The 144,179-nt window shown below is 28.3% G+C and overlaps 1 protein-coding gene across 15 annotated transcripts; it reads left to right on the top strand.

The window, feature by feature from the left end:
- Positions 1-24,958: 24,958 nt before the first annotated feature.
- Positions 24,959-140,101, top strand: LOC107453494 (uncharacterized). Of its 15 annotated transcripts, none has more exons than XM_043047107.3 (19): positions 24,959-25,325; positions 71,970-72,044; positions 75,740-76,751; positions 83,094-83,348; positions 85,492-85,560; positions 86,745-86,828; positions 88,448-88,537; positions 90,212-90,295; positions 90,947-91,051; positions 91,832-91,962; positions 92,533-92,636; positions 97,338-97,358; positions 100,276-100,347; positions 118,074-118,230; positions 121,253-121,370; positions 125,682-126,030; positions 127,755-128,539; positions 133,210-133,346; positions 136,303-140,101. In XM_043047107.3, the coding sequence occupies exons 3-19, from the start codon at positions 75,747-75,749 to the stop codon at positions 136,523-136,525; spliced, it is 3,789 nt and encodes a 1,262-aa protein (XP_042903041.1). In that variant the 5' UTR covers positions 24,959-25,325; positions 71,970-72,044; positions 75,740-75,746; the 3' UTR covers positions 136,526-140,101. The 15 variants fall into 15 exon arrangements, with proteins under 15 accessions (XP_042903041.1, XP_071044540.1, XP_042903043.1 ...); XM_071188437.2 differs by lacking the exon at positions 24,959-25,325 and adding an exon at positions 29,927-29,970; XM_071188436.2 differs by lacking the exon at positions 24,959-25,325 and adding an exon at positions 44,152-44,367.
- The last annotated feature ends 4,078 nt before the right edge of the window (positions 140,102-144,179 follow it).

Here is a 144,179-nt window from a genome sequence, read left to right as displayed (position 1 = left end):
ACTGCATATTTATTCAACGAAATAATGAAATCAAACATTGTTTTGGGGATTAACTGAGCGATAATTAAAAGCCAAGTATAGATAATCAAACTATTTAGCAGAAAGTTTGAAATGTTGAGTTTTGTGAAATAATGACTTCGCTTTCGAGACAACTAGTATCTCCTGATTTGAAACTAATTATGTATTAGGCTGTTTAACACATCTATAGATTAATGCGACGTGGAAACAAATAATTTTTAATTTTTATTCCTATTATTTGATTGTTTAGTTAGACGTGAGTTTCTGTTGAAATGTTTCGTGAGTAGAAATGCAGATGTTTTTGACAGGATTAGATTTGAAATTTTGAAAAATGGTTTTCGTTAAAATAACAGATATTCTAATAACGTAGCTTAAGAATAATAATTATCGAAAATAGACTCGTGTTTATAAATTGTCTTTTTTTTTTAAACAAGTTTATGGAAACTGAAATAAAATCCTTTTGAAAATTAAAGGGAAAAAATGCTTCAATATAAAAGAAATCAACTAAAATAAGACAGAACTTTGTTTGCAGTAAATGTTTAACATAGTAATTTTCCTTAAAAAAAAGATTTTAATTTAAAACAAGTAATAAATTACTTTACGACTGTATAAACCTATCACAGTTTCTTTATTTTAAGAAATTTAATTCTTAAATTTTTTTATTTAAAAACAAATAAATATTGTCTTTTGTGTGAAATGCTATTTATTTTGATAGCTTGATTTGATGTTATTCTCCCATATCCTTAGAAGAGGGAACACAATTTTTTTAGGGGAGGTTGTTGTTGTAGTTGCAGTTCATTTACGTCGCACTAGAGCTGCACAATGGGCTATTGGTGACGGTCTGAGAAACATCCCTGAGGATGATCCGAGGACATGCCATCACAATTTTGATCCTCTGCAGAGAAGATGGCACCCCCGCTTCGGTAGCCCGACGACCTGCACTCGAAGTCGAGCACTTTACCGTAGAACAATTTGACGAGAACCAATACCGCACACCATCGTCCCTACGCAAGTGGTCACCCACCGGCACACTGACGACAGCCAGTGATGCTTTTGTGACTATGTATTATTTTGTTATTATGTATTCTGAGACTATGTATTATTTTGATATCGTACAGTTAAAAAAAACAAAAGTATGACCTCATTGCAGGTTTGTTTTATAAAATTGTTTTATAAATATGTTTTATATCATTGTTTTATAAAAAATTTAAACTAGAAAAATAAATTAATAAAAACGAAAGATAAGAAGAAGAAAAGAAAAGAGCAAATATGTCTTTTATTATTATTACTGTCATTTAACGCTTCCTTCAAATTTTTAAGTGATGTTTTGTTCCCTGTCTATCAGCAAAACCAAACAAAGATAAAAAATGGTGGAAATGTTTGCAAATATGTCTTCAAAGTAAACATGTCATTTCAGTCTAAGATAAAGTGATAACTCATTCCAATTATGGCAGAAAAAAATTCGATGTAGTGTGCATAAAAAACTATTACTGTTGTTCTTTAAGAAATAAAAAAAACATATGCTAATTTTATTGCTTCAGCAGTATTATCAGTTATTTATCTGTCCCATACCTAATACTACCTGATATCTCAGAATAGTTTCATTCAATTGCGTGATTGCAGCAATCTATAAATGGGAGATTTTTACCATCTCATGAAAAGATCTGTAGACACAGTCCATCGCTTACAACGCGTGTTAGTTCTTAAGTAATGAAAAATGTGTTTTTTTAATAGCCAATGCCATAAATGGGATGTACAATTATAGATTCGAATTGAGATGCTGGTTTGGGAGGGAATAATTACTTGTTAAGATTTTACCCTGGGCGAAATTGATATCTTATTTCACCGGAAGTGCTCTGCGGGGTACTGTGTCATCTAATTATCGGATAAGTTCAAAGTTCGATTTAAAATTATTTTACTTTACTTGTATTAGTAAAAGCGATTTGCAATTCGAAAAGAACATTTTTCTTCTGTTTTATTTCCTTTTTCCTTTTCTGAATTCTGAAAATAACTACTCTGAAATAAACTGCAGTCAAACCCGGTTATAGCGAACTCCCGGATATAGCGAACGAAATGTTCGTTCCCGTGCCCTGCTATACACATATAATATTATTTTTCGTGGATATAGTGAGGTCCTTGAAGGTTCACTATAGCGGGGTTTGACTGTATTATGTAATCCAAATAATAATCGATGCTATTTTGAGGTCATTTTACAATTCCTTTGCAATTGAACAATGTTTTCTATTATTCATCCTCAACTAGTTCATTTTTTATTAATTTTCTACAGCGTGTAAACAGTTTTTTCTGAATTTGTAAAGCGCTTAGCGACACTGAAAAAAGCCTCGATCTTATTGAAGTATCGATACTTCCTTTTGATATTATAGATCAGGGGTTTCCAACTGGCGGCCCGGGGTCCGCATCCGGCCCGCGAATTAAAATATATTTGTCATTTTTTTGCGGACTATTTTCGTAAAAAATCTATATGGATTTGAAATACTTTTTTCGTTAATAAAAACCTAATTTCTTCGTTTCTGTGAAATTTAACACACCAACGATGCAAAGAAATTTATTTCTCAGGTTTTGCATCCAAGAAAATATTTATTCAAATACAAAAATAATCGTGTATGTTGCTCTTTTTTATTTCATTTTTTTGTATTTTGGGAATATAATTCAACATGTGCGTATTAGAAATTTTCTCGAAGAAATTTTCCGATTTTACTTTTTGAAACCACTTATTTTGGACGAAAATATTTACACACACACATTTGTAAATTTTAAATTTAAAATGTAAATATCTATTCTCTGGTGGTTGCAGCAGACAAACCTGAATTTTCTCATTGAATATTTTGTGTGCTAAAAGGTAAGTTTTAATGCCAACTTTTTTAAAGTTTTATATCATAACAATTAGATATCTATCGCACATTAATTGTTTAATACATAGGTGCATATTAAAGTTATTGTAGCCCGAATTTTTATTATTTACTTAATATTTTTAAAAATATTATTAATATTCAACTAAATATTTTTAAAAATCTACTTCGTATTTTAATTTTTAATTCAGTACTTTTGTTTTGTACAACTTGGTAAAAATCTGACAGTAATATTTAATGTTCCTTCAAACATAAAAGAGTCCTACATAAAATTATGATAAAGTTACGGCTCGCCATTTGATTTGTGCTTTTAATTGTGGCCTCCGGCCTCATGTAAGTTGGAAACCCCTGTTATAGATACTTCTTTTCAGTAGTATCAGCTTTATCAGCAGTATCATCGAAGCTTTAATAGGATGATAATTACTTGTGTTGATATATTCTTTTAGAACTAGCGAAAATTATACAGTCGGACTTCTATTTAAATTAAAATTCCATTTTGCGAATTTCTCTATTTTGCGATTTTTTTTTCGAGAAACTGAGAACATTTTTGAAATTTCTTCGTAAAATAACTTCCTAATAGTGAAGTGAATTTTCTATTTAACGAACTTTTTCTTGAGATCCACTTTCCCTAATTCCCAAAATATTTCAGAACATTTCCAACTTGTTAACTCATTTTATGGGAGAAATGACCTTGAATTCGAAGCCACTTAACTTTTAGAGAAAGCAGTAAAATACCTTTCCCTTTTAGTTTTGCATTTCTAAGAAAAACTCAAACCAAATTAAGTGATTTTATCAGTAGCAATTAAACTTAAGAACACGTGTGGTAATGTATGCTTAAAATTACTTTTATAATAAATTACTTTTATAATACTTTTATAATAAATTTAGCTTTTTTTTAAGTTGAAAATGTATGTAGCCTGTTAGTGTAACACTGGATAATATTTTGCTCTATTCTTGCGTTCCATGAAGATTTCTTTTATGGTTAAGATTTATAAAATAAATAGTAGATACCAGTTTAAAAGATAAATGTGTATTAATTGCTATTTTAATTATGTCTAGTATTTATGAATTTAAAACCTGTTTTGTGTTGTTTAAGTATTTCGAAAGGTGATTTTATATTTAACGAATTTTCCATCTAACGAACTTATTATCGGGATTTAGCTACTTCGTTAAATAGAGGTCCGACTGTATTATAATTACTATTAGAATAATACCGTACTGGCATAAATACATTTCAGCAAACTATGCTACATTAACATTTATTAATTCTAAAGAAATTCCAATTTATTACGTCCCGCAGTGGACTGATCGTTAAGATACGGTTCCCAACAGATCACCGAAGTCAAGCATCACTGGCTGCTGTCAGTGGGAGGGTGGGTGACCACTTTATTTTTAAGCTAATTTATTTTTACTTTATTTTTTAGTTAAAATAAAAAATATAGAAAAAATTATGTTTTCGGCGTAACAATTTTGTGAAGCAGTATTCTAACGAATGAAATTCTGTTTTCCAAAATAGTTTACATTTGCGAAAATTTGTTTACTGTGATACAAGTGCAGTTGAAAAATTAAAATCCTTTAATAAGAGTTCAACTGTTCAGAATTTAAAGTTTCCTTTCAACAGTTTATGGAATATATTAAAAATGATTACTTACTATCACAAGCGAAAAATACACAACATACGAGTCATTGACGTCGTACTGAAACAATTTTGATGACATTTTAAAAATTGTTTAATGATGTAAATATTTATTTATAAATGATTAAATATTTACATGTAGCTTTTTATAATAAATGAACTCTTCAATTTATTTTATGAAATGAAAACGGAAGTAAAAATATGGTATCACGTTGATGTAACAGCAAAGAACTGTCTAACTCTACACAGGATATTATATTTTACTCGCACAACGCACATTTATTAGATTATGTATTCATTAAGAAAATAAAAGACTTTTTTGAATATTTAAAAATCGTTTTCTATGCTTTTAAAAAAATCGTTTTCTATGTTATTAACGAAAGATCGTTCAGCACTTAGTACAAAATAAGTCTATCAAAATTTATTTCGTAAAATCGTCTGTTTCTCGTATTTTTACTGTCAATACATAGTTTAATCATTTTGAACTTAAGAAACAACAAGTTGAAGTTTTTTTCGGAACTTTAGTCTGATGTATTTTATTCTAATTTGTCATTACGCTGAAGAAATTCTGAAATTTTCTGCTAAGTCTATTTTGACTTGGTCATTTGAATTGCATTATGGAATGCTTCAAATAATACTTTAAGAATTGACTATAAATTTACATTTCTGAAATATTTAATTGCAATTTATGGAAACGTAAGATTGGAAGAGAGTAATTAAAAGATTCTATTTAATGTTGGAAAAAAGAAATGAAAAAAATAGTCTTGTTTTGTTGTGTATTTAAAACACCAATTGCATCAATTTTTATTTAATGCTACGAAATTAATTACGTTAATTTGAATTAATTGCATTACAACGTCCTTAATTACATTATTACGAAATAATTATATTACAGCGACCTTAATTACATTTATTTATTAACTTGCTTGGGAAGAAATTGAAGCAATATTAATTAATATTTTACATTTAATAATTACAATATTAATAAGTTAAAGTTTTTTATTTTTTTTTATTAAGCTAATTTTATTTTATAACTGATTTTTCTTTCAAACATCAGAAGTTATTCTTATCGAGTAAAAAAAATCATCGAATGTGCTATTTTTGAACATATCATTTCATAATGATGCAAAAAAAAAAAAAAAAATAAGTATTATTATTGCGGAAAGTATTTCAAAATCTATAGCTCTTGGCTAGAAAAAGGTGGCAAGACAGCTAAAATTGACGTAAGGCCCTTATCAAAATAAATAGATTCACAAGTTATGTACTTCTACAAGTTATTTATTTATTTATTTTATTAATTTATTTATTTTTGACCGGAGCAGTAGCACAAACTTAATCATAGCACAGTTAATTATTTATCTCACTTAGAAAATTGTGTAATAGTTTCAGTAGTTTCACAACAACTTACTAAACAATTAAAGAGGAAATACATAATACAACTTTTAATTATATGCAATAAAAAATGCCCCTTAATGTTATAATTCAATATTACAAAGGCGTGGTGGCTCAGGGGATAGAGCTTTCGCCTTACAATGAAGTGACCCAGATTCGAATCCCACTGATGGCTGGTCGATATGAATTCTGCTCAAGGCACGCACCGACCACAGTGCCGATGGAAAAAGATTAAAAGAGTAGACGGACTATGGGTTATAATCCCCTGGATCCATCCTAACCGTGAGAGTTTTTCGTGATTTTCATCCTTTTATAACAGAAATTCAGGTTAGTACCGTCAAAAAGTCCTCCACAAAGGCTAGTTTGGCGCAATGCTTGATCCAAGAATTCCCTTGTCTTCCGGGGTAAGTTGAACAATGATAATCGTAGACCCAAAAAACGGGTTATAAAGTAAAATAAAATTCAATATTTAAAGTACAAATTCGAACAAATGGTATATAAATTATTTTTAATGCAGGCAATAGTGTCAAAGTCAAGGTCAATACTGAAGCCTTTTTTGTATTTTACTGGTACAATGCGTAGTACACCTTTTACGTTACCAAAGAAGGGAAAATTTCACCTCATTTAAATTTAATACTTTGGCGGTGTGAAGCGTGAATATTTTTCAAAAATATATTTTGACATGACTTTTGTACGAAAAAGAACTAAAATAATTAAGAACTAAAATATGTAACTAAATTTAAAAATATTCACTTTACCATACATTGACCTAATAGACTTTTTTAATAAGAAACATTAGTATTCTAAAAGGCAGCCAAGCAGTTATTGAATGAACATTAATTTGTAGTGTGAATCGAGTCGAAGGTGATGATTTATTTTAAATTATCCCTTAAAACAGGATTTCCTTCTGTCCATAATTCCAGCTAACTTCTACCACTAGAGCTGAAAGTATTTTGTCTGACTTCGACACCTATGAATTTATCTTCCATGAAAAATAAAACTATTCTAGTGGTTCCAACATTTGAACTGGTTTCATAATATATACTTAAAGAGCGGTACATTTTTGAGCGAAAAAAGGATTTAATTTGCACGAAACTTGAACCCAGAGTAAGGCGAGAAAAAGAGTTCGGTAAAATATGATGAAATTAACAACTTTTCTAGCTCTATATGACTACCAAAAAGATAGGTACTTTTTTTTCCATGCCCTTTGGTAATGATTTTTGTAAAATATGGTTTTATAATATGATATAAAATTTTGTAATTTTATTATGATAACTTAAAGCATGGCATGAGAACCCTTTACTCGGTTAAATTTATTTTTCAGCTTTGCATTTTTTTTTACTAAATGTTTAGTAATAGGAACTATAATTTTGAAAACCAGATTTTTCGACAAACTGTTACCATATGAATAGAAAACTTACCAATTGAATAGTTTAAATACCATATATTTTGCTTTTATTAACTAGAATTATGTTTTTTTTAACCAGAAATGTCACTACCATACAGTATGGCAAATTTTATAGAATTTTCCTCGTAAAAACTAGCAATTTCATTGCTTGTAAAAAGTAAAAAAAAAAAGCATTTTTCACAAAAGAAATATATAAGAACTAAGTTTGTATTCAAACTACAATTATTTAAGTTATTAAGTTATTTAAGTAATTAAAAAAATAATTGCTTTAAAAATAGGATTTTAAGATTCAGTAGTAGGAGCTAAATATAATGATTTTAGGCTAAGATATGCAATTAAAAAAAATATTTTACATTTATTTAAAGTTGTGTAATAAACTTAAAATGTTTAAAAGCTGATGACATTACAATCATCTTTTAAAAGGGAATAAATAAACAAACAAAAAAATGAAACTTCCGGAAAATAATTAAAATATGGCCTTTATTTAGAAAAATTGCAGTTTGTTCTTACTCTGATTAATATACAATTTTTTTAATAAACTAAAATACAAAAATTCGTTATCAATTATAAAAATAGACAATTTTCCAAGTTAAAATACACGTTAATAGATAGGTTTTGTTATTGCATACTGTATATATATTTTTTATATTTCCGATTCGCTTGTTTGCTTACAATACAGTATGAAATTATCAATTTATTCAGACTAAATAATTCGATTACAAATTCTTTTAGTTTAATTAAACAGCGAGGCTTTTCATTTTAAAAAAAAGGAATAGAAACTCTAAAACAAAGAAAACCTGGTGTGTGCTTTATAAGATTATAATCTTTAAAAACGATTTTATTCCTTTCATTTAACAAAATGATTACTTTAATTCGATAACAAAACTTCTAAAAAGGAAAAAAAAACTAAAAGTTCATTTTAATAAGTAGTGTTTATACTGTTAACAACGGGCGAAGGCTGTATTGAAATGAATTTAATGAATAAGAGTTAATTGAAATATTTTCAAAGCACTTAAAAATATATCCTTCTATTGTTATTCAAATTTCATTCTGTCTATTTCAATTACATTTCATACTTATTACTAAACCACAGACGCATCGAATTGAATCGGGAAGTGAGACGAAGTTTTGATGATTTTGTTCAGACAAATTAAATTTTCCCGAGTAAATGAAACAAAATCTTTGTTGTTTGAATAATTTGTTGATTCAGAAGTAATTGAAACAGATGTGCTCTTTAGAAAAGCTTCTCTTTGCTTAAACAATAACCGATGCATATTTACGAGAAACAAATTAAACTTTCTGGAAATTTAACAGAAAAGTTAACAGAAAGTTGTCAGAAAAGTTGTTTTCATAAAAAAGGTATTTTCTATAGAAATTTGATACAATTACCGTTTTGTATGATAATGACATTTCTGGTTTAAAAAAACTCATAATTCTGGTTATAAAATCAAAATAGACGGTATTTATACCATTCCCTTTGCTATTTTTTTCCGTTCATATAATAACGGTTTACCGGAAATTCTGGTTTCAAAAGTTTAGTTATAATTACCGCACATTTTGTAAAAAAAGCAAAACTAATGAAATTTAACCGAATAAACGTTTTTTTAGCCATTCTCTAAGGTATCATGATAAAATTACCAATTTTTGTGACATTTACCAAATTTTATCTTAAATTATAACAAGATATTTTATTGTCAATTTTATCAAAATTATTATCAAAGCTCTTCAGTAAAAATTACCGAGTTTTTCTTTTTTTTTGGTATCACACAGAACCACAGTGCCAGAAACACAGTGAAGTTTATCATATTCTGGTAGCTTTGACCATACTTTTTTCCTTATGATCACTGAGTTTTCAATATTTGATAAGTAATTTGAACTCAGCACTGTTTCGGCTCATGAAAATATACAAAAATTGAGAATTATTCATTGATTTTCAAGATTTTGAACTAGGTGGGAAAATGTCGCCAAATTGGTGATTTTTTTTAAAAACAAATTTGTATTTATTTTATATATTTTTAATACTTAAACTATTTACCCGTTTTAAACACCATAAAATTATTTTTGCCACGATAGTATGTATAGTTTAAAATTATAGCTTCTCATAGAGTTTAAAGGCATTATATCATTATTTAATATGGATGAAAGAGCTTGTGTTTCGTGAAAATGAATTCAGAAAATAGGCTCATTATTGCATCAAATCTATCTCCATCAAATCATTTAAGTGTTCAAACTTTGCATATAACACATTATCTCTGTTATGTCAAATGGCATGATTTAGATGGCAAATAATTTTGTTTAGTTTAATTAATTTAATTGATAAAACACAATCAATGCGCTTCTCTAAGCATTAATCCATTGTGATACTCGTTATGCCTTCATTAATTTTAAGTTTTCTTAGAGCCATTACTTATCTTGTGTTTTCCAAGTCAATTATGATGATCTGCGTGAGTCGTTAATTGAATCTCCGTTGCCTCCCTATTCGTAAGCAAAGCACCCTTTTGAGTAAATCAATTAATTCCATTATTTGAATATGGTTTAGAGAGCTTAAGAAACTAGGCTGAATGGTCTACTTCCTTGGCGAAAAAAAGTTACGAAAATCTATGTGAAATGATGCATTGTCGATTTACTCTAGTATTCAAAATTTAACGCTGTGAAGTGCCTTACACTTAAGCAATGCGATGTTTTTAAAGTATATATAATAATCTTGCCCTGTTGAATTATCTCGGCTTTAGAACAGACAAATAATTTATATATTTTAAAAGTTATTAAACTTCTTTAAGAATCGCCAATTTGGCGACATTTTTCCACCTAGATGAAAATGATCAAAATCCCTGCCTTATTTTCAATTTTTGCAAATTTTTATGAGCCCAAATAATGCAGCATTGGAGTAAGTTTTTGAATATTGAAAAATTGAACTGCAAATGCTTTTCATTTTCAAAAAACTTTGACGTTTAGCGCTATTATCAAAATAAGCGAAGACATAACTGTCTTTAGTTATGAGTAACACTTGTAAACGCATAGCAGTTATAAAAATAGCATATTATTTGCAGAAAAACATCATTTCATATTACGAGGGAGCCTTATGGAGTTTTCATATTTCGAGGATTATCACCAGAACTACTTACAAGATTTTAATAAAATTTGGTATGTGCATTGGTTGATATAATACAAATAAAATAAACATTCTTTACGTACTGGTTCTTAGTTACAACATATGCGCATTCATCAAAAATAAACGTAAACCAGTGATCACAATATCGAAAAAAAATGCTTTAATAAATATTAAAACATTTCAGAACATATAAACATATCAAAACGTCACCGAGAGGTGGAAATAAGCAGGTTTCAGGCACCAGGCTAAACGCAAATATTATTTATTGAGATATATTGCTCTAATACTATTACAGAAATATAGACTTGCAAGTGATTTCATATTGGTAAAAAAAGCAGCATGGAAGCTTCGATGTCAATTTATTCCATCAGTTCAGCGACGCCGTTTTTTGGATGGTTTTAAATGGGGATTAGCGAATTTCAGTTACCTTCCCCAGAGTGTTTCAGACATATTTCATAAAGTTAAAGTCTGGAGAGTGGCCGGCCAATTAATCCGATGAATAATTATACTTTTAAGAAAATCATCGACGATATGAACTCTATGTGTTGTCCATTAAAGTGAAATCAGGCTCGACTGAAACTTTTAGGACCACACATAGGGCAGCACACTCAAGAGTTTATCCAGACCATTAAAGGCCGGGATACCCTAGTCTGTAGAGAGCTGGACCCATGTCCAAGAGTTCGTGGGTTTGAAGCCCGCCGGCCGAAGACTCCCCGTGTCGTAAATGGTGGCTGATGCACGTTAAATCACTCGACTCGCGAAGTCCTCCATGTACCCATAACAAATCAATACCTCTGTGAGTACTGGATTGGAGATTGATCGCTCTCTGATTCAAGTCAAAATTGCGATCTGTGAATGAATGAATGAATGTATGAATGGGTTCGCCTTATACACGGGTGTGACGTATGGGTGCGGCAGAAGTCGAATTCTTTGCCATAGATGGTGCCACTGGAAAATAAGAAAAATCACAACCCTCTGCCTTAACAAGCATACGTCAACAACAGACCATCAAATCTTCGCTGTCATTAGGGTCGATTTCTCAGATCATGAAGAACAGTGAATGAATTCCTGGTCCTCTCTATATGAAGGTATGAGCCACTTGAACCACCCGCTATCTGCCATAAAATGTCTAAGAATAGATTGATGCAGAGGTGGAATTTATTAAGTTGGCATCTCATCAACTGATTTCTAGCTGCGAGAGTTTTGATAATGCCGTTGTATTACAGTTCAGTTGAACTCAGATATCAGATGCCGTTGTACTCAGTCTGCAGTTCAGGCGATCATCTCATGTGCCTGTTGAATCGCAAAGAACTGAAGATTGCATGTTGTTGACGAATGCCATTTCGGCAGAGGGAGTGCGATTGCTCTTATTTTCCAATGGCGCCATCTATGGCCAAGAATTCGACTTCTGCCACACCTGTTTATAGAGCTGACCCATTCATACATCCCTCCATTCATCCACAGATCGTAATTTTGACCTGAATCAGAGAACGATCATTCTCCAATTCAGTACCTCCAGAGGTATTAATTTGTTATGGAAACATGGAGGACTTTCAGACTCGACAGAGTAACGTGCATCAGTCCCTATTTACTACACGGGGAATCTTTGCCCGGCAGGTATCGAACCCACGACCTCTTGGACATGGGTCCAGTGCCATACCGACCAGGCTTTCCCGGTCTACCAGGATCTTTTAAACTACCTTATATTCAGCATCATGTTGTAAGACCTGTGTATCTTACGAGGAGATCCAATTATATGTTCAGATCTGCGAAGACTGTTTCATATCTTCTGACTCTGATGAGTGTTACGATTAATCTTGTCTATGTATAATAATTTTACGAATGATTATTTTTTTTATCAATCTATTTTCAAGCTAAATATTATTAAAATCTGCCTAATAGTTCTGATGATAGTAGGCAAAATGCCAAAATTTTAACTTTGAGTGTACAAAAACACATTGAATTGAGGCAAACTCTGCAAGGTAATGCTTATTAGCCATTCTGAAGTAGAAACCTTAAAAAACGGGTCTATAACATCTACCACCTATCCCAGAACACTTTTTTATAATAGGCTATTTCATTGTGACTATTGACTTTAGTTTTGCTTTTTTTGGACAATATTAAATTAATTAAAAAATGCACTATACATTTTTCTTTACTATAAGGGTATTTTCGAAAAATATGAGACACATTCTTTCATATACAACCAGTTTGTTTTACTTAGCAAAAAAATAGAAAAAATTCATAAAGTTCCTTTATATAAACAAACACTATTAAAAAATAAATTTTGCACTTTTTAAATTTTTTTTTGTTCCTTCTGACCTGGCAGGACTAGTTCAGTGGTAGAATAAATCATTGGCGGTGTTGGCCTGAATCTTAATTCAGTTACAATACTTTTTAATTTTAAAGTACGGAGAGAAAAAAAAACATTTATGTTCTCCTACCCATGAGACACTTAATATACAAGTAGTATATTAAGTATATATGCTTAGCATACAAGTATACTATTATAAAGTAAAAAAACTATACTTCAAATTCTATATACCTTGAATTCTGTTTCTTCAACTAAAAATGATTCAAAATTTAATATGAATAAAAAACCGGAAATTTAACGTATGTCAGGAAAAAGAATGATGATGTATTTGAATTTATAAGCAAATATTTCTGAAAGAAAAAGTTTTTAATGGTTTAAAAGAAAAAGTTTTTAAAGGTTTTAATATGTTTTTTTTTATAATAATTTCACAGAAATTGCTCTCTCCAAGTTTTGTAATTTAAGAGGTTTAAATAACGTTCAAATTTCGCAGCATTCCTCAGCAATTGTTTTAAAAATAACGATAGGAATATATTTTTGAAAAGCGTCTTTTTGATTTAAAACGGACGTACTTCGTTATTTACACCAACAAATAACCTTTTATATAAGTTTATTAGAGGAAGTAACGTTCACCTATTAAACATTGTAATCGTGAATCCATCCCAAAAGACAAGGGAACTCCTAACCCTCGTGAAAGACTTTTCCATGTACATGAACAACTTTTAGGTTAGATGGAAAAAGAAACCACGAAAATTTTCTACTGTTACACCAATGGCAATTACATTGTAACTCAAGCAGACCGTGCATGACTTGTTCTGAGGTACAGAAAAGAGTGCTAATTCTAGTTTTAAAGCTTAGAAACATATTCTTAAGGGTTATTTTTTCAGAGCATATAGTGCAGTTTCTTAGAAATCGAGTTTTAAAAATACTACTTTCTTAAATTTCGATTTCTCAGGAACTATTTGACCGATTTCGCTCAAACTTTGTATTTCGCCGTGTAATATTGGATTCTTTAAAATTATTCAAAACATTTCTGCTATCATTAAATAAAATAATAAAAAATAATAAATATTTACTAAATGTTATTTTTTGCATAGTATTATCTTTCTAAAAACGAGTTTTATAATTGGAGGTAAAAAATTTTCAATTCGCTTAAAAAGTTCTCGAGATATGGTCAAATACGTAAAAAATAAAATTAACATTAAAGGATTCTTACTTGACCTCTCTCCTAATCAAACTGTTCGAATTATGTTTACCAGATTGCGGCTACCTCCTATGTTTTAGGGTTCAGAAATCTGAAAAAAAGTACGTTTATTCAGATAAAGTATGTTTTTGATTCTAATTACGTAACTTAAAATATCGTCCGAACTAATTTATTAGCATATTTAAAATGACCCCCAGGAACCATTAAGATTCATTCCGAGAGCTCGATGATAAGATCATTTTATAACCGTCTTTGAACATTCGACCCAATTTTGAATTTACGACTACTAACGTTCAACTCCGTATTTCTGTAACTTTGAACCCAATCCGGAAGACGAGGGAACTCCTGAATCAAGTATAGGGAGAAACCAAGTACATTAAACATTTAATATTTTATTTTATAACCGTCGGTGAACAGCTCACCTAATTTTTGGGTTTACGACTAATAACGTTCAACTCCGTTACCTTGCAATTTTGAACCCAATCCAGAAGACAAGGGAACTTCTGGATTAAGTATTGGGAGAAATTTGCCTTTGTGGAGGACTTTTTGATGGAACTCAGCCGCATTTGCGTTACATGGAGAGGAAAAGTACAAAAACCTCCCATGGTTAGCTTGAGTGTAAGGGGACTCTATCCCATGATCCGTTTACCACTGCAAATATTTTACCTCCGCACAGCGGTTGGTGCGAACCGGGTGCGGAATTGGTATCGACCAGTCATCGCTGCTATTAGAACCCGGTTCATTTCATTGGAAAGCGATTGCTCTATCCCCTGAACTACCATGGCTGTACATTGAACATTTAATCATCATTTGAAATACACTGGTTGGCACGTTGAACATTTTTAAACTCGTGATCTAGGATCTAGATTGAACCCAATCCAAAAGACGAGGGACCTCTTGGATAAAGTATTGGGAGAAATTTGCCGTCATGGAATACGTTTTGAAGGAACTAACCCGAATTTGCGTTACACGGAGAAGAAAACCGCGAAAACCTCCCACGGTTATCCTGACGACAAGTGGATTCTAATCCATGGTTCTCCTACCACTGAAGACATTTTACGTCAGCACTGTGGTTGGTGCGAGCCGGGTGAGAAATTCGTATCTACCTGCCATCGCTGCGATTCCAACCCGTTCACCTCATTTTGAGGCGAGTACTCTATCCCCTGAGCCACTACCAGCTCAGCATCCGATCATTAGATCATACGTTATTCAGGGTGGTCCGTTTTTTTCCGTACTGCACAGTTAGAAAAAAAAAAAAAAGAAAAAAGCTTTATTTTTTCCATTTATCTTTTATTGTTTCAAAGGAAGTTACCCACCAATGCTATCCTTAAAAATATTATAAATTGCTATCTTAAAGAATCTAAAACTACTTTTAAGATGCAACGATACTTTTAAGATTTTGTTTCTTTTCCTAATTCGCTAAGACATAAATTAATTCTACAATTTATCAAATCTGAATTTTTTTAAAAAATGCAGAGATTTATGGAGCGAAATTCATGCGTTATCACGTATGCCATAATACTATTTGACAAGGCAATTCTTTGTCAAATAAACGCGAATGATAAAGCGATAAGTTTGTGATAGATTTTTATTAGAAAATTCCAGCTTGGATTGGAATGCACTTGTATGGGTTTATCAAGTAGAGCCGTGAGTGATTTTTTTTTAAACTGTCTCTGGATGTTATCTAGAACGCAGTAAAGCATCTGGTAACTTTTAAAGGTTTCTGACATTGATAAAAGTAACAAATTCCGGTATTAAATTTCAACCTCTATAGCAATAGTCTACCGACATTAATACGACGAAATAAACTTCATTTAAATTCATTCTGGTATATTCTTTGCTACTTCTAAATCCATGATGTTTTAAGAAGAAAAAAAATTCATTGTCCAAAGTATTGTTATCCAAATATTAAAGGAAAATATATGTATTGATTTTTACTTTATTGTGTACACTTTTAAATGACAGAATTGTTGATGAAGAAAATTGAATTGCTTGCTAAGATGAAGAAAAACATTTAAAATTATTAAGACAGTTCCGTTGCTTGTACGAGGAGCTAAAAATAAGTTATCAACTTGAATAACGAATTACTTTGATCTAATGGTTGAATTTTTAGGTATGAATATGAAATCAGAAATGTTTAAATAGTAGACTTTAAATGTGCTAATTAGTTAATGTTTTATGCGAAATAAGTTTCAAAATCAAACGCAAAAATGTAATTTCCTTAAAAAAACTCACCTTTTTTTCCCCTTGATGGATTCATGTTTTTTTTTTAATTAAAAGTTTTAATTAATTTGTTAAAAGTTTGCTGGCAAGGAGGGGGGGGGTCTGAAATTATCATAAAACATGATTACGTGATATTCGAGCAACAATTTTTTGGAAAATATGTCAAAGTAAAAGTTTAAAGCTAAGAAAAAGTGCACAATCTTTGTCGCAAACGGTTTTATAAATAAAAAATAGCAAAATCTTTTGAACGAACAATTTAAATAATAAATAAAAAATTAATAATATCTTTCGAGCGTACAAATTAATAACAAAGAAAGAACACGTTCTTATAAGAGAACGATTGCATAAATAATTATTCATGTAAATTGTTTTCGAATCCTTAGAGTTTTTATTTTTAAATAAAATATTATTAACCAATTTCAATTTTTGGTTAATATGAGCTGTTGAAAGCTCATATTAACATATATCACTCAAATATTTCAATTCCAATTTTTTTTCCCTGTAGAAAATGTGAAGATTTAGTTCGCTTGAACTTGAAGAAAAAGTTAAATGCCTTATTTAATTAATGCCTAAAGTGAGACGGAAAAGAAAAGAAAAAAAGTAAGTTAGGATTTACAATTGTTAGGAAAAGCCAAATGAAATTAAAGAGGCAATAATAGATTTGTCCTCCTAACTCTTAATCACACTAGAGAGGACTGGTTTTAAATTTGGGCCCGGTTTTTGCACTAATTAAACCAACTATATTGTCCTCAGTTAAAAGTGTATTAAAAAAAATTGAACAGAACTGGTTTCTGCATCCAATTGTTCAAGAAACGGCGGGTTTGTGGAAACATTTTCTTATTTTCTGTTTTGTTGTTAAGCATTTGTTGTTATGTTGTTAAGTAGAAAAAAAAATACATACATATATATATATATATATACACTGGTTATCATAAATTAAGGAAAATTCACAAAAATCGCGATAACTCAAGAAATTACACATGGAATTTTATGAAACTTACCCACAATATACAACACATAGTAAGGTATTAAACAACATAAAAAGAAATTATCAGACATTAATAGTAGTATAGAAATTAGCACATGTATAAAATAAACAAATTGGAAGTATCGGTTTGCAATAGAAAAAGTACCTTTAATATGGAATATGATTGCCTCTAGAAGCAATACAGCACAAACAGCGATGTGTGATGCTTTCAATTATGCGGTCTATCAGTTCAATAGGAAGTGAGAGCCATTGCTCTTGTAAAGCAGTTGCAAGCGTGGCAAGGGTCTGAGGGGGCGGATTGATGGCAGATACACGCCTCCCTAGAGCATCCCAAACGTGCTCGATAGGATTCAAGTCCGGGGATCGAGCTGGCCACTCCATGCGAGTAATTGTTTCCTGTTGAAGATAATCATCAACAATGCGAGCTCTGTGTGGTCTTGCATTATCGTCCTGTAACAGGAAGCAATCACCAATTGCCCCGGCATATGGGCGCACATAAGCATCAAGGATGTTGTCTCGATAAACCTGAGCATTCACGGTTCCCCTTGGAAAGACATGGAGGTATGTGCGCCCTCCTAAGGATATGCCTCCCCAAACACAGACACTGCCTCTTCCGTATGCATCTCTTTCACGGATGTTTGATGGATGATAACGGGTCCCAGGTTCTCTCCATATCAAATAACGTCTACTGTCACTTTCTAGACTAAACCTGGACTCATCCGTAAAGAGAACAGGCCTCCATTGATCTGACGTCCAGTGGACATGTTGTCGGGCCCACTGCAAACGGTCTCTCCTATGGCGTGATGTGAGCGGCACGCAAATGGCTGGTCGTCTCGCATACAGACCACCTTCGTGGAGCCTTCTGCGCACAGTTGACGTTGACACCAACCTTCCGGTGGCTGCAGCAAGAGAGGATCTAAGATGTGTCGGAGTAGCGGTTCTATTCCTGCGTGCACTTAATGTCAAATATCGGTCATCGGCACTGGTCGTAACAGTTGGCCGTCCTTGACTGAACCTCCTAGATGCCGAATCTGTGGTTTGAAATTGCCTCCAAAGTCTATGAACCACAGATGGACTCACATTTAGCCATCTGGCCACTTCTGATTGACTCTGCCCTGCCTCTAGTCTCCCGATGGCTCTCCATCGTAGTTCTTCAGGCAAATGATGCCTAGAGGTCATTATTACGAATTGGCTATCTCAGATTTTCAATGTCGCAATCACAGTAAAATTTGTGTGCTTTCTCTCAAACTTGGACTTTTATGCTCCAGGCAGATGACGTAAGCCGAGTGCAGCGCCACTAATTTGCATATTGCAATTTTACTCAGCTACTCTTAGTGGACAACATATGCAAATTTTGCACGGTTTGGCTTACTTTTGAAAGAGTTATCGCTATTTTTGTGATTTTTCCTTAATTTATGATAACCAGTGTATATATATCTACAGAGAGAGAAAGAGAGAGGGAGAGAGGTAGTGCAGTTTGAATTAGTGAAAAAATTGTATGGAAGTTAGAAGAAACAAATTTCCGCAGAATTAGATTTTTTGAGTGATTAGAAATTTTTATCACTCTTTGTCCATCAATAAATTCGACCATGATGAAATATCTTCTAACATCGTTTTCAGAGAAATTACAGTGTAATCTGGTCTATACATAAAGCATGAAGATATAGGCTGCGGGCATAAGCATTTAAATTTTTCAATAAGTCGTAATTTGTTTAAAAAACGTTTTAAAAAAACCTTCATAGATAGTAACTGTCTCATATGCTTTTTTTAAGATTATTTGCTGTGAACTTCAAAGTGAAGTGCAAAATAGCATTTGAACAATTTAAAAAATCTAAAATTATTGTGACATTATCATAAACAAAGGAAGAACGAAAAAATATCAAAAAAATTTACTTTAAATTTTGAAAAGTTAAATCGTCGAAAAATCATCGAGTGCCAAAATTTTCTGTGTAGAACAGCAATAAAGCGTTGTCTTCACTATAATTGGTTAGTAATATTTTTGTTTCAATAAATTGTTTATAACATTCAAGGTATGGAGAGTTAAAGTATGTATTGGTTTTTCAACACGAAAGATACGAAATAATTAATTTTTATTTGCACTCCATTTTTAAAATAATTAACAAATTTTACAGAAAGTCTTAATGCCCCCTGGGAGTCTTCAACGCCCCCTTGAGAACCTAGGTCCAAGATCTTAGTATCACTTATTCCATAAAAATTAATTTCAGAAAGTTTCTTATACAAAAGATAATAGCGTCGTTGGCAAAACTGTGGCAAGAAAAATACAAAGCCAATATTTTGAATGCTTTATATTTCGTGAGACAATTTTGTGACCAAGTTTGTGATATGAAATTAAAATTTGCTTTCAAAAAACCATACTTTTCAGTGTGCAGACACAAAGTGCAATTAGTGCAGACACACAAGTGCAATTAGTGCTTTTAAAAATCGCTGTATTTTGGTAAGTGTCGAAATTTTTTATTTTTTAATATGGATTCGAATATTATGAATAACCCCTATTTAACGAATAAAATATTTGCTTCCGATGAGTTTATAAAATCGGGATTCGTCTGTATATAGCATTGATATAAGCAAATTTCTATTGCACTGGCGGTAAAAAATACTTTTAGAGTTGCAGTTTTTTTTCCTCCGGCCACGTATATTTAAAAAATGCAGCCTATAGCATTCTTTCTCAATCGTAAATGTAATCAAAATTTTAAATTATTTAAAAAGAATGTAGTGTAAGATGATTAAGTGTAACTGAAAATGTGTTATAATTAATATTTCTATAAATTTTGAGCATTTTTTTTCAACTTGGTACATATAAATGTCTCCTATAAATGTTTAGCTAGCACATAAAAAAAAAAAAAAATCTAGTTTCTAGTTTCAAAATAAAATCTATATGCAGGATGTTCCTAAAAGACCTTAATATGTATTTTTTAAATCCTTATCAAAAATTAAAACAAAAAAGTGTTCCCAATACTTTTCTGAGGAAAGAAAAACAAAAATGCTAAGGAAATCTGATATAAAAATCATAGTGCAGAAAAACGAGAGATTTATATGGGGATCCAGAATTGAATATGTTTATAATAATCGTCTTTAACTTCTGTCTCTTTCCATAATCAAACCTGTTTTGTTGTTTACTACACGCGCCTTTCTGCACCGTGATTTGTTAGATTTTGATAACACTTCGGATGGCAGCCTGGTTAGCAGGTCACTGTACTCACGACAGTGAGGACGGGAGTTCGAATCCAACCGGCTGAAGACTCCCCGTGTAGTAAATGGTGAGGTGCATGTTAAATATGTCGGGTCACAAAGTCCTCCAAGTTCCCCTAACAGGTCAATACCTCTGAGGGTACTGAGTTTTAGATTGATCTTTCTCCGGTTTAGGTCAAAATTACGATCTGTGGATGAATGAATGGATGTATTAACGGGTCCGCCCTATAAACGGATGCAACGTATGAGTGTGAGTGTGGCAGAAGTCGAATTCTTGGCAGTAGATGGCTCCACTGGAAAATAAAAACAATCGCACCAAATTGCCTTAACGGCCTATGACCAGCAACAACACTTCTGATTTTTTCTCTGGCTTAAATGTTAATTTGTAGCCTCGAATGGGCATACTTTTTTGCTTTCATATTTGATAAGGATTCTAAAAATGCTTATTAACAGTGACCTTTACAGAACACCTTGGGTAAATATTTCCTTAAATTAATTTTTAACGAATTAATATTTTTCACTATGATATAAGAAAACTTTTATTATGTTATTATGATGCGAAAAAAAAACTTTAAATCGGTGCTAAATCGTGCTATATTTCATGTATGCTACAATGACGATGGAAAAAAACCTTACCAGTACTGTGCATTTGATATTTTTATCAAATCACATTTTGTAGGCGATAGACGCATTGCTCTATTTGCAACTACAGTGAATATATTAGTAACAAGAGAGCTACAGTGTAACGTGAACATCGATTTATATAATTGTCTCATATACATTCTATTATGCTAAATAACGGTTGATTAAAACTGACAGTTAATTATGGTTGAATTTAACTAACTGTCAAGTAAAACTACTTGAAAAGGTTGGTCTAGCTGTAGCCTGAAGCTATTAGTAGTTGTTGTTATTAACTTAATTTCATTGGTTATTTGTTTGTTCTTGGTTATTTGTTTTTAAAACAGCGAAATTTTACACAGAAAAAGGCTGAAATTTCAGAAGTTTGCGTAAGATCTAAAAAATAAACATATAAATAAATAAATAAATAAAGTATTAAGCATGAAGAAACTGTGATCAGCAAATAATTGTAAAGGAACCCTCTGAGCAACTAATCAAACTTAACGTTAAAATTCAATTCAAGCAAAATGCTATCATTTCAATGCAAAATAATTTTTTTACCACAAGTCGCTCAACAGGCACTACCGATTAGTGAGAAAAAAATTCTCGGAATTCACCTGATCATGTTAATTTAATACCCTCTTTTCTCATTCATTATTTTACGATGAAATTTTTAAACTATTTATCATCAAATGTCGAACTTCTATTTAACGAACTTTCATTTGAGAATATCTCTATTTTGCGATTTTTTTTTCGAGAAACCAAGAACATTTTGGAAATTCCAAATAACGAAGCGAATTTTCTATTTAACGTATTAATATTTTTACAATATTTTTTTTGAATTATTAAACAATGAGAAAATACATGTTTTAAATTCTGAATAAGAAATTAATACCGTTCTACGTTGAAATCATAAAGTGAGTATTAGAATATTTTTTTGTCATTGTTAAAAAGTATTTTATTTTTTCCGTTTAAGAACAAAGAATATCAATGGCGTAGTTTCTTTAATATTAAATATTATATGGTGATTTAAAAATGATATTAATGATTATATGGTGACTTAAAAATGATAGTTTTTCGAGACCAAACAGAACAATTTAGAAATGTTAATAGGTACTCAATATTAATTCATTTTATATTTCGTAAATATCTTTTTCAGTATCCCGCAACCACTCAAATACCCACAACAGTAGACCCCTCAAATACCCATAATATTGCTAGTACCCCCATAAGAATCTTCAACTCCCTATGGGCTAACTTTGGGAAGCTATGATCTAAGATACTAGATCACGAGTTTAAAAGTGCTCAACGTGCCAAACAGTGTACGTGCCAAGCATTGAGCATATGTTTAAATGCTCAACGTAGAGCCATGGTGGCTCAAGGAATAGAGCATTCGCCTTCCAATGAAGTAAACCGGGTTCGAACAGCAGCGATAACTGGTCGATACCGATTCCGCACCATGTCCGCACCGACCACAGTGCTGGCATAAAATATCCTCAGTGGTAAACGGATCATGGGTTAAAGTCCCCTTGCCGTCAAGCAAACCGTAGGAGGTCTCTGTGGTTTTCCTCTCCATCTGAAGCAAATGCGATTTAGTTACATCAAAAAGTCCTCCATGAAGGCAAATTTCTCCCAACACTTAATCCAGGAGTTCCCTTGTCTTCTGGATGGAATTCAAAATTACAAGGTAACGGAGTTGAACGTTAGTAGTCGTAAACGCAAAAAATAAGTGGGTTCAACAACGGTTATAAAATAAAATATAAAGTGCTTAATGCATTTGATTTGTCCCTATACTTGATTCAGGAGTTCCCTTGTCTTCTGGATTGGGTTCAGAATTACAAAACTATGGAATTGAACATTAATAGTCGTAAACTTAAAAATTGGGTCGGCTGTTAACTGACGGTTATAATATTATAAACTGTTGAATGTAGGTCAAATGTTTTCGTATGTTGACTTCATATAATTCAAATAAAACCTATGCAAATACACACACACAAAAAGAGATAAAAAGAAAAAGAAAAGAAAGAAAATCAAACATTTAAAGTATATTTCCTTTTTTCAATCTGAATACACTCGGATTCTCTAATTACTGAATTCCGCGATTTAAGAAGATTAAAGATTTTAAGATTTTAAGCGATTTAAGCGAGATTTTAAGCGATTTAAAAAGAAGGCTAATACCCCTATTTAATGAAGAATCAAACCCAAATCAGCGAATTATTTATGGAGCAAAAAAACATTTTTTTTACTATTTTTGAAAAAATTTTACTTTTGTTTGGACAATTTTTTTTCCAGAGATTTAAATCATTATGTAAAATAAATCATTGTAAAAATACATAAGAGAAGCATTGTTTCGCGTAATTATCAATGTCCTACTTATCTTTCGGTTTTCAGTTTAAAAAATTTCTTAGTATCTATATCTCTTCCTGCAAATTACTGCAGTCACTAGATTTTGGTATTATTCATTCTGTAAAAATTCATAACTGAAAATCATTTATGAGAAAAATTATAGCATTGTTGGACAAATAAGCAGAAAAATTATACAGAGGTAAATTTTGAATATTCTATACTTTGTGAAATAATCTTGAAATTTAGTTTCAAAAAAATAAATAAATAACAGTAAATAAATAAAAAAATAAAAGCAATTGAAAAATGCTTTCAAAAAGTGAGGTTTCTTGGCACACTAGTGCAATGAACAAATTCGCCAATGAAAATAAAAAGTGTACAGTTTTTATTTATGGATATTTTTGTGTACTTGCATATTAGGGCAGAAATGTTTTATTTTGACTCTGAAGCTACGAATGACCCTGATTTAACGAATAAAATTGACGATCTTGAAGATTTCGTTAGATGCGGTTTTTATTTCAATTGAAAGTTTGGCTGCAACAGGGAGCAATGAGATTGGGAGTTTTATTTTGATGAGCCTTGTACTCACTAAAGTTGGAAATTTATTTAAGAAAAATTGCAGTTACGTATTTCTCTAAAAAAATAAAAGTGGAGGGGGGGATGTAAGGCGGATTTTTCAAGATAAGATACGATAGACTTAGATTTGACAGAAGTAAGATTGAAAAATTGTAAGCAAAAATAAGAGAAATGCGTTTTTCTTTTTCGTACAAGCTAAACTAGAACAAAAAGAAAGTTAAGTTTTTAAAATAAATAAATAAGTAAAGTAAATAAATGAAGTAAATAAATAAATAAAATGATAAAATAAATAAATAAAATAAATAAAAGAAATAAATAAATAAAAGAAATAAATGAAATAAATAAATAAATAAATAAAATAAATAAATAAAATAAATAAATAAATAAATAAATAAATAAATAAATAAAATAAATAAATAAATAAATAAATAAATAAAATAAATAAATAAAAATGAATAAAAAGCAAATTAACGATAAAAAATAAGACAATGAATTAAGAAAAATTAAATAGTAAATGGAATAACTCTTGTATTGTCCTTGTTTTTGTCCATAAGATAAGCAATTACGTAAAAAAAAAGATAAAAATTGCAATAGAAACATTATTTTATCATAGTTATTTATCTTTTTGTTCTAGTTCTTTGAATAAAAAGAGGAAGCCTTTGCAAAAAAAGTTTAGACTGTCAGTGCTGTTTGCTTTTGTAATTCTCATAAAAAATAAGTATGTATATATATATATATATATGATTGGCAATGTTGTTTACTTTTGTAATTATCATTTAAGCTTATTAGTTGATAGAAAGTGTTTTTTTGTTGTTGTTTTTTCTTGATTTAAATTCGCAGAGTAAAAAAAAACAAAAAAAAAACTGTAAATAAATAAAGTTGTACAGAAAAAAGTTCAAAATTGTCATTCATTAACTATAAAAAAAGAGAAGTACTATATTACAAATGGACTTTCGCGTGCTCAACTCAAGGTTAATACCGAAACATAATGAATGAAATACGATTACACTTTATCCCTCATTTTATTATTATTTATTTTTTGTTCAACTGATTTCGGCATTCCACAATCGCATGCAACCCACTCTGTTCCCTCGTTCACACTTCCGATGGGGCAAATCATTTCCTGCAATGTTTTGGCAAGCGGGCGGGCGAGTAAAAATCGGGGCAAAGCTTCGGATTTCTTCTGTTGGCGTCCGTGACGTAATACACTCGGCGAATACCTATCGTCTGCCCTTATATGGTGGGCGAGCGTAGGATGCGCGCGCATCGCTGCGTCAAATGCTCTGACACACACCGACTTGATCGTCTGCTGCTCGTGGCTTTGCCAACAGAACCTCACGCTTTGGTCTTTTTTCTCACTGTTTGTGTGCAATAAGGACTAAAATTTGGGATTTCGTACGCCACCGCCAATTATCGGTAAGTTACATTCACTTTTCATTGATTTTAATATCATTTCATGTTTCCTAACTTGTAATCAATTGTTACAAGGGGTTATATATTGGTGATCTTTCGGCCGATCGAAGCCGATGCCTTTTGCCCTTAATCTATACCGCATCTTTGTCTGAACTTCGTGGGCGATGCCTCATCATCTATTTCATCCTCATCTCATCTGGGATGAGGAGGATTAGTGACAGCTCTTAAAACTTTAACTTTAATCTTCGATTTTAATTCCGAATTTTTTTCGAAAGCGCTGAATTAAATATTAATCGATACATCAGTGATTTGATATTCATCGACCGGTCAAAGTTTTGTCCGTTTTTTTTTTCTTTCCTTTAAAAATTTTTTTTTACTAACTTGTTGACAGTAGTGTTTTCGAAATCAAAACATTGCTGTCAGTTTTAATGGACATTAATTTTAATAATAGCATACAAGTATATAATTTGCTTTGTTGTATTTGTTTAGTGACATTTCATTGAATAATTTATTTATGACTGACATTTTATAAACATATTCGCTGTCATTAACAGCGTAAGCAGATTAATACTAAAACTTAAAATCGTTGTTTATAATGAACTTTGACATTTATCTTATGTTTTCCTTTTTATTGTTTTTATTTAAAATCGTTATTGCATGGATATATCTCGATTTATTAGTTTAGAGTTAGTCAGTCGCTTTATTTATTTATTCTCTCTTTTTTTTTTTTTTTTTTTTTTTTTTTAACGTTTTGTGATCAAAATAAAAAAATTAAAAAAAAATTTTTTTGTTTTGTTTTTGCATTTTAAGTATTATTAACTTTAGACACTTTCACAAGATATGCAAATTTATTAGTAATCGATTTAGTCGATTTTGCTTCCCCTCTTTTTAATAAATTAGTAGATTTAGTATCACTTATCAAAATATTTTCAACTTTTCTAAGTCCGTTTTTTCGAGATTTAATAATTTATTGGAGGTAGTTTTTTGTTTATTTTTTAGTAAATTCGTAAAAATTTACTTGTTATTATTTTTTATTTATCTTAAAATGATTTTATTTAAGTTGATATTAGGAACAGTGGCGTTTCTTTAATTGGATTTTTGGAATGGCCAAACTGATCTGTGTGTCTTACTTGAATAATTATTCATATTTATGAATTGTGGTTTTCTAAATGATTTTAGTTCAATTATTAAGATTAGTCACATTTTTACTAAATGTTCCGCTGATATTATGCTTACATTTTATTGGCAGAACATCCCATAATGCAATGTTTTTAATTTCCAAATATTATTTCTATTTACTCTTAACCATGTTTAATATAAATATAAGCAATTATTATTAACTATTTATTTTCTATTATTTATATTATTAAAATTGTAATTTATAACAGTTTCTTAACAAATAGCAAAAACTTTGAATAAATATTTCAATAAAAGACCTAGTTCTGTTAATCACATTAATAATTATTTAGTTATAGTTTCCATGAATTGAGATATTTTTATTGATTTTGTATTCTAATGTTTTTTATATACTCAAAAATATTATAAATTGTGTGAACATGACATATTTTTAGAAAATGTTTAACTCAGGTGTATGTTTTATCTGTTTGGTATAATCAAAGCCTCAATGGAAAAATAAAATTTCATCGAATATAGTTTTAGAGAGAATATAGTAATAGAGAACATCTCTCTATTTTTTATTAATTTTATAAATCGTTTTTGCATTACTCTATGAAATTTGAATTAGTTTTAATCTTAAAGAATATGACACAAGATTTATATTTTACTTACTTCAAAAAAGACTTCGTATTTCATGATTATTTATCCTGATTCTGTTACAACCTAATCTTAAAATACAGGCAACATTTCCTACAAAGGAAAATTTAGATTCGAAATCTTTTAGTCAAAATGAACTTGTTGATCACGTTTTATTCAAAAATAGAATAAAAATTAATAATTTGAAAACGATTCTATTAAATAGTTATTTTTGAAATCGTTCTCTTAAAAGATCGTTTGCTTCTTTTCTTTTTATTTGTTAAACCGTTCGTTCAAAATAAGTGTTCTTATTTTTTTATATATGAAATCGTTTGCTAAAAAGATTGAGTTATTTTTCTTAGTTTTACGATATTATTCTAAAATAAAATAAATCACTTTTTGAGTAACAATTATTTGACAGCAATATATCAAATGTTGAGCATAATTTGACATATTTTCCAATAAAAGCATAATTGCAGGCGCAGTTATTTGAATAAAAATAAACTGCAATTTACTGATTTTTAGATAAATCACGCGTGAGAATTTAGTTCGACTAAGGAAGAATTCTCCAAGGAACAATTTCATTGCTCAGCCTCGTCAGATTTCTCTTATATCAATAAATATCATTCCCGCAGTTTTGTTTACTTTTCGATTAAGTACTTAGATGAAAAGAATAGAGAAAAAAATCTTCATCGTTTTCGACGCCTTATTTCCTTTCAATTAATTTGCTCGCCACGTTCTACAACTTCCCTTTGATAATTCATTCTGCGTTGATCCAGGAATTTCGATAATATTTTTCTTGATTGCTGAACTATCTTCACTTGTTGAAGTAGAGGAATTCACAGAAGGAAAGGATAAGTTATCTAATTGAAAGAATCGAAACAAAGGTTGACCGGAAACCGGATGAATGTCAACTGCAGAACTAGATGATGGCAGGCGTAATTACTTTCTCTTTCAAGTGCAGCCAGGAAATACGTTGATTTTCCTTTCTAAAAAAATAAAGGAAAAAAAATGAAAGGAAAATCCGGTGTTTATTAGTAAACACGCATTTAATTTGTATGATTTCAGTTTTTGAGGTTTTGTTTCATAGAATGGTAAATATTTGCAAGCACTAATTCATTTGAAATTTCTTTTCTTGATAATGTGGTATCTTGTCATGCTCTATTCTTTCTTCACGATCTACATTTAAACATAATGACTCGGCGAAATGAAATGGCTAATTCAATTAATGAAATTATTCCTGTCATTTCAATTAAAGAAATAAATTAAATATAAATCTTCCCTGTAATAAACACGCATTTAATTATATGACTAGTTTGATGTGGCATTTGAATTATAGATTACATTAAGAGTTAAATTAATTACATTAAGAGTACTCTAATTTTATTTCTGCATTTACGGTTTTCATTTTTAATAAATAAATCCTGTAATTTTAAACGACATTAATCTGTATGTTAAAGCTATATTTTTTCATTTATTTTGTTTATAGAAAAGGAGAAAATCGCTGGAAGAATGTTGTAACATTAAAGAGTTTTTTTATAATTAATTTTAATGTTAAACTTTTTTTTTCTGTACGCAAAAAAAAAAAAAAACTACGTTCTGTGCACAGAATATACAGAAGATCATAAACTGATTATAAAATTTTTTTAATTCTTTTTTATAATTAAATGCATTCAACATAGTTGTTTTAAAAATAAGTCCTCAACTGAACTTTTTACCTTATTTTGTTTATTTTTTTGAAAACAAAAATACAGAATTTTGATATTTGTAATTAAGTTACTATATCTTTCCCGTGAATTACTTAAAAGAAAATCTACAATATTATAACAGTTTAGCATTAATTTTTTGCTTTTATAAGCATTCTATCTAGAAAACTGTCAAACCAACAAAATTATAGTTTATGAAGACCGTTAAGAAAAAAAGAAAGAAAAATCGAGTAAACTAATTGAGAATTTGGAAGCTAATAATCAATTTATGTTAGAAAAATGGAAAGTCGATTGCTTATATTATTTCATAAATTTAATTTATAAGTTATGGATCCAATCTATCTCTCAGGAACAAAATTATTAAATACGATCTTTCTTCCTACTTGTATTTTTTATGACGAGCAGAATCTTTTAAAAATGAGGGATTTTGCGTTTAAATGATCATCTGAAAATGTTTAAATAAATCTTTTTATAATTTTGATTTTTACGAAAAAAAGTTTTTTTTAAGCAGGGTACCTAGAAATGTAGTACTACCTTCTTTTCTATTTCTTCTTTATGATGAAATAGAAAATAAGGTTTGCAGGTTTCCATATTAAAAATAAATTATTTTCAAATTAAGTTTTTATAATTTTTAAAATAAAATTTTTCGAATATCACCAGCTCTGGGGAGCTGAGTAAATGCTTAATATGTCCCACCGATGATTTAAGTTATTAGATGATTTTTCTTTTATTTGAATTGCGTTTGCATCATGATTTTTCAAACTGGACTATGATCTATCTGTACAACCGAAGTATAAATTCATAATTTTATTTGAAATATAAATTCATCATTTTACTTCTAAGAGAGATCTTAACATCTTAAATCTAAACTAATCTAAAGATTAGTTTAGATTTAAGATGTCAGTCTTTTCAGATGGTAGTACACATGTTCCTTTGTAAAGTCATGTGACTGATACACTCTTTTTTTATATTTATGAATAACTACAGGTAATTTATGAAGTACTTGAATGACTTTTCATTTGACTAGATATTTTATTTGTATTAATTTTATTTTTTATTTGTATAATTTGTATTATTTATTTGTACAATTACTTTTTCTTCTACCATTACTCTAAAAGCTAAATGTAAGTACTTTTTACAGAGTATTTAAATGACTTTCCATTCATCTGAATATTTTATTGGTACTATAAGTATGTACTCTTTCTTCTACAAGTACATTTATTGCAAATTATAAATACTTTATATAAAGTAATAAAATGACTTTCCATTCATCTGGATATTTTTATTTATACTCAAAGTATTCTTTCTCCCTTTCTATTTTTATGAATACCTGCATATAATTATTTATAAAGTATTTGAATGACTTTTCATTTGCTTCGGTATTTTATTTGTACGATAAGTAAGTACTCTTCTACTAGTACATTGAAAGCAAATTGCAAGTACTTTTCATGAAGTCATTAAATGACTTTCCATGGTGGATATTACATCAGTACTATAAGTACTGTTTCTCCTACCTCCTACAAGTACATTTATAATAAATTATGAATAGCCTTTTATAAAGTAATTAAATTAATTTCCATTAATCTGGATATTTTATTCGAACGCGGTTTGCCTTAAGATTTTTTTTAAACTGAACTTCTTGTAATCTTTACAACTATACATATTCATTACATTAGCTGAATTAATTTAGTTTTGATTTAAAATTGCTATGTTTTCAGATGTGGAACTTATGTACCTTTGTTTACTAAAATCACGTGATTAAAATAGTTGAAAACAATTTCTACGTGTAACCAGAAGCTTATTGTGAAGTCTACACGTCCTGTGAGATGCATTTATAATTAATAACTCTGGAAAACAGCCATATTGCGAAATTTATTTTAACGTCTGACCTTAATTAGTTTTCCGTCGGAAAATCCTTTAAAGAGAAAAGAATCTTTGTTAAATCTATTGACTTTATGTCTGCACGACTTCATTTCGTCCTTAACGGGTCGTGACTGCATTTTTCGTTAAATCTCTCATCCTAGCAAATTGGGGTATTATGACTTAGTTCAACATTTTAGAATTTTTGAAACTAATCCATTTGGCATATATTTTGCACATTTAGTGTTGCAATTATTAGACAGAGACGATTTTGCTGTAAGGTAAGGTAGCATTTTCTAAGAACCAATAATCAGTAAACTTTCGGCTTATGGCATGTTTTTTATTTTCTCTTTCTTTCTTTTTTTTTAACTTCAGTTTTTTGCTAGTCCGGCATCGTGTCTGACTCATTTAAAGTACAAGTTGTTGTCGAGTAAGTTAAAATAAATAACTAAATATTAAAAATAAAATAAATTTTATCCTCCAATTTTTCCTATTTATAGAGTATATATATTTCTATTATAATAGTAAAATGATTTACCGTTTTTTCAATGAATTTCGGATGAATAGATAATAGTAAATATTCAGTTCGTTTTAAATTTATTCTTGATCTTCTATTATTAAGAGCGTATCAGTAAGAGTGCGTATTTATTACATTTTTCGTTCTTTAAACAATATTTGGCAAATCTTTTATAAAAAAAATATGATTCAGCTTATCTAAGAAGTCTATTTTTTTTAAATTAATTTATTTAACAAAAGAAGTAAAATTCTTAGAAAAATGGATAAAAAGTGGATTTGCAATAGTTAATATACAGTTAGTTTAAATATTACTCATAACCTTCTTTTAGTAGTTAAATAGTGTATCATTATTAGTGCATATTTATTAAATTTTTTTAAATCTTTAATATATCTTTTACAGAAAATCTGATTTAATTTATGTAAAAGTCATATTTTTTATTAATTTATCTAATAAAGTCTTATTTTTATTTTAATCTTGTCAACTCTATTCAATTGATTTAATAGCGTAATTTAATAAAAAGAATCTAATTACTAAATTATAAAAAGGTTAAATAAAGATAATAAATTTTGTTTCTCAATTCGAGAAATATATTTATTCTTTTTTAAGTAACGTGTAAGGTTATTGTGCTTTCACAAATATTACTCTTTTCGTGTATGCTGCTGCTTTTTAAAAGATTTTTTTAAAAATAAAAGAAAGACTAGTATTGAATCTGTTTTATAAGCACGCAAAGTGTTTTTGGATTTAGTTATCTTCTAATTGAGACGAAATCCTAATTTTTTTTTCCGCCTGACTGAACGTCTTTTCATGTGGGTTTTTATGTTATTAGTTCCAACTGATCTAATTTAAATAAACTCTGACGTCAAATTTTGCATTTTAGAAAATAGCAACAGAAATGAAATTCTGGCATTCTAAAAAATTACCTTATAACTAACTCTCATATGTACTTAACAATTTATTTATTTGTAGTAATTTCGAAGCTTGAAGTTTTTAATTACACATGGAAAATAAGCTTTCTTAGTAATCGGTATTAGAACGATTTATATTACGATTCAGAAATAATCGATTTACATGAGTATGCTGATTTAGAAGAAACAAAAATCGTTTTAAAAAGTTACGAACACGGCTTCTAATGAATAAATCAATTCTCAAATGGAAATAAATTCATAGAAATCGTTTTCTTTCTTGACCCCGAATAAAAAATTGTCGTTGAACAAATCAGGTAAGTTTTTTGAAGAGTAATGCTTAGAAGTTTTACTTTTGCATTATTTTCCGATCACTGTAAAAAAAATCTCATTAATGTGCGATGTGATGATATTTTTTCCACTCTTTGATATCAAAATAATTGAGGCCTTTGCTATCTTCTATTTTTATTTGAATCAAATTAGTTTTAGAAGGTATTGTAGTTTGAAGGAACATTACAATAAACAGTTAAAATTGCATTTTATATTATGCACCCAGGTAACGTAGCATTAGAATAATTCTATGTTTCATAGACAAAAGAAGTAAATTGGGATAGTTAAATTTGGGGAAATAAAAAGAAAGTTTTGACCTTGTTTGAGTATTTCGTGTGTAAATATAGCTAGAAACGATAATGAAGAATTAACACGCAAAACCCACTACTAGTATTTGATTTTTGCTCTTGGAAAGCTCCTGTAAATGTTTTTGTGAGTAATACAATGGCATTGACCGACTTTAGTAGAGCGGTTGTTTTTTAATAGTTGTAACTGTCCTCTGTCTGCGATAAATTGTGACCAATAAAACGTCAACGAAAGGAAGTATATAAAGTACTTTTAGTTGCACGATATATACGTTTTTTTGTTGTTGTTGTTATTTGAAATTGGAATTTGTTTATTCAAGATGTATTTTGTTTGCTACAAGAATTGCTATAAACAAGTGATGGGGAAAAACGCCATTATATATATTTTTTCTTGTTCCTGCAGTCCTTGGCCAAATTATTAGTCGCACTATAAGATTCTATGTAAAATCTTAGACAAGACATTGTAATTCAATGCTTTAAAAATAACTACAAATAAAAAGAATATGGAAAATTTTCTGAATAAAAACCCATTACATGTATGTTTAAATATAAAAGTATTGGATATAAACTCGTGCAAAACATGCAGTTATTAAAACACTACAGTGAATCTAATAATTTGGTCCATTTATTATAATATGCTAATATAATACCTGCTATAATAAATGTCATATATTCATGTAATATATCGCCTAATTTAGCCAATTAATACACGAACGTAAACAAGTTCAAACCAGTATCAGTCGCGAAAAAACAATAAAGCTGTATAGTATCACCTGATAGTTAAGATTTTACATAGAATCTTATAATGCGTCTAATAATTTGGCCAGGGACTGTAAATTACTATTATGCTCGCTAGTGGTTTATTATTATTGCTAAAAATTTTTAGTATTATTTCTTTAATTACTGTACTTTCTTTAAATCGCGGCCATTAAAATATCTTTGAATCGGAGTTGTGTTTAGAAATCTGATTTATAAATATAAAATTTCTATTATAACTGTTATCGTAATTTGCTTTTCCTAGATATATTTTGTCCTACCTGGCAGTAAACATGATTTTAATAACAAGATTTTCTTAATTTTCAAACCATTAATTATATTAAAGTTTTATAAAAAGTATTTTTGTTTAACCTTTTGACGCAGATGGTACACTGGTATCCCTTTTATATATTTTCTTTCTAATTACAAGCAAAAATATATTTTGGTATTTTATAATTGTAAAAACCTGTCTAATAGTTGCTAACCAAATCTGTTAGATTATCGGAATTATATTTGAAATAAAATATTATATTTGTAGAAAGTTGTATGGATTTTTTTCTCATTCATAATTAAAGCTTGTTTAATAATTTATTTTGTAAATTAAAGAAATTTCAGTGATGTATAACTATTTCTTTAGATAATAATAAGTGCAAATTTGAAAAACCAGTGCTTGGAAGTGAGCCATGTTTGGAAGATTTTACCTTTAGCGCAGAAATAGACACCGGTGATTTCATAACTATAAATTATTAAAATAATAAATATAATATTTTTCACTTATTTTGACCTAAATTAATACAAACTAATGAAAAAAGCATGAAAAATATGTTTTTTATAAAAATTCGGCATCAAAGGGCTGAAAAATGAAAATCGTAAAATAATAAAGATTGAAAATGACTCACATATATTTAGGTTTAAAGTTATCAAATGATATTGTAATGTATATTTCGTTCTTTATGTATGCAGCAAATGCAAGTGTTCTGCAACATTCTATTATTTTTTTAATATTTGGTAAAGTAAAATTAATTGTTCAAAAAGAATTAAGAATGTCATTCTACTTGAAACTAGAATGTATTGCGTTTTAAAGGAATTCCTTTAATTTCTCAACTGTATCCGGAATTTGTATAAAAATAACTGGAGGATATTTGTATAATTCTTGAAATCAGGATGTTCCGGGTTGACAGTTCCGGCCGGGGTTCTTGCTGAATATTATCTGGATACGGATTAAAATCTTGCCTTTTAAACACGGGAAGGACTGAACTTTTTCCTTCCTAGAACAATGAACAAAAATTCTTTTTATCGGTAAACATTTTTTTTAAAAATAAAGTAACATTAATGCATTTTTTTAAAATACATAATACTTTTTTACAAACTTACTAAATTAGACAAATAAAACTCTCATGAAAAAAAAATGCAAATTCGCTGCATGTAGAATCAGAATAGTTCGAGAATTTCTGACTTTTTTTTTTTAATAAAAAATATAAAATATTGTTGAATATGCAAGTTAAAGCAATACTTTAGTTGTACAAATTAATTAGTAAAATAACATACATCTGATAGACACCGATGGAGAAAAAAAGATCTTGGGAACGCGAACGTCTCTGGACTATTCTGGGCTGTAGTGCTATGAAGAAGAATAGTCATCATAGGTGATTTCAGCAATGAAATCGCATTGCATAAAAATGTACTTAACTCTTGTTTTCGGCGGAAAAAATTCTTTAGTCTTTGAAACTTAAAATTCTTTGTATTAATCTTAAAATTATAGAAATAAAAACTGCATAGTGGGCTATTGGCGACAGTCTGGGAAATATCCCTGAGGTTTAAAAATTTATTGAAAAATAATTTGTAATAAAATATTTCTTGGAATTCAAGAGCAAGAAAATATGTAATAAAAATAACTATTTAAATATTTTCAATTTATGTAAATAATGATTATAGTGGTTTTTATTTGTTGAAAGATTTAATAGAAAACTGCTATTTCTATCTAATCAGAAGACTTGAGTTTTGTTAGTTTAAAAATCTCCTTTTAATTTATTCGCCATTAACCACCAAATTTATGTTAACAGCAATCAATTCACTTTATTTATTGTAATTGATGTTACTTTTAACTTTTTGCAATTTCTATTCCACGCTTGCAAATAAATATTTATGGGAACTTCTCCTTTTAAAAAAAAATTGAGAGAAGCAAATTTGCCATTTAGAAAAGCAACTAGATTAAATAGCGAAAATTTTCCGGTCAAACAAATATGATGGCATTTTATTCTCAAATTTGCACTTTTTACTACTTGCATTTTTTATAATTTGTATATTATAAATCTGCAAATACACATGGAGATTAATCCTCTATCCGTCATTTCTCCTTCGAATAAACTAGAAGAGAAAAAGATTAAATTGCGAAAAAATTAGGTCAAACGCCTGAATAGTTTTTTATTCTCAGAATAGCACTCTTAGTTATCTTTATTATTTGAAATTAACACAAACATTTATTTAAATAATCTGTTAGATTATCGGAATTATATTTGTACTAAAATATAAATTGAAAAATAAGTAGCATAAAAAAATAATTATTTTTTCATTTATGTTCAAAAATGTATCTATAACTGATTTTGCAAATTAAAGAGACTTCAATGATGTATAACTATTTCGCTTAGATCTAAATAACTGCAAATAAGTGCAAATGTGAAAAATTATTGCTTGTTTGAGCCATGTTTAGAAAATTGAGTCATGTTTAGAAAATTTTACCTTTAAGACACTGGTGTCTTTTTGGAAGAAGATTTTACCCTTGACATAGAAAAATACATGTTTCGTGCTGTATCTTATATCCATAAAATACTGAAGAGCCAAAAAAAAAACTGGTATACCTGCCTAATCTCTTCAGTGTATTTTCCACATATTTCGACATGAATTATTACAAAATAATGAAAGAAGTTTAAAAAATTTTTTTCATAAAAATTCTGCGTCAAATGATTAGTTATAAAAAACAGCTAATAGTTACTAAAAAAATATGTTAGATGATCGGAATTTTATTTGTACTAAAATATAAAAGCTAGAAAAAAAAGTAATTTGAAAAGAAAATTTTTTTTCATTCATTATCTAAACTATCAATTATTGATGTTGTAAATTAAAGAAATTTCAATGATTAATAACTGCAAATAGGTAAAAAAGTTTTTTTTGGAAGATTTTACTTTTAACGCAGAAAAAGACACCGGTGTTTCACGCTGTATTTCATAACCATAAATTATTATAGTGCTATAGATAATATTTTGCATTTATTTTTTATCTAAATTAATACAAAATGAGGAAAAAAAGCGTGCGTCTAAGTGTTAAATGAAGAGATAAAAGCTTAGAAAACTTGATTACATATTGTTTGACTATGAAGTTTTTCTACCAATCTTTTTCTACTCTAAATCAATCTAATGTTTCTTTTAGCAAATTTAAACAATGAGGATGACTTAATTAATCCATTTTGGTTAAAGGGGTGTGGTGCTGTATAGAAAATAACTGACGAGTGAAGTATATCAGGTATCTAATGAGTGTATGGTGCATTATCACTGATTCTAGACACGCGTCTGTAAATTGTTAAATTCTTCACGCCAAAGGAACTCGCCAATTTTTTCTCGGATTAAGCATAACTGAACAATAGTAGCTGTGTACGTTCTGTGAAGGATTCATCAGTTTCTGACAATACAAGAAGATGATTTTACTGTCTGGGGTGGACTGTCCTCTGTCCATGTTACCTGCTGATCACTCATGCATGCAGCATTTTGATCTTGTCTCTGAAGAGTCCAAACTTAAACAGGTGTTTGGAAGATTTTTTTTCTTTCTTCTTTTGCTTTGAAATGGAACAAACTTCTTTTTTTTCTTCTTTGGAAAGAGAATAAATTATTCGTTTCATGTGAATATACTACTTAAAAAAGTGGTTTTACATTCATGTTTTTTTCGAGTAATAATTTTTTTTCTCCCTTTAAAATTGAATGAAAGTTTTTAAAATCTTCAAGGTTATGTTAGTGGCTTTGAATCTACGCTCATTTTCTTGGAAAAAGGAATCTGGTGTCTCTGTCTGGGAATTATTGTTGAGATAATAAATCTATGATTTTAAAATCTTCCTTTTTAATTTATTTTTGAAGTAATTATTAATAATTTAAGTAAGAGATGTGCTTTAATCAGGGATTGCAAGTTTCTTCCACATTGGAAAGAAAAAAAAAACATGGTAAAACCGCTCCGGAAGATAATGATTTCTTCCAAAGTGAAGAAAATGGAAGAAACTGTTTTTCAAAAAAATTTATCTAACATTAACAGTTTTTTTAAGCAATTTATAATTGCAATCTCGTTTAAATAGTAGTATCAATCTTCAAGTTATTTAATATATCGTTTTTAAATAATGCGAAAAATACAAAGAAAAAAATTGGAAAAAAATGTTAAGAACATCCTAAAATAATAACTAACTTTAGTTTTTTTTAGTAATCTTATAATTACATAAAGAACTGCTAAAGTGACAAAATCGCATATTAGTAACACTACTAAATTAACAATCCACACATTAAACATATACGCTTCTTTAAAAAAAAAATAATAATAAAATAAAAACATCAAATTTACCATTACAAATAGCACGCTAATTCTTATAATCGAAAACTGTTAACCCTTTGACTCAGAATTTTTATTAAACTTATTTTTCCCACTTTTTTCAATATTTTGTATTTATTTAGCTAAAAATACATGAAAACTTATATATTTAGCATTTTAATAATTTATAGTTTTGAAATACTGCATGAAACACCGGTGTCAGGTGTCTTTTTCTGCGTTAAGGGTAAATTCTTTCCAACTCTGTTCACTTCCAAGCAAAATTTTTTTTTCAAATTTGCGCTTATCATTTGCAGTTATTGTTCTCTAAGAGCAACAGTTATTCATCATGGAATTTCGATTTGCAAAATTAATTCATGATAAATTTTAGAAGATAACAAAAAATTTAAACTACTTTTTAAGATTTTAGATTTTAGTACAAATACAATTGCGACAATCAAACAGAATTTTTTTTGTAACTATTCGACTGCTGTTTTATAATTAAAAAATACCAATATATATTTTTACTTGAATCGTATCAGAAAAATAATTATGAAAGGGACACCGGTGTCTCATCTGCGTCAAAACTTAAGTATGAATACTTGAATTGATTCCTCTTCAATAATATGGTATATAATTTTTTAAAATTTTGTATGAAACTGTAATAATATGAAGATCTTTTTTTTCTTCAAAAAAGTAAATGTGAAAAAAAAAATTCTACATCAATATTAGAGCAGCATTGTTGTTTGTTGATTTTTTGTTTCCTTTAAAAATTGATCTTATTTAATGCGTTTATTCTTTTTTTTTTTTTTTTTTGCATAGTTTTAAAATATTTTGTATTATTTTTATAATACTATTAATAGCACAGTTTTCTTTTAAAACTTCAGTAGAGCCCTCTTAAAAAATTGTTTTTCTTTCCTTTAAAAACTTCTCTTATTTCATGTCTATACTTTCTTTGCCTAGCCTCGAAATCTATCACGAACCCACTATGCTCCCAGAATGTTAATGCTAATATTAAATGAAATAGTGATGACTCCACCAAACATCTGCTTTTAATTCAAATTCACCTTGAATTTTTAAAGTTCCTCTTCTTGTTTATGTATTATAATTACCTTGATTCCTATTCGCATCGTTTAATGAAAGTTCATTTTTATGAAACAGCTTTTATGATTTACTATGTCTTCAATCAAATTAGTAGTCCTTTCTTTGAAATTAAATCTTTTGCTATAGGTGAATAGATATTTTTAAATCAAACTCATATCTTTTTATTTTATTTTTGATAACTAGAAATTCTTGTCTGATTCTATATTAAACCACGCTAACTGCGTTCGCTCTTCCAAGGAGTACAAATGAGTTAGCGCTTCCAAGTGTTGAGTACAAATGGGTTTGCACTTCCAAGTGTTGAGTACAAATGGGTTAGCGCTTCCAAGTGTTGAGTACAAATGGGTTAGCACTTCCAAGTGTTGAGTACAAATGGGTTAGCTCTTCCAAGTGTTGAGTACAAATGGGTTAGCGCTTCCAAGTGTTGAGTTATGATGCCGTAGAGAAACAAGTATTGCTTTAATTAAAACTAGACACTTTTCATTTGTCTATACATGAGTAGGCAATTTTAGTATTTCTAAGTTGAATTGAAATATTTCTGGCGTGGTATTGTCTAAATTTAAATTATAACCTAGGATTAAATCAATGCTGTTCCTTCTGTGTTCGTGTTCCTCTCCCAAGTTGAACTTTAGCCGCCATCTTGAATTTACTAAAAGAGAGAGGGACGTCAAAATAGAGAAAACTTAAAGCCCTTTGACTCAAATATGGTAATGTTGTTCCTTTTGCGCGTTATTTTTTTTTTTTTTTTGGTGCATAATTATTAAATATATATATTTTGTTATTTTTAAATTATAAAAAACAGCATAATAGTTACTAAAAATCTGTTTGATTATCGGAATTATATTTGTACTAAAATATGAAATATAAAAGAAGTAGTTTTAAAAATTTTCTTTTTCATTCATATTAAAAAAATTATGAATCTAGTCATTCCAATTTCTTACGATAGAAAAAACAGCCAGACAAAATAATTGAACCACATTCCACGGTTCATTTGATAAAATACATCTAAGCCGTAACCTGACTCCAATGCCCATTACCTAACGAAAAGCCTAGCTCTAATATCCAGTTAAATTTCTTTTTTACGGTTTTGAAACTATGCTTGTTGTAAATGGTTAAAAAACCGTATAATTTAGTATCCATTATTTTTTTAACCGTACTAAGTTGTACACGGTTTCAAAACCGTAAAAGTTAAAATAAATGTTCTTTACCGTAAACTTTATGGTTAATTAGATGGACAGACTGCTACTGGTTAATTTACCTTAATTTTAGAAAGAAAATTCTAACAAATACTTTAAGGGGAAGAAATTTAAAACCGTGCAAAAATATTCCGCGCTATTTCTCTCAATTCAATAAAGTGATGTCTTTGAACTTCGTTTAAAAAATATCGTGCCTTCGAATGTTTTCAATCACATAAAATTTGTTACGAACAAAAAACCGCGAGGACACTTAAATCCAATTTTTTATCCCACTTTTCTGTTGTTTTTTTTTTTTTTTTGGTTAAAGGACCTTGGTGGTCACATACACCAACTTACAATCAGAACAACATTTTTCTGATCACGACTTATATCAAGTTAGAACCCAACTCAGCACGATACCATTCCAAACAAGCCTTATTTCTGATGGAACTCGTTTCAAGATTACAATTCAATTCAAGGTCTAACTTTAAATACAATGCAAGAATCTCTTTCGATCTTTTTTTCATAATTAAAATTATGTCTAAAAATTTAAGAAGCTGTTTTATTTGCATAAGTGAATTTTTGAATAGTTTCAAAAGTTAATTTACTTTCGAATAAAATGGATGTACAGATCTTTGCTTTTAACTCAATAGGCCGGTAATTTTCATTTCAAATTAGAAGATAATGAAATCTTGTGTAAGACATAGAAGGAAGTATACATTTACGTAAAAAAAAATTTTTTATTATTAAAACTACTTATGCATTGTACAAGTAAATAAAAATACCGATAGCTTGCTTACCCTTAGATATTTTTTGTTAAGTCTATGTTCAACACTGTAAAAAATTCCGGGTCAAATTACAGTTAAATGTACTGGCACTTTTTATCGTAAAATCTATTTTTACCGTAAAATTCTGCGGAACTAAATATAAAGCGTCGAAAAACTGTTAAAAGAACCATCAGAATTTTAAAAACTGATGAAAAAAATGTTACTTTTTGAGAAAATAAGTGGTTTGAGCTGGTTTTTATATCTTACAAAGTTTTGGATATGTATTAGATTCGGAGAAAGGAGCCTAATTTACTTTCTTGATCTTATTTAAATGAGTCTTTCTTTACTCGAACAATTTTGTCGTTGACCTTTTCTTTTGTCCGATATTAACTACACCCTTTTTCAGAGAAATTTGGGAAGTGATATCTGTGCGATTTTCATTTCTAGAAGACAGTAGATTCATTCAAACAAATTAGAAAATGTCATTTCCTTTACAGCAGCTGTATGACTCAACAAAAAGAAGGGATTACTTTAATGGAACCTTTGTTGAGTGGATTCTCGAGGAAATAGAAGCCTTTTCATCATCAAAGTTATAGCCCTTTCCAAGAATGTTGGCCGATTTAGTATCTTTTATATTTTGTATAACTAGTTTATATACTCGCAAAAAAGGAGTACACAATTGAATAGTGTACTGCAACCTTAATAAGATGTTAATTTAAACCATATTATGGTATAATCACGATTAAAAAGTACGATAATATGATTTAAACTTAACTCCATATTGAGGTAGCAGAAAATTTGGACTATAGTGCAGTGGCGTAGTTATGGGAAAGGTTCGGGGAACAACCCCCTCCCCCCGAAATTGAACATTACTTGAATAATGAACTATTGTACGGTAAGTAGGATGTAGATAGAAAAAAGTTTTCATTATTCATTTTTTGTAATTTAAACGTTTAGAAGAATATATATATATATATATATATATATATATATATATATATATATATATATATATACCGAAGAGCCATTACATTATGACCACCCTGCTAATTACATGTAGGACCACCTTTAGCTCTCAAAACTGCTAGCACTTGCCGTGGCATTGATTCCACAAGGTGCTGATAGGTAGCCTGAGGTATCTGGTACCAAACGCTCACCAACTGGTCCTGCAATTCCCTTACATTGCGAGGGGGTAGCGTGGCAGCATGAATTTGGTTTTCCAAGTACCACCACAAATGCTCTATTGGATTAAGGTCAGGTGAATTTGGGGGCCAAGACATGACTTGAAAGTCACTGGAATGTTCCTCGAACCATTCCATGACGATTCCACCCTTATGACAGGGTGCATTATCCTGTTGGTAAACACCATCCCCCGCAGGAAAAACTGTTGCCATGAATGGGTGAACTATGTTCAAGTAGCTTACAGACGTCAGGGATTGTTCTATGAGGATTATGGGTCCTAATGTGTCCCATGAAAACATTGTTCCTGGGCGAGAAACCATGAAAACCTGGGCGAGCCCATTGTTATAGATGGAGCATGGTCATAATTTAATGGCTCTTCGGTGTATATATGTAGGCTGATAGGTATTTTATTTACGTCACACTAGAACAGCACATTGGGCTTTTGGAGACTGTCTGGGAAACATCCCTGAGGATGATCCGAAGACGTGCAATCACAATTTTGATCCTCTGCAGAGGGGATGGCTCCCCTGCTTTGGTTTCCCGACGACCTGCATGCGAAATTGAGCACTTTACGATAGAACAGTTTAACGAGGACCGATAACGCGCAGTCCCTACGCAGGCTGATCAACTTACTGACCATAGCTAGTGGTGCTTGTACTGGTCTTCACGATATTAAAACTGCGCCACTGCTATGGTGTTTGGTGTTCTTCATGACAGAAGAAAAGTTGTAATACGGGCAGTTTCCCGATATTTAGAGCATTTTATATATTTATAAACTGAAAATGAATAAGTTGAAATGTGTTTTCCATTAAAATAAAAACGGAAGAAAATAAACATCGAGAATGATTATCAGAAAACATACTTCTTCATATCTTAATTTGGTTATGTTTATTCGACGCAAAATACTAATGGAATTTTTCATAAATGCATATTTTTTTCTTACTTTATTTATCGTTATTAGAAAATCATTATTTTGAAATTTCTTTCCTCGCAATCTTTTAAATTAAATAACATCATAAAAATAACGTAAATATTAAATCAATAATAGATTATTGATCGGATATAAATTTAATTACAGGTTTCGAAAATTATAATTGGTTAAAAAAAATCCTAACTCTAGGAACCCTGTGGTGTAACCCTAGGGTACCACAGAACACCATTTGGGAAACGCTGGTTTTAAGGGTTTGTCAGTTTATTAAAAAGTTTTATAATGAGTTATGAAATTTTCTTTAGCAATTTTCGAGATATTTTTTAATAAAAAGCCGGAGGGCCGCATTTAACTGCAGGTTGTGCTTCCCTAATTTAAACGATTTGCATAGACGAAAGAATTGCTCTTTCATTTCTATTTACGTCATATCTTTTATCATAATACTTTGACCTAAGAATTTAACACCTCTGTCCCTTAATTGCTTACCTAGAATTACCTAAATTATGCTCACGTGTTCTTTTGAATAATACAGAAAAAATAAAAACAAAAATTTAAAAAAAAATAAAATAAAGAAGTTCAAGGGCGAACAGGATTAATACTTTCATGTAGGCCTCTTGCTTTCTGTGCTTGTCTGGTTTTGTGGGTGATTCAAAAGGTCAAAGTTCAAGCCCGGAGGGAAATCCATCTGAGCAGGCGTCGATGGTGACTACCAGGCCAAGGCAAGAAGAATCTTGAGAATTGTGCTATATCCTGAAGTTATATACTTTTTTTTTTAATCTCGACTTTTCGATTGTTGTCGTGTGCAATGATTAAAGTTATAGCCCAGCCTTTAATGGTTGGCGACTTGATTGTATCTCTGTTTGTCCAATCAATCATCACTAAGGCTCATTCAAGATTATTATGGTCCGGTGATGACTTATGATTAGACGTTTTTAGGATGCGTAATTGATTATCGAGCGGGCTTTATCGAAATCATGCCTGAGTCAATGTAGGTTTGTAGAGTTATCTTTATCTTAAACCGTAATATTTGTTATAGTTTTCCTCAAAACGGATTCCCAACGAAGTAAACGTACTTGTCTTATTTATTCTTTAGAATATTTATTGTGGTTCAGTGATACTTTTTATTCTCGTTTTATTCAAGCAAAAGAACTGAAAAGAGTTAGTTATTATATTTGGATAAGCTAATAAGCTAGCATTTTGTCAGGTAATTTTTTTTTAATTCTATTAATGCGATTTAATAATAATGATTAGTTTTTAATAATTTTCAAAGGTGAAGTAACCAAATTGTTTTCTATTCATCGTAGTCACGTTTACTTTAATCTATTTTGGTTAATGTTGAAAATTTAATTTTTCTCCTTCTATTTATTATAATAAAGCAATTTAATAATCGTAATTATTTTTAATAGTTTTCAAAATGTTTTCAAAAGTTTTAGCAAATGCGTACAATTTTGTTTATTTACATTGCACGTTATTAAAATGTAAAAAAATTTCATTTTAATTTATTTTGGTTAAAGGTGAATATACTCTAAATTAAGTAGAATTTCATTTTTATTTAAATTTATTCCAAAATTGCATTTTAATAATCGTAATTATTTTTAATAGTTTTCGAATGTTTTGATAATTGAATAAATTATTTTTCTATATCTTATTACTCGTTATCAAAATTTAGAGAAATTTCACTTTTAACTTTATTTTATAAGCCAAATATTTATCGTTCTCAATTAATTATCCTTGGCTTTTAATAGTGTGATAATAAATATTAAATTTGATCAAAATATTTAAATAAAACTGGTTTTTTATTTTTAATAACAAATTTGTAAAAGTTTTGGATTTGCCAACATTATGTAGGGTTTTTACGTCATTAAGTTTGTGGACTTATCTTTAACCGTAATGTTTGTTTTAGTTTCTTGAAAACGGATTCTAACGAAGAAAATGCGGATAAGGATTCTTGTCTTATTTATTCTTTAGATAAGAGTTAGTAATGTTTTTAGATATTAAGAGAATATTTTTACTAGTCTTATTAACTCTTTTGAACAAGAAAACTGAAAGGAGTTATTATATTTGGATACGCTAATTAAGCTAAAATTTTTCCAGATAATTATTTTTATTCTATTTATGCAATTTTAGTAATGCATAATTAGCTTTTAATTATTCTCAAAATATTTTTTATTTTTTAAATAAAGTGAAAAAAAATTTTTAATAATCCTATTCATTTTTACTAAAATAGGAGAATTTTGATTTTCCTTTATTTTAGTTAATGATGAAAATTCTCTAAATTAGGTGAAATTTGAACTTTTTTTATTTATTCTATTATTTCAATTTAATAATCACAACTATTTTTAATGTTTTCAAAAGTTTTGATGAATGAATACATTATTTTTTTTTATTTCCATTGTAAGTTATCATTAAAAAGAATTTTCATTTTCATTTATTTTAGTTAATGAGGAAAAATCTCAAAATTATTTAAAATTTTAATTTTTCAATTTTTTCTATTATTGCAGTTTAATAACCAAGTATTTTTAATAGTTTTCGCTAGTTTTAATTAGTAAATAAATTATTTTTCAGTTTGTTATCAAAATCTTCAAGTTTCAACTTGGGTTTTATGAACCAAATATTTATAGTTTTCATTTGGTAATCCTTGGATTTTATTAGTAATTAATTAATAAGTATTAAATTTGATCAAAATATTTTAATAAAACTGTATTTTTTTTTAATCAATAACAAAATTTTATATATTTTGGATTTGTCAACATTATGTAAGGTTTTATGTCATTAAGTTTGGGGAGTTATTTTTAACTGTAATATTTGTAATAGTTTCTTGAAAACTAATTCGAACGAATAAAACACAGATAAGGATTCTTGTGTTATTTATTTTTTAGATCAATTTTTGTAATGTTTATAGAGGTTAATTGATTATTTTTACTGGTCTTATTCATTAGGAGAAGAAACATTTAATTTCAGTAAATTTAGATACTGTAAATCCTAAAAAATACATTCTTACAGGCTCAGCAGCGGTTTCAGAATAAAAGTAAATTTGTTTTCTCTCTCTATTTGAGATGCGGTTATACTAAAAGATGGTTTATTTTTTGAGAAACCGTTAATTTTCCTAAGTTCTTTTCCAATTTAAACTTAGCTCGGAGTATCAACCTCGTTGCCTTCATTCTAAAAAAAAAATTTTTTTCTTTACAAAGACGCTTTACTCTGGGAAAATATGTGCAAATTTGTACCCAATTAACCTGTAAAGTAAATTCATGTTTGTATTATGAAATTCCCGGTATACAAAGTTCCTCATAGCATTTCTAAGTACAGTGTACAAAAGTACAAAAAATAATAACAAAAAATTAACTCTAAATAACATTTCATTTAATGATCAAATTTTCACGTGCTCAATCTTAATGGTTCAAAGAGCATCTTTATTTCAACAAAGGTGGGCCAGGTTCGAATTTCAACGATGGCTGTTGGATATGAATTCTGCACACGGCGCTGAGAGCGTCAATACTACAGTGTTGGATGTGAAATATCCTCAGTGGTAGACGGGTCAGGTGTCAGAGTCCCCTTAATTTCGGGCTAACAGTTAGATGCTTCCGTGGTTTTCTTCACGTATCGTAATGCGGGTTGGTTCCCTCCCAAAAGTCTTCCACGAAGACTAGTTTCTACCAATATTTGATCTACGAGTTCCTTTGCCTTCTGGGTTGGGTTCAAAATTACAAAACAAAATCTACAAAATCGGCCGAATAGTTCTCGGGAAATAATTTTTTAGAGTGAGTCAGTCTTGAAATTCCCCTTATGAAGTTTTGATGTAGTTGTTTTTTTTAATTAATTTATTTTTTTCTTCATTTATTTCTTTAAAATTGCGTAACGTTTTCTCAAAATTAAGGCGTTGAACGTGAAAAAAGTAAACAATTACATAAATAAATAATAAGAACGTTTAAAAAAAAATCTCTTTCCTTACCGCCAACACTTTTTCCTTTTAAAAAGCTTTTTATGCCTTCAAAAGGAAAAAAAAAAATTCTAAAATAAATAATGTTATTTATCTATATTTTTGTTGTTTATTAACACCTACTTAATATGCAATATTATTGTAATTTGCCATATACTTTTTACCGAGCCTCCGCTTAAGTTCATCGCTGTCGATTTGAGTTCATTCTCTAATGTCATTATGTCATGGCGTTGTCATTCACTTCGTAGGTAGTTTAAATGGTGTCAAAGTCATTAAATGTCATGAATAGTGCTGTTCTTAATGAGCAGGGTTCTTCAATAAATTGGGTTTCTCTCTTTTGGTAATAGAGAGTAATGTAACTCTCTTTTTAATAATTAAGCTACTCTTCATTTCTATCGTGCTACTCATTATCTCTGATTCACGCTCTTGTCTTTTCCACTTATAAGTTGACCGATAAAAGAGATAGAACAAAGTCTGTCGGAGCTTGTTGGTCAAGGTTAATGTTGAACTCTTAGCCTTGACCTTTTTATTTATTTCTTTTACCTCGACGTGAATTAAAATTTATTCTAGAAATTAATTCTGGATTGAAGCTTTTTTTGTTTCTAAATAAAAGCAAAAGCGTTGAATTACAATGGAACATAAATGTACTTATCTATTTTTTTTTTCGTAATTGGAATTTTTTTTTTTATTATTTAAAAAAAACCCAAACCGCTTTACTCAAAGTAACTAGGCATAATTACAACAAAGTAACTAACATTTATTTATATTTAATTATTGTTTTTTTGGTGGTACAATTATCTTAAGAAAATCATAAAAAACTAAAATAAATAAGTGTCTTAATATTAAGTTCCTTAAAGAAATTTCAAATTACCCAAATACGTATTAAATTACTCATATAAGCTTTAAGCGATATAAATAAGTAATAAATTATTCAAATTAATATTAAATAACCACACCACTAGCCACTTAATACAAAATAACTAAGCATGATTACTACAAAGTAACTAACATTTAATTATATCATTTATTATGTTTTTTGTGTGGTTATTCAATATTTGTTTAAATAATTTATTACTTATTTATGTAGTTTAAAGTTTATATGAGTAATTTAATACTTCTTTGGATAATTTAAAATTTGTTTGAGGAACTTAGTATTAAGGCAGTCATGCATTTATTTTATTTATGATTTACTTAGTAATACTTATTTTAGATAATTTAGATTATTTTTATTTAGATGAAATAAATTATTTATTTGAAATGATTTAAATGATTATGATATCTTACACTATTTAATTATATTTGAATTTTTATGAATATATTTTGCATTTAAAACTGCATTTTTCAAACAATGCTAATTTTTCTAACAATGCTAACAATGCAATCAAAAATTTAATTTTTATTCAATGACTTAGTTTATAGATTTGATTTTAACTGTTTAATGGTAATATTTTGGTACTGATTTCGACTATTTTGGTAATGAACGTAATATTTTTTTAAAATAATATATTATTAATTTGTGCAATCTGGTATTTATTTGCGATCATCGAAATTTTTTATTTTAGTGTATTTATTTTAGTGGGCTACTTCCCTGATGAGTTGGCTTATAAAAACAATATTTTCTTATACATATTAAATTTCATTTTTATTCTTAGATAACTTTGTTTAGATTTGGTTTTGACAGTTTATTGGTCATTTTCTAGTAATGATTTAGATAACTAAGTATTTTTTAAGATATATATCATTAGTTTGTGTTATTCAGTATTTAAATAAGATTATCGAAATTTTTTGGTATTTAATAGGATCAATTATACTATTTAGTATATTTATTTTAATGGGCTACTTCTCAGCTGAGCTGTATTTTAAAACAATATTTTCTCAATATATATTTACATTAAATATAATTTTTATTCTTCAAAAACTTTGTTTAGATTTGGTTTTGACAGTTTATTGGTCATTTTCCAGTAATGATTTCGATAACTAAGTATTTTTTAAGATATATATCATTAGTTTGTGTTATTCAGTATTTAAATAAGATTATCGAAATTTTTTGGTATTTAATAGGATCAATTATACTATTTAGTATATTTATTTTAATGGGCTACTTCTCAGCTGAGCTGTATTTTAAAACAATATTTTCTCAATATATATTTACATTAAATATAATTTTTATTCTTCAAAAACTTTGTTTAGATTTGGTTTTGACAGTTTATTGGTCATTTTCTAGTAATGATTTCGATAACTAAGTATTTTTTAAGATATATATCATTAGTTTGTGTTATTCAGTATTTAAATAAGATTATCGAAATTTTTTGGTATTTAATAGGATCAATTATTCTATTTAGTATATTTATTTTAATGGGCTACTTCTCAGCTGAGCTGTATTTTAAAACAATATTTTCTCAATATATATTTACATTAAATATAATTTTTATTCTTCAAAAACTTTGTTTAGATTTGGTTTTGACAGTTTATTGGTCATTTTCTAGTAATGATTTCGATAACTAAGTATTTTTTAAGATATATATCATTAGTTTGTGTTATTCAGTATTTAAATAAGATTATCGAAATTTTTTGGTATTTAATAGGATCAATTATACTATTTAGTATATTTATTTTAATGGGCTAATTCTCAGCTGATCTGTATTTTAAAACAATATTTTCTCAATATATATTTACATTAAATATAATTTTTATTCTTCAAAAACTTTGTTTAGATTTGGTTTTGACAGTTTATTGGTCATTTTCTAGTAATGATTTCGATAACTAAGTTTTTTTAAGATATATATCATTAGTTTGTGTTATTCAGTATTTAAATAAGATTATCGAAATTTTTTGGTATTTAATAGGATCAATTATACTATTTAGTATATTTATTTTAATGGGCTACTTCTCAGCTGAGCTGTATTTTAAAACAATATTTTCTCAATATATATTTACATTAAATATAATTTTTATTCTTCAAAAACTTTGTTTAGATTTGGTTTTGACAGTTTATTGGTCATTTTCTAGTAATGATTTCGATAACTAAGTATTTTTGAAGATATATATCATTAGTTTGTGTTATTCAGTATTTAAATAAGATTATCGAAATTTTTTGGTATTTAATAGGATCAATTATACTATTTAGTATATTTATTTTAATGGGCTACTTCTCAGCTGAGCTGTATTTTAAAACAATATTTTCTCAATATATATTTACATTAAATATAATTTTTATTCTTCAAAAACTTTGACAGATTTCTTTCACAAAAAATTATTTTAATAAACAAACGTATAATGTTTTTTCCTCACATTTCTAAGTTTTTGGGATTAATACCTTTCGGCATAAGAAATAAAAAAAATTGTTCCAACATACAACACTTTCTTCTACATGTTTTGAAGACAATTAATCACCTTTTGAATAATTTGTCTGCTGTATATGGAAATGTTTCATTGTTCTATAGCTGTCAGTTTCGTTCTAGTGTGATTAATATAACTCCATTTGAGCCACTTCTATGATTTGAGTCAATTGAAATAGCTTCTTTTTTTTTCTTGTCGTTTCCCATCTATTTGTCAAAATGATGTCACTTGAGTCATAACAGCTGAAGCAGAAAACTTTTTGTTTCTTTTGTTGTGCCCTCAAAATTTAATGATTGTAGTGAAGCTTGAAGCTTAACGGAACATAACTGATTATCTCTTCTTTTTTTTAACTTTTCGTTTGGATAACAGTTTTACTTGAAAAGAAAAATCCTATTTAGAACACTTTTTTTGTCGCTGCTTTTGCAGAAGTATTTCACTTGTAAGCCTGATAAATTCTTTTGTCTTAATTTATTTCTGCCACAATTTCTGTTTTTTTTTTTCTTTTTCTTTTTTTTGTGTGTGTGTGTGAAAATACTTTACACTACCAAGAGGCGTCGAAAAATTCTTTTCAAATTTTACTTTTAAATTATTATTCGAGTTAAATTATTTCCTCACAACTAATTGTTTGACTTTCCGTTGTAGTGCTAAATTAATTCGAAGTTTTAATTTTTCTTTATCTTGTACTGGTTATAAAAATGTACATATGGTATTCATATTTCCTCTACGATGCCTCTTCTACGATGTTTTTTTTTTCTTCTTCGTAACAGTATCTAATTTTAACAAATACCAATTTTTACCATAAGGTGCATTTTGACACGTTAAAGGATTTCATAACAGTGTCCAATTTCAGCTTTTACCTATTATTACCATAAGGTGTCTTTTGACTATTTAAAAGATTTTATAACGACACGTTATTTTGACACGTTAAAGGATTTCATAACAGTGTCCAATTTCAGCTTTTACCTATTATTACCATAAGGTGTCTTTTGACTATTTAAAAGATTTTATAACGACACGTTATTTTGACACGTTAAAGGATTTCATAACAGTGTCCAATTTCAGCTTTTACCTATTATTACCATAAGGTGTCTTTTGACTATTTAAAAGATTTTATAACGACACGTTATTTTGACACGTTAAAGGATTTCATAACAGTGTCCAATTTCAGCTTTTACCTATTATTACCATAAGGTGTCTTTTGACTATTTAAAAGATTTTATAACGACACGTTATTTTGACACGTTAAAGGATTTCATAACAGTGTCCAATTTCAGCTTTTACCTATTATTACCATAAGGTGTCTTTTGACTATTTAAAAGATTTTATAACGACACGTTATTTTGACACGTTAAAGGATTTCATAACAGTGTCCAATTTCAGCTTTTACCTATTATTACCATAAGGTGTCTTTTGACTATTTAAAAGATTTTATAACGACACGTTATTTTGACACGTTAAAGGATTTCATAACAGTGTCCAATTTCAGCTTTTACCTATTATTACCATAAGGTGTCTTTTGACTATTTAAAAGATTTTATAACGACACGTTATTTTGACACGTTAAAGGATTTCATAACAGTGTCCAATTTCAGCTTTTACCTATTATTACCATAAGGTGTCTTTTGACTATTTAAAAGATTTTATAACGACACGTTATTTTGACACGTTAAAGGATTTCATAACAGTGTCCAATTTCAGCTTTTACCTATTATTACCATAAGGTGTCTTTTGACTATTTAAAAGATTTTATAACCTAGTCCAATTTTAATCTATCTCTATTTTTACCATAAGATGTATTTTGAAGCCTTAATGGATTTCATAACAGTGTACAATTTTAACTTATACCTATTTCTATCATAAGGTGTATTTCGACATCTAAAAGGATTTCATAACAGTGTACAATTTTAACTTATACCTATTTCTATCATAAGGTGTATTTTGACATCTAATAGGATTTCATAACAGTGTTCAATTTTAACCTATATTAATTTTTATCATAAGGTGTATTTTGACACCTAAAAAGATTTCGTAACAGAATCCAATTTTAACCTATATACAGTCCGTGGCCAAATTATTAGACTTACTAAAGATTCTATGAAAAATCTTAATTATCATGTAATACTGTACAGCTTTATTGTTTTTACACGACTAAAACCGGTTTGCACTTGTTTACGTTCGTCTATTAATGGGTTAACATTGCAATGCAAACGTTTAAAATAAATACAAATAGGAAGTATATAAAAAAATCTCTTGAATAAAAACCCATTACGTTTATGTTTAAATATAAAAGTATTGCTTATAAACTCATGCAAAAACATGTCATTATTAAAAAACTACTGTGCACGGAATAATTTGGTCTAATTATTATAATATACTAATATAATACCTGATATAATAATTGTTCTACATTTATATAATATATCGTCTAATTTAACCCATTGATACACGCACGTAAACTAGTGCAAACCGGTTTCAGTCACATGAAAACAATAAAGCTGTATAGTATCAACTGATAATTAAGATTTTACATAGAATCTTATAGTGCGTTTAATAATTTGACCAAGTGTAAATTCGTTTTAGTTACTCTTATCTATTTTGACGCTTTTTAATTTAGTTTGAAAAAATTTATAAGTGGATTTCTGCTGTTATCTAAAACTAATGCATTACCTATTAAATTGTATTAAAAACTTTTTACTTTAACATTATATCCGAACATCCGAAAGCGTTTTATCTGGTTGCTATTCATTTTTATTTAAAGCTTTACTTTTTACTAAATGATGACAGTATTTTCCCCGAAATATCACGCTGCAAGTTTCGCAAGATTTTAGATATATCAGATGTAAACAATAATTTTCCCTTCACGAGAATAAGGCTTCATTTTCTGGAGAACACATTTTATGAGCGTTCGGCTTCACGACATAGAATTCATACTTTGAAATGACGACGGAGATAGTCTGTTCGTGTTATGCTTCTTATTTGCTACTGAAAACGTGACACGAAGCAGCAGTTCATTCACACATAGTTGCAAACGTGACTTACCTCCCCCCCCCCCCCTCCCTTTCATACTGAATGTGTATCAAACAGATAACTCTGTCCAACAACTTCTTTATAAAAATGCTGTCAAGGATTGGCATTTTTTTATTACACAAATTTGCGCCAATTGGCGTGGAAACGCCCTCGGTTCATTTTGTATTAGAGGGACATAAGTTTCAATTCATTCTTATTAGTTATTGAATTTTCGTTTTATTATTGCATATTCTTAGGCTAAGTAAACTTAATTTTGCTGGGTACTTATCGATTATAATTAAATGATAAACTCTGAGTTTTAAGTAATTTTTTTGTTCAATATAACATTGTTTTATTATTAAACTTTGCTTTTTAATTCTCACTTATTATCCATGATATACTACATCTTATGACAGAAATTTGCTCCAATTGGCGTGGAAACTCCCTCTGTTCATTTTGTATTAGAGGGACATAAGTTTCAATTCATTCTTATTAATTATTGAATTTTCGTTTTATTATTGCATATTCTTAAGCTAAGTAAACTTAATTTTGCTGGGTACTTATCGATTATAATTAAATGATAAACTCTGAGTTTTAAGTAATTTTTTTGTTCAATATAACATTGCTTTATTATTAAACTTTGCTTTTTAATTCTCACTTATTATCCATGATATACTACATCTTATGACAGAAATTTGCTCCAATTGGCGTGGAAACGCCCTCTGTTCATTTTGTATTAGAGGGACATAAGTTTCAATTCATTCTTATTAATTATTGAATTTTCGTTTTATTATTGCATATTCTTAAGCTAAGTAAACTTAATTTTGCTGGGTACTTATCGATTATAATTAAATGATAAACTCTGAGTTTTAAGTAATTTTTTTGTTCAATATAACATTGTTTTATTATTAAACTTTGCTTTTTAATTCTCACTTATTATCCATGATATATTACATCTTATGACAGAAATTTGCTCCAATTGGCGTGGAAACGCCCTCTGTTCATTTTGTATTAGAGGGACATAAGTTTCAATTCATTCTTATTAGTTATTGAATTTTCGTTTTATTATTGCATATTCTTAGGCTAAGTCAACTTAATTTTGCTGGGTACTTATCGATTATAATTAAATGATAAACTCTGAGTTTTAAGTCATTTTTTGTTCAATATATCATTGTTTTGTTATTAAACTTTGTTTTTTAATTCTCCCTTATTAATCATGATATATTACGTTACGGAAAAAAAAAAGAATGATCGAAATTACCAGAAAATGGTAAAATTTTCCACGTTTTTAGGTTCTATGGGAACACAAAAAAGTTCGGCAGTTTTTACTGAAGCACTTTGGTAATGATTTTGGTAAAATTAACAATAAAATATGGTTTTATAATATATAATGAAATTTAGTAAATGTGTTAAAATTGGGTAATTTAATCACGATTCTTTAGAACATGGCATAAAAACTATTTATTCGGCTAAATAAATTTTTCAGTTTTGTAATCTTTACTAAATGTGTGGTAATAAGAACTATAATTTTGAATATTAGAATTTTTAGTAAACTGTTATTAAATGAATAGAAAAATTACCAAATGAATTGTTTGAATACCGTATATTTTAGTTTTATGAGCCAGAATTATGTTGTTGTTATTTATTTATTTTTACCAGAAAAGTTATTAGCATACAGTACAGTAATTGGACCAGAATTTTTTTCTTCGTGTAAAAAATTAGTTTTATCGAATGAAGATAAGTGAAATCTTTCGCCATTCCTTTATATTTATTCCTCCCACATAGTTTAATTTCACAGAATTTCTTTCATTACTTAATTTATATATAATTAAAACGTCTGAAATTATGTAAAAATAAATATACATGTTTTTATAAGCGTTTAAGACTTTTTCATCTTGGGTAGCAATGCTCTTTCTTAAATATTTAAAATTCTCAATGAGGAATTGAGATATTTATCGTTAATTGAATTTTGCGCTTAATTAAATTTACATTAAGTGCCAATCACGCTAAGAAATGTTTTCTAAATATAAGTTACGTTTTAGAGCATCTTAACAAAAAACCCTAATTCCTATTTGGATCTAACGCTTTTTGTTCCAAACCACGACGTAAAGCAATAAATATTATATAAAAGTGACTATTTAAACGAAACCTATATTTTCACGAAACTAAATTTTCAATAAATGCCAAAATGTTTTGAAACACAAATATTAGCGTTTTTCTAAAATGTCACTTAATATTGTTTTCTACTAAGTTTTTTAATTCTAAATAAGTAATTTGTTATGTTTTACCAACAAAAAATTTTATTTTATTGTTTGTATTATATATTGATCATATTATTCGACACACTATAAGATTCTATGTAAAATCTTAATTATCAGGTGATACTATACAGCTTTATTGTTTTTACGTGACTGAAACCGGTTTGTACTTGTTTATGTTTGTTTATTAATTAGTTAACATTGTAATGCAATACGTTAAAAAAATTATGTATTTATGCTAATAGGAAGTATATAAAAAATCTCCTAAAAAAATCCATTACATATGTGTTTAATTATAGAAGTATTGCATATAAACTCGTGCAAAACATGTAATTATTAAAACACTACAGTGCGTCTACTAATTTGGTCTAATTATTATAATATACTAATATAATACCTGATATAATAAATATTCTATATTTGTCTAATATATCGTCGAATTTATCCTATCGTCGAATTTATATAATATATCGTCGAATTTATATAATATATCGTATAATTTAAACAGTTGATTTACGAACTTAAACAAATGCACCCGGTAAAATAATAATACTGTAATGTATTATCTGATAATAAAGATTTTACATAGAATCTCAGAGTGGGTCTAGTAATTGGCGAGGGACTGTAGTTGATTGTTAATTTTATTTCCAATAAAAAATTATTATTTCCTTTTTTCTAATTATCTGATCTTTTTTTTAAAAAAATATACCATGCTTGAATATAATTATAAATACGTTTTAATTTCGAATTCGTATCGTCTGAACAGTCTATCGCAAAGATATTTATTTGGAGTGAGGTTCATTTGTGCTTTATCACTTAATTCGTACTTATTAATACCTTTTTTTTTTTCATTGATGGCTGTACAAATTAGTGATAGTTAAACCATCGTCTTTGAAATGTTATACGAGCGTACATTAAATAAAATATATATTCATAATTATGATTGATTTTTTAAAGTAGTTAAAAAAAAAAGATAATTTTAGTTACAGTAATTGAAAATAACTCCTCATCAACGCGTAAAAGGAGACTATTTATGGCATCTAAATTACTCTTCTGGGAGAGAGAGTAATATATTTCCAAGGAGTTGTCATAGTAACTAGGGAATCTTATACTGGCTATAACTAATTTTTGTCAAGTCTAGAAAAATAAAACTGTCGCCATATCTGACACTTTTGATCATTAAAACTTTTTTTCTCCTTTAATTAATATTAAATACGGCTAACTAACTGTCATTCATACCCTTTTCCATTTTTTATTGGTGTATTTTGTTTAAAAAAAATAATAAAAAGTAAATTAATAAATATAAAGAAAATAAATTTAAAAAAAATACGGTTGCCTTTTTTCTGGAAATGTTATTGTAACATTTAAGAACGCAGCTAAAAAAAAATTGGTAAGATGCCTAGATGCCATAGGATGCATAAATAAAGTATGGATTTAGTCGTGCCATAGTGCCCAAAAGTTCCAATACCATTAATTTTGAAAAAGTGACTAATTTTAATATTTCATAACATTGAAAGAATAATCTAAATTTGTATTTTTTATAATAGTATATTGTAATACCCGGACCTTATTCGTTAAAGCTATGCAGATAAACGACATGAAACATTTTCACAAAGTGGTAATGACATTATGCAAATTTAAAAAAAATATGATTAGTGCGTAGTTATATCCCATATAATATATGACATTGAAAATTGTGAAGTTTTTTTCTTTAATGTAAACTTAGCTTAAAAATAAAAGTGGAACCTTGTCACTTCAGTTCTTTTTGGACCAGGAGGGTCAAGGCTCTACACTTTCATGACCAATAGCATAATTTGCAGCAATTAGGCCAGGATTGCAAACAAGCCGCCGTTTCTTCCCAGACATGATGGAACTCTCAGAACTGTAGCTGGGTGGGCTTTAAACAGTCTTTGGGAATCGAACTTCAGTTCTTCACAATGACAGCTCAGTGTCTTAAACATTGAGAAATCGACGCTCAAACTTAGCTTAATTCTTTTTAAACTCTAAACATACCAACACTTAATCTATACCTATTTTTACCATAGCCGGTCAATTGGAATATGATGTATGAATGTTAGGAATATTGAATATGAATTGAAATATGGATGTTAGGAAGAAAATAAACTAAAACTTTATTGTAATTAAATAAAATTGTATATTGCCTATTTTTATGTATTACAAACACAAATAATAAGAATTTTTAATTCATTGCTCAAAACATTTTTCACATATGCAGGGCGCTTCCATTGTACATTTTCCGCGAACATATTTCTTCTAATTATTGTTATTTCTATGATTCTTATAATTATTCTTATAATTAATATTATTTCTTCTAAGAATATGTGCTGTCTTGATTGTTTTGACATTTTTCTGGGTAAAAGCTAACAGTTAGTTAGAAATGAAGTAAAGCTATCAAAATAAAATGTAAGCTACTTGCCAAAACATTAAGTTTTTGTCTCTTTTTCTTACTCAAAAATACTAATCTAAAATTTTAGGTACTTTCTTGGAATTTGAATTCACAGTTATTCTGATTGAATTAACTACGCAACAGTCTTTGCAGAAATGTGCAACTAATCGAATACAATACGTTGAACACGCATAACATTGCAATTTCTGATCCGATAACCTTATAAAGCGATAAATTGTTCTCCCGGTCAAATGACCGGTTGTGGTGGAAATATGTATACAAGTACTATTCGAAACAAACAAAATATAAAAAAAATAATAATAGATTTTTAACTGTATATAATTGTTAGAAAACTCATGAAGTCAAATGTGATAAAACGATAAGATGATAAGAGCATTTTCGATGCCAAGGTTCTTAAACGGTCATTTGATCAATCAGTCATGGTATGTTTAGTGTTAAACATTGAAAAATCGACTCTCAAACTTAACTTTATTCTTTTTAAGAAAAGAGTATAATTTAAGCTTTAAAATATTTTTTTTTTAGAAAAAAAAATCTTTTGGCAAAGTTTTGTAGAATAAAAAATTTAAAATATTTTTCCTGCTTATAAATGTTTTCAGCAGTATTCATCGAGATATAAGGAAATTTAAAATGAGAGGGCGGATTTGTTTTACTGCCAAATAATATTATTCTTTATTTTCATGACATGCCTAAACCATAATTTAAAACACATAATAATGCGAAGTAAAATGAGTTCAATGTTTCTCTTGAGAATTTTTCAAAATAAGTTCGTAACATTCAATCCAAAATATGGAGCATAAAATGCTGACCTTATGCTGATAAAGTCGGGAAAAAAATAGTATTTGATCGTAAAATTGTTGGAGACGAAATCGTTACGTGACCACTTTTTACTGTATTTTCATCTTTCCTATTTTAATAAAACGATTTTTATTGATAAATTATCTTTTCAGTTATGGCAGCATGCGGGTCAGATTATCATTTTTTCTTTCTTCTTTTCTTAAGATGTTCTATTTTTTATGTGAAAACAGCTGTGTGTATTCTCATGGACGTTTGTGCTTAAATGAACAACATAACGGAAAATAAATTATCTCGCTATCGGAAAATCTTTCATACACTTTACGGATTAACTTACGGAAAAAAAATCGTTTGCTTCCAAGCTGATAAAAGAATTGAGCTACGAAACAAAACAATTTTGTTGTAAATTCTTTGAGCTATTGACAACACGTATACCAGATTACACTAGAAATCAGTAAAATTATGTTGATTATGAAGATTATTTCGATTGATAAAATAGAATATTAAATAAGAATTTTTTTCGTCACGCCGAAAAAAATTTGACTGCCGAATGTTAACGTATTGAAATCAATTCAAATTTCAATGCGTTATCTTATTGAAAAATAATGTTTTGAAATAAGAAAATTTTATTGAGCAAACGATTCTATAGATGGAGAATTTCCTATATTTTAATTTTACATTTTTGTTAAAAAAGAAATGAGGCATATTAAGAAACTATTTGTGTTATTATTGCTTGCTATTGTATAAAAATAGCTTGTAAGTTAGCAAATTGTGAAAGCGGATTTAAGCTAAATAGATTACTTTCAGAAGAAAAAATATTTTTTTATTAATTTTAATATTGAGAGATATCAACTATAGACGCATTCAGTGAACAGGTTTGGAATTATCTAAACATTCATATTCAATAGCTAAACAATGTTGCAGTACAAAAGAATAACTAAATCTAAGTACCAGTTTTGAAATGTTTACTGTATCCTTTACGAATTGCTATTGCCCAATAGGGCTTAATTGCAACCGAATTAAAAAAAATTTAAAAAAGTTAATTAAAAATATCAAAAGTATTATTTTAGAGTGTGCTATTGGCAAAATTGTCTGCCAAAAATATTTTTTCTTTTTCTAAGTTTGGATTGTTATTATGCAAAATATGCAAAAATTAAAAAGCGAACAGTGTGCAAAAATTAAAAAGTTAACATCTTTAATAACTTTGACTGCAATGGTCGAGTTTTTACGAACGAAGTGCCAATCCTTATGATTCAACGGACAGATTTGAAATGCAGACGATATCATATCGATCTAATAGTTCTTGAGAAAATAAATTTAAAAAAAAGACCTATTTCCAAACTGTCATTTCTCAATTTCGTTTAAAATTGCGTAGAAAATTGAGTTCATTACAATTCAAAAAAATTTTCGACTGTTATTAAGTATAAGTACTAAAAAATAAGTAATAAGTATTATTTTTTATAAAGCATTAACTTTGGATGAACGAAATTTATAATTGTGTGCAAAATTTTTTCAATTCGCTTAAAAGTTCCCGAGTTAGAGCAAAATACACAAAAAGTAAAATTAACAGAAGCCCAAACCTCCCGCTCTTCTGTCTGTTTATTCTCTGTCTGTTATGAAAAAAAGTCTGTTTATTCTAAGATAGTTCGTTTTCGTGTTAAAATATCGTCTGCACCAATTTATCAGCTTGTTTAAGGTCACCCTTTTTAATCATTAAGATAAGATTGGATCTTAGTTCGTGAAAATCTGATTATTGGGACAAAAAATATGACAGGTTTTCACTTTTTTATTTTGTGCATTGTATAATAAAAATATAAAAAGAATAATAATAATTTAAGTATTTGAATCTTTTCACATTTCTGAATTTACTTTCTTCTAAGCTATTTATTTCTAGGTAATTCTTCTTAACTAAATATTTCTAAATAATTTTTCTAAGCTCTATATTTCTAGATAATTCTTTGAAGCTATAAATTTCTAGATAATTTTTTAAGTTACATATATACATATACATCTAAGCTATGTCTAAATAATAATTCTAAGCCATTTTTTTATGCTATGCATTTCTAGATAATTTTTCTAAGTTATATCTAAATGAGCTTTCTAAGTTATATTTAAATAATTTTTCTAAGTTATATCTAAATAATTTTTCCTAGGATTATGTCTGGATGATTCTTCTAAGCTCTGTGCTTCTAGATATACAATTTCGTGAATTTTTTTAATCTCCTGAGGATTTAATTCTCAGAAATACTTTTATTAGGTCAACAAATAACAGAAAATAATTCCCGAAAATTCCTCCTCAGTGTATTAAATTATAAAAAAGTCTTTCTGTCTACAGCTGGTGTAAGTATAATTTTTAAAAGACGTCTTGATGGCTTTTGATGATAAAGAAATTTGACGTATAGCATTTAGTATAAGAAGTTCTTTGTTAGAATAAGGTTGAATGTCAGTCTGAAATCTAGTGGACGTGCTGTAGAAAACTGTCACAAGGTCATGAAGGGGTTGCGTCATTAGATGTGGGGAAAATTCGATAGTGATATTAGAACTTTTTTGTGTGTCTTTATGAATTATTTTTGACGTCCCTTGGAAACGTTCTCGCAATTCCTTGAGCAAATAAATGTTCATTTTGTATATAATATGTCATTCCTTGAAAAGACATGAAGATAAATTAGTTTTTTTTTTTATTTGTTTATTTGAAGAAACACTCTTTAATATCCTCGTAGATGTGTATTTATAGTAATCCTTTTTTAAATACTTTTTTTAAGCCTATGAAAGTTATATTGGAAAAGGATAGTTTCAATATGAAATAGATTTATAGCTATGCATTTTTTTAGTAACTTTTACTAAGCCTATGAAACATGTGCTGCTATAGGATAGCTATAATCAGGAATTTTTATTAATAGCTGCTCAATGTTTATTAGCTGGCAAATTTTTAAATGTAAATATTTTTCTTAATAACTTGGAACCTTACAATTGAAAAGTTTTAAAGCAGACGATATCAAACAGCATTCTAAAAAAGCGTGGAAATTTGAGTTTAAAAACATGTGATGGTCAACTGTTGTGTATACAAAACTAAAAGTCATAATAATTCTGCCAAGTCTTTAAATAGAATAATTTAAATGAGAAAATGTGTTACATGTGTACATAACATGTGTTTAAAACAGTTTTCTTCATTTTCAATAATTTTGAAGCTGATATATTCTTAAAACTGCTAAAATTTCACTTAAATTTGTTTCTTACTAAGCTTTTTAACAATACATTTGATTTTTTTTTTTTTTGGATAAATAATTTAATATCAATCTTTAATTTTTTGACGTAAGTTTGAAATATTTTTTTTTACTGAATTCAAGGGAATATTTAATGATTAAAAGCATTAAAAGAAGTATTTTGATAGTTTAAACTTAAAGTAAAGGATATAAATATACATTTATTCTTAATTTATTTAAAATCAACTTAATTTTGATTTATGCTTTTAATCATTATTCGGAAATACGAATTACCTGTTTCTGCTCTGTTTGATAATTTTTGAAAAAAAATTGAGGAAAAAAAACTAAAAATAAAAGGTTTAGGATAATTTAGTGATGGGACACATTAGATCGAAAAGTAATATTTTTAAATAAAATCAAACTGTACCTTAGCATTGTTTCCAGATAGATACTCAACAAGTTTCGAGAATTTCCCACTTCAAAATAGCTCAATGTATCACAACATCTTATTGCCTATATGAAAATTGCAGTGTTTTTCACCAAAAATTTTCTTTAATTTAAAATTTTTTTTTCTAGTTTTATAAGGAATTTTGAAATCTAAGTATCATATTTTTGGATTGAGTTTTCAAACTGAATAGAATTTGACTGTAAAATTGCTGTTTCTAATTGTTAATTCAAAATGCGATTTGTTGTTTGTAGCGTATAACAATTATTTTTATAATTAAAAGATTCGGTTCTACTATACTAATTTATGTAAAATATTAAAGAACTACAATTATTTTAATTTCTTTCGAAAGTTTATTAAATTTACTTTTTAATATTTTCTTTTAGACTTGTTTAAAAATAATACATTAAATAACTTTCAAATTAATACTATTATTTAAATTAGATTGCAATTATATGCTATTTAAATTTTTTTTAAATTTTTGATATTTATTCCTCAAAAGTATTTTCTTCTATTTTTTTCCCACTCGAGTTAGGTTTATTATTCTGTAACGGTTATTTATTTACGTGGGTTTTTTTTCTGAGTTTTTTTTCCACTTTTGAAGAAACCGGTTAAAATAGTTACAATAACAAAATAAAAAACTTATTAAGTTAACGAGAGTTTTACTTTACTGATACGAAAAATACAGCAAACATTTTTTTCCGTTCCTTTTCGAATCATGAATCGGCTAATAAATTTTGAAGAACACAATTTTATGGTGGTAGTAATCGTTATGAATGTTATAAACAATCTTCAATAGCACTTTTATGTCTTATTCCGATTTAAACCTGTGATTTTCGCATGTAGTTTGCGAACGTATACTATTAAAACTATTTTTGGTCACTCAAAAGAACAGAAGTTTACGACCCTGGGAATGAGACAATCGTAAGTTGGAATGTGAATTGCTATTCAAGGATTATCTACTTAAATGCTTCGAACAAATATTTTGAGCATTTTTGTTGATTAAAATTTTTTTCTTCTTGCATGATTCTTTATTGTTGGCGATTTTATTTTTAACTTTGAAAATGTGTTTTTGAACTCTTCTTCCCAGTAATACCTTTGTTGTTCTAAATTAAATGTCCTGTTTGGCTACCATCCAAGGGACTTGGCATCAGTTTTGCGTGCATCTGTTCTCAAAGGTTCTACAAGAAAATGTGGGAAATATGATTACATTTTCTAGCATTGTTGCCAACTTGTGCGGTCGTTGGTGGAAGTTTTTTTAATGGTAGTTATTTAAATGTACCACTGAAAAGTAAATATTGTGTTTGATAACACCCATGTTTAAAGAATCTATCTTTTCATACTTATGCATAAATCTTTAGACCTGAGCTTTAAATAACGACAGTAAATGCGGTGTTTACTTTGAAATAGAGAAAAAGTGAACTCATAAATGCGACAGGATTTTTTTTAAATAAATTCAATTTATTAAATAACTTATTTTAGTTATTTTTAATTATTGCATGGAAAATGACAAATTTAATTTATTTATTTATTTTTTGCACATTTTTAAAGTTTATTTCTTCTTATCTTAGTCGTGAAACAAAATCCCTTAGGTAAAATGATTCAAATGCCTTAACTTTCTTAGTTTTCCTTGTACTAAAACAAAATTCTCTTATATATTATACTTTATGAAATTTGTTTCCTTTCGTGCATCAATTGGTTAAATTCGAAGATTTATAATATAAATTCGACGATTAGATAAATTAGACGATATATTGTATAAATTAGAATATTTGTTATATCAGGTATTATATTAGTATAATAATTAGACCAAGTTATTAGACACACTGAAGTTTTTTAATAATTACATATTTTGCACGAGTTTATATGCAGTACTCTTATATTTAAATATAAATATAATGGATTTTTAGAGAGGAGATTTTTTATATACTTCCCATTAGCATTTATTTTTAACGCATTGCATTACAATGTTAACCAATTAATACACGAATGTAAACCGGTTTCAGTTGGGGTTATCAAATTCGACTATATTTGTTTGGGAGCTATTTTGATTCATTTTTGTTTAATTTTGAGAATTTTTTTTTTTTTTTTTTTTTTTTCGTGTAGTTTTTGAAAGAAATTTTCTTTCTTTTTTTTTCTCCTTAAGCATTTGATACGAAATGTCATCCCAATTTCCTCACAAGCAATCCGATAAATTTCGATAATGCTTTTGTCATTTCCTCTCTTAATACTATATAGCGACCCGTATTGTATTTTTTACTTTCTTGCCTTTATTTTGGCTCCAAAAATATAGTATGCTGGTAAAATGGTTATTATTTTTAAAGGTAGGCCCTGTTTGTTATCTTTTTTTTTTTAATGAAATTTTTTGACTTTTCTACCATCCTCTTCAAATAATAGTATTCGTAACGCCATCGTAATTGAATACTTGAATCCATAGATTGATTGATGGGTTTTTCCCTGCAGGTATTAAGTCTTCTTTTCGTTTCGCTCTTCTGGATTCGTAATGCGGGATTATGCATGCAACATTTGATCCATTTATGTCTAATAAATCTATGTTTATTAAATTATTTGCTTCATTTTGAAAATTACGTATTTTCTTGCCTATGCTAATGGATTATAATATATTTAAATTTTCCATATCCTTTTAAGATGAACAGGATCTATGTAAAGTAATAATAACATTTATTAAATATTTAGTTTTCTTTCTTTTCCTTATCTAAGTATAGTTCTGTTGATTAAAGCAACACTTTGCAGGAATTTTTTTTTATAACAATTTTTAAAAAATAATATTCGCTTGAAAAAGCACCAATCCCTTATTTTACTAATCGTGTTGCTTTTTAATTTATAATTTAGAAGCATTTTAAGTTTCATTAAGTTTTTTTTATGTTAATCTATAATAAAATAAATTAAAATATTGTGAATCGTTTATACAAAATTATTAACTAACATTCATTATCCGTGTAGTAAAAATTAAAGTATTTTTTACTATAACAGAATTGTAAAAAAGTTAAAAATCACAACTGGCTGGTGACATCACTCATTATTAACTGTTAACTCTGCAAAAATATAGCCAATAGAAAAATACGTAATCGTAAATTTTCATGGCTAGCTTTGTTTTCAAAGAAAATTTTTCAAATTTTTGTTTGGTGCAAGATATTTCGCATAAGAACGCTTACCCCCTCTAAGCTGTTCTCGTACCCCTGGGGGTACGCGTACCACACTTTGGGAAAGACTGATGTATAGCAAGGCACGGGAGTGAACATTTCGTTCACTATATCCGGGAGTTCATTATAAACCATGTTCACTATAACGGGGTTTGACTGTAAAATTAAAAAGCTGAATTGAGAGAACACTGCAAAATACAAGAAGAAAATTTCTTTTTTTCTTCTAGTTACTTGATAACTAACTTCACTGCATAGGGATTTGTTTCATTCTTTAGTCTTATTGTGTAAAATTCAACTTAAATTTAAACCTAAAGATGGTTTTATATTTAATTTTTAAGGCAAATTTTGCTACTTGTATGTTAGAGTAAGCTGAATTTTTACAACAATACTCTCTGTCTAACTTTGTTGAGATTGCAGACAAATTTGGGTTTCTGAAGATAGTGTTGCAGTTTCACTCTTTAAATGGTGCTAATTTACAATCTAGCGACCTTTAACGACTAGCTCTCTTTTTTTGAAGATTTTATCCTTGGATCCCTATTCAAATACAAGCTTTTATTTCTTTTGAAATTTGTTACCCGATCTAATGTCAAGAATTAAGTTTTTTTAATTTTTTAATTTTATTTAAAGAAGTGCTAAACAAGGGAGTGTGTCTTTAAACGCTACCAAGAATTAGAAAATCGCTACCAGGTCCATTAGTATTATAATATGTACTAATTGAATTTCAATCTATACATTTCGTCAAATTAATCTCGCGAATATAGTTTAAATGATTATGAAAATCTTTCAAAAAGTTATTAATGTAACAAAGTCCACTGTTTGAAATTTTGGAACCTGTTGGACCATAATATAGTTCAAATTTGCTGCTCCCTTAATATGGTGCTAAATTGAACAATATTTTCGTACTTCTTAAACGAGATAGCATGACACTGTGGTTCAATTCGAAAGGTTATATCGTTCATATAAACATCTTTTTAAGATTGCGGCAAATTTACGCAATATTATGGTTCAAGAAACTGATATTATGGTTTTAATCGTGAACCAATTTTTCCTGCCAGTGTAATGCTAATCAATGTATGTTTTTGAACTTTTTTCATTTTGAATATATCTGTAATAAAGGCAAATAGTTTGATATATTTCTTACTCGGAAAAAAAATTGCGATTACTATTAGAGTACAATTCAGTACAGTATGATTTTCATATTTCTGATAAAAAGAACCATAATTCAAGTTAATAAAACCAAAATATACGGTATTTATAGTATTCATTTGGTAATTTTTTTATTTATGTGGTAAGGGTTTATCTGTAATTCCGCTTTTCAAAATTAGTTTTGATTCCCAAACATTTAGTAAAATATACAAAACTGAAAAGGAAATTTAACCGAATAAATGGTTTTTATGCCGTGCTCTAAAGTGTCATGATAAAATGACCGAATTCACCACCTTTACAAACATTTTTTATACATTATGAAACCATATTTTATTTTTAATTTTACCAAAATCATTTCCAAAGCGCATCAGTAAAAATTACCTAGCTTTTGGTGTTTCCATATAACCAGAAACACAGTAAATTTTACCGTAATCTGGTAATTTTAACATATCCTGGTAATTAAACTTTTTTTTCGCAGTGTAAAAATTTAGCATATATCCCATTTAAAATTTAAATGTGTTTCATATCAACGTTTATCGACCCTATAATTTTATTTAATTTTAAAAATAAATCATTGTTATTTTTTTTAAATGTTTTGGAAACTTCATTTCTACATAACACTAAAAGAAATTTTTTAAATCATTTTATTACCATTTAAGCTTTATTTTTAGTTATCGAATGTTTCAACAATTTCGTGCAAATAAATTTTTTTTTGAAGTACGAAGAAAAAAATGTTAATAACCTTTTTTACTTGTATAAAAATAGATGGAAAAGATTAGCCCGGTAATATATTTTCTAATTTTCGTGTCGTTATTGCACTTCGATTAAAAAAAAATAATTTGAATTATCAGATTGATATTAAACTTCCTCTCTTTGACCTTTAATGTGTAAAAGGTGAAATAAAAAACGACAAAAGTTTATCGCTTCTGCAATCACGCGAGTTAAAAGTTCTGAAGGTTTTGTTGATTTTGATTGATACTGTTCTCACCACCTTTACATCCTTCCTTGTGTTTTTTGATTTAAAAAAAAACAAAAAAAAAAAAAAAAACAATGGAAATTGCAGAGCTAAGAATGTAATTCTACGTTTTTAAATTTCAAGCGTTTGATATCAGTGGCGTAAATCGATATTTTTTTTTTTTTTTTCTTTGTTGCTCTTTTTTGATGGAAAGTACTGAAATTTTTTAATTTTCGTAAAAATTAAGTAAATAAATAAAAAGAGAATGAAAGCTAGTGAAAAATTATAAATCTCATAATTCTTTTTTTTAATCAAAATAGAACTTAATAATTCCCTATTGTTCTTTTCTGATAGCTGTAATTTTAATTTTAGTTATTTATTTATTTTATTTATCTATTCATTTTTTTGTTCCACTAACTCTATTGAACTGTGAAATTTATTATCTTTGTAAACTAAAATTCTTAAATTTTCAAGATAAGCTTTGAATTGAATTATTATTTCTCTTTAATTTCAAATATATTTTCGTACCAATTTTATGGCTGTTCGTGTGTCAGTTCTTAGTGAATTGCTCTAGGTAATTTAGTGTATCTCTCGCAAAAATGTGCACCAGTTAAAAGGTTAATTACGAGCATGATCTCTTCTTTATAATGTAGCGTGTCTTAGTTAATAGCTTTGCCTTAGTTAATTTAGTGTATCTCTCGCAAAAACGTGCACCAGTTAAAAGGTTAACTACGAGCATGATCTCTTCTTTATAATGTGTCGTGTCTTAGTTAATTGCTTGCCTTAGTTAATTTAGTGTATCTCTCTCAAAAACGTGCACCAGTTAAAAGGTTAACTACGAGCATGATCTCTTCTTTATAATGTGTCGTTTCTTATTTAATTGCTTGCCTTAGTTAATTTAGTGTATCTCTCTCAAAAACGTGCATCAGTTAAAAAGTTAACTACGAGCATGATCTCTTCTTTATAACGTGTCGTTTCTTAGTTAATTGCTTGCCTTAGTTAATTTAGTGTATCTCTCACAAAAACGTGCACCAGTTAATAGGTTAACTACGAGCATGATCTCTTCTTTATAAAGTGTCGTTTCTTAGTTAATTGCTTGCCTTAGTTAATTTAGTGTATCGCTCATATTAAACGAGCTTGCTGCAAGGTTAACTGATTCTAAGTATGATCTCTTATTTATAATATGCCGTTTCTTAGAAATTGCTCTAGTTCATTTTTAATTTATTCATTTGTAATTATACAATCTATGCATTATTTTATTTTTCAGTTATATATCGGTTAGTTTTGTATTTATACATCAGTTAATTGCTTACTAAATTCTTTGTTTGTCATTTAATAGTTGTTAAAAATAAACTTACCTTATTTCATATTTTTCAATTTGCGTATAACCCCCATAAGTCGCATGAATTTAAACATAATTGTAGTTGATAATTGTTTTGTATGTTAGAGGAAAAAGCTCCTGTTTCGATATCGAGGTATTGTATTTGTTCAATTCAGAAGAGAAAAATCGTGATTTCTTTTAATCAAGAAATTATATTAATCGAAGCTGTGTTTGTCTGGTTTTGATATGTAAATGATGTATAATAAACACGTCACAAAGATAAGAGAAGTTTCGTGATTGTCATTGTTTTATCGGCCATTGCTTCTTATATAGTATTTTTTAGTTTTCTTTCTATAATTTGTTAATTTAATGTATTATTTCATGGAATATTTTTCGCTGCTTTTTCTTTGTGTTAGCCATGTTTGCATCTCTTTCAAATCTATTATAGAATGTTAGTGAAAAAAAGCTCAATCCCTTCCCCCGTGTAAACTGACCTCAAAAAGATATGCATCTAAAATACGTGCTTCTTTTTCAATCCATATTAGATGCATCCGGTTTTAAACTGATCTTATCCAATTGTCATGCTTGCTTTCAGGAATTCATAAATTACAAGTGTTCGGATATATTTTTTTTTCTTCGAGCGTAGCTGAATTTTGCATTTTAAAACTTAAAACGTTTTCAATGTTTTGCCATTATCTTTTTATTATCCAGATCTTTATCCACGATTATTATCTTTTTATTATCCTATTCACTCTGATTATCCCGAGTTAATTCGGGTATGTATATATTGCAAGCATTTATTATCCCGAGATAACTCGGACGTAGCAGAATTTGCCGTTACGTTTCGTTTTATCAGGTTTTCACTCTGCTGGATGCAAAATAATAATTTGCTGTGATTGCAAGTTTGCCAAGTTTTGTTTGGGAGTTATGCTAATGGATTGTGGAACAACTGCACACGAATTTTGTGTGATTGTATATACCATAGTTGCTGAATTTCCATAGAAAAAAAAAGTTAAAAAGAAATGTCGTATCAATTCACTGGCGTTTGGAAACTATCACTTTTGCATAGTCCCTTGTTTTAAAAATTATCACATAAAGACTAATATTTAACTATTTTCATTTGCCCCTGATAACTCGGTTGTAAACTGATTGTAAATAAAATGTTGCACAAGAAAAATAATAATAATAATAAATTTTCAACTTTAAACTTGTCTATACGTTTTGTTTTAGTTCCTTGTATGTATTAATGAAATAAAAAAAATATGTTGCTTTTTTGTATTTTTTTCCCAAAAAAATTGGTTGCAATTTATGCTAACAAATATCGATACTTCTTCAATTATACTATTTAACTACGATAATTAACACTTGAATTTTTAAAATATGATATGATTGCTTTAAAAGAATTTGTTTAAAAATATTATCTATATCAATTTTTGATGTAGTGTTTTGAATTTTTTAACAAATGTTTCAATAGTGACATGACTTTAAAAAAAAATCAATAATATTTGAAACGCTGGGTATTAAAAAGTTTTTATTGTATTGTGTGTTTCATAAGCAATCCGAAACATTTTTATATGAATTTGGATATGTTGTTTATGTGTGATAAATAAATATTCATTGTTGTTGAGCTATTGATGATGAAGCAAACTTGCAACCCTTTCCGGTGTTGTGTAGTCAGTCAGGCAACTCTATTTCAACAAATGTTACAAACCACTACAAATGTATAACTAATTGCTTTTAAACGTTTAGCAACCATTATTCTTTAAACAACTAAGAGCCAAAGTGTGTTGCTTCTATTAGAATGTTTTGTCTAAGGCAGCGGTTACCAAAACGTATTCCGCGGAACCCTAGGGTTCCGCGCAAGGATGACAGGGGTTCCAAAAGTTAGGGTATTTTTAAACGGTAATATTAATATTTATTTCTAATCAATAATCTCTAACGTATTTAATTTTTCGCTTGTGCATATCAACTTCTTTATGTTAAATGCGAATGAAAATATGGAGCCAAGATTGAAATACACATTTTTTTTTTCAATAGTAATGTATTGAATAAATTATGAAGATAATATGCATTTATAAAAATTTCTAAAGTATTCCTCATTCAGCTTTTTATTTCTGAATAAAATAACTAAATTCAAAGAATTAAGAATTGCGTTTTTCTGATAACTATTCTCATCGTTTATAACTGTTATTTTTTAAAAACCATAATTCAGCATATACATACACTAAGAAAAAATGCATAATATTAAATATTTCATTGTACGCATTAAATAGTTTCAAAATAACTCGTAATTTTTATTTATTTATTTTTTGTAAGCATCTTCACTGCTGCTAATGAACTTTTATTCATAATTTTTACTAGTTTTCGAAAAATAATTTATCAGACGTAAAAATGAACTGATATTTTAAATATTTAAAAAAATATATAAAAACTTATTTAAGATCGCAACTTTTCACCTAAATAAAAATTGAAGAATAATTCTCGATTAATGAACACAAAGTTCAAATACTTAAAATTAGACTAAAAGCGTTTTTTACTTATTTTTAAAAAACTGTAACTTTTTTTTAATAATTATGAATAATAATGACCCCTATAGCAGGCTATGACTAGATATTAATAAATGTAACAATTATAAAAAACTACTGCTTAATAATCGCTAACAGATGTAATTCCATATGATGAAAGGACTAACTATCCTTTATTAATTTACGCAATTTCCATTATAATTTTTTATAGGTTGTAATGTAAAAAAAAATTTTATGTTTTTGTGTTATTGTTTTTAGATTACTAATATTGCGTTTATTTTTAGGTATTTGTCTGATCCCTATCAAAGAACCCTGCTTGTTTCCTATTTGCCCAACCTTTGTTGTTGGTGCATTATCAGGTATTTAAAATCATCTAATTTGCCTGTTTTGTTTTAATTCCACCTCTTGAAAGTGGCATAATGTAAAGTGCTATAACGCAGTGCTATATTCTTTTCTGAAGCTCTAATTACTAGCAAAAATAAATGTTGATATTTTTTTAGTTATAAAAAACCGTTTAATAGTTACTAAAAAAAAATCTGTTAGACCATCGGAATAATATTTGTACGAAAATATAAAATCCAAAACAAAAAAAAGTAATTGGAATTAAAGAAATTTCAATGATGAATAACTGTTTTTCTTAGATCTAAATAACTGAAAATAAATGCAAATTTAAAAATTATTGTTTCGAAGTGAGCCGTGTTTGGAAAATTTTATCTTTATCGCAGAAAAAGCAACGATGTTGCATGCTGTATTTCATAACCATAAATTATTAAAATTCTAAATACAATATATCACTTATTTGGATCTAAATTATAAAATGGCGAAACAAAGTATATAAATATGCTTAATATAAATTCTGCGTCACTGGGTTAACGCATTTTGCACGCAAAATTATTCTATCTTATATCACTCTTTCTTACATGTCCAGGGTGTTTCATTAAGACTGCCCTTATTATATAGATATTTTTTAGAACTCTTATCGAAACTGAAAACAAAAAGTATAAACATTGGGGTCAAAATTAATATTTAACTGAACAAAAAACAATTGAAATCTTTTAAGCCAAATTATTAGACGCGCTATAATATTCCATGTAAAATCTTCATTAATAAGTTATACTGTGCTACTTTATTGTTTCTTTAAACTGAAACCGGTTTGCACTTCTTTACGTTCATGTATCAATTGATTAAATCAGGCGATAGATAATATAAATTGGGTAAATTAGACGATATATTATATAAATATAGAATATTTATTAGATCAGGTGTTATATTAGTACATTATAATAATTAGACCAAATTATTAGACTCATTGTAATGTTCTTATAATTACATGTTTTAAACGAGTTTATATGCCATACTTTTTTATTTAAACATACACGTAATGAGTTTTTATTCGTGAGATTTTTAATATACTTCCCATTTGTATTTATTTTTAATGTATTGCATTACAATTTTAACCAATTGATACACGAACGTAAGCAAGTGCAAACTGGTTTCATTTGCGTAAAAACAATAATGCTGTTTAGTATTACCTGATAATTAAGATTTTATATGGAATATTATAGTACGTCTAATAATTTGGCCACAGACTGTAGACGTTTTGCTTCAATTTCAACTTTAACTTAGTCTGTTGCTCACAATAATACTTCACCAAAATTATTTATATTTCACATTCTTTCTTTTGAAGGCTCATAGATGCGCTGAACAATATTTAATTTTTTTTCATACAATCCTGATCAGGCAAAATCTATGTAAAATAATCTATATCATATATCTCGCATGACAAATACATTTACCTTCCACCCCTACAGCATTTATCTATTTTAGCTATCGTCATAAAAATAACTGAAGAAGGATTTTTCCAATTGGGCTCAAGAAACGGCCGCATTAAACAATTATATTCCCGAGACCAGTTCAGTGTCTGTAAACAAAAATTAATTAAAATCGAAGAAGTACCAGATGTAGAAATATCGCTCCGGTCGGTTGCTACAGCTCAAAGTTTAGGTACTGGTCAGGGATTTAAAAAATGTTCGTGCGAAACCCAGTGTGTCAGCAAAATATGTTTTTGTTTTAGAAAGAATGTTCTTTGTAATTCCAAGTGTCATTTTAGTAATCCTTGCTGTAACAAATGATTTTATGGTACGTTTCCATAAATACCATTTATATGCTGCATAAATTAGATAAATTGCTTCTTTTTCATTTCAATAGTCTATCATTAGTTTATTTATGTAATACCTAGTTATTTCATTTTAGATAAATTGTTTATTTTACACTTTAACTGTCCCTCATTAGTTAATTTATAGAATACCTAGTTATTTCATAGAATAACTAGTTAAAGTGTCAAATTAATAATATATTACACACTTTAACGAACACGATCAGTTATTTCATGGAATAACTAGGTATTCTATGAAATAACTGCATTATATACTTTAACGGTAACACATAGACCACGATACGTTGTTTGTGATGTCACTCTTATAAAGTGGACAAAATGAAAACGGATTCTCTTTATGAATTACTTATCCCGTAGTGGACTGATCGTAAAGACAGCATCACTGGCTGCGGTCAGTAAGTGGATGGGTGACCACTTTGATCAACCTGCGTAGGGACCGAGAGTGTATGTTATCGGTCCACGTTAAGCTGTTCTCCTGTAAAGTGCTCGACTTCGCGAAGTATGCCTTCCAAATTCTTATATTCTTATCTTGCAAACGGTTTGTTTTGTTGAATTACCTTATTCACAATTCATTTGCCTTTCCTGATTTTTGCAACAAAATGAAATATTCATGTTAAGAACAGAAAGCTTAAAAAATCAGTTTCTGGACCATTTTTTTACTTATTATAACAGTCTTAAGGTCACAGATTTGAAAAAAGAGCACAAAAACCTGTATGGCACTTTATTCTCAACATCAATAAATATTAAGTGAATGTTCGCTCTATTGGCTATGTGGTGATTCTTTACAACCTTGTCATTAGCTTTTTCTCCTATAAAACCTACTTCAATGCATCTGTCCTGTGTAAATTGAATTATTCCTCTCTTTGCATGCAGCAATCGCAATTTTGCAATGTGTCACAAGCTATCTGGAATGTTCCTCTGTGTTTTTTAATCAGCCTGATACCTTTTAGGCCTATTGTAGCGAGCCCATTACCTTGGAATGGTAGTTAGAAAACATACCTTTCGTTGCTCTATCAGCAAGATTTATTTCAGGCAGCTTTCAATTATCCCAGAGTGGTGAAAGCTGATTGTAAATGGCCTTATTAATGGCTCTTTACAATAAACCTCAGCAAATTCAGTTCGCATATTTCTTTATAGGAATATAAACTTAAAAATATCAGGCAGATTGAAAAATACTGAAGTCTTTCACAATTAGCCCAGAGCATAGGAAAATAGCGAGGATATTTGTTAAGAGCCGCGTTTTTCTATTAAATTTCAACTTATCTATATTTTGTATCCTATAGTCCCTGGCTATATTATTAGATGCACTATAAGATTCTATGTAAAATTATAATTATCGAGTGATACTATACAGCTTTTTACTCGGATGAAACCGGTTTGCATATGATTACGCTCCTGTATCAATTGGTTAACATTGTAATGCAATACTAGAAATAAATACAAATAGGAAGTGTATAAGTATATAACAAATCTCCCGAATAAAAACCCATTATATGTATGTTTAAAAATAAAAGTATTGCTTATAAACTCGTGAAAAACTTGTAAATATTAAAAAACTACAGTGCGTTTAATAATTTTGTCTAATTATTATAATATGCTACTATAATACCTGATATAATAAATATTCTATATTTATGTAATATATCGTCTAATTTATCCTATCGTCAAATTTATATTACATATCGTCTAATTTCACCAATTGATACACGAACGTAAGCAAGTGCAAACCGGTTTCAGTCGCATAAAAACACTAAAGCTGTACAGTATCATCCGATAATTAAGATTTTAAGTAGAATCTTATAGTGCGTCTTATATTATGGCTAACGACTGTATGTACTTTATGTGTGTATAAAAATGAATGTGTTTTTAATCTTTCAGGTAGACCATGACTACTAAACAGCCAAATACTTTAGTTGATGTGAGTGAGGGTACAGGTGTAAGTAATAATTCTCCTCAGTCTCCAACTGGTAGGACTTTGCTTGAACCAATAACCCTGGATTTCGATCCTATGAGCTTCGAATTTAAAGAAGATTCCCCACTAACATCTCCTTCCGATAGTAACCGTGATATTGGTGAAACATTAAGCCCATTCCAAAATACAGAAGTTGTTGAATTTTTTGACCCATTTTGCCCTGTTAAGGAAGAAAGCCCTACAGATTATTATCCAAATGTAATGTTAGGTCAAACACCTTTAGGTGAACCTTTAACAGAGCAACAGCAATATTCTAATGGTTTTTCAAGTTATACTGTACAAGATGATCTTTTAAACCAGCCAAATCTTCCAGAAAATGAAGATGATAGACTGCAGGACAGTGTGTACAGCCATCATAGTAGAGGTGGCATTAATGACAGGATAGACGATGACGATGCATTGATTGATGTTATGGATGATAGTGTTAATAATAAACACACTGAGGACCAAGTAAGCGATAGACTGATGGGGGACCAAATAAGCGACAAACTTATGGAGGACCAAATGAGCGATAGACTTATGGAGGACCCAATGAGCGATAGACTTATGGAGGACCAAATGAGCGATAAACTTATGGAGGACCCAATGAGCGATAGACTTATGGAGGACGATTCATTTAATGATGATCTTATCGAGGATAGACTTGATGAATCTAATCTTGAGGATAGTTCTGTGAATGATAAACTTGATCTCGATGAAAAACCAGTTGAAATACTTGCTGATTTGGGTACTAACTCAGAACTGTCTGCTGCTGCCAGTTCTAAATCTGAAATAACCGATGAAAATGATTTAACAACAGAATTAGAACAAACCCAGAGTGAAGATACTTGCGTTTCCCCAATAAGTGAAAAAATTTTTGATGATAACAAGCATGACCTTAGTTCCCAGCATGAGCAATTACAAATTTCTGAGGATGATGTAAGTTTGTTATAACCTCTAACTGCTTAATTTTTGCTTTATTCTGTTACTAATTGTAGTTACTAATATTTGATTGGTTGTTAATTTTATTTGCAATAATGATTAATTCGTAGCATTTATAATTATTAATATACCCTTGTTTGTTTTAATCATTCCAATCTTATAGCTCCTTTATTTAATGTTTTATTATGATCGTGTTATTCATATTTATTATCAAAAGTTCATATTTATGTGCACTTAATATGTCAGTTATAGACCTCACGAATTTTTTTTCTCTTTAAGAGAAATTTCTTTAATTTTGTAATTAATCAAAAATTTTTAACTAATAATAATAAATGTGAAGTTAAGATCGGGGTAAGGGTGTGGTCGTGCTTTAAGCTCTCGACTATGTTCTCACCATTTGGGCGATTTGTATGGAATGTTCCATATACACCGCCCTATTTTAAATTTTTAGAATCTTTAACAAAAATGCATTCACATTAGGGGTTGCAAAGTATTATTTGAGGAGAAAACAAAAACGTTTTCAATATCTAACGAATTATTGTTGGAAAGTGGGATTAAAAGCATGAAAATCAGTTTCATTGTTGGATAAAACTTCAAAATGTTTCGAATAATCGTCTTTCACCTTCCTTTGGTTTCCTTTGGCAATTAATCAAATTTTTTTCTGTATTTTCAATCTTACTTTCTTCATTGATCATTTGTCAAATTTTGATAACGTTTTTATTTTTCTTCTCGCTTAAACTTTAGCTTGTAAGCCCTAGTGTGTGTATTTTTTTTTAATTTCATTTTTAAATGGGATTATAAAAATATATATATTAAGTGCAGTAATTATGGAACACTCTATAGATCCTCTTTGTTTACCAACAACAAAAGTTTTTATTATTCAACATAATCTTTTTTACCGACTGGTGTTCAACCAAAAAATAAGGAGTTCTCTTGTATTTTGGGTTGAGTTTAAAATTACAAATCTATGGAATTGAGTCGTAAACCCAAAAAATAGGTCAGCTGCTCAACGCCAGTTTTTAAATAAAATGTAAGCTGCGGGCAGTATTGTACCAATGATTAAATGAAATTTCTGTTGTTATACGTAAAAAAATTGAAATATATTATTAGTGCACGTTAAAACTGTTAGCTGTTGAGATAATTTTTAAAAACTTATTTCGTGGTATGATCATTTACTCTCTTGTCATTATTGCTATTTTAATAAAAATTCAGTTCTATTTAATGGAAAATTCCATTTTATGATTTTTGTTCTTTTAACTTCCTGTTTAACAAGCATTTTTGGTATTTAATTGAAAAACTTCTTTAAATATTTGAGTACTGAACTTTCTATTTTTGAAAATAGATTGATATATATATATGAAGCTTGTAATAATAGTTTATAATAAATTTAGAAATGATAAATTTATAGAGCGTTCGCCTTCCAATGAGGTGAACCTGGATTCGATCCCGGCGATGGCTGGTCGATACGAATTCCGCATCCGGCTTGCACCGACCACGATGCTGACGTGAAATATCCTCAGTGGTAGACGGATCGTGAGTTAGAGTCCCCTTGCCATCAAGCTAACCATGGGAGGTTCTCGTGGTCTTCCTCTCCATGTAACGCAAATGCGGGTTAGTTCCATCAAAAAAAGTCCTCCACGGAGGCAAATTTCGCTCAATATTTAATCCAGGAGTTCTCTTGTTTTCTGTATTGTGTTTAAAATTACAAGGCTATGGAGTTGAACATTAGTAGTCATAAACCCGAAAATTGGGTCGGCTGTTCAACGACGGTTATAAAATTTATTTCATTTATTTATTGATTTTTTTATTTTTATTTTGTAAAATAGCAAAAATTTTAATTTTGAAATAATGAAAAATTTCAATTGAGAATGAAATGATTTGTAATTAAGTTAATTATGAATTTATTAAGTAGGAATTATAAATTACTTTGATTTATTTATTAATATTTTTTTTTGTAGGATTGCAAAACTTTAATGCATGAAATAGTGAACCCTTTTAATGAACACAAAATTTCTCTTAAATGCAATGCATATTAATTCTTTGTATGCATAAATGTATAAAAATGATTGAATTACTTTCGAAAACACGAAAATTTCAAATTTTTTAAATATTAATCTGGAAATCTCAGGAAATTTGGTTTTATCTGGAGAGTGACCACACTTAAAAATATATATATCGTATATATATTTTTTTGTCGGTAATATTTCACATATATGCAGTTGCTTTTGTCTGTATATATATAATTTAGTTTTTTGCTTGTATTTAAAAAATTTTACTCTAGCGAAAAAAAAATTAAGTATTTAAAACATTTTTTTTAGTCATGAACAATTCGTGGGAAAATTAAGAAAACTATTATCTCATCAACTGTTTGCAAAGAGTTTGAGTTCACTCTTAGAGGGTCTGAGTCCAAACTATTAGTTTTTGGGAACAATTAATTCTGGAATCATGGGCAATAAGTTCTTGCCAAAATAATGAAAGCTACAATCTCACACTTAGCAACGAGTTTGGGCTCACTCTTAGAGGCAATTTCGAAACCAGTCCAGATGACAAGGGATCAAGTATTGGGAAAAATTTGCCATCATGCAGGACTTTTTGATGGAATTAACCCACATTTGCGTTACATGGAGAGAAAAACCACGAAAACCTCCCACAGTTAGCCCGACGGCAAGGGGACTACAACTCATGATCCGTTTACCACTGAGGATATTTTACGTCAACACTTTGTTCAGTGCGAGCTGGGTGCGGAATTCGTATCGAGCAGTCGTCACTGGTATTCGAACCCGGGTTACCTCATTGAGAGGCGATCGCTCCATCCCAATAGCCACCGCAACTCGTACATGCTGTTAGGTATATCTAAAAATTTATGGTTTCTGCAAAGTTTTTGGATGATAAAAGGAAAAATAATATCTAATTAGAAAATGTCCATTGCTCACCTCCCCAACAAAAAAAAAAAAAAACAATAAAATAAAATCAAAAAAACTATTTTTAACTTCAAAAAAAGAGATGAAGTGGAAAATTACTTTAAATTACTCAACCCTTTTCGATCTCTTCTAACTGGCTTACAAGAAAAAAGAAGAAGAAAAAAGAAATTAGATTAAAAAATTTTTTGAATTTTTATTAAGTCATTTTTTTCTTTTAACAATGTGTATACATTAGTTAATTAATTTATTTAAAATTCTTCAAATTCCTTGACCAATATCGTTTCTGTATTTTATAAATTAAAAAATTTGTCTGTGAAGATAAAATTGAAAGACTATTGTCAGTATAATTAATGATAAGCCTCACTATATATCAGATTGTTTAGGAAAGCGTTTTGGGGAAAAAACACCTCGATTACCATTTATTCAATAATGTTTCCGTATATTGTGCTGTTATCTAAGTAGAAATTATGGAAACTTGTAGAATGCCTACTTGGAAACAATACTAAGGAATGTTTTTCAATTTTCACCTTTTTTTATGAGCTCAAACAATGCAATAATAGGGTATTTTCAAATAGTAAAAAAGCCTATTGTTAACTCGTTCCCCAGTGGCAGAATCTTTCTGCAACAAAACTCTTTAGCACTAATATCTTTCTGCGAGGTACTTTCAATAATAACAAAGATGTATGTTACTAATTTAGAGTAAAAAAATGAAATAGTGAACCAGCATACAAAAAAAGAAAAAAATGCAATTATTTTCATTGAATATGTAATATTTTTTTATTCTAATATTATGGACGATATTCTCGCATTTTGTTGCGGAGAAAAACGCGCTAATTTTTTCATATATTGCATTTTGTAAATCGTCATCACTTTAAAAAAATAATTAAAACTCCTGAAATCCGTAGCAATAATTACCAAAAAACAGATCAACGACGAAATCATGCGACTCTTAAAAAAAGGGGTTACTCAAATGCTTGTTTCATTTCAGGATTTGATTGTTGTAATAAATAATGTCGGATTTTAAGAATTATATGGAAATCAAAAGCAATCATTGCCATAAAAAAGAAAAAAAGCGATAGAATCGCTGCCTTAAAAAGTAAATACTCGAATGCACGATTCGAATTTCCCATATCGTCTGCAATATATTAGGATAATTAAAAGCCATGTGAAAATCAATAACCGCCGAAAATACAATCGAAACACTACATGGATTTACGATACTATTGGCATAATTGAACGGAACAAAAAGTTCAAAATTTACGTGTAAATTTCTGCAGAAAAGATAACCTAATATTCTTCCCAAAATAAAAATCTTTCTGCAAGAATTCTGTAAAGTTCTGCGACTATGTCGCCATGTCTCCGCGATTCTGCCACAGGGAACTCGTTTATTGTTTAATAAAAGAGAATTGCCCTTGTTTTTAAATTTTGCAATTTTCCTCTATTTTCATTATCAAAATAGTTGTGTAATTTTTAAATCTACTAGATATTTTCAGAAGGCAAGATATTCATATTCGGAAATGTTCCGAAGAACTTACATTTTTATCTCACCGCAACCAAAGCAAAATAAACAACAACAACAAATAATCAGATCAGATTTATTATTATAAAGTCATTAAAAAAAAATAACCCTATAAAAAACGTAATTCAATTCGCAACAAGATAGCTTTCCAATATTTTTGAGTGGTATCGCGCCAAAGCTTAGAATTTACCCTTGATCCTCAATAGTCGTATTTATTACTTTCTGGATTACTCTTTTGTTTACTTTTTCCATATTTACAAACTATATGGGATAAAAGAAAATCACTTGATAACGAAAAAATATGTTTAAACTGGTCGTGTTCTTATTGCCGACACGTTAACTCCGCCAACAGCGCAAGTTGTCGGCATGTTCACATCGCCAATATAATTTTTTATTATTCGATTCGATTATTCTAATCGATTTCAATTTGATTATTCGTATTCGATTATTTTATATTGAATAGATATATACTTGCAGTGATGCAGTTGGACACATCTTCTCTAACGTCCTTTCACCTTAGAACATTGGTTGCTTTAATATTAACGAAAAACATAAATCGTGATAGTAGTTTTGAAAATATAAATTAAAGTATCAGCAATATTCGTTTAAAAATATACCGGTTTTAAGTTACCGGGATTAATTTCTTAATGCTTTAAAAATAGAAAGTAAATTTTTTTTTTCTTTATTGACTTTCTTAACTTTTTTTTATTCAACTTAGTGTAAGTAATATTTAGCACAATATGGGAAAAAGCATCTTGACGGCATAAATAGGCATGTATGTATTTCGTAATTAACTTCGGGAGCTGAGCCCCCTCCCCCACTAATATATTTAAAATAAGTAAGAAGTAAAACTATGGCAAAATGAACTATCAATGCTAGTTAATAAGAACTGTGTTTGTTTGTTAGTCCTCAGTTATAATGTTATAAAAAAATAATTTATATGCATCAAAAAAATTACTAAGAAAATTAATGAAATGAAATCTTCATTTGAATAAAATAAGTATGAAGTGAATTTATTTGAGTATATTTAAACATTTCTACACTCATTACTCTATGAACTCTCTTACTTTCCAGTTAAATAATAAAACAACAAAAGGAATTATGAATATTGAGTGGATAGGAGGGAATAAAAAATCACCTGCTTTGCAATGTGGTCAAATTAAAATTCTTGAAGCAGGTCATAATTAAGTTTTAAATTAAACCCATTGTGTACCTCTTGCCTTTCCAATCAAGTAAAATATCATAAAATATGGTAATTTATATTAATTTAAAAATAAAATTGTTTAAAAATAAGTTTAAAAAAACTTTTTTTAACTGCAATTGGCAGTTGCTTGTTTATATTCTAATATCACTTCTGATTTCAGATGAAAACGAATTTCAGTCTACTGCTTATTCTCTCAAAATTTACATATTAAATAATAATAAAAAATGATTTTGTTGAGATAGAGTATTATATTTTTAAAAAAATTGAGAGTTTCTTATAACGTTTTTAATTTTTATTGATTTAAAAATAAAATTATGTTTAAAAATAAGTTAAAAAAACTTTTTTTTAACTGCAATTGGCAGTTGCTTGTTTATATTCTAATATCATGGCTGATTTTAGAGGTTAATGAATTTTAGTCTTCTGTTTATTCTTTCAAAATTTAAATAATAATAAAAAAGAATTTTGTTAAGTTAGAGTATTATATGTTTAAATAAAATTACATTGTTTCTTATAACGTTTTTAATTTTATTATTATTTATTCATTTATTTTAGTCTTCATTTATTCTACTAGTTCTTTTGAATTTTGTACTGTTAATTGAATTTAAAACTTTCCTTGATATATAATTTCTTAGTTTTTATGTACAGTATATTCTTCAACTAAATTATATCCAATTCCTTTTATTATTATTTTTTAGCTTTCTAAAAGAGGCAGAACAAGCTCCAACTCGTCATCTCAATCTATAAAAAGTGATCGAAGTGAAAAAAGATCATCCTATAAATCATCCATAACAAACAACTATAAAGAAGAAGTTAAAACAACTTCAAATTCAATATCTTCTAAAGTTGAAAAGGAAAATCAAAAGAAAGAAATAACTACCAAAAAAGCAACTGTCAAGACTGAAACAAATGGTTATTCATCTCATAATGGAATAGATACTGTCAGTCTAAAAGTAAGTATATTTTTAACTATTTTAATAAACTTTTTCATAGTTATTTATTTACAGGGTATCTGCGCACCTGGAAAGTCATGAGAAATCATAGAAAGTCATGAATTATTTCAGTGTTGAACAAAATTTGTCATGATTTTAACTATTTAAAAAAAAAAAAATTCATGGAAAGTCATGGATTTAGGTTGCCAAAAAATCTAATTTTTAAAACGGAATTTCCCCTTTCCCCCTCCAATTTCTTGGTGTTCAGAATATCTGAATTTGTAACAAAATCCCCACTCACAGTCATATTCTATTAAAATATAAAATATTTTATCTTGTTCTTTAAAAATTATGGTGTTCTTTCAAAAATTGAAAGAAAAAACATCATTTCTAGAGCGAATTATCTTTTAAACTTCTGTGATTTCAGAATTTTTATTATTATTTTTATTTTATCAATTCTAGCTGCAGTAAGCCGTCATAGGCGATTTTTTTTTAATTCCAAAATGAGAACAGAATGATCATGAATATTTCTTTTCCTTCTGATGAACAAGAAAAGTATCTTTAGAATATAATTCTGAAGAAAAAATTATTTGCTTTTGTATTTTTTTCAGATATTTTATTGCTTCAACTCTTTCTTTACACTGTTTTTTAAATTTAAAATCTATTAATATGAAGATGCAGAGTATAACAGTTTTGGTTATACCTATCATTTCAATTAATGGTATTATCATGCTTTTTTAAATTTATTGTTGTGTTTTTGTTCGAGAAAATAGTAACTTCGTTAAGTCATGAAAAATTCTTGGAATTAGTCATGAATTTGAAAATCTAAAATGTAGCAGACACCCTGCATTTAACATTCCTCCTGAATTCTTGTGGTGAAAGCATATTTTGCTCTTAAAGTATATGATTGCTACAGATACCTAAAACAATATTTAGTAAAAAATAAAATAAAATGTGGAGGAGGAAATTCTTTGTATAATTTATTCAAAAGTTTATACAATTAGTGTAAGCAACGAAATTGATTCCCGCCTTAAAAAACTGCCTCTTAATGTGCTAAAAAATTGTCAAAAAATGTACTTGAGTCTAAACTATTCTCTTTTTGACAGTTATCACTTCCTTTTGTTCCCAACTTCTTTCATTTTAATACTTTAGTTTTCAATGGTAAAACACAGCTGCAGTTTAACACAAATTTCTTTGTGTACAAACAAAAATTATTTATTTTTAACATTGCTTCATGTGTTATAAATTTACTTAAAAACAATGACCAGCATTGTTGAGAATACCTAGCAAGTTAAGTTCGTTCTTTTCTTTTTCTCTTCATTTATCTCTGTTAAATCTAGTCAACCGAGTTTTTTTGACTTATGGTTTTTAAAAATTTCAAAATAAGTTTTAAGTTTCATTGTTTTTAGGAATTTTTGTTCTATTGTCTAATAACAAACTGTGCCATTACTATACTTCATTCAGATAGTTTTTATGTACTTGTAAAATATTATAGCAAGAATGTTTTTTTTTCTAAATATATACTAATTTGTTTACAAAATTTTTAGCCTAAATATTGGGAATTCTGACAAAAGATTCTTTTGAAACCCTTTGAGAAGTTTTTTATATTTTAGATATGTCACCAACTTAAATTAGAATTAATAGGAATGCTATTTTTAAAAGTTTTTACTGAAAAAAATTTTAATGGCCATAGTTTAATAAGAAACAAATATGAAATAAATTAATTCTACAACAGCCTTTGTTGTTGTATTGCCTCCTGATTGGACAGCAACCTATTAATTTAAGTGTTTTAAGTTCTTCCTCTTCTGGCTTCATCTCATTGACTGTCAAATTCTGTTGTGAGCCCCATAAAAATTATTGATTAGGATTAAACCTTTAAAAAATTTATTAAATCATTTTGATACAGATTCTAATTTAAAAACTTAAAATTTATTTTCCTTATTCTTTTTTATTCTAATTTTATTTAATTCCTTATAAATTTTTCTACATGTTACTTTTTTCGTTAAATGCTTCGTGTATAAAAATTTCCTATTCAGTAGTGTATATATGTCATCATTACTAAGCCTTTATCTTTAATTCTCTATACCGTATGTAGATGTAATTATGCTTGTAATGCAAATAAATGATTGTATATATAATGAACTTCATATTTTCTTACTTATAGAATAGCAAGAATGCTGAACTTACTAAGGAAGAAAAACCTTTTGACGGTCTTGCTTCCGTAACTGATTTGGTAAATACATCTTCCAGATTTTAAAGATATATAAATGATTTTTCATTTCATTTTGTTATCTATTTTAAATTTTTCTTTTATCAATAAGTGACTATCATTGTAACATTCAAATGCTATTTTAGGTACATTGTTTTATAGTGTTGTTGTGTATTCAAGTTCTTCAAAATTTGAATGATTTAATTTGTAATTAAAAATTCTTAAAAAACATTTATAATTTAAGTGAAAGTAGCTACCTGTCTGCCTCATATTTTGAGTTACTTCTAAACATACATAACAAGCGAGTACTCTAAGTTACACAAAACAAGCTTGTTCTGTAATTAAGCATATTATTATTGAAAGAATTATTACTTCTATAGGAAATATGAAACCCCATGATTTACTTGTGAATTTGTTGTTCTCTTATAGAAAAAATTCATTGTATTCCAATTTCTGTTGGGCATTTTTTTTCTCTAATTGGATTTATCACCTATTTCAGTTTTTATGTATTGCTTAAAACAGGTGTGTTTTTATTTTTCTTTAGAAATTTCTGAATATTTTATATTGAAACATTGGATTAATAATTTACTGCATTTAGTGATACACATGTACCAATGGAAGTATTATTAATTATTATTATTATTTTTTTTTTTTTTTTGCAATTCTATTTCAAGTTACTTTTAAACATACAAAATAATCTAATATTCTTAGCTACACAGAACATACTTGTTTTGTAACTAAGCGTATTGGTGAAAGATTTATAATTTATATAAGAAATAGATATATAATTCTTTGTGAGTTTGTTGTTCTCTTACAGAACAAAATCATTGCATTCCAATTTCAGTAAAACAACTTTTCTTAAAAATTTCTTTTCTATCTCAATTTTTATGTATTATTTAAAACAATTGTTTTTCATTTTCATTAGAAATTCTACATAATTTCTGAGTATTTTATATAGAAACATTGGCTTTATAATACATAGATGCCAGTGGATATGTTAAATTCTTTTGATCCCTTTTGCAATGGAAATACTTCTTATTTAACTAAGCTGTTTTAATAAACATCTAAAGAAGTTCTCAAGACATAAAAAACTTAACATAATACTGTAAATATTATAGTTTATGTATGAAAGTTATTTCTTCTTAAATATTTGTACTAACTGCACTGTGCATGTTAAGCATGAATTTGTGTTTGTAATTTGCATGCAGATGTCAGCATACGTCTCTTTAACTGCTCAAGAAAATCAGCCATCTAAAGAAATAATCTCTACTGGCATTGATATAAAATCTTTGGTGAGTTATTCATATTATCTGCAGTTTAGTTTGTTATTCATAATATCTTGTTAATCTGTCAGTTTTTTTTAATAAAACTAATTTTTTTTGAAGCATAAACATTAAAAACATAAATTTGTTGTAAAATACAGCTAATTTGGGTGTTTTTAATATTTTTTATTTTGACTTGGTATTTTAAAATAAGTTTTTAAAGTCATGTTTTACTTTAAAAATTACTCCAAATCATTAATTTTTCATTTATTGCAGTAAAGCAATAAAATGAAAGCTAAATGAATTCAGTTTATGAATTAAAATTTAGTTTTTTATTGAATTACAAAAATTGGTAAATGACAAAGAGCACTTTATGAATCTTGTCACTTGATAAAGAGCAGACTCAAAAACTTTAATAGAAAAAAAAATTCTTTTAGCTATAATTCTTATTGGGTTTTAAAAACAGTTGAAATAGTTTTCTTTCTTTTGTCATTGCTTGGGATTATTATTTATTATCATTATTTGGCACAGTGTTGCTCCCAAAGAGTGTTCTTAAGGAAGGAAAATTTGTTTTGAAAAAAATTAGGAATGTGGAACACTAGAAATTTAATGCATAAAGTATTCAAAGTGACCAAATGTTATAATTATAAAGAAAATGCTAATTTTACAAACCATTATGTAACATAAAAAAAGATTTAGTATGTCTATATCTATGATTCACACTTAAATATGGACAACGAAAGATTGTTTTAGTTAAATTTGCCAATAAAATCTCAAATTAGCTTTTTGATATTTTTAAAAATTATTAAATAAATGTTTTCTGAAAAAAATTAATTCTGTTAAGTAAAAAAAATTTTTCTATGAGGGAATGTAATTCTGCAAAAATTATTCTCCCTGATACTCTGTATACTCTCAAAATTGTATGTAGACCGTTTTGTCCTTAAATTTGGTTTAAAAACATTAAAAATCATTCTAAACAATCACATTATTTTCTTTTAAACATCTCATCACAATAGCACTCTTAGTTCTCTACATCTAAAAAATATTTTTTCATAGTCTGGAAGTTTCAAAGGATTCCTTAACTAGTCCTGATTATCTTGTCCTTATCTAGTAATACTTTTTGAAAAAAAATTATTTTTTTTATATTCTTAAATATTTTCTTAACCAGCAAAGGTTTTTTGTTCTTTCATGTAGAATTAAATAAAATTTTTTTAAAACTTCATTGAAATTCTGTGAAAGATGAGGATGCTTTTATAAATTTTACATTTACTCTATTGGTAAACAGATTTTAATGAAAATAGTACTCATTGTGAGAAATTCTATTGGTTTTTTTAAAATATAAAGCATAGAAACAACAGGAAATATTTTTTTTGAAAAAATAGAAAGAATAGCACTTACTTCAAGTATGCATGTGTTTCACTGCTGTGAGCTTCACAAAGCTTGAAACTCTTTCCATTAATTTCTATTTCTGCAATAAACGAGCTTATAAAAACACTATTCCAATGAATTTGTTTTTGTTTATCAAGTATAATTGTGAATGTTTGAATTGTGCATCATTTTGAGTTTATGACTAACTTGTATGTATCTCTTTACTAACTTGTTTCTCCTCATTCATTTTGCATGTTTTTCTTGTGTTTGATGAAAACTAGAAATCAAACTATGCTCAAAATGGAGGAAACCGTAGAGGTATTTCTCCCGATAGAGAAATGATTAGCACTGGAATAGATGTCAGAGCTCTTGTAAGTTCCTAATATATTTCATACAAAATCATAAATGCACAACTAACAATATCTTCTATTATCTAACAATCCTACGGCATGAAACTAACTATAACTTTTAAGTTATTTCTTTAACAGTATTGCACTTCTCACAAAAAATGCGCTCTTAGATATGATTTTTGGTACATATAAGCTCAGCACTATTTTATAACGTCAGATTAAACACTAATTTTTCATTGATATTACAAACCCTTAAGTACTGAGCTAACAATATTGGATACATTAATGGATATTTTAGTCATAAGTTTTATTTTATATATTTTACAGAATTTTTAATTATTTGAATAACTAAAGCAAGTGTCTCTCTTCTCTAAATCTAAGACATATTTAAACATAATACAGGGTTGCCACTCCACAGGGAAAATGCAGGGAATTTAAAAATCACCTAAAATAACAGGGAAAATGCAGGGAGTTTTGATTTTTTCTTTACAAACTGGGAAAATACAGGGAATTTTGTTTCTTATTTTTGTCTTTTAAAAAATGGTGACCACTCAAGGCGTGATCTATAGGATATTTAACCATGACATTTCGGCTATTAACTGTTTCATTACTAAACTATTTCATTTACTATAGCATTATTTAAGCATGTTCAGCTGTTTTTCCAGCAATTTAAACTAATAAATATAGTTAGCCCAATATAGCTCACACAAGAGCACAGTAATTGTTGTTTCCTCTTAATATAAATTGTGTGTATAAAATGTACAGGAAAAACACAGGGGATTTTTTTTCCAGATTTGAGTGGCAACCCTGTAATATCAAGATTTTTAAATAAATAAATACAGATGAAGTCATATTGATAATTGTTTTAATTAAGAGGTGTTTATGTTTTCTGAAGGTTTGTCACTAACTTTATGTTAAAAATTTTGTCACTAACTTAATGTTCATCATACAACATATTTCTATGAAAAGCAAATTGTACTTACTACTCCAATTTTTGTCTATTCATTTACAGTGCATTCATTATATGAGTCACAAATAAGGAAAAGTTTCTTTTAATTTACTGTATATATGAATGCCTTTATTTATGTACGCACATTTTGTGAGAATTGATTTCCTTTAAATATGTCTCTCAAGAAGTTAATTTGAGGAAAATTAAATAATTAAAATATAATTGAAAATTTTGTAGTTAAAGACTGTTTTTTTTTTTTTTTTTTTTTTTTTTTTGTATATTTCTTAGTTACAGTGAAATATTACAAAATATGCACAAATGATTATTTCTCTGTATTTGATCAACTGAATTATTTCTCTGTTTTTTCTAACTAGCAAATAAAAGCCAGTTTATCATGCCCGAATATCTGGCTAAACAGTTATAAGTTCTGCAACAAATGGTTCAGATCAAATTTTCATTTTATTAAACAGATTTTCAACTTTAAATATACCTAATTTTTATTTGCTTATGAAACTAGCAAGTCTTTCATTGAAAAAAAAATGCAATGCCATTTTCTGAAGATTCTTAGAGTGATATATTATATCTAAAATAATATTGTAAAATGCAAATTTTAAATATATTTCTTTGTCACAAACATTTCATTTACTTTTTTTAATAGTTGCCATAGACATGTTTTTTTCTTCATATTACTTTATTATTGTCAGGTAAAATACTACGTTTTAGATATAGTTATTTATTGCATATAGAAATCCTACTTCATTTTGGAAAAAGGAGAAATCAAGTATAAAGGTCCACCCCATATAGAAACTGGCATTTCTGTGAAAATGTTGGTAAGAACAATTCGTTGTCAGTGAGGTGGCGGGAATCATTCCAATTATGCATAAATATTTGTATTCTATTAAGTTGCACGTTTTCTTTTTAATAGTTTTCTCTGTATAATTTTACTATGACCTATTGAAATTCTGAGTTATTATTATATATTAAATTTAAAGCTCTAGTAACTTTTATTGCAATCTTTATTTCTTAATAAATATTATAAATTTATGTGTTTATCTTAAAATGTAATGCATGCTTGTTTAAATTCTGTTAGTATTAATTTTGTGACAAAATTAGTACAAATAGTCTTTAACCAAATAAAAATTTGTACAGAAACTTGATTTGATTGTATTTTAGTAAAGCTTTATTTAGTACTACTAGCATTTTCAAAATTAGTTCTAATTGTATTAAATCAAGCTTTACTAAAAGTACTACAAAATAGTTTTTGTTTGAACTGAATAAATTTTAGTTTTGTACTATCATTTAAACAGTGGGTATGTGTTGTAATTTGTGGTATATGTTTGTGATTTGATAAGGAAATTGATATTGTTAGCTCATTACAAATGGGTATACTTAAAATGGTCTATCTTTAATAAAGGTTATTTTGTAAGATTTTCAAAACTCAAATTAATTAATGTAGTTGAAATTTGTACCGCTATTTACAGAAATCAAGTTTTACTAAGAGTACTGAAGAATTGCAGCAGAATAATCAACCAGAAGAGGTAAAATCATCTGTTGATAGGGTAAAAGTGCAGCGCACTTTCAGTCAGGTATTGTTTTCTTAACTTTTTTAGCATTTATTTTTCACTTTGAAAATAACCTGATTAACAAAAATAGCTCCTAAATATCAGTTTTTTACCAATCTAAATGTTTTATCCAATTGTTCTTTAATTGCACCACATAATATTCAAAAATTAATTTATTATAATTCTAATCATTTTATTTTTATTAAATAATGCTACATATATAAACAAGTTTTATAATTCAAAATCTATTATTAATGAAATTATATGTGTTAAATATTTGACTAGTGAAAAGTCTGCTAATTTAGAACTAGTAGCTCCCCAATTACTAAAAAATTTGAAAACTACCTACTGTGTCCTAAACTTAGGTAATCTCTGTTTAGTGTATGTAATATGCATGGCATCATATTTAAGATGTCATATAATAACCTGATTATTTTTATTTGATTCTATTTTTAACTAATTTTTTAAGATTGCATATTTTCAATAAATGTATAGTAATTAATTTGCCTATTTTGGTTTATATAAACTAACTTTCCTCAATGTGTGCCAATTTCTTTTGTAATAGCTAATTGTCATAAAAAGAGAAAATTTATTTTATAAAACAAACTAAGAACTAATGACATAATTAATTATACAAGTTCTTAAGTTTAAAATTATGTATGTAATAATTATTAACTAATTATTTAAAACTTTAAAAACACATTATGTTTTAGTTTATTAAAATTATCAAAAAAATTAAATAAATAATTTTAACTAAAGTATATTTTCCTTTACCTGATTGTTAATCATTTATTTATTTTTTAGACTCCTCAAGATGAACTTTGCCTTTGCAAAATATGTGGAAAACATGTCTATCAAATGGAAAAAATGAAAGCTGAACGCAATATATTTCACAAGAATTGCTTTCGCTGCAAGGAATGTAATAAACTTCTTAAGTAAGCTTTCTGATTTGTGATATTAATTTTGCGTTCATAATTTATAATTGGTGTTGTTTATGCACTTGAATATAATTAGTTTTCAGTAACTTTAAACCACAACAGTTTGTTATTATAGTAGTTGTTAATGCAAGATTTGTTTTATATGTTTAAAACTGTTAGCCTTGCACTAACTGTAGCCTTATAGTGTTTTTAACTTCTATATATTCAACTTTAATTGCCATTACGTTATATTTTCTTTCTTCAAAAAAATTCTCTGACTATTTAGTCATGTCACATTAAATTTTTCTATAATTTAAAATGACTATATATATATATATATATATATATATATATATATATATATATATATATATATATATATATATATATATATATATATATATATATATATATATATATATAAACCTTATTATATAACTAAATATATCATGGAAAACTTTTTCAAAAAAGTTTTTAGTATATAACTCCCTATTGCTTAGAATATATACTTTTAAAATGGATTCTTCTGTTTAGTTCTATGGTAAATATTTTTTTCAAATTTAAATAATGAATATTTGTTCATTTTAGTGTGGATTCTTATTCATCAAATGAAGGTGACATATATTGCAAACCACATTTTCGGCAACTGTTTCAACCAAAAGCAAGATTCGATGGAGAAGATGGTGCCCCAAGTGAGAATATTTTTAATGCTTTTGTTCTGAGGATTTATGCTGTATTCTTAAAACTGTAAAATGCTATCCATGAAATATTATGCATACAAAGAATGATTGCAAGGCTTGCATATTTGAAAACTAACACTAACAAAATGACTTTATATGATTTTTTTAATCTCTTACATCCATTAATATTTTCCCTTTTTTTCTTACTCAAACAAATAAATTAAACCTTTGGAAAATTTTTGTACAAATTTGCCTGAAGAACTTGATACTTATAAAATGTGTCAGTTCATCAAACAGAAATATAAATTATAATGCAGTACTACATTCACATAATATTGAGAATTTATGGATATATGTAAAGAGGTTAATGAGTCATAATGTAATTTACTGTAAAAGTATTTTTATAAGACTTTTCAAAAGAGGACAAAAAGTTTATTCTGAAATTCCTCTTACTTGCTCTATGTATTTATTCCTCTTATTTGCTCTATGTAGAAAAAATTAATTCTGCTAACGTAAAATTTCTGTCATCATATGAAAAATTGAATCTTCATGAGTAAAACCTTTTTCCTGTTGTTATATCTTTTTTAAGCCTCTCTTATTTTTGTGTTCAAAAAAGTGTGAATTGTTTACATTTAAGTAAAAAAAAGCTTCTAAATAATTATTATTCTAAAACCAGTTAATTCAAAATCATTAAAATACTTAAAAGAAATGACAAGTTCTGTAGATAATTTTAGAATTTGTGACAATGTCTGGAATTGGCGCACTTATTCCCTTAATTAAAAACACTTCAAATGATATTTTTGTGTGATGCATATTTTTCTTACATAATTGGCAGTTTTAGCAATCTTAAAGTGAATTGTGATTTGGTTGCTTAAAAATTCTGCAAGTAAACCATTTTTATACTTTTCCTTAACTTAAATAGTTACAGAAGCTAGACAATAAAATTTTGCTTCTAGTAACTACCATTCTTTGATTTTTTAGAAAATATGTTTAAAAATATTTATTACAGAGAGAAATGAATAAAATTCAAAAATTGTTTTTTTAATAAGCATTTTTGGTATTTATTTTCATCTAGCTATTTAAAGTAATGTTTCTTACAATATTTCATCAAATTCAAAAATATGTGTATTCATCAAAGCCTATAAGTTTCAAGAGCAGTTCAATTATACTAATGTAATCTACCCTTAAAAAAAGAAATCTAAAAAAAAAAAGAAGTTTAAATTGAAATCCTTTTATCTATGATTTTTACTTAGGCGAAAAGGAGAAATTATTAAATACAGTGGGTGATCGGTTAACGAACATAATCCGTTCCAAGACTATGTTCGCTATCCGAATTGTTCGTTAACCGATCATCGATTCACCATAGACTTCTATGTGAAATCGTTTAATTCGTTCTGGAGACCCTAAAAATTAAATTTTAAAAAATTTATGATTTCTTTGTAAGTTTTTTTAAAAAATAATATATATACATATAGTCTTGCATATTAATCAGTCCTTTTCATTTTTTGCTTATGGGGCATTGAAGAACATGTCCAATGTCGATAGATTTTCTCTCTTTTTCAGGACTTTCCGGAAGTAATTAATAGCATTGTCGTTGTAAAGATCCCCAACCCTACTGACATCAGCTTGGTTTGGATGCCATTCTAAGACCATTGCTCTGACATCCTCCCACTTTTTCGAAAGATCTTTAATGGCAGATGTCGGCATTGGTCCTCTTTTGTCTTCCTCTTGTTCAGAAGGAGACACATTTCGCTGTGTTTCATAATGTTCTTCATTCAAAATTTCTTGGAGTTCTTCTGTCGTCAGTTCATCTTCATGTCCCATTATGAGTTCTTCTATGTCATCCTCGTTCACCTCCACTTCCAGATCTCTAGCAGTTGTCAAAATTTTATCCATAATTTCAGGGGTGTTTCTCTGATCACCTCTGTCTCCTCGAACGAAGGATGGACACAGCTTCCGCCAAGTAGAAATCAACTGTCGCTGTGTGACTTCTGACCACGTCTTTCGAATAAAACGAATAGCTTCAAGAATGTCAAATTTTTTTTTCCAAAACTTTTTTAAAGTCATTGTTGAGGAGAATTGGTTTGCTTCAAAACACCGACGAAACAGCGCGCGAGTGTACAATTTCGTGAAAGCCGCAATAACCTCCTGATCCATCGGCTGAATCAGAGAAGTCGTATTCGGAGGTAAAAACTGAACTGTCAGCCAGGGAAAGTCTGTCAACAAATTATCTTCAAGATCCTTTGGGTGTCCTTGTGCATTGTCCAATAGCAGCAGTGCTTTCAACGGCAAGTCATTGGCATCAAGGTAGTCCTTGATGCTCGGGGCACAAACTTTAAATAGCCATTCTTTGAAAAGATACTGCGTGACCCATGCCCTCTGTTTCGATCTCCACATTACTGGCAGTTTGCTCTTAATTATGGAATTTTTTTTAATGCTCTGGGATTCTCAGAGTGGTAAACGAGAAGTGGTTTAAGCTTCATATCACCACTAGCGTTAGCTCCCAAAAGTAACGTCTATCGGTCTTTCATAGGTTTATGCCCTGGAACACTTTTCTCATCTTTCGTGATGTAGGTACGGTTCGGTATGAGCTTCCAAAACAAACCAGTTTCATCACAATTAAATATTTGTTGTGGACGATAACCTTCTGTGTCAATGAATTCTTGAAATTTGAGACAGTAATTCTCAGCTGCTTCTTTATCTGCACTAGCAGACTCACCACGCATTAATACTTGTTTAATCCAGACCTTCTTTTAAACTCTGTAAACTAGCCAGTGGTAGCCTTGAATTCTAACTCCTCGGATGACGAACGTGGAGTTTGTTCTTTCAATTTCTCTAGCCTTCTCTTGAATGATAGGCATACTAGTTACATCTCGTTTCATTTTCCGTTCATTTATCCGAACTAAAAGCAACCTTTCCATTTTATCATGAATGGCACTTCTTTGCTTCGCAGATGTGATTTTCGTTGCACCTTCATTGTACTCCTTCATTCTCCATAATTCAAGTTTCATTTAGTAATTATCAATATACTAAGCATGCTTTAAACATTTCTCCTTTCAGTGATCTTATTTTGTATGCAAAATGATAACAAATGTTTAATATTAATTTTTGAAAGTGTTCGTTATCCGAATATGTGTTCGTTATCCGAACATAAAAAACTTTCCTGAAAGTGTTCGTTAACCGATTTGTTCGTTAACCGATCTGTTCGTTAACCGATCACTCACTGTAATATATTTCATGTTGAAACAAAACCTCTTCCTACTATCAAAAATAAATAAATAAATTTTGCAGAAAGATATATTACTTCGGAATAAAATACTTTTATTATATTTTAGATTAATCAAAACATTAAGCCCTTTGTATTTTAAATAGTGCTTTCTTTGTGAATTAATCATTTAAAACTAAATTGGAATAAAAATGCTAATTTAACACTAGTTTTTAATACCTATATATTCTCTTTTTACCTATTCTGACAAGTGGTTTTATGCAAGGCAATTTTTTCTATCACCTAAAAAAGACAAGAAAATTATGTAATCTGTCAGGTTTCCTTTGGCTTTTCTTGTTGCCATTTCAAATGTTTATATTTTTAACAAACAAAAATAAAATACTTAAATAGACTATGTCAGTAAATGACCAATTTGAATTACACGCACATTGACAAATTAAGCTAATGCAAAATATAGTAACTTTATACATTTACTTACCAGGACAGTGCTTTTGAAAATTAAAAATGGTGGCAAGGTTGTTTTATCATTTGTCTACTGCTGAGAGAATATCTCCGTGACTACCACAATTAATAAAATTTTCAGGCTACATTATGTAAAAAAAATGTATCTTATGTGCCTAATACAAGGAAAATAGTAGCTAATATGAGAAAGTCAAAATCACAATAAGTAGCTAATATGAGAAGTCTTTAAAAACCAGCTACTGCTTTTTTATATTCAAAACACTTCCCTAATTTTTAAGGATAGAGGTATCCCCTTTATTAAGTTAGTAGTGGCTCAAATTATTGTAATTGTGTGATTTGCTTTCTGTTCTACATTATATTAGTTATTATACTTATTGTGATTTAAATATTTTATTAAACTGAATATTAATTTTGCATTTGACACGTGAAGTGTGAAATTTCCATTTTTTAAAATTAGTTCATATTTCTGTCTTTATCAGAATATCTTTAGAGTGTTTTTATTTGTGCTTCATTTGCTCAAATGTTTATAACATTGCTTTAGTAGTAAAGAGAATTGCATGGTTTGTTACTTCTTCTTATTAATATGACATTAATTAAATTTAGAAAACCTTTAGATTATGAATGTTTAGAAACATTTTTTTAAACTTTATTTTGCTTAAATTAAGCAAATTAAAGGCAGAAATAAAAGTAACTGAAAGACATATAGCTGTTTTGATTCTGTAAATAGTTATTATCAGATCCTAGGTAAAGAATGACATTCTCTATCATAGCATCTATTCTGTATTTAAAAAAAAAGATTCTATACCTTGATGATGATGCTTGTTTATTACATTACAACAGCTGTACATCTTTTAAATATTTTTATTTGTGTTTATTTTACCCAAGATAACTCTTCCTTATTTATAATTATTATGCTTGTTATCTTTAATGTTCTTGAAATTATCAATAATCAATGCATGAATCACTGTTTGCTGTGTTATCACTAATAACTGCATCTTTTCATTCCATGCTTCCTTGCTATACAGCTGAAATATTGACTGATGAAGGTAATAATTTAAAAGTATTTGAATGTTAAAAATTGCCTTGTTAATAATGTGATGTGCTTATAAATTTAAAATTAGTGAATTCTAATTTTTTTTAGAAACCAATAATTAAATTGTAAAAAAGAATGTTATCTAAAATCTTGTAATACTATATAAGCGTAATCTTGTATAAGCTCATAAAAAAATAATTAAAAAAAAAATGCTTTAGCTATAAATTAGAATTTGTGCACTGACTTTAACCATTTCATTGTGGAATACAAAAGGTCATGTCTATTATCATGTCTATTTAATATGTAATATTCAATTAGTAATTCTTGAGATGTAGTTTTGCATACTTGTAATTTAATTTAAGAATTGATAAATTGCTTAAATTTTGCCTTTACTTTTTTTGTGAATGACAGAACTATAATTATTACATATATACTGAAAAAGACAAAGTTAACAAAAAAAGCTGTCAAATATTTTCATTTATTTTTCATAGAATATTTAACACAGATTTAAGTTATCAAAATTTGCATATTTTAGCTATGATAAAGAAAAAAGAATAAAGATAATTATAAAAATCCAAGTAATTGTCTAGAGGTTGTAGACGTCCTATGATTTCATATGTAGTTATGTGTAAAAGTTGACATTAATGTAACAATCTATCAAATTTCCTTAATTATTCTTTAAATTTTTAACAGAATTTTTCTGTTTCCATAATGTTTCTGAATTCAATAGAATCGTAGTGAATATATTATTTTAAAATACAGCCTTTGATCAAAAAGTCATGGATAAAAAATTAAAATTATGATAAAACTGTAAAACAAAATTTTTTTGTTCTTTCATTAAAAGAGGATTTTAAAATTGGCTTAAAGTTTTTACGTATGTAAAAAGTGGATGTAGAACAGAAAAATTTCATTTCTTAAACAAAAATTTTTTTAAAAATAATTTGGGAGATTTTATTCTTGGGAAATATTCTACGTTAGTAGATGTTTTGAAATTAAGTTTTGTGAAGAAACATGAATTTAGTTATTTTTTACAGTACTTTGTACGATAGAAAACAAATGACATAGTATGCTTTTCGTAATTTCCAAATTTAACTATGCCACCCCATATAGGATTGACAACCATAGCTTGCGAAACTCTTATTTAATTTTTAAAAGCTTATTTGAGTAGCTCTTATTCTCTAATGCTTAATTATTTTTATATGCGCTGTATGTATCTGAAATTACTAATATATATATATTACTTTTTATAATTAATTTATGAAGTAGGGTACTTAATATTTGCTCAAAATTTAAAATTGTTTTTTTTTCCTTTAGTATGAATACTGATTTATTTATCTAATTTTGTTCAGTGTAAAAATCAAAATATAATTAACAAAATTAATAGCTTTTGTTACTGATTTAATTTTTCTTTTGGTTACAAAACCAACTTAATCCATTTTCAGAACTTTTAGAGAAGACACAATAAACATCTTTTATTCTGTAAGAAAATGTTTTAGAAGAAAAACCAAAATACTCTTATATTAAGATAGTTTTCGTCATCCTCAACAAATGTTTATGATGACATTACTTATGTAATTAGTTAAGTAGAAACATTAGCTAAGAGTTTTAAAAAGTATATAAAGCTATCTTAAATTATTAGCGGTATAATACAAGAAATGTTTTTTAATCATTGATTTATGAGGGGAGGGAGATAAAGCAATATGGTAATTGCCGCATTGGTTATCTGTATTCCTTAATTAAGATAATAAATATTTTTAAGCAATTTAATATCTGCAGTCCCTTGTCAAATTATTAGACACACTTGAAGATCTTATGTAAAATCTTAATTATCAGGTGATACTATATAGCTGTATTGTTTTCACGCAACTAAAACCTGTTGGCACTTGTTTACATTCGTGTATCAATTGGTTAAATTAGACAGTATATAATATAAATTCAATGACTTGATAAATTACACGATATATTATATAAATATATCAGGTATTATATTAGTATATTATAATAATTAGGCCAAATTATTAGGCGTAGTGTAGTTCTTTTAATAATTGCAAGTTTTGCACGAGTTTATATGCATTACTTTTATATTTTAACATACATGTGATGTGTTTTATTCAGGAGATTTTTCATATACTTCCTATTTGTATTTATTTTTAAAGTATTGCATTACAATGTAAACCAATTGATACACGAACGTGAACAAGTGCAAACCGATTTCAGCCGCGTAAAAAGAATAAAGCTGTAATTAAAAGATTAGTTTAAAAAGTGCATCGAGCTAGTTTTGAATTATATAAAAAAATGTAGTTGGAAAATGTTTCTGTAACCACATGGCATTTACTTCAATTTCTTAAAGCTTATCTTAAAAGAAAATAAAATGATGAAATACAAGGATTAAGTGCCTTGCAAATTAGACTGCAATTTTTTTTCATTTAAGATATTTTATAGTCAGTTTGTCATTGTATCGTGCCATAGTGTTCACCACCATCAGTATACCTTGATATATCTTACTAGTATGTTAAAAATTTCATAGAGCTTCTAGTACTGTTTATATGAAAATTTTACTCTTTTGAAACTGACACTTGCTCCTCTAATGAGTTTTTCTTATTATTCTTGGATGAAATCCATAGTACCCCATCCTTTAAAAATACCTTCATTATGTCATTTTTTTGTTTAAGAAAATACTCTTTTTTATTATAAATGGCTTTGTAAATGATTTTCAAACTATCAGTTTTAGATATTTATTTTCCAATAAAATATAATATTCAATATAAGTTAATGAAATGCTGTTTTATTTTTAATTGAAAAGTAAAAAAATTATAATTATGAAGAAATTCCTTATAGTTTTTTTAGTATTTTAATATTCTTGTAGAGTTCTTTGTGTCTGACATAATTCTATTCAATAATATATTCTATATTTTAATTTTATTTTCTAGGAAAACAAAGACGAAATGAAATGATAATTCGAGAAAATGTTCCTGCTGAATTACCTCCAGATGTTATCAGATGTAAGCTTCATTTTTATTTTAAGAACTATATGTATGTTATTGCTCGATTAAAAAACTTTATTGACTTCAAGAATATCTAGATAACATCATTTAAAATTTTTTAATCACTTTTGTTTATTCTCATTCACACCTGGCAAGTCTTAAGAATGGGTGCCTCTTTTTGAGTGCTTGAAACAGGCCAACTTTTATTTCCCTTTGCATATATGGTGAACAAAGTTTTTTAATCAAATAATATCTTACTGCTTTAGTTTCTTGGTATTATTTAAGTTTTTATATATATATATATATATATATATATATATATATATATATATATATATATATATATATATATATATATATATGTTGCTTTTTTAACTGACATTTTCTAGTCATAACCGAAATATAGCATTAAAAAATTCCTGGTAAATTTTTTTTTCTGATGCTGTTGTCAAGCATTTATATTTAAGTCTATGCATTTACACATTGCATTTCTTATACTTATGAGATTTTTGTTAATTTTTTCAAATTTTGTGAATGTTAATTTAAAGTTCCTTTAAACTGGAATGCGGTGTATAAATTTTCTAATTAATTTAAGAATACATTCAAAATTTAGGATTTTTTTAGCAAAAAAGAAGATAAATTTAGAGTGTTAAATTAGAAATTAGAAGCATTTTACATTATGAATGAAAAATGATGTAATATATTAAAAAATAAGTTGATATATTAGAAGACCAATATATTAGATTGTTGTATAGTATAGTGGATTTTTTAACTATTTTTTCAGCAAATATATTTTATACATTTAGAATAATTCACCTTAATTGTTATTGTTAATTTGTTGCATCGTTTATACTTTTCCATGACCACCTAACTAATAGGTTTTCTCCCATGTTACTTAACATTACCTTCAAAAGGTGTATGAATTTGTCCAGGGGCTTAATTTGCCACGGATTAATTTATAAAAATATCATTCTTCATGCTTATACACTTCATATGGTTAACATGGCTATTATTTTTTTCTTAGATAAACTGTGAAGTAAGATTAATTACTGCAACTAAAAAGTGAAATAATAGTATTGTTCGCTAGCTAAGCTTAAAATTTTAAATCAATTTTATAAAACAATTTCAAATTTTTTTTTCTATTTTGCGTATAATTTTGCATCATTAATAATTTCACTAGTGACATATATGGTGACAACTTGGTGACAAAAAATAATTAAGCTTTTACAGTGCTGTTTAACAACTAAGTATTTAAGAACAAATATTTTCCTGAAAAACTATTAAGATTTATAAAGTTATTAGTTAATCACATATTACTTTCTCTGGATTATTTTTTGTTATTTTTTAAATGTGAGGTATTTCAACAGTTTCCAATAACTCTTTTAAATTTTTTTAATATATTAAGTTAATTTTGGGATTTTTTATCATAAAGGAATAATATTGCTATTTTACTAAATCCTTAGCTTATTATTTCATTATCTATAGAATTAAAATTATTGAATGAAAAATTTTGTGCATTAGTCTAGTAAAGATTGTCAATTTATGCACATTAGTAGATTGAAAATACAAAAAGTTGATGGTAAACAATGGAAAATAAATTGAAGATAAATTTCAAAAGATGAACATTTTTGATAATGTTAAAAAAGTGGAGATATCAGTTGATTTGAATGGGTTTAACTTCACTCCTGTTAATCTATGATGACTTCATAGTTCAATTATCACTGGCGCAGGAATTTAGTTTCTGTTTTGTTTATTGAAATTCTCTACAGTTGGTAGGTGTAAAAAGAAAATTAAAGCTAATTGTCAGTTTTGCCTCCCATTTTTGATCGCATCAAAAACATGCAAAGTATATTTTTCTTCAGTTTGCAATTTGTTGCTAAACTGCAGTTCTTAATTTTCTGATAAAAGTTCAAAACTGTGTGATAATGAGGTTATCATCAATAATCATAAATATTTCAGATTTCTAGGCATGTAACTAAGTATCTTAAAAAAATAATAATAAACTAGGTAGGTTTTTTCTTTTGTTGACTTTTCATTTTTGTAAATGAGGCAGTGTTATAATCATTGCTAATCAAAAGGATTGTAATGTTTTTACATCGGCCTTTGTTTATAACTGTCAGTGAAAGAGTTTGATATTCAAGTTGTAAAAATGGACAATACACTAACTGTGCTACGGGTATGTATTTTATCCTTTTTATGAGATCTGTAACTAGTTGGAAGAACAACAAATTTCTAAGTTGAGGTAATTATTATTTATTATAATATCATACTGGCTTTAAATTATGGCATAATTAATAAAATTTTAAAAAGCCTAATCAAAAGTTTTAATGAATTGACAAGTTTTTGTCTGCTTAGTTGACAAAAACTTGTTAATTTGTACTCTTGAAGTGGATTGACTTCAAGTAGGTTTCAACAGATACCTCTGAATGGTTCTGGAAAATGGTTTACTTTTAATAATTGTTTTTTCTTTTCACTCTAAAGAGTTCCTTCTTTCTTAACCTCAACATTATTTATTCTACTAAAACTATTATTGAAATAATAATAACGTTATTCAATTATATTCTAATACTAAAAACAAATAAATATAGTGTATCATAATTTTCTTCATGTGCTTACAAACTATAGAAAAATTAGGTTTTAAAAAGTGAAATTTATGGAAAAATATTGTTTAATATTTGAGGGGAAAATTTATCATTTCTTCAACATTTAACGTACTTGTTCACTTTGTATCATCTCTTGTTTTTTTTTTTTTTTTTTTGCCTGTCTATAATTTTGAAAAAAGTTAAAATATTTATAAATAGCATGTAAAATTGCTTTATATATCATATTAAGATTTTTTTTATTTACACTAAGTAATTTAAAATATTTTGTTGGACTATTAATGTGTGAAGTTTCAGCAAAAGGATCAGTTGATATTTACAGACCTAATGATGATATTTATAAGTTCTTCTCTAGTATGTTACAATAATAGTATGTTATAATAAGTAATAATAATACTTGTAACTTAAAATTACCTATTTTAACTTTTCAACTATTGTTCACAAGTTATTCCTATAATAATAGAAGGTAACAATGATTAAGAGGTTGATTTTTCAGAGTTTTTTTTTATATATATATATAAAATGGAGCAATTAATAAAATTTGAAAATCTTTTCTTGTTTTACTCATTTCTCTTGTTCTAGGGATTTATTTTTATTCCTGCTGTAATTTATAAAATCTGAGCTTGATATGCCCTTAAAAGTGATCAAACTTGTGTATTTGAGAATATTCAAGAACATTTAGATTTTTTTGTTTTGATATTTTGATCAGGACAAAGAATGTGTGATTATGACAGTTGTGTAGATGGTTAACAACACTATTTTCATTTGTTACACTAATATTTTAACTATGTTCAGTGTTTTAGTAGATTTTTAATTGTGTAGTGGGTATTCTTTTTTTTCTGGTGCAAATCTCAGTGAACAGAACTTAGCTATTTTTATATAGCTTATCATTCTCATGTCTAAAAAGCATGTTGATAATATTAGGTAAATAAAATTATACATCTTCTAAAAGTTTATGCACTACTATATGGTATTTAAATTTGAATTACACTTTTATTCCAATCAAATTGATTGAAAATTTACTCAGCAACTCAAAATCAGAAAAACTCTTTAACACATGTGTGAAAAACCTGATATGGTCAATAACCTGCAGATAGTATCTCATATTAAAAGCATCAAATACATATACTGAATGCGAGATGGTCTGATTAAATACTCAGTTCAAAGTTAGAACACCCTCTCCTACTACATTATGAAATAGAATATAATATATATCATCTTCAGTTGATTTTACTTTTATAAAATATGCTAAGTAACTTTTTAAACAAAATGCATCTCAGTATTTGTTTGCCAGTGCTTTTCCTCAAGATAGAAATTGTTCTTCTCTCTTCAACTACATTTATATACATTTTATAATGTTATGTTGATATTGTTATGTTAGATCTGTTAAAAATAAAAATTATAAACTTTATATTTTGATCTAGAATATATCAGTAATTTTTTTAAAGAGGTAACTGACAGTTTTAATTGAATTAGAGTAAAATTTTGTGCCCTCACAGTATATTTACTTTTATCTGAAAAGAAAGCTTGTGTATCTATTTGTGTTTTATGCAAAGCTACTGTTTCATTCTGTTTGTTATGGAATTAAGCACTCTAACATTAAAAAAAAACGTGTAAAACATTGCTTCAAAACCAAAAAGAGCAGTATTTTTAAAATTATGATCCAAAATTGATTTCATTTCTTAGTTAAATATTGCTGTTTTATATTAATACTTAGTTAAATATTGCTCAGTACTGCGACTATATGTTAAAAATTCATGCTTAAAATTTTGGGAAACAAAAACTGGACTAGTGAGCTTGACACTTCATAATTTTAATTTAAGTATAATTGTAAATATAACCAAGTTATCCTGAATTTTAATTGACTAAAATTTGATATGTTAAAACAATAGCTATAAATTATAGTCGACATAAAAATGAAAAAGTATAAAAAGCTACAAACATGTTATGACATTTTTTAACTACTATTACTTTTCACGCATACTTTTATTTCGTCATAATTTTTAATTAGGTATTTAGTTCATTCTCTCTTAGCCTCTAACAAAACCTTTTATATGCTAACTCAGCACCACTGTGGAAAAAAAGGTCAGAAAAAATTACACAAAATTTTTACTTAATGTTAATTTTATCACCCATTTAATTAATGATATTTTAAGCACATAGTCTTGCATATTCAATTTTTTCCCCTTCATCTACTTTAGAAATGCAATTTTATCTCAACATCAATTTCAGATATTTTATAAAAATTTCTTCTTCATTCGTTCCTAAAATAAAAAATAGAACCCCCTGAATAAATTTTGATCTAATCATCATATTTTCACTTACTAGGACTTAATGTTCAGAGGCCTGATCTCAAATATGCTAATTGCGAGTGCTGAATGGTATCAGACTAAAAATCTCTTTTTCTTTGAATAAACCTAACTTTTCTTTTTTCAATGGATTCAGATTTTTGGTCCTCCAATCTGGGGGATAGAGGTAATTTGGAAAGCATGATCCCAATAGTTTGGTATGGGGAAAGTTTTTTTTTTATATATATATATATCCGTAGTTGAACAGCCGACCCAACTTTGGGTTTACGACAACTAATGTTTGATTCCATAGCCTTGTAATTTTGAACCAATCCAGAAGACAAGGAAACTCCTGGATCAGTACCCCCAGAGGTATTGATTCGTTATGGGAGCAAGGAGGACTTTGCGACTCGACAGATTTAACCTGCATCAGTCACCATTTACTACACGGGAGTCTTTGGCCGGCTGGGATCTAACTCTTGGACATGAGCCCAGTGCCCTACCAACCAGGCTATCCTGGTCTTAAGGGTAATGGTTTAAAGTTATGGCCCATTAATGTTAAATTTACTTGTTGGGTATTTCGCCATATCTCAATAACTTTTTAAGCTAATCAAAGAATTTGTGCACACAAAGACTTGTGCACGAAATTCGTTCATCCAAGGATATTTCTTTTCAAAAAGTAATTTTTAATAAATATTTATTATTTTTTTGAGATTTTATTAATAAAGATCAACAAAAACTTTGGATTGTAAGCTATGCAATGTTTTTCATCATTGTGAAGAATGTAGTTTTAAAATAAAAAAAATTGAGCATGATTGGTCATAGTTCCTGAGTTATCAAATTTTCGAAAAGTCGTATATTTTAAATTTGATTTATAAAAAACAGATTTTATAAAAACAGACAGTGGCACAAAAAAAATTTAATCAAATTTTTTTGAGAAAGGCAGAGAAGTAACTAACTTAAAGTGTTATATTCGTAGCAACTTTCGGGTAAAGCACTATAAACAAATCTATAAATAGAAAAAAAGAAAAAACTATTTTACTATTTGACAACAATATGTTAAGTTGTGCATTGTTTTTCCTCTACGAAAGGAACCATGTTGTGAATGAGCAAAAAGTATTAAATTTGGATTCTCGGTACATCTCAAAATAATGACGTGACTTCAGTAGTTAAAATTGAAATAATGAGCATAAAAGCAAATTGTAAAATTTTTTACCACCCTTTAAGGTTTAAATTTTAAAACAGAATCGAAAATTTTTAGGAAATCGGCTATCTAATTTCTGAGAAATAAAAATTTCAGAAAAGTTTTATATGTAAATTTTTACTTTTTAAAAAAATTTAATCGATTCTGTTAAAAAATTTTATGTGTTTAAAAAAAACTATTTTGCTTAAAAAAAACTATTTTGCAAAAATAATCTATTTTGTAATTTAAAAAAAAAAAAAAAGAAAAATTTGCCTCAATTTATTTTTGAATAATCAAGTTTTATAAATGGGTACAATAATTTTTTGATCCACGTAATTATTTTAAGCGGTATGACAAAAAGTAAGAATAACATTAAGGGAGTTAAAACAAAAGAAACAATGAAATATGAAAAAAAATTAATAAATATGGCAACATTAAGGAGTTAAAATTTTCAATAAAATTGCAGCTATCCCTCATATTTCTGAGACCAAAAACCCAAATTTGTTAGGAAAAAAAAATTATGTTCATTCGAAGGAAATATGTTTTCTTGTCTGAATTCATATGAATCACTATTGAAGAAAGCAGTTCGTTTTTAGCCTTTTCGGTTTCTGACATTGTCTTCCGTTGTAAAATAAAAACATAACAATGAAGAAGTCGAAAGACACGAGGAAAAAGATATTATCGATGTTAGATATAGTTCTGTATATTTCAAAGCTTTATTGTAAATTAATACATGAGGGGGTTGATGATTTCATACTCAGATTAATTAGTATATTTAAAATTTGAATTTTGAACAGCTAACATTTTGTCGTAAAAAAAGCTAGAAAGTTATTTTTTGGCTTCGTTCTTAACGTCACATTAGAGCTACACTAATGAGCTATTGGCGACGGTCTTGGATTCAACCTTAATGATCAAGACAATAGCGAAATTATGCATAGCGTTTGTATTACGCTAACCGTAAAATGCTATACTTTAGCTAAACTCCGATTTTTAGGAAATGTGCTGTGAAGCTCAAATAGCGTTAGAGCTATGGGAAACGTTACCGTTTTATTTTGTTTCATAACCGTTGTAGAACAACCAGCCAGAGTTTACGACTATCAGTATTCAACTCCGATCAAGTAGTGGAAGAAATTTGCCTTCATGGAGGAATTTTTGATGGAACTAACCTGCATTTGTGTTACAGTGAGAGAAAAACCGCGAAAACCTCCCACTGTTAGCCTAATGGCAAGGGGACAGGCTCGGTCATTGGGAAAATCTAGGCTTCGTGGAGGCTTTGACGGAACTAATCCACACGGAGAGGAAAACCTCCCACGGTTAACTCAACGGCAAGGGGATTCTAGTTTTGATCGATCTACCACTGAAAATATTTTGCTTCAGCACTGTGGTCGTAGCGAGCCTGATCCAGAATTCGTAACCAGCCATCGCTGGGATTAAAACCTGTGTCCCCTCATTAGAACGTGACGACTCCATCCCTTGAGCCACCGCGGCTCAAACGTTAACATTTTATTTTATAACCGGCGTTGAACAGCCGGCCTAATTCTGAGTTTACGACCATCAATATTCTCTCCGTAACCTTGCAATTTTAAACCCAACCCAAAAGACAAGGGAACTCCTGGCTCAAGCATTGGGACAAACTTTTGAATGGAACTGATTCTCCTTTGCGTTACATGGAATGGAAAATCATAAAAACCTCCCATGGTTCACCCGATGTTAAGGGGATTCTAGCCAATGATCCGTCTACCACTGAAGATATTTTACTTCAGCACTTAGGTCGTTACGAGCCGAGAGCAGAATTCGTACTTACCATCTAACGCTTGGGTTCGAACCTGGGTTCCCCTTTTCGGGAGTTGAATGGTCTATCCCCTGAGCCAACGTGGCTCCAATAATCTCTCAAAAAGCTGATGTGACCGCGCTCTAATCTACCACAATTTAATTCGAGGGTAGATTGTGGTAGCAATTAACCAGCCTCCATACCACGCTCCCCATCCGCCTAATAGTGCACGGGATTTTGCTGCCAATAGCGTCTGAAACCACTGAAAACATTACATTAGGAGTCCGAGCTAATAAAACACAATCGAAGGAAATTCAATACTACCTAATCATAGGCCGAGGTAGCCTGGTTGGTAGGGCACTGGTCCCATGTCCAAGAAGAGGTTGTGGGTTCGATCCTCGCCAGCCGAAGACTCCCTATGTAGTAAATGCTCACTGATACAAGTAAAATCTGTCGAGTCACAAAGTCTTCCATGTTGCCATAACAAATCATACTTCTTGGGGTACTGATCCAGAAGTTTCCTTGTCTTCTGGATTGGTTCAAAATTATTGTACAAGGCTACGTAGTTGAACATTAGTAATCGTAAATCATAAATTGGGTCGACTGTTCAACGACGGATATAAATTTAAATAAAATACAACCTAATCAAATCGGCCGATGTTCGATCAAATCGAAAACTGGACCGAACCGTGGTAAGAGAAAACTCTGTAGGCCTACAATTTAGTGGCAAAGAGAAAAAAAATGCGACTTTTAGGCATTTGCTACGTCAAAAGGCAGCAGAAATACTGAAATAAAAATTATACAAACAAAATGGAGGATTCACTTTCTTTAAGAAGGCAATCGAACCCTCAACCTCGACGCTTTGATGAAAAAGCATTACTCTTACAAGTTTCTCTTTACGCTTCCAAGTAAACAAAAGTGTATAACGTTCACCATCTTTGTACATAACACAAGTTTAATTGTCCCTATATCCTTAATTAACCCTATATAGGGTTCAATACTTTCTTCTCTATATTTGTAGTTCAATTACGTCTCACTAGAGCGGCACAATGGGCTATTGGCGACGGTCTGGGAAACATCTCTGAGAATGATCCGAAGACACGCCATCACAATTTTGATCCTCTGCGAAGGGGGTGGCACTCCCGCTTTAGTAGCCCGACGACCTGCACGCGAAGTCAAACACTTTACGGTAGAACAGTTTAACGACCGAGGACCAAATACCGCTTACACTCGATCCCTACGCAGACTGATCCAAGTGGTCAGACACTGACCACAACCAGTGATGTTTGACTTCGGTGATCTGCTGGGAACCGTGTCTTGACGATGCGGGACGTTATATAGAAACAGGCTCTGAGTTATAGGCAATGCAATTTGGAAGAGTGAACTGATTGTAAGACCCGGTTCCCAGTAAATCACCGAAATCAAGCATCACTGGCAGCGGTCAGTGAGCAAGTTGGCAATTACTTTGATCAGCCTGTGAAGGAACCGAAGGTGCGCGGTATCGGTCCTCTTTAAAATGTTCTACTTTTATTTTATTATATTACCGTCGTTGAACAGCTGACCCAATTTTGGGTTTACGACTACTAATGTTCAACTCCGTAGCCTTGTACAATAATTTTGAACCAATCCAGAAGACAAAGAAACTCCTGGATCAGTACCTCCAGAGGTATGATTTGTTATGTGACTCGACAGATTTAACGTGCATCAGTCACCATTTACTACACAGGGAATCTTTGGCCTTCGGGAATCGAACCCACGACCTCTTGGACATGGGCCCCGTGCCCCACCAACCAGGCTATCCCGGCCTTAACTGTTCTACTGCAAAATGCTTGACTTCGCGAATAAGTACTTGGGCTGCCAATCTGGGGGGAGTATTCCCCTTTGCAGGCAATCAAAATTGTAATGGCAAATCTTTGGATCACCATCGAGAATGTTTTCCAGATTCTCGGGGCCTCCCTGGCCGAGGTGGCGGGTTCGAATCCTGCTGTAACCCTGGATGTATGTCATGTCTTTCTTTGTATTGTGCTATCTGTCCTTGGATCAGTTGTGCGGTATTGGTCCTCGTTAAACTGTTCTACCGTAAAGTGCTCGACTTCGCGTGCAGGTCGTCGGGCTGCCGAAGCGGGGGTACCATCCCCTCTGCAGAGGATCAAAATTGTGATGGCATGTCTTCGGATCATCCTCAGGGATGTTTCCCAGACCGTCGCCAATAGCCCATTGTGCAGCTCTAGTGCGACGTAAATGAACAAATCGATCAAATCAAATCTATCTGTTCTTCTACTTGACCAGGGTTTATAAACCTTAATTGAGCACACAAGTCTGCAAATGTATGTTGTATCAATAAATTCAGATCCTCAGTTTGCCCATTGTGCATCTCTAATGCGTCGTGAAAGTACTACTACTACTACTTTTGAAGAAAAAAAATACACTGCGCTCACGCATACTAATGCAATTAAATAAACAAAGAAGTATATGAACTAAAAATAGCTTAACACTTACGCAAAGTACGCAAGTAATTCTACTCAAAGTACGAAATGTTTTCTCTTTTATTCATCTTATTTTAAATTCGAAAATGCATACAGTGTAGTGTATTATAATTTTAATTTTGTTAAATCTTACCTGTTTTATAAAAATGGGATAAGTGTAAATCTTTTTCGTTGTTATAAAATAATATAGTTACTTTCTTGTATTCAAAATTTGTACCTGCATCTTAATATGAAAGAAAAGTAAATATTCTCTAAAAATGATTGAATGTTAAAATATTAATAGTAAGGAATGTATGCAATGTAACAAAATACGATACAGCACTATGTACGGTTTTTCATAAAAATATTGGGGCAAAAACTAATTATCACTCGAGCTTTTAACTTGAAACTATATTAAATACAGTAGTCAATTTTTTTGTTGTTGAAGATTTTGTAAATATTGTTCGATGGCCAGAGAAAACAATATTTGTTAAAATTGTTTTCCCTGACCATCTTTGAATGTAGGTGACTTGTATTTTTTTTTGTTGGTAATTTTAAAGCATAAGAATTATGTAGCTAGTAATATTGGATGGGCAGTCGAATATTGTATATATTACTGTTTTGTTTTTTTCCAATTCTTTTTTAAATTTATGAAAATTGGTTTAGATATTACTAAAAATTCTTTCAATGTGAACTACACCTATGACAAACACAATCTCAAAATATTCTAAAAAACAGACAAAGGTATAATACTAAATTTCTATTTGTAAATCTCGCTCTACCTCATTTCTTTCGATTTGGCGACGACCTAGTAAAGTTAATAACAATTATTGGAAAACAAAACATTCGAAATAAAGGAATATAAATAAATAAATAATAGCGAAAATGAAATAAAACTGATAGAAAACATTTATGTCAAAAGATTTAAATTTGTGTATTATTTAAAGAAAATATTTGATTTATATATCTTATTTTTAATTAATCTTATTCAATTTCTATTGATATAACACATACTAAGGAGACTTATAACTATATATATATGCTTCATTTATAAGGGGGGGGGGAAAACAGTTTTGGGTCAACAGCTTAATTTTTATTTTTCTTAATGTTTGAAAATCTCTTTTGTCGAAACTTTTTTTAGTGCAAATGTATGTTAGAATAAAAAAGAAAGAAACTTATGAGTAGAAACAAATCAATCTCAACGCTCCCAGGGTTAAAAAATTAGATCGTCCGACTTGTGAAAATCTATCAAAATGCCCGTTAAGAATCTCCAATTTTGACGAAAATCGCCATGTTGTTAGATGGGACAAAAAACGGCACCTAACGGGAATTAAAAAGAAGAAAATATTATAAAATAAAATTTTCCCGAACTCTGTACATTAGAAAATAATCAATATAAAAATTTATAGTATTTTAAAATAATATTTACGTTGAATGCCGATAGTACTTAATAATTTTAATAATGTTACTTTTTTCATTCGTAAAAAACTATGAAAGCTATGCATGTACTCCAACATTTCTTATTACTTTTTTCGTTTACAATACCTACTTATTCTTTGTTAATAATTTATACTTTAATGTGTTGATGTACAAACACGCTGAATGATTTTTGATCTAATGATCGGATTTTCATGTATTAGGACTCACTAGTCCAAATGGGGTCGCCTCAAATATGCTAATTAATAAGGGCCGACGATATTTTAAGTTACGATATCAGACAAAAAAACGTATTTTCTCGGAATTAGCATACCATTTTTTCTACGGATTGGGATTTTTGATCCTCAAACTATGAAGGATAGCTGTAATCTGAAAAACAAAATATTAGTGAGGAGTGCGGTAATGTTAATTTTATTTTTTTACATCATCATATCTCAAAAACTTATAAAGCGAATTGAAAAAATTTTGCACGCAATTATCTATTCATTTATCCAAAAATATTTCCACACGAGAAATAATTTTTAATAATAGTTTATTATTTTTTATTTAATAATAGTCGAAAATTTTTTACATCATTTTAAAGAAAGTAATTCTATTTGACTAAATACAAAATTTGAACGCAATCGGTAGAATAGTTTCTGAGAAATCGAATTTTAAATTGTAACTTTTTAAAATTTCGATTTTTTTTTTTTTCTCTTGCGGGAATTGCTCAAGCAATTTCGTTCAAATTTTATTATTTGCTATGTAAAATTATGTTCTTTGAAATGATCTAAAAGTTTATATACCTTACAATTCAAAACATTTTCGGCTGTTATTATATAAAATGATAAAAGTAATAGGATAAGATAAGTAATTATTAAAAATTATTTTTTGCACCGAATTATCTTTGAGTAAGCGAATTTTTATAATTGTGGTCAAAAAAAAATTTTAATTTGCAGAAAAATTTCTCGAGAAATAGAGAAACACGCAACAAATAAAATTAGCATTAATTGTTTCAAATTCTGAATCGCTCTCCTGACCAAATTACCGGGACCATATTTATCCTGGGATGGCGGCTACCTCCTATATTTTGAAGGCAATGAATCCTAATTCTGTTGAAATGCTTATTCAGAGAAAGTACGTGTTTTTGTGTCCAATTTCGTAACTTAATACTAATTTTGTAACTTAATACTAATTTTTTGCACAAAATTTCATTTATCCAAAGGTAATTCCATGCAAAAAATAATTTTTAATAAATATTTTAATTTTTTATTAATTTATTTAATAATGGCTGAAAAAAATGTTGATTTGGTTAAAATATAAAATTTTTTACATCATTTTAAAGAATATAAGTTTACGTTGCAAAATACAAAATTTGAGCGAACTCTATCAAATAGTTCATGAGCAACTGAATTTCAAAAAAGGTCAGATTTTTAAAATTCGATTTTTCTGTTACTATTCGACCTATTTTGGCTAAATTTTGTATTCTGCCATGTAAAATTATATTCTTTAAAATTATGCAAAAAATTGTATACCTTACAATACAAATTTTTTTTTTTTACCATTATTAAATAAACTAATAATAAATATTTACCAAACATTATTTTTTGCATGGAATTACCGTTGGATAAACGAATTTTATAATTGTGAGCAAAAATCTTTCAATTTGTTAAAGTTTTGGAGATATAGCGAAACACGCACAAAATAAAATTAGCATTAAGGGGTCCAAAAATTGGAACGCCATCCTGAACAAACTATTGGGACCATATTTCTCAGATTACGGCTACCCCCTAAATTTCAGGAATCAAAAATCCGAATCCGTCGGGGGGAAAAAAAGTATGTTTATTCAGTACGTTTTAGTGTCTGATTTCTTAACTTTAAATATCGTTTGCACTAAATAATTAGAATATTTAAGGTCATACCCTCGAACCATTAAAATAGAGTCCTAGTAGATGAAAATCCAATCCTAAGATCAAAAGTTATTCTGGGTGTTTCGCTTATTTTATTTATTTATTTTGCGTACTGAATATATGTTGTTCATATCATTTTTAAGCGAAGAATAGAATCAGATGTTTTTCTTAATATGGAATCGAAATGATATTAAAGCATGTAAAAGTTTCATTTTGGCATAGATTTTGTATTCTAACATAGCCCTGCCGCACATGTAAGAAAGTAAAAAAATTTCGAGCCCAAGTCAAAATTGAACCGCTTTCAATGAAATAATAAGCCTGTTATAATACTTTATATTCAAAATTGTCAAAAAAAATTCCTTTTTTCTTCTTTTTAAGAAAAAACAATTATTTCTAATAATGAAAACGGTACTAGGTTCAAAAAAGAAATTAATAATTACAAAAATTGATTAAAAGTAAGAATTATCTATTTATTAATATCTTTAAGGAATTTTCCGTCTCTGAACATTTTTCCTACCACATTTGTATTAAACGGAAAACATGAATAACCATAACTATATATACAACTGAGAAATAAAATGTACCGTTAAATTAATAAAAAAAAAATTACTGTTTAAAAATAAAGTACGCGAATTTGTTTTCAATAAATAAACGCCTTTATTGGATACAAAAAATTTATGCGCATTTCATCTTTCATATTTTGATTGAATAATATGTAGAAGTTTATCCGCTTGTGCCGGAATTGCGCATTAATAAATTATCGCACGTCAAATTTTTTTTATAAACGTCGTTGGCGACTGCGACGGCGGATATTTGCCCCCCTCAATAATTAAAAATGTCTAAAATCCCCCCCCCCAATATTTTAGACAAATAAAGATAATTTTCGCGAAATTAAATTCTTCGCGATTTAAATCCATCAAGAAAGAGATAAAAATTATTAATCTTTTTGCAGACTTAAGACTTTTTTTTTATGTGCGAAATTCAGCGAACTATTGTATTTCTAATTCGTCTCCCTCAGAAATCGGGCCCATGCGATGCAATGATCACTCGAAAAGTTAAGGGAAAAAACATAATTGTTAAATTTTATTGTTCTAATTTTTAAAACTACAGTGCTCGCGTAAAATATCCTCAGGATCATGGGTTAGAATCCCCTTTGCCGTCCGACTAACCTTGAGAGATTTTCCACTCCATGTAACGCAGATGCAGGATAATTCCATCAAAAAATCCTCAACGGATGCAAAATTTCTTCCAATACCCACGAATTATTGTCTTCTGGATTGAGTTCAAAATTACGAGGCTACAGTGATGAACATTAGGTCGATTGTTCAACAAAAATTTATATAAAAATTGTAAATCAAATTATAAGTCACGTTATTATACTGAAAAAGGTTCTCTAGAATAAAAATATATGAACTTGTTTTTAAAACGTTAAATTCAAGGAAAGAAATTGGAAATTTTTTTTCTTTCTCTTATTTCTTAAAATATCTATTTATTTGTTTTTGTAGTGTCTTTCTATCAAAGAAGGTGTTGTTCAATTTTAGCAGATTTTTTGCACAGGTATTTAGTAATAACTACCCTGAATGGATATTTTTAGGTATTCCAAATGAAGTTTAAAAAAAATAGACATTATAGGTCGTATAAACGATAAACAAAAACGTATTCAAAATCTGGAGAATCATTATTAAGCAAGACTGGACTGAATACATTGAATAACTTAGCCGTCGAATTTCGCTCTCTCCGAAACTATTGCTACAATACAAAAAAGAAAATGTATATATTTAATCCTAATGACTTTTTTTTTTTTTTTTTTTTTTGAACAAACAATTCTAAGCCAACGATTCTTTTTTTTTTTTTTTTTAATTGTTTCCAAGTTTCGAATCTTGAAGTTTTGTTATCGAATTAAATAAGACAATTTTAGAGAAAATTATTATACTTCAATAATTTTTATGTTGTTCAAAATTTAAATGTTTTTTACTGATAGCTTATCGTAAGTACAAATATAAGATTTTTGAGTGCTCTTTCATTCAACTTAAATTTCTCAAAATTGTTGGAATGAAATCTTAAAGCGTTTTGCTATAATCACTTATTCTGAATGATTCATAAGTACTATATTTAACACGCTGCCCGATTATTAAAACCATTTTATGTTATTAATACAAGTCAGTCATATTTTTGATTATGGCAGTATAATATGATTTACTTATATTAATTACATGATGTATTTAAGCTCGCGAAACGGAAAATGTTAAAATTGTTCTTTTTACTAATTTTATAGATTTTGAACCCTTATTTTAAAGGGCTCTAAAAATTGCTGATGAATTATATTAGACTGCACCTTTGTTATTATGAATGACCTATACTAATAACGTAAAAAAGTATTTAATAATAAATCAGCTTAAAATGTTATAATTATGGTTCTTTTCCTCAATTATAACCTTAATTAAAAGGGCTCTAAAAATTATTGATGATTAATATTAGATTGCACCTTTAATATTATGGTCGCTTACTGAAGTAATATAATTGACTTACATACTAATAACGTAAAGTGTTACAATTTTGTTTGTTTTCCCACCAATTTTAACCTTAATTAAAAGGGCTCTAAAAATTATTGATGATTAATATTAGATTGTACCTTTATTATTATGGTCGCTTACTGAAGTAATATAATTGACTTACTTACTAATAACGTAAAGTGTTACAATTTTGTTTGTTTTCCCACCAATTTTAACCTTAATTAAAAGGTTCTAAAAATTATTGACGATTAATATTTGATAGCACCGTTATTATTATGGTCACCTGCTGAAATAATACGATTGACCTATACTAATAACGTAAAAAGTATTTAATAATCGGTTAGCATAAAATATTATAATTATAGTTATTTTTACCAATTTTAACCTTAATTAAAAGGGCTCTAAAATTGTTGATGATTAATATTAGAATGCACCTTTATTATTATGGTCACTTGCTGAAGTAATATAATTGACCTATACTAATAACGTAAGGTGTTATAATTTTTTCCCCACCAATTTCAACCTTAATTAAAAGGTTCTAAGAATTATTGACGATTAATATTAGATAGCACCGTTATTATTATGGTCACTTGCTGAAATAATAATTTACCTATACTATTAACGTAAAAAGTATTTAATAATCAGTTAGCGTAAATTATTATAATTATGATTATTTTTACCAATCTTATAAATTTAAAAGTCTTATTTAAAAGGCACTAAAAATGTGTCGACAACTAATACTAAAGAACACCTATATTATTATGGTCACTTGCTGAAATAATAATTTACCTATACTATTAACGTAAAAAGTATTTAATTATTTAATAATCAGCTAGCGTAAAATATTATAATTATGATTATTTTTACCAATCTTATAAATTTAAAAGTCTTATTTAAAAGGCACTAAAAATGTGTCGACAACTAATACTAAAGAACACCTATATTATTATGGTCACTTGCTGAAATAATAATTTACCTATACTATTAACGTAAAAAGTATTTAATTATTTAATAATCAGCTAGCGTAAAATATTATAATTATGATTATTTTTACCAATCTTATAAATTTGAAAGTCTTATTTAAAAGGCACTAAAAATGTGTCGACAACTAATACTAAAGAACACCTATATTATTATGGGCACTTGCCAAGATATTTTTAACTAAGCGAACGTTTCAGTTTGAAAGTGTAAAATGTATGCCCCTCTTCCTTCCTTCATACTCTTTTCCCCTATGAGGGTGGGGCATATTGGTGGAGTCCACCCGGTGGCGGGGGCGTTCGTCGGTGGGTCAGGGGTAGAAAATCGATGGGAAGAGGTCGTTGTCTGCAATCCATGTAGTAAGAGCATGGCGAGTACCGATGAAGAGCAGTGTTTATCCTCTAGTTTGGATGATTCCGAAGACCCTATTCCTGCCAATTCTTCTCTAGATATTAATTGGTATAAAGAACTTCAAAGTTTCCCCACTAATAGACGAAGTAGTGAATTTGAATGGTTGAATGAAGCGAAAGAAGGTGGGGAAAGTGGGGATTTTTTTTTATTTTACTTTTCATTGACGGGCGTGTTGGAAATTTCATGTTCCTTTTTTTTTCTTCCTCCAGCTGATTCAAAACCTGATCATGGCCTTGAGAACATACCTGTAAATCTTAGCAGCATCAAATCTAAATTCGAAACCTACAGAGAGGAACATCATCTTCCATCCACAACTGATGCATGCACTTTACAGCGGTCTGCTAGCGTAATGGCTAGACTGGCTAAGTAAGTTCATTTTTTTTCGTTCAATTCTCTTATTATTTTAGAAGCAATAGATCGTCTTTGCGAACCAAAAATTAACCTTTTCTTTAAATTTATTTGTATATGCGGTTAATAAATTTTTTCATTATCTATTTCGGTGAAACAGGAATGCGTTTTTAATATGTATAAAATTTTTATTATTAAAAGTTTGTAATTTTTAAAAATAAAATCAATTTAATAATACAATTTTCTCTTTATTATATTATTTGAATATATTTTGTTCGTCTATTTTACATGAAAATGTGATAATCATATACTAAAATTCATTTTTTTCTTCATCTGTTTTAAAAGGTTTTTAATCGCTGACCCCTTACATTACGAAATTAATGTTTTTGAACGAAAACCGGCATCCGAGCGTAAATCCAGTGGTCACTGGGGGGGGGGGCGAATCTCACTCGGAGATATATTTATATTTAATTTTGCATACGATTTTATTTTAATATTAAATTTTAAAAGATTATATTGACGACAAAATGATTAGAGGACTAATATTTTTTTTTAATAAAATAATTATTTCGAAACTTTCATTGTGCTAAATTAAATGAAATTTTTATTTTCATTTTATTTCTATCCCTTATAATTTTTTTTTTTTTTTTTTTTAGTGTGAAACATAGGTATACAATATTTTTTTGTGCCCAATGAAGTATGTTACTTTTATCTAGACACCATTCTTAATTACAGGTGGCTGTAAGTTAAGAATGGTGTCTAGATATAGTCAAGTGGATAGGAGATAATCAAGCTGAAAGCCTCAAGTGCAAAAAAAAAAATTTCTTATTCTGGTTTAAAGTTTTGTTTTCTCTCCAAATTTAACTTATGGGGTCATATAAAATTTTCTTTTAGAAAAATTTTGTTTTCTCCATTTGATCTCAAAATTTTGATTTGTAACTTAATATTAGCATTTAATTATTAAGTAGCATGTTCTAAGTTGGCCTTTAAACTGAATTAAGTACATAATAAATAAGAGTCTGATCTTTTATTAACCGTGTTATAATATTTTTTATTTATGTTTGTTTTGTTTGTTTATACTGCTGTTCAAAAATCACTCCTAATATTTAAAAAAAAACTTATTGATTATAGTCAAAACTGATATCTTATTTTAATCAAATGGGTATAAGACAAAAATAACTTAATGCTAAGTTTGATCTCGAATTTTTGTCCTGTAACTTAATATTTAGTATTATTTTACCAGCATATCCTAAGTTGTTTGTAAAACAGATTCATTTACCTAATTAATGAAAATCTGATGTTTTATTAAAAATATAATTATTTATTTTGTTTTACAGTTACTGTTCATATCACCCTTGATAATTTAAAAAAAAAAAAAAACTTCCATTGACTATAGTCATAAAATGATATTTAGGTATAGTTAAGTTGTTATAAGATAACCAAGTGACTGAAAATGCAAAAATAAAAATTATTTTTTGAATTTCGTTTCTTTTGATTAATCTCAAAATTTTGTTTTGATATTGAATAATTGTCTTTAGATAGAATTTGTCTAATAAATGAAATTTTTTGTCTTTTATTAAATGCGTTATAATTCTTTCATTATTTTTTTACTATTACTGTTCATATTATATTAATGTAAATAATTAAAAAAAAAATCTTAATATTTTTTTAAAGAAACATTAAGCACTTTCATGTGCTACAGTCATAAAATTGTGTCTAGGTATAGTAAAGTGGGTATGAGATAATTGAACAAATTACCGAAAGTGCAAAAATAAAACTTGTGTTGGGATTAAACTTTTATTTTCTTTACTATATATATGTATATAAAACCATATCTTCCTGATGTATCAAATTTCTGAGAAAAAGTGTGTCTTCTATGTTTGATCTAAAAATTTTGTTTGGTAACTTATTTGTTTTTGGGTAGAATGACCTAAGTTAGTTTTAAGATAAAATAATTTACTTGATCAATGAAAATATGATCTTTTCTTAAATGTGTTATATATTTTTTATTTATTTATATTTTCCTTGTTGTTACTGTCTAAAAGTGAATTATTATTTTTTTCTTTTTAAAATTTAAAAAAAAATTCTTGTAAAAAAAATACTGTTGCAATATTTTATCTGAAAGACCTGACACTGAATGAGCAGGTTAATGTTAAGAAAGGAAAACATGAGATGGCTGTAATTTATTTAGCTTTTCCGTAATGTAACATTACAAAATGAGAAAATAATTTTAATGTTAAATATTTCTGTACTGTTTTTTTTTTTTTTTAATTCAGTTTGCTGTTTTGACACTATCTTTTGTGCTTGAAAAATAATCTCTTTTTACTTGTAGTGTTAAATTTTGTTTTTATAAATTTCAATGTATTTGGTCACTGCAAACCTCTCTCCTTTGCCCCTCCCCCTCCAAGAGAAAATTGCCATACATTTTGTTGTCAACCTTAATATGTCAAAGATGTCTTTTAGAACTAAATTGTTGATATTCCCTAGCAATTTTGAAATAATTGAGTTAACTCATAATTTGTTTAGCTATTTATTGGTGATGTAAATGATCTTGACAGATAGATCATATCCACTCTGCTATACATAGACACCATTTTAATGGCTACAGCTACATAGAAGTTAAGATGTGGTAATTTTTATTTCTGTGCTTTATTTGCCATAGATTAAAGTGTAAGAATTTTTTTAGAATTTTTTGCTAGGCCCTCACCAAAACATTTTGTTACAGGGTGCGTAGTGTTTTTGAAAAGTGCTTAAAGGTGCTAATTTACGATTTTTATTTTTGAAAGCTCTTAAATGTGCTTATTTTTATTGGGTGTTTTTAAGAAGTGCTTAATTTTCCCTTTTCCAAAACAAGATTTTTTTTCTTCCTTTACCATGTCAATTTTCGCCACGTATTATGCAAAAGCCTGGTTTTCACATTGTTCTATTCAGTGTTTTTAGAATGCATTTCAGGGTACAGAAATAAATAATCTTTACATTGACCAAGCATGTTAAATTTATAAAAATTTTGCTTTTGTACTGAAGCATTTTATTTTCACAGATATCAATCAGCTGTTTCTGGAGGAGAAAATGAAAATGGAGAATTGTCAGAATCAGACAATGATGAAGAATGCAGTGAAGATCCTACTGTAATTAAACCTAGTAAACACAAGGAAAAGGTATGACTGCCAAATTGTAGTTAATTATTGTACGCTCCCCTGAATAACTTTTGATCTTATGATTGGATCTTAATGGCTTGAGGGGGTGGTAACCTCAAATATGCTAATTATTTAGTGCAGGCGATATTTAAAGTTAAGAAATCAGACACAAAAATGTACTTTCTCTGAATAAACAAACCTTTTTTTTTTTTGATGGATTAAGATTTTTGACTCCTAAATTATAGCTGCAATTTGAGAAATATTGTTCCAGTAGTTTGTTCAGGAGGACGTTCCAATGTTTGGGCCCCTTAATGTTAATTTTACTTTTTGCGTATTTCGCTATATCTCCAAAACTTTTTTTAACAAGTTGAAAGATTTTGCTCACAATTATAAAATTCGTTTATCCAAAGGTAAAAAATAATGTTTGGTAAATATTTATTTTTAGTTTATTTAATAATAGTAAAAAAATGTTGAATTGTAAGGTATCAATTGCTCAGGAACTACTTGACGGATTTTGCTTAAATTTTGTATTTTGTCAATTAAAGTTATATTCTTTAAAATGATGTAAAAAAAATTTATATTTTAACCAAATCAACACTTTTTTAGCAATTATTAAATAAATTAATAAAAAATAACAAATATTTATTAAAAGTTATTTTTGGCGTGGACTTTACCTTTGAATAAACAAATTTATAATTGTGTGCAAAAAGGTTTCAATTTGTTTTATAAGTTTTCGAGATATAAGGAAATACAAAAAAAACTAAAATTAACATAAAAGGGGTCCAAACGTTGGAGCGCTCTGCTGAACGAACTATAATAATCATTTCCATATTGCGGCTTATATAATCAAAAATCTGAATCCGTCAAAAGATGTGTTTATTCCGATAAAGTACATTTTTAAGTCTGATTTGGTTTCTTAAAATATCCTCTGCACTTATTGATAAGCATATGAAGTTTTAATTAAAATGTCAAAAGTTATTCAGGGTGGTCAGCTTTTCTCTTTTTTTGCGCACTGTACATATCATCAAATATTATGAGGTGTTTGAAGTCTTTTTATTTTAAAACTACTAGATTAAGTTGAGTTGTTCAAATGTAATACCTGATCTCAGCTAATTAGATAAAATGTGTGATGTTGAAAACAGTGTCATTACAAACCAATACTAAGAATGTTTACTTGTGTTTTCCTTTAAAAAATAAAAATATAAAATTAATTTAATAAAAATTGAAACAGCATATATTAAAATAAAAAATTTTGTAAGTTTTCTTTTTTTTCTTCTTTTCCTTTCTTTTTTTTTTATGCTACTGAATCACTTTGTCATACCAGTTATCATATTTATTTGTTACCCATGAGAAAAAAGATCATTTAATCACTTTTTTTCTGTGAAAGAATTTTGTTTCATCAAACTTTGCATTAATTTATTGCAAATTTTTAATTATGTATGAATTGACTATAAAATTTGACTTTAATTTTCATTTTATACTTGGATGTTATTATGGAATCTTTTGTTTTATTTATAGTTTGACACATTTAGCTACTTAATGCTATATTGTTTAATCCAGTAGTTTTCTTGTAATTAGACTCCGAACACCTTTTTTTTTCTCATCATTCTGTTTGGATAATAATTGAAGTTTTATGTGCAAAAACTTGTCAAGCTCCATTAAAATGAAGGAAATTTTTTACTGAATTGCACCTGAAATTAAAATTGACAAATGGACTCCATGTTACTTAATTTTTTTAAACACTAATTCAGAATAATGTATTCAATTTTTGCATACCTCATGTTTATAGGCAGTGATTGCTTATTTTGGGGAGAAATTTATATTAAAGGAAAAAGCATTATCAATGTCTGAAGATATCCTTTGATCTGTTGTTTTTTGGTGAGATAAAAGCAGTTTTTCCCAATTGTTAATCAATTAGAGACGTGCACTAAAAAAAAATTTCTAGGCCAACTTTCCTGTATGCAAATTACTCTGTTGGTTAAGATTTCAAAAAAAATGGAAATGGTAACGAGCTGCTTATATAGATCTCTTTAGAATTTCCTATCCTATTGGAATTTTGCTTAAAATCCTAAACAGATCTTGTGAATTCATGTACTGTCACCCCCTCTCCCAGAAAATGACCTAGTTGCATTTATTCAGCATTTAAATCGAAACAATAGCTATAATTCAATTACTTAACAGATACATCTTTTGTTATCTTATTTTAAAAAACATATAAAAGCGTCAAATATTAAATTAATGTTCATTTATTGAATAAAGTGAAGAAATTGAATTTTCAGAACTCCATATTTGGTTGTAATCCTATTACACTTTCCTTAATATAATGATAAAATATGATAGATTCATCATTAGCAATTTAATTTCCAGAAATATTATTGTTCAGCAATATTAGGTTTAATTGAAGAAAGTTTAATAATGGCTAATAAAAAATTTTCTTTTTATATTTGGAGAAATGTGGCATTTTTAATTGTATGTAATGCCACAATTTATGTTTTCCTAACATCTTCATGAATGACAGCTCTATAGATTTTTTCACTGAGTTTTAAAGTTGTAATGAAATTTATGTAGAAATCAATTTATTCTTTTGCAATGCAATTTTTTCTTGACTAATTTTGTAACTTAATTTGGACTTATATGATTTTGATACCTAATGCTTCAGTTATTTGTTTTAAATTTTGTTTCATTGTAATAAAAGGCCTAAAGTTTTTAATTTTATTTTTAAGTATATTGACTAATTTTTAGCATATTACTTTCCTATGAATATTTTTAAAAACAATTTAATCTAATCACACTTTAATGCATTTCACTTTCATGCAATATTTTCTTTGCTCATATTAGAGATTATTTTGAGTTGTCTATGCAATTCTGAGGTATTTATATTTATGAGATTTATGTTTTAACTTTTAATAAAAATGAACATAGTATCTTTTTATACTCTGTAAGTTACATACATAGTACATATTTTTATAATTTTTGACCTTTTTTGCAAATTATCATGTATTTTTTTTTTTTTTTTTGTACTTATTAAGTTATATTCCACTAACTTTTATTACTCTTCTAAATCTTTTTCCAAAAATCAAGTGATTAGAATGCACAAATTAGGAGACTCAATATTGTTTTATGATGCGACAAAAATTAAAACAAGATCAGAATTTAATTAAATGATTATCAAGGTTGATCATAGACAATAAAGGTGGAATTAAAATCAAAGAAGCAAGTTTATTTCTCAGAGGAAACTAAAAATCATTTCTATAAAATTTTTTTTTGTTGATTCATTCATCAAATAAATTAGTTTTGATAAACTTAACTATGGCACTGTAAATTGTTCAATTTTAATGAAAATTTTGCTCTTTTTTTTCTCCCTTCATCATTATTTTACACCATATGTTCACACCATATGTTTCATATAATATCAAGTTTAATGATTTCTTTATTTACAAAATACCATGTAAAATTAAAATAACAATGTCGTTTTAAATGATATTCTCAAGTATTTCAAAAGGATAGTGCAACTAATCATTGCAAAATTGTCTGACCTTATGACACTGGTCACACATGCATAAAGCTGGCTCTGTGGAGTTTTTATTTATATATGTATGTATTATAAACTCACTTCAACTGTAAGAAATAATTTTAGCTTTTGTTTAAAATAGAATAGTTTAAATTACTATTTTAGTTATCCTTTTATATATTGCATAAAATTAAATTTCTTCATTGCACAATGTTTAATAAATGCGTAATAGCTGAAAAAAATCATTATTAGGTTTTTAATGGCTTTTTTATTTATTTATTGTTATTATTTTTTTGTGTGTGTTCCAATTTATCATTCTTTTCACATAAATTTAAATTGAGTCTAATTTATGAGTATAAATCTCTTGCACAGTTTATTTATCTACTTTAAAACTAAAAAAAATGAACTAAACTTTAAAAAAATGAACTCTCATATTATGATTATTTATCTCATTTATATCAGGCTACTTCCCTTCATATTTATGACTCTGGTAAATTCTTTCTCTGTGGTAACAAAATTTTAAGGAAAAATAAAGGAATGAATTATTATTGAAAATTAAATAATAAAGTTAATAAAGAATTATATTTGAAAAATTATTATTAAAAATAAAGAAGTTTTTAAACAAAACATAATATTGGGAAATTTTGGGAATGTAAGGAATTTGCTTATTCATGGGCATAAATATTTAGGAGTTTACTATAGTGAAAATAAATTCAAAACAAACATGTCTCTTTTGTTAAGTCTCATGCTTTATCTTTACACAAATTGAATATAATAGATTGTAATTTAAATTTATTTAAAGTATTTGATTAAATATTTAGGTGGTGTTTAGTGGAATGTCTAGTTTGAAGTCACAGTGGGAAAGTGGTTCAGTAACTGCAACCAAAGAGGAACGGATTGAAGAGAAAAAAGAAGAGTTAAACAAACTTCGCCAACGTATATGCCTTGGTAGATCTGAGTCAATGAAAGCAGTTTATGAAAAAGCTTGTCAAGATACAGCTAAACCTGTTGTCAGTAGGACAGAGGCAGTTGATATTGGGCGTGATGTTAAAGCTACTAGAATAAAAGAAAAGTTTGAAAAAGGAGAACTAGTTGATGAAGTTGAGGATGAAAAATTAGAAAAATTCCGTAAAGAGAAAGAAGAAGATTTAAGTGTTTTTACAGAACCAGGTAATTAAAAAGGATGAAATATTTTTTTTAAATTGTGTATTATGACACTTTTAATATGTTAATTTTAAATAAGTTTTGTATTTTGTCCACTGCACTGAATGTTTCTTAATCACTGCTCTCTGTCTCAACATAGTCTGTCTCAACGTTTTAAATAAAGTAAAAAAAATTAACCAAATGAAAAATTTAATGGTTTTTTCAATTTAACATAAGCTTTGCTTCTGCTGTTTTTGTTAATGTTCTCTTTTTACCATGACTTCCTATTATCTGAGAGTCAGTTACAAATAACATGAATTATGAGCACTCTTAATTTAAAATTATGATTAATTTATGTTATAAATTTATTTTATTTGATTTTAATTATGGTTTAACACTTTTATCAATTTCTGTTCGTAAACTGGTCATAATAAATGTTCAACTAGCTGAAATGGGTTATGAAAATTAAATTAATAAGAAAGAAATTGTTAGGGACTATTGGTTATGTTGCTGTAAGCTATGTATATGTGTCATATTTGATGACAAACTTCTGAGGTATTATCAGTGTTTAATTCGTAGAAAGATAAGACCTGAATGAATAATGAAATCCCAGGTCTGTAATGACCCCCAAAAAAATGTAGTCAATTAACATTAATGAACAGCATTTTAATTTAAGTGTAATCAGTTATTAATATAGAAACTTGTTTTTAAGAATTGTTTTATAAGTTATGCTTTTATTCAGAGGTATTTCTTGACTGCAATTATAGTAATTCTAATTTTTGAGTATTTATAAATTATTAAAAATAAGTATTAAAAAATTAACTGAATATAAACTCATTTCTTATATATATTGTCAAGATTAAATAAATGACTTGTTTATTAGTTAATTGGATCAGTTTTTGTTGGATGAACAACAGTTAAAGATATATTTTCCATATAAACAATTCTCATTTTTAAAATTTTGATAATTTTTACTTTGTCTATACTTCAATCAGATTTGTGTTTGAATATTAGTATTTTAATTTTAAAAAATGTGTTTGAGCATTATGCCTGCAGAACATGGGCGTCGTTTGTGAAGAAGGTATTTGTCCCCCTCAATAATTAGAAATCTTTCAAAATCCCCCTCATCAAACAAATAAGAAATAGTAGACAAATAATACAATTTTCATGAATCATTATTGTTTTAAATTCGTCAAACTTAAAGGCAAGAAAGTGATTAAAAAAAAAAAACTTTCTAGTGTTTAGTGATCAGAAACAATTAATATTTTTTTGATGTTAGAGATCTATTATAATTGTGTATTTTAATTTCAACCCCTCAAAAATTGTATGCCTGTTGCACAATAATTTGCAACTATATAATCTGTAAAACCATTCATCATCTACACTTGAAGTACCTATACTGAAGCCTTAAATTTGATGCATTTTAAGAAATCTTTATAATTAATGTAAATAATTTGTCGAGAAAATAAATTATGTGGAAAATGCAATAGAAAACTAATATTTGTGGTTTGAGAGATCTCTTTAAGAATTAACTGATTACATATTTTTCCTTAAAAACATGTGAACTAAGAAATTCTTAACTCCCATATTTTGTTTTTCATGGTGATAAATATTTTTTTAAATTAAATTCTACTGAAACTGTTCTAGGTTTTAATAGTTGAACCGAAGGCCAATAGCTGGCAATCTTGGCTTATCGAAGAATCATTAGAAACAACAACATAGTTAAACCTTATTTTTTATCTTCTTTTCAGGAATGGCGAATGATGCTAAAAAGTTGTTTCAACAAATGGATGCTACAGTTAAAACAACTCCCATTACTCCTTCAAAATCACCTACCAAGTCACCAATTCATGATCGTCAGATCAATTTCCATTCGCCTGTCAAAGAAGGCGATGTTGTGAAATGTAGCGAACCTACAGAAAAAGAAGATATCCCAGTAGACACAACAGATGTAACTCAACGATTTAAGTTTTTTGAAAACTATTCTGATGCTCCCAAAGAAAGGAAAAGATTCCAAATTACTCCTCCCCGAGAACCTGCGAGGGAAAGCTCTCCAGAGCCTGAAGTTCCCCATGATCCTAATGTAGTAAGAGCAGTTGATACAATTGATGACATACCATCTACTGATACAGCTCGACGAATGCTTGATAAATTCAAGCAATTAGAAAAAGAAACTCCTTCTCTTCCATCTGGTCCAAAACCTTTAAAACGTATAACACCTCCTAGGGAATATACAAAAGTTGATGAAAGTCACGATTCCTCTCCAGAGCCAGAACGTGATCCAAGTATAATTCGTTCCAGTTATAAAGCAGATGAAGATATTGTTGTTGAGGCAGATAAAGCTAAAAGTTTAAGAGCAAAATTTGAAAATTGGGACACAGAGCTTAGAGATAACAGGCGTAATGAGGATGATGAAGGCGAGGATTTCCTGCCCCAGATTGATACAACTAAAAATTTAAGAGCTAAATTTGAAGCTATAAAAGAAGACACTGTAAAAACACCAGAGAAGCCTAAGCCTAAAGTTAACAGATTTATTGTAAGTATTGACTAACTACATTATTTTTTAAATAAGTTTTTTATGTAATGTTATGCTACATTAAATAAGTTTTTAGTAAATGCTTTTTATGCATAATTTTTCAAGTAGTCTATTATGCAATTAAATGATTCTTTTCAGTTCATAATTGCTACTCTGCTTGTGATACATTATTTTCAATAAGTCAATGTAACAATTAATTAATTGAGTTTCTATTAGATACATTATCTATTTTTGTAATCTTTCTGGATTCAAATAAAATTTGAATATGCAGTAGATATTTTAAATGTATATTTTAAATTAAAAACTACCTATTCACTTAGAATTTCCTATTGAACCTTTTGTAAGAATTTTATTTCAAATTATATTTTTTCTTACTTTTGTTTGATTAATTTGTTATTAAGTGTAGAGTAAAGACATTTAAATGAAATAGAAAAAACATAAAGGTTTTTTTTAAATAAGTTACATTAAGTATATGAAAAGTCTCTTATAGTACACCCTATATTTCAATCATTACAATTCTTGTAATGTTTGTTTTCATCTGCTGTTAATTTTTTCCTATTTTTAAAATAATCTTTCTTATTAAGGAAAAAAAACCAACTTTTTCTTTAACGTCATTTTTTAAAAAAAATTTTGGCAATGTGCTTTTATTAGAAAATTTAAACTGTTAGAAGTGAAAAGCAATTGAACGTACAAATTGATACTCATGTGAGTGAGAATGTCAATTTTATTGATTTGACACTCTTATAAATGAAATAATAATTTCTCATAAGTATGTTTTCTAAAAACAGTATTTTTTTAGGATTCATTTTTATCTGATATCACATTTTTATCTATAGCTTAACACTTAGTACAACTTAAAATTGTTTCTGTGTGTTAATATTTTTTATTAGAGCATTTTTCTGTGTAAAATGGCCAAATTTTGTTTTAAAAAAATTTAAAACAATTAAGATGATTAGGCAAATTATGGTGTTTTATAAACTAATAACAGTATGTTTTGTATTCCTAGTTCAGTTTATGATGTTTAAGTATCATTAACAACTTCAATCTGGATGTTTATTATGTTTTAAAATCTTATCTGTGTTATTAACAAGCTAATACTTTGTGTTTATTATTCAAAGCATATATATATATATATATATATATTTATATTTCCTTGTTTCCCACTAGTATGATATTCATGTCATGTATACTTTTGCTGAAATTCAAAGTTTTTTGTTATATTTTTATACTTATATTTATAAAATTAAAAAATTCTTAGTGATTATTGATTATTAAATCTCATAATTGAATAAAAATTGAAGTGTTCTAACTTAACTTATCTAACTTAATATTTATTTACTCAGCTAAACATGAAAATTGACTTTGATTTTGAGCAAAGGCTGTTTATATGTGAAATTAAATTTTTCATAAATAAAATAGTTTTGTGTTGCCACTCACTTTAATAATTATTTTTGCTTTTGATTTTATTCCTTGTCGCTTTTTCTAACAATTCTAACTTTTTATAATCATACAAGTTGCAATATGAGTTATTTCATAATCCCCTCAACTTTAGTTTATAGAAACAAGTTTGCAGTGTTAAAACTGTCAGGAGCATGGATTATTTTACTAAATCGCTTGATTATTTAACCACCAGCTGTTTAACAGAAGATGCTGCTTTTAGCATTTGGAACAAAGAAGATTTGAACTTTGCATGACGATTACTAAAAATTAATCAGAATCGCAAATTTTAATTCTATCTTCTTTCCCTAGTAATTGCCAAGAAATATTCTTAGATGTGATTGATGTGCTTCTATCAGCAACTATTACACATCTTGTTGATTTGGGCAACCATTCAAGAAAATCTTATATTTTATGATCAGTTGTTGATTCATCAAATTTGAGAACATCACAATTATGGGATGCCTAACGCAAGGAATATTTCTTTGTAGTCAAACACACAGATGTATTGTTTTAAAGGTTCCTCTGATCTTCTCATGCTATATGAACTGCTTTTATCGATCTGAACTTTCCATATTAGATTCTGTTCTTTTTGTACATTTTTGTTTGAAGAACTTAAATTTTTAGTTCTTGCTATTTGTGAAGCATTATTTATATTTTTTGACTCTAAATTTGATATTTTAGTTATTATTTGAAATGGACTTTAAAATAAGTTAATGCTTTGGTTGTTTTATATGTCTGCATATGATATTTATTTTTTACTTGTTAATTAGGAAACACTGAAATTTAAGTTGATTTTAATTTTTCACTTAAATTTAAAATGTTAATTAGTTTTGATTAAATCTGTTTTGTCAATGCATTAAGATGCTAACATGCTATAATATCTAGCTAAGTACAAAATGTTCACTGCAGAAAATATGTACTATGCTGCAAATATTTTTTTAGAAAAAAGAGTCTTTTAATATTATTTAAATTTTTTACGCAAACTGTATTACATTTTTCGTTTGAAACAATGATATTTCTTACCATCACTCTTTTATAAAAAAAAATATGTATTTCAATAAAATATGGAATGACTTTGTGTAGAGTAGTCATTATTTTTTTCTTTTTAATTTAGTTTTATATTGATATTGCTGTTTTGATTCTTTCTTGATCAATTTATGTTATTTTAAATTTGTTAGGTAATTCATTTAATAAATTTTTCATGTGTAACTTTATTTTTGGTATAATGAATGTTGCATAAAATACTAAGCAGATAGATGGAATTAAAAAATAAAAAAAACCTTCATATATCGCTGACTTAATGCTTTGAAGAAATTTTTTTAGGCTGATACTTTACTCCATACTTACTCTTTAATTCAAAATTTGCATTGAAAATGTGAGTATAAATACGTATAGTATCAAAGCCCCTAGCATCAAGAAACTGAAACAAATAAAAATGTGTTTAGTTGATTTTATTTTATGTATTCACTTAATATTTTTTTTTTAACGATGACTGCATAGTAGAGATGCTTTTACTCACTTTTAGAAGCTGGGCTTGAAAACTTTTAATCAGAGTGTAGAGTCTTAAGTAGTAATTGTCCTTTAACATATTTTACTTAAAGTCTGCTCGAGATAGATGAAAGCCAAAGTCCACAGTCTTGACATTTGAGCTTTCAAATCTAAGAAAAATATTCATTAAAATTTTTCTACTTCTACCCTGAAAGTCAAAAAGTAAAAAAAAACTAGAATTGGTGGAATTGTTAAATGTAATAAGCCAACAGACTGCCATGTTTCTTACCTATTTTTTACATATTAAAATTAAAAGCGCTTACTTAATTTGTTTATCTTGGAATTTAATACTTCTTAAATTATTATACTTAATAACTAATCCAAAGTTTTTATGCTTGTTTAATTTGAAAGTATATAAACACTTAATCATGAGCTTGAAATTTTCACACAACTAATAAATTTCAGAAGAAAATATCCCCAAAAATTGACATGTCAAACAATGGAGCAAATCAAAATGCCATAGCTAGGCTAGGAATTTTATCCAAATAAAGCAACCATACTCTTTTTATAAAAAAAAAAAAGTTAAATAAGTTACTTCTAAAAATATTCATTTTTGATTAATCAGTTTTAAATAAGAAATCAATCAAAATAAATTTGTTTTCCAATCTTGATTTTCTAATTTCATTTGATATAATTTTCTGGTGAAAAGAATTGCCTTGTAGCGCCAAGTAACAAACAATGAGCAGCTTTCTACTCGGAACGTGGTTGGACAGATTTCCAGCTTTTGAGTTGAAAACATCCGTCATTTAGTAGACTTTGATACCTAATACTTGAATATAAAAAGTTTTTCAGAGAAAGGCTTAAACAATAATTGTGATGAACATTGACTCTTAACATATGGTGATTTACTTTGCTGCAATTTTTTCTGTTGCTACAACCTAAAACTTTTTTGAAAAAATCATTTCCAAAATGTATTATTTATGTGCAAACAATATTATTCAATTCAGATTGTAAATTTAGTATTTTTTTAAATAATTTTTAAAACTCCTTCGAGAAATAATTTAAAAAAATTAAATAGAAAATCTAGCTAGAACCTTGCTAAAAAAAGAATAAATATATTAGTACAGTTATCTTTCTAAATAAATTTTCTATTTTGCATAATATTGTGAGCACAAATTTTACATGGACTGATGATGCGAAATTTTTTTTTTATATATAAAGCTTCCAGGGCAAGTCTAATAAAACTCAAAAAAATAATTTTTATTTTTCAGAAATTAATACTTTTGCAGCTTTGTTAGCCTTGAGTTATTGATTTGGTGTAATGGGATTTTTGTTATTTTAATTTTTAAATCAAAGAAAATTTATCTTAAATGATTCAAATTTCTTTATTCTTATAAGCCAGATATTTATTTTTGGTTGATGTTTTTAAAACTTAAAATATGTTTAGTTCTTCTCTATTTTTCAATTTCAATAGTGTTTGAACTGAAAATATCTGTCACATATTTTAAATTATTTGATTTAATATGAAGTGTTTTTAAAAATGTTTATAAATTTACAATAGTATAAAATTAGTTAACTTATTAAACATCACACTAATAATAAATTCTTTTCTGTTTTTTAATTTTTCTGTCTATTTAAAATATAGGCTGATTAAAATATTTAGTAATTTTTAAATTTTAAAAACGAACTATTTAAGAAATGTGTTGAACTACACAATTATAACATTTTATGTGTATATGTAGCAAGAACAAGCTGCTGTTAACACAGACGTCTGCAGTTTATGTGGAAAAAAAGTTTATCCGATGGAGAAAATGGAGACGAGTGGTATGCGAATCCATAAGAATTGCTTTCGCTGTGCCCATTGTTCCTGCATGTTGAGGTATGTTTCTCTTTTGATTTAGCTTTCGTTTGTCTGTTATTTTACATAATTAAGCTAGTTTTTGTATGAACTCTAAAGATATTCAAATATTAGTAACTTAATTTTGTTATAAAAAGTTATAGACCTCTTTCTCCCTTTCCTAAATGGCACCAAAGTAATCTAGTTTAAAATTAAACTGCAGTCAAACCCCGCTCTAGTGAACCTTTAAGGGACCAAAATTTCAGTTCACTATAACCGTTTCGAACACAATTTTAACTAATGGTTCCAAACTCCCCTCTTTTATTACACATTATTTAAATAAATGACCAATAAGAAATTAAATACAAGAATGACTGAAAAATAATACGTAATAACAAAAATATATTAACTTTAATTTTTTATTACGCTTCATCTTGCGTACAAAATTTTTTTTTTCATCTTTAGCTGATGAGCAATCCTCAACTTCAGATATGGAAACACTTACCGACTCTCTGATAATTTTTCCTGAATTTATCTTGTTCCGCTTTTTAAACCAGTCTAACCAGACATTCGAGTACATAAAAGTAGTCTCACCAAATCGTTTAGCGAACTCATCAGCTTTGATTTGAAGTGTTTGTCCAGATACAGGAAGATTGCGGCTTCTTCGAATACTGAACTAATTATGAAGCAAACAAGAAAAATGCTTATTGCTACATTTAATGCTATAATTAGTTTTAAAAATCGGTATATATATTTATTTTGAAGTAGAAATTTCAAAATTATTACAAAAAAAAAAAATTAAAGTAAATCTGCCAAAAACAGAAAAAGTGCATAATATCCAACTTCCTCTCTCTTTTCTACTTCACTATATCCAAAAATAAAATAACATTATACGTGCGTATCAAGCTACGGGAGGGAACATTTTGTTCTCTATATCTGGGAGTTCACTATAAACCGTGTTCACTATAGCAGGGTTTGACTGTATTTACATTAAATTGGGCAAATAAAATTTAATTTTTACTCAATTTGATTTATTTTATTAGTAAATAAATTATAATGTTGCTTGTGGAGAATCACTAACCTTAATTCTGCTTTTCATAAAAGATCTAACTGAATATATCTTTTAAATGAAAAGATTTGACTTACTGAAACCTTTTGAGAGATCCTTTTTGTATCAATTGCCAAGTTTATTTGTAAATCAGGCAATAACTTTACTTTTTAAATTTTAGGAAGAGCAGTTGCAGTAAATTAAAACATATAATATTAATTACTTTATGTCAGACTTTTTCTTATATACACAGAAAATCTTTATTAAACAACCTAGTGTAGTTAAATCTACCATCTAATTATACTATAAATACATAGGAGCCTGTAGTATGATAATATTACATTTAATTTGATGAAAATATTTCAAAAAATACTTACATTTTGTTTCAATGTTTTTCAAACGCTATTCTTAAAGGTTATGCATTATTTGAATGGCCTCCTAAAACTAAAAAAGTACATGCTAAATGACATTTCGGGAATAAGCAAATTTTTAGGTTCAACAACGTGTTGTATATAGATGTTCTAGGTGACAATATAAGTATCAATCCTTTCCTGATCTCTGTTAACAAATTTCAACATGCTATTATGGCCTAAGGGGATTTATTGTCAATCAAAACTCTTTAAAACTTTCCCACTAGCTAGAACGCTCAAATTTCAACTGGAGCTTTGTATCTGAAGACAATACAAGTTACAATTTTTCCCTTAATAGGGCTAGCAAAATGAATCTCAATTTTATAGTATATTGAAATTTTGACCGCTTACTGACCTAAGCTAACAGGCGTATAGCTAAGAAAGAATTAGATTAACTGAAACTTTCAAAAGCTATGTTTTTGAAGTGGATTGAGAAAGAAAGTAATTCTATTTTTGGCCCACCTAAAAATACCAGAAGAGCATTATTTTCGTAATTCATTTCACCAAAATGCCTCTTTAACATCTTTCATATTTTGCAGGACAAAAATAGAATTATTTCCTTTTAAGTTAACTTAAAAATTGTAGTTTTTAAAAATTTTATTTCACTTTCCATATACACTGAAGAGCCAAAAAAGGCTGGTTAATTTGTCTAATCATATAGGGCCCCGGTGTGCTTGCAGCAGTGACATAGTGTGAATTTAACTAATGCCTGAAAGTATGCTAGATTTCAATTTACATTGCGAATTGTACAGGGCGCACCATTAATCCATTGAAGTGTGAGGGGAAGATATCTTATGATCAGCACAGTGCAAGGCATCAAAGATAAGGTCAATAATACTTATGTCTGAAATTTGGTTACCAGTGAAAGTATCTAAAATCAGAAGAGGTAGTTCCTTGAGCCACTCGGTAGAAATATGCCTCTCCGTAGAAAATAGGTCGCATTGTCCCACTGTAATTTTGCCAGAATGCATATTGGACATGAAGGCTGCACATACCCCATGACTTGATAGTCTTCACCAGCTTAAACATTCTCCTGTTGACATGTTCATGAAAAGATTTTCTTCATACCCTTAAATGTCTATCAACCCAATGCAATAGCAAATAAGACTTATCAGACCAGGCAATGTGTTTTCAGTCATCATCAGTTTGATAGTACTGTTGGTGGGTCCAGACAAGGCTTAAAATTTTCTATCACCCAGTTAACCAGTTAATAGTGGGGGAGGGGGGATAAGTTTGTGATATTATATTGAAAGATTATGAGATTTGCCCTCTTATCAATATTATCTAGCACAACATTTGTAAATAATAGTTATTTATTGCAAGCTCTTTATTCTAAATAGAATAAAAAGAAAATGTCATAAATTCCTAATTAATATAAACTGAGAGTTTTCCTATCTCCATTAATTTCATGGAAGAAAAACTTTTTCTTCCATATTTATGCCGAAAACCTGCTAGAACATTAGCTATAGTGTGACAATGACTATATAGCTGGGATTGTTTTCCTTTAATTAACATGAATAATTAAATTATATTTTTTTAGGCTAGAAAATTATACCAAAAGTGGACGAAATCTTTACTGCACACCACATTTTAAGCAACTGTTTATATCTAGAGGAAATTATGATGAAGGGTTTGGCCGTGAACAGCATAAAGAGAAATGGAATCGTAGTTGTAATAATACACCTGTTCCAAGAGACTTGCAAGAAAATGATGATTTGGAACTATCTAATGGTGATGTTCAGTGTCTGGAGCAAACAGTATAGCCAACTAATACACCATGAACAAATTAAGTGTTATTACTTTTTACCACACAAAGCAGGAAAAATGTACCAATTGTAATTACTGAATTAGCAAGCATTTGTGTTTGGACTGGAGTATTTTATACTACCATTTTGTGACATTTAGCTTTAATGTGCATGTGAAAACATTGCTTAAATTTTTATTATGTCGTTTTTACCCTTATTTGTGCAATTCTGAAATCAATGTTTTTGTTGAAATTTCTTCCTCAATGCATTTATATTTTTTTGTCAGCATGCAAACAAATGTTCGTTTATTTTACAGTCACATTGTGTAATGTTACCATCATTGGAAATAAGTTTAATTTTTCAAATAATATCTGCAACAATGCTCTGTAAATTATATTTGTGAATGTGATCAAAAAGCTGTTGCAGATAAACTGAAAAATATTCAGAATCCTAATTATGAAACTGCACATCTTGTTGCTATTGTTGTACTTAAATTTTGTGTGCTTTGTACAGCCTGATTTTTTTTCTACAATTTTATAAGAAAGCATGGCATTAATTTTGTGCCCTTTTTCTATGATTTTTATTGTGCTATGTGTGTGATGTCTTATTTCATAAAGTTTTGGGATGGATATGGTGCTTATACCACATTGATAGTTTTTGATTTTAAAATTAATTTAGCTTTTTGATTTTATTTTCCTGTTACATAAATTGTTAAAGTCTAAATAATTTGAGTCAAAAATTTAGTGTCTATGCTTATCTGGGCTGTCAAAATTTTGTTTTTTTTCTCTTCACAATATTGACTTTACAAGAAATTTTAAAATGGTAGGATTTCCCAATATGTTACATTAAATCTATTAATTTAGTTTATCTATTAAATTAAAGCATTGTCAAAAGTGTTAGAATTATGTGCATTTAAATTTATTCATTCTTTTGTAACATATTTTTTATTACCAAATCACAAATTTTAATGACATTTTTATGTTGACTTATTTATATTTTTTTGTTTAAAGCTAGCACAATGCAATAAAACAGCCCTTTTAAATATAGAAAATAATTTCTTTCTCAGATAAAAAGCTATATTTGAAACTTATTGTTGATGTAAATTAGTTTAATGAAAATTTTTATTAGGGTATTTGAATGTTGATAGATTGAAAAATGTTTCAAAGTTAAATTTTGATTTATTTTTTTATTTTTACTGATGTTGAAAAGTTATATTAGTCTTCAATAATATATAGGTGCTACTATAAGTAATTTCAGGCTTCATTAAATTGATTAATAATTTTGGTTTGCATAATTATCAATTTGATAAAATAATTATGTATAATTCTAATATGACTGCATATTCATTTGTTCATAGTTCCCATTTTCTTATTCAAACTTAAGGCATCTTTTTATTTTTAATTATTATTGATACATAGCAAAAAAATTTTATATCATAATTATCTTTCAAGTGAAACATTTAGTTTGAGAAAAATTTCTTGCTCTTAAAGATAATTTGAAGGAAGTATGTGTATTATGACATAATAATAATACATATATATATTAGCTTGAGTACTAACTTGAATATAGTTATGGTTTTGAGCACCTCTATCATAATTTGTAGACTAAAGACTCTATCATAATTTGTAGCCTATTGATTTCAGCATTAGATGTTTACAATGCTAGTTTGCCTGTTAATTGCAAAATAATATAAACACATAATTTATATAGCTTTTATGTTGATGCTCCGAGTATTCATTTTATTTGTTGAAATTTCATATCATTGTACAATTGTATATGTTGTGTAGATTTGTGTTTTACTTTCTAATTTTAAAGAATTAGTAGAGCACCACTGAAAAAATATGCCAAAGAAGAATGACTGTGGGTAAATTTTGTTAAAGGAAATATGGCAAATCCAATACATAAAAATTTTATAATTTATCATAATTATATGTTCTAAATAACTCTTTAGGAAAACATTTTTATTCTATGCTTTTTAAAATTATAAATATATTAAAATTTTTCTAATTAAAAAATTTTTCAAAATTACAATGTAAATATTAATTTTGGCATTTTCCTTAGGAAAAAGTATTAGATTCTTATATTATTACTTCTACTATTACAAATTTACTGAATAATTGTTGTAACTTGTTACAAACATTTAATGATCTGAATATTATTTTGGAGTTAATGATAACTCTTCATTATAAATTTTTAAATTGGATTTTGGCAAACTAAAAAGAAATAATTATCAAGAGTGTCCATCACAAATTTTTTTACTTTCCTAAATTGCTAACTGTATTAGTGAATGCAATAAACTTGTTATGATTCTTGTTAAAAATAATTATCCAGTGTTACTATTTCAGTGTACAAGTTATGTGTGTGAGAAACAACATATTAGTGTTGAACTGATGTTAAAGCTAGAAACCTCATGCTGATCAAAAATTTTAAAAATTCATATCACGTGTACTAAATTTTATAATTTTTACAGTACAATTTAAGCAATTTCTTAATAAACTGTATTGCATACTGATAAAAAGTATGCATTGGAAAAATAATTTATAGAAAAGTCTTTCAAATTGATCGATGGAATTACCTGTGCAAACTAAAAATCTTTACTAATGAACTCTGTGTTTGTCAGATGTATTTGTCATGTGCAATCTTCCCTTCAGAAGAACAAACATTTTTATTTATAGTAATGCATTTAAATATTTCTATTTTTATAATAATATGTTGCTCTTAAGGAAAAGGATGCAAACTTAGTTTATTAAATATTAAAATCTCAAAAGACTGAAATATTCAGTTAACATTTATGGATTTGAATAAATTTAAAATCATAATAGTTTTGTTCATAAAAATATGTTGTAATTGTAGCTTAATATTTTACTAGTGTTCATATTAATGTTCAGTAAAATTTTTTATTAGTATGAATGTAAAATCACCAATTAATTTATCAGTATTAAATATTGACCTAAAATGGAAAATAAGGAGACAGAGACAAATAAAGTAATCCATTATTTTGAATAAATTTTAATCATGTAATTTGACTGCAATTTGGTGCATTTATATTAAAGATTATTTTGTAGTTACTTCTATCAATGTTTCATAAATTTTATAATATTCAAGATGATTATAGATTACTTATTCAATATTTTCCTCGATTTCTCTTAATATCAACATGATTTCTTTAAAAAATTTTGATTGTGTTTTAATAGTTTATGAGAATGAAAACTTTACATGCAATATGAAATGGATTCAGGACTAAGCAACCAGTACAATACATATATGCAACTTTACTTAGTAAATACTGTATTTCAAAATGTTAATCCTTTTACCACAGTTATCTTCACAGAAATTTTGTGACAGGTGCTTTTGTAATTATGTGATTGTCCTATTTTCTTGTCTTCCTCATTGTAGAAGCCAATGTGTGTATTATATCATAACTTCTTACAGGCACTCTTTACAGTGATTGTTTTTTTCCCTGAATGATGGTTCCTGTTGAGTACTGTTTCATGCCTTTCAGGAAAGAGTGTTTAACGTGCCTGTAAAGAAAATAGTGTTCCTTTTTATTTTCGTTTTTGTAAAATTTTAAATAAATGTAAATTATAAAATTTATGAGTGAAATACTGCTTAATTTATTAAAATTATTTAAATGAAGCTGATTTTTCATTCAAAATGATGTAATATGGCAGAACTTTTTTCAGCTAAATATTTATTTATTACAAATGCCTAGAAGATTGGCTATGACGCCATTAGTTCTCTGGCCTTCCAATATCTGTACATTACAATTTAAAAACAAAGATTCAGAACACGAGTCAAGATGTTGATGTTGTCTTCACTAAGAACAAAAAGGAGAATCACAAAGCCCAAACCGATACAAATACACGGACATATTGTCATGGCCTGTTGTAAGGCGGAAAATTGCCACAGCTGCTTTTCTAGGAAAATCTGGAATCTGCAGTTTATCCTTAAACAGAGGGGCCCATGGCTTACCAGCAGAGTCACATAATACTTTTTGCCTTTTCCTGGTGTTATATCTTCTTTTTATCAGGAAGGAGTTTTACTGAATGAAAAGAGAGGCTTTTCAAAGGTTTCTGGAGGACCTCTGCCCCCTTTTTGGCTAAAAAGTCGACAGTCTCGTTTCTAGGAATCCCACAGTGGGCTGGGATCCACTCTAAGGAAATAGAGATGGACATTACCAGTTCTCTGCACTCCAGAATACGGGTATTATCTGTATACTGTCTATTTGCAAGAGATTGCAGCGCAGACGTGGAGTCTGACAAAATAACCACACTACTTGTCAGCTAAATAACTTAAAGTAGATTTCATGATTCTTAGTAGATATACAAAGAAAAACTTTTTTTATCAACCAACGCAATAAGAAAATTTAGAAATTGAAATCTTTTTCACATTTTTTGTTTGATATTTTACTACTAGTAAAAAAGAATTGTATATTACTTAAACCTTACCTTCTGGCAATAATTGAACTAAAACGCTTATTTGAACTACTGGTAACTGTCACAAAACCAAGTAAAGCACTTACTAAAATTAAACAAATAATTTTATTTTATAATCGTCGTTGAACAGCCGACCCAATTTTTGGGTTAACGACTAATAATGTTCAACTCCGTAGCCTTGTAACCTCTAATCCAGAAGACAAGGGAACTCCTGGACCAAGTATTTGTAGAAATTTGCCTTCGTTTAGGACTTTTTAATGGAACTAACCAGCATTTGCGTTGCATGGAAAGGGAAACCACGAAAACCTCCCATTTGAATCGGATCATGAGTTAGAGTATAATATTTATCTACCGTACCCTTGTAATTTTGAACCCAATACAGAAGCCAAGCGAACTCCTGGATCAAGTATTGGGAGTATTTTGATGAAACTAACCCGCATTTGCGTCACATGAAGAGGAAAAGCTCCCACGGTTAGCCTGGCTGCTGGGGGGACTCACGATCAACCACTAAGGATATTTTACCTCAGCACTGTGGTCATTACAAACCGGATGCGGAATTCGTATTGACTAGCCATTGCTGGAATTCGAACACGGTTTCACCTCATTGGGAGGGCGAATGCTTTATCCCCTGAGCCATCACGGCTCAAACAAATAATTTGAGGAAAAACAGATAATTTTTCAGCGTTTCCTGTAGCAGTGACACATAAATAGCAAAATTCACATTATAAAGTGATCAGATTTAGCCTCAGAATATGCTTATTGTGCCACAGAATGTAGAATGAATACAGACTGGGAGAATTCATTCCTTTAAAGAAACGGATAACCAAATCAATTTTTTTTGTGCAATATAGAAGATGCTATCGCTTTTTTCAAAACACTTCCAGTGGATTGAGGAACTATAACTTAACTGTATGTACAAAGTTTAATTTGAAACAAAACATTTTAAAAGGCGAAACTAAGTAGCCAGCCTTAAATATTAGGGCACCAACGGTTAGCGGGAATTTATAGACTAGTATGTAAAGTAAAAGCAAAACTTATTATTGCGGAAAGAAATAGAACAACTATAAACATTCAAGATATTGCCTCGCACATGGTAAAAAATTTATTGTAAAAGTTTCACATTTGTATCACTTAATTCAGATTTCATTAGTATTAATTGAAAAGGGGGTATTTTATGCATGTATCTACACTTTTTACTGACAGGTGCCACAGCCGACCCAATTGCATTATAGGCAAAGGTGGAATTATAGTTTCTGTGGCAATCAGAATTTTGATGATGTTCGGGCCAATAAGATGTCCCTTAAAAAAGGAGCATAATTACTGGGGGAGGAACAAAAAATTTTGATTTAATTAAAAAGAAAATAATGTGATAAATATTTTTAAAAACTTAACTCTATTTCTGATAAAATTAAATAAATGTAGACAGAATTTAGTTTTAAAATAATAAGGTAAATTGAAAACAAAATATTCTTTTTTTTTTCTAAAATGTTGTTGTTGTAGTTAATTTACGTCGCACTAGAGCTGCACAATGGGCTATTGGCGACGGTCTGGGAAACATCCCTGAGGATGATCCGAAGATTATCGTTTTTCTTTGATTTTCTAACCATTTACTTATATCAAAGTAGTCATTACGAATGGAAAATTTCGTTTCATTTTGACGACTCCTTCCTTCTTGGTGCGCTAATTTTTTTGTCCATGTATTTGTGACATTATTCAAGAGTACGGTGATCTTAATACAGCTCTCCCGGCTCCTCATAAAACAGCAATGAATCAACTAGTGGCATCTGTTCATCGAATTCCATTACAGCTATAATTCTGGTGGGGGAGTATTGTAGTGTGTCTACCACTACAAAAATATAATTCCAATTCACTAGTATATACGCGAGATTCATATCGCGAGAAGTCCGATATTACGATACCTTCAAAACATTAATATTTAAGATACAAAACTTCGTTCCGCTATAGCGGCAAAAGTTCGTTTGAGGAAAATGCATTTTTCTGTTATTAAACTTAAGAAAATTATACAAAAGAGGATAAAAAGAAGTTTTCATTTATGTCTGATATTAATATAAAGAGTGAACATCATTTCACCTCATTTTCCTCTTCCAATCATAATCTTTTTAGTTATCAAAGCGATATATATATATATATATGAGGATAACCACCAGCTAAATTATCTTCTTGTATAAAAATGAAAAAATCTTTTGCTATTATCAGCAATATTGACATATACTTCAAATGAATGTACAGTGTGCAATAAAATAAATGGACCCACCGGAATAACTTTTGATCTAAAGGACCGATCTTCATGTTCTAGGACTCATTCTTATTAATTTGATAGGGTAGACGTCAACTATACTAATTATTTAATGCAAACTGTATTTTAAGTTAAGAAATATGACTCAAAAACGTACTTACTCTGATACCTTTTTTCGACGAATTTGGTTTCTGATCCCTAAAATATAGTAATCGCAATCTGAAAATATTGTTTTAATAGTTTGTTCAGGAGCGCGGTTTAAAGTTTGGAACCTTTAAAGTTAACTTTAGTTTTTCTGTATTTCACTTTATCCCAAAAATTGAAAACATTTTGCATACAATTATAAAATTCGTTTTTCTAAAGATAATTTGCCCCGCAGTGGGTTGATCGAAAGGACACGGTTCCCAGTAGAATACCGAAGTCAAGCATCACTGGCTGCTGTCAGTAACAGGGTGGGTGACCACTTAGATCAGCTTGCGTAGGGACCGAGGGTGCACCGTATCGGTCCTCATTAAACTGTTCCACCGTAAAGTGCTCGACTTCGTGCAAAGGTCGTCGGACTACCAAGACAGAGGATCAAAATTGTTATGACATTACTTCGGATCATTCTTAGGGATGTTTCTCAGGCCATCGCCAATAGCCTAGCTCTAGTGCGATGTAAATAAAGTAACTACCTAAAGATAATTTCATACAAAATATAACTTTTAGTAAATATATATTATTTTATTTAATGATCGAGAAACTTTAAAAATGTAAGGTGCACAATTTTTCCATCATTTGAAAGAATGCCGTTTTAAATGGCAAAATCGGTCAAAAATACTCGTATTTTTCGAAATTAGGTCCCCTACCTTGTGACTTAAAATTAATTACTATAAAAGCATAAGTAAATTTAAATCGTAGAATGCTTTGCGTTTATAAGTGGTAAACAACTAATTAGCTGTGGGAAAGGTTTTTCATCGCAAGATATTCTGCAGAACGA

Source organism: Parasteatoda tepidariorum, chromosome 12 (genome assembly GCF_982258835.1).
Source record: "Parasteatoda tepidariorum strain Cologne lab strain chromosome 12, Ptep-v5.0, whole genome shotgun sequence".
Lineage (NCBI taxonomy): Eukaryota > Metazoa > Arthropoda > Arachnida > Araneae > Theridiidae > Parasteatoda > Parasteatoda tepidariorum.
This window is presented reverse-complemented; position numbering and strand designations above follow the sequence as displayed.

Excerpts from the sequence above, each read along its gene's own strand:
- LOC107453494 (XM_043047107.3), top strand. The coding sequence starts at position 75,747 with ATGACTACTAAACAGCCAAATACTTTAGTTGATGTGAGTGAGGGTACA. Across the intron at positions 100,348-118,073 it reads ACCTCCAGATGTTATCAGAT|CTGATTCAAAACCTGATCAT; the intron begins GTAAGCTTCATT and ends TTCTTCCTCCAG. Across the intron at positions 128,540-133,209 it reads CTAAAGTTAACAGATTTATT|CAAGAACAAGCTGCTGTTAA; the intron begins GTAAGTATTGAC and ends GTGTATATGTAG.